The sequence below is a fragment of the Heterocephalus glaber genome, unplaced genomic scaffold (genome assembly GCF_053883595.1).
Source record: "Heterocephalus glaber isolate CG9 unplaced genomic scaffold, H.glaber_assembly_v1.0 deba00000809, whole genome shotgun sequence".
NCBI classification, from domain to species: domain Eukaryota; kingdom Metazoa; phylum Chordata; class Mammalia; order Rodentia; family Bathyergidae; genus Heterocephalus; species Heterocephalus glaber.
Window position 1 is genome coordinate 9,701,327 of NW_028258163.1, and position 144,179 is coordinate 9,845,505.

At 36.0% G+C, this 144,179-nt stretch overlaps 2 protein-coding genes and 1 pseudogene across 3 annotated transcripts; 2 read left to right on the forward strand and 1 right to left on the reverse strand.

The window, feature by feature from the left end:
- The first annotated feature begins 10,088 nt into the window (after nt 1-10,088).
- Nucleotides 10,089-19,213, forward strand: Znf770 (zinc finger protein 770). The gene is made up of 2 exons (XM_004861509.3): nt 10,089-10,184; nt 15,092-19,213. The coding sequence occupies exon 2, from the start codon at nt 15,139-15,141 to the stop codon at nt 17,224-17,226; it is 2,088 nt and encodes a 695-aa protein (XP_004861566.1). The 5' UTR covers nt 10,089-10,184; nt 15,092-15,138; the 3' UTR covers nt 17,227-19,213.
- On the forward strand, nt 10,091-115,065 carry Aqr (aquarius intron-binding spliceosomal factor). Of its 2 annotated transcripts, XM_004861508.4 has the most exons (36): nt 10,091-10,184; nt 25,424-25,899; nt 30,279-30,335; nt 33,078-33,118; nt 38,059-38,094; nt 38,843-38,963; nt 43,816-43,956; nt 45,685-45,753; nt 47,445-47,545; nt 53,422-53,498; nt 57,282-57,346; nt 58,856-58,972; nt 60,960-61,073; nt 62,845-62,948; nt 66,266-66,368; nt 68,470-68,590; nt 71,099-71,240; nt 75,863-76,041; nt 79,417-79,584; nt 80,994-81,163; nt 84,201-84,442; nt 86,318-86,464; nt 87,045-87,114; nt 88,700-88,810; nt 90,756-90,865; nt 92,094-92,229; nt 94,038-94,247; nt 95,928-96,065; nt 97,944-98,015; nt 99,082-99,269; nt 99,866-100,037; nt 103,361-103,531; nt 106,551-106,636; nt 109,406-109,580; nt 111,622-111,735; nt 114,145-115,065. In XM_004861508.4, exons 2-36 carry the CDS (start codon nt 25,825-25,827, stop codon nt 114,481-114,483), a joined length of 4,482 nt encoding a protein of 1,493 aa, XP_004861565.1. In that variant the 5' UTR covers nt 10,091-10,184; nt 25,424-25,824; the 3' UTR covers nt 114,484-115,065. The 2 variants fall into 2 exon arrangements, with proteins under 2 accessions (XP_004861565.1, XP_012933901.1); XM_013078447.3 differs by lacking the exons at nt 10,091-10,184; nt 43,816-43,956 and having other exon boundaries at nt 25,641-25,899.
- A 15,754-nt stretch (nt 115,066-130,819) lies between these two features.
- On the reverse strand, nt 130,820-131,463 carry LOC101723901 (signal peptidase complex catalytic subunit SEC11A pseudogene; annotated as a pseudogene).
- Between the last annotated feature and the right edge of the window lie 12,716 nt (nt 131,464-144,179).

The following is a 144,179-nucleotide window of genomic DNA, read 5'->3' on the forward strand; positions in this document are numbered from 1 at the left end:
TAAAGTACTAGGTTTAATATAAGTATAATATAAATAGGTTTTATAAGGAAACTTTTTTTTTGGTACCAGGGATCAAACTCGGGACCTTGCACTTGCAAGGTAGACGCTGGAACCACTGAGCTAAATCCCCAGCCCTAAATAGGTTTTATATAACCTGTGGGTCATACAGGTTTAGTATAACTGAAATAGGTTTAATATAAGTGAAATTTATTTTCTCATGTTCTAGAAGCTAAAAGTCAAAATTAGATACCAGCAGATTCTTCTGAAGGCTTTAAGGAAGAGGACTTTTTTGCCTCTAGCTTTGGTGACCCAAAAATTCCTTGTTTTGGAGCAGTCTTTGCCTCTGTCTTTACATTTCTTTTCTTACATTTCTCTGTGCCCTTTCTTGTTCTTACAAGGACACCAGTCATTGAATGACTACATATCAAACTCCTTAATTACACCTGCAAAAAAGTATTTCCAACATAAAGTCACAATTACAGCTTCCTGGAGTTAGGATTTGAACACATCATTTTGAGGTCATAATTCAACTTCTTACCAGGCTAATTAAAGATTTCTATCATGCTTTCCTTTACTGGGATAGGGTCCCTTATAGATTAGATTCAGAATTTGGGACTATATATTAGAACCACTAGTGAACTATATGTCACAAGAAATACTGCATAGATATTTTTAGATAATGCAGAAAGGAGGAGTTTTACATTCCTCTCAAATATCAGAGAGGTGGCAGTTTGGATTTGAACAATAATTAATTGTTTCCAGGATACAAAATTAGGAAGTTACTTGATCTCTAAGCTGCTAATGCATTCCTTGTTGTACCCTCAGTAGCTAAATGGGTCACAGTACTTGGAAGTAGGGCAAATTGCCTAGATTTGTAAATCAGGTTTTTGACAATGTAATAGCTAGAAGGAGAAATGACCTTTGCATTTGCATTAAATTTTAAGAGGCTTTACTAACAAACCGTTCCACAATGCTGTTGGGAAACCATTTGAAAAAATCAGGTTTGTTCGATCGATCATGTTGCTATGGGAGAAATTTAAAATAAAGTATTACAGGAGAGACTTAAAACTTTCTGTGAAAAAACTTGAGATATCCTTTCCATGCCTTGTTCCTAAAGAAGTTAATCAATGGGAGGTAAACTAATGAGAGAACTGTGCAGAGTTAAGAGGTGAAGGAACCAGTTTAGCTATGCAGAGCTGGCAATGAGATAAAGTTCGGCCACCTGACTTCAGATTTCTACCAAAGCCTGGAGAGCAAGGGATAACTAGTGAGATTTTGGATGAGAATGAACAACCAAAAAAGCTTTTCAGCCTGGAACAAAAGCCATGAGTACTAAACCATGACTACCTAACTAAGAAGCCAGGCCTTAAACAGGAGATTAGTAACATTTTATGTATTTATTCCTGACATATTTGTAAACTATATAAATACTTGGAAATTGAGCAACATACTGCTGAAAAGATGAACAGATCAAGCAAGAAATTAAGAAGGAAATTTAAAAATTTCTTGAAACTGTGAAAATGGAAACAACAAAGTGAAACTCATAGGACAGGCAAAAGCAATGCTGAGAGGAGTTTATTGCAATCAATCACACATCAAAAAAAGCAGGCTACTACCCTTCACTCTACCCTGTGGGAGAACGTGATATCCCAGGCCTCACATAAGCAGACTGTAATACACTCTGGTGTCCTAGGTCACAAGCCATTACCAACTGGGAGGAGCACCTGCTGCTTCCCAGGACCAGTCCTACTGAGGAGCAGGTGAATAGACAGAAAAGGACCCTAATGCTGCTGAAAGGAATGTGGAGCTCTGAAAGATCAAGAAGTTCATTAAGAGTTTGATAGTACATACCCACACATGCCTGCACTCTAGGAGGCTGAGGCAGGAGGATGAAAAGTTGGAGCCCAGCCTGGACAACTTAATGACTTAGGGAGAGCCTGTCTCAAAATAAAAAGCACTGGGGGACCGGGGATTTAGCTCAGTGGTTCCACTGTCTGCCTGCAAGTGCAAGGATCCAAGTTCGATCCCCGGTACAAAAAGAAAAAAGAAAAAAAAAAGGACTGGCTATGTAGCTGTATCAGTCAGTACTTACTAAAGAAACAGATTTAATGCAAGATATATAAATACATAAGGATTTACAAGACAAGACTTACAATGGCCACCCGAAGAGTCAGGAGTAGAAGAGTGCAGAGGGACTGTCTGCACACTGGAGACCAAAGGATCAAATCAAAGGTCTAAGGGCTGAAGCTCACTGTAGTTTCCCATGCGAGTTCGTATCAGGAGGCCAAAGGATCTGAGCTGGAAGGCTAAAAAGTCTGTGCTGGAGGCTGGAAGTAATCATCAGAAGGGTCGGTCCTGAAGAGGAAGGCATTTATCCTAGTGGTATGTTTGAGCTCTGTCATTGCTGCCAACATTGAGTAGAAATTGGTGCTCTCAATTACAATAGGTCAATATAAGGGGGACCTAACTGTCTTCACTATAAATGAATATGCACCGGCTGGGAGAAAGAAACCTCTGACTCTCTTTCCAAATCTCTGCTAATGTTTGAAACATGTCAAAAATCCCAATGGTCACTTGTTGCCCCTATAATTTCAGTTTGGCTTTGAATATATCTTCTTTATCTGCCAACTTGAACACAGTTGTTTTCCTTTCAAGTGACAGGATAAATTTGTTGAGCAGGTTGAATATGTCATATGACTGAGGAAGTTTTGCCATCCATTCTATGGCAATGAAATGTGTTTCCAGTTGAGGCTAGTTCTCTAAAAGAAATTTCTGGAGTGGCTCTCATAACTCCAAAACTCTAGCTAATGATCTACCTTTAGAAAGGCATCTCACTTTTGTGTATAAAAAAAGATCTGTATGCTCTGCATCCATCTCACTAAGCTGTGCAAAATAAATGTGAGTTAAGGGCATGTACTTTAATGTGGTTGATAATTTTAGTCACATACTGCAAAATATCTTAAAGTTCAGTCAACATTTTCTGGCTAGACAGAATTTCTCTAAGGATAGCACAGTGTGTGGACTTATATTCAGAAGTGACCTCTTTGACATGAGTAGTGAAACCAGAAAGCCATCCAGTTATGGCATTTGCTCCATCTGTGCATGTACCAACAAAAAATAATTTAGTTGTCATCACATATAACCAAAGATTTGAATTGTTCTGTAGCTATGGTGTTGTCAACAAAGTTGCAAACAAAATCAAAGGAGTCTGACCATCACCATCTTGACTAACACCACTCTGAACCCCGCTCCCGGCAAGCTGCACTTACTGACTCATAACATTATCAGCCATGCTACTGATATCAACTCATATCATTATTCAGTCCTGCTATTGATGACAACCACTACTGTCTGCATGTTCCCAAGCCTTACTCTTGGGCAGGCATCCTTAGCAGGTAGCCACAACCCCCTTTTACTGAACTCCCTGATACCCCTCTTGACCCTATAAAAGACCCCATAGCCTGTATGAGAGGTACCAGTGTGGCCTCTAGTGCCAGAGCAGTCCCTTTCAGGTTTGTTCTGAAATAAACCTGTCTGTTTGAGGTTGTACCTCTGTTTCTTTTCTTCCTTTTTTTCTTAAAAAGCATATCTTCATGCACATCTACCTGAAAAACATAATGTACAAAAACAAACATTGTTGCTGTTGTCAACATCAATAGATGAACCAACCTAAATTATGTATCGCAGTGACTCATTAATGCACTCTAACATTCTCTACTTTTTTAAAATTTTTATTTTTTAGGACATGCTTGCAGTACATAATACATACCTTCATTGTAGGGAACAGGTACATGTACATGACACATTTCAGTTCTTTTTTTCTGTTCCCCTCCATGTCTTTTTAAAACATTTTTTGCCAGCATCAGATTCATTTATTTGTTTTAAAAGTCCTTTGCAAGTTGACTATCATAAATTTAGATCAACAGCTATACTAACAGGACAAAAACATATAAAACACATAAGACAATTTTACTCAGTCAAGGTGCAGCACACTTTTAGGTACGTTGTCCATGCTGGATTACAATAACTTTTATTGTCTCTTTTTAAACTTTATTTATTTATTAGATTTCTCATATATGAGAAACCATACAATATTTAAGCATGTGTGTCTGATTTACTTCACTTGATATTATAGCCTCAAGGTGCAGCCATTTTCCTATGAAAGACTCATTTATCCTTCTTTATGGTAGGGTGGTATACTATTGTGTGCAAATACTACATTTTCTTTATTCATTCATTTGATGATGGATGTACAGGCTGCTTCCAAGATTTTAGCTATTATGACTTTTGCTGCTGTAAACATGGATATGCATACATCACTGTGATATGATGCCTTTAACTCTTTTAGGGAAGATATCAAGAAGGGGAATAGCTGCATCAAATGGGATTTCTAGTTTTAATGTTTTGAGGAATTTCTATACCTAATTCCCTTGTGATTGTTCCAGTTTACACTCCAATCAACATTGAAGAAGGGTTCCTTTCCCCCCCCAATCTCTCCAGCATTTGTTATTGGTTGATTTCTTGATGATAGCCATTCTTTCTGGAGTGAGATGAAATGTTGGTGTTATTTCAATTTGCATTTCTTGAATGACCAGAGATACTGAAGATTTTTCATGTATCTATGGCAGTTTGTACTTCTTCATCTGAGAAGTGCCTATTGGTTTCAGATGTTCCTTAGATTGGATCTTTAAATTTGGGTGTCTAGGCCTTTCAGTTCTTTATATATTCTAGATATTAGTCCTTTCTCTGAGGAGTAGCTGGCAAAATTTTTTTCCCATTCTGAAGGTTGTCTTTTCACTCTGTTAATGGTTTCTTTTGCTGTGCAGAAGCTTTTTAATTGGGTGCAATCCCATTTGTTGATTCTTGGCTTTATTTCTCATGCAAGCAGGGTTCTGTTCAGAATGTCTGCCTACTTCTACATCATTTAGAGTTTTATCTATGTTGTCCTCCAGGAGATTTAGTGTTTCTGTTTTAATATTTAGATTTTTGGTCCATTTTTATTTTAGTTTAGTGCATGGTAAGAGATATGGACCTAGGTTTAAACTTTGGCATGTTGATAGCCAGTTTTCCTAGCACCATTTGTTAAAGAGGCTAACTTTCCTCCAGCAAAAGTATCTGGCTTCTTTGTCAAAGCTGAGTGTGCCTGGTGTTGTTTCTGCATCCTCTATTCTGTTCCTTTGATCCACAAGTCTGCTTTTTGCTGATACCATGCTGTTCTTATCACTGTAGCTTTGTGGTATAACTTGAAATCTGGGATTGTGATGCCTCCAGCCTTGTCTTGTTGCCCAGACAAGTTTTTGCTATGCTAGGTCTCTTCTGGTTCCATATGAAATTTTGGGTTGCTCTCTCTCATTCTGCAAGGTATGTTATTGGTATTTTTGATTGGGATCATGTTAAATCTGTAGAACAGTTTTCAAAGTATGACCATTTTGATTATATTGGTTCTGCCTATTCAGGGACAGGGATTACTGTGCATCTGAGAAGAATGTGTATTTTGTTCTTGGATGGAACACTCTGTAGACGTCAATTAAGTCCATTTGTTTGAAGTTTTTGTTCAACTCTGATATTCCTTTGTTGGTTTTTTTGTCTAGTTGATGTGTCCATTTGTGACAGTGAAGTAATGAGGACCTCCATTACAATTGTATTAGTGTTTATGTGAATTTTCAAGTCTATTAGTGCTGCTTATGAAGTTTGGCCCACCAGCATTTTTTATATATGTTTATAATTATTGTGTTTTCCTGTTGAACTGTTTCCTTAACCAATATGTAGTGACCTTCTGTCTCTTCTGAACTGTCTTGGCTTGAAATCTACTTTATGTGAAATTGGGTGGGTACTTCTGCTTTTTTCTGGGTTCTTGTTGCATAAAATATTGTTTTCAATTTTTGATTTAAATCTTTGAGCTTTTAAAATCAAATTATTTCTTGTATACAGCATATTGTTGGGTTTTGTTTCTTAATCCATTATGCCAATCTGTGTCTTTTGATTGGGAAATTGAGACCATTCCCATTGAGAGTTGTTACGGAGATGTTCTGACTTATTCCTGTCATTGCATTGTTTTCCTGTTGCTGCCTTCCTCATTTTTTTTCCCCTTTTTCATATCTGCTCATTCAGGCATGTATATTCATTGTTATTGAGTTATTGGCATTGTTGGCTTCATTTTATCTTTCTAGGATATCCCTGAAAATTTTTTGTAATCCTGGTTTGGTGGTTACGAATTTCTTGAGGTGCTTGCTTGTTGTCATGGAAATATCTTATGTCTCCGTCAATTTTGATGGAAAGATTTGCAAAACACATAAGTTGGAGTTAAAAGTTGTTATCTTTTAGGGCTTGAAATCTTTGCTAAAGCCCTTCTGACCTTCAAACTTTTTGTAGAAAAGTCTGCCATGATTCAAATAGCTTTATATGTGATTCATTGCCTTTCTCTAACAGCTTTTAATATTTTGCCCCTGTAATGTACTTCTGGTACTTTGATGAACTTCTGGTACAGAGAGTTTCTTTTGTTCATGGCTATTTGAGGTTCTATATGGCTCACTAGCTGTATGTTTATTTCTTTCCCTATATTTGGAAAGTTTTTTTCCCATTATTTCTATTAACAGTTTTTATGTCATTTTTGTTGTCTTTTGATTTTCACTTATTCCAATTGTTCTTAGTCTTCTTCACATCACCTAACAGCTGTCAGATATATTTTCATGTTTTCATTGATTTTAAGGTGTATTTGAGTAGTTTGTCTCTGAAGACATCTTCGTCTTCTAGTTTTGAAATTCTGTTCTTACATGGATCACTTCTGCTACCTGTACTTTCAAAATAATCTTTAATCTCCTGGATTTCTGATTGAAACATTTTCTTAGACTCTAATTCTTTGCTGGTCACTCATATTTTCTATCATCTTGTTTAGCTTATCTAGCTTTTTTTTTTAGTGCGTTCTGAAAGCTCCTACATCATTATAATTGTTACTTCTAGTATCTGTTTAGTTATATCTTCTGTGGTCCTGCTGGGTACCTCTTTGATCTGTTTCCTAACTTCTCGCATTATCCTTTTAAATAATTTGGGTACGTGGCTTATGCTGTTCTGCTCCTCAGTGCTCCCTGGATTGGCTTTGTGAGAGTTGGGAATCAATTAACTCTTCACCATTCACAATGAGCCAATAAATGGAAATAAACTAAGTGTCCATCAGCTGAGGAATAGATACAGAAAATTTAGTAGATGTATTGTGGAACAAGGCCCCCATAAATTATGTTGAAAAATGTACAAGTTATGTAGAAAAATTTCCTGCGAATATTTTTTCTTGAGGAAGTACATGATGGAAGGAGAGGGCTTATTCACCAAAAATTCTCTAAGAAAGGGAGAGTTTTCTTTGTTGGAAAGTTTCTTCGATGACTGCTTGAGCATAGATGCTGACATCTAATAGGATCAGATTTTGGTAGACTAGCTGCAGGAGGCAAGGATATGATTTTATTTTGTTGTTTGATAGGGGGAGGTGAAAGAGTTGAAAAAGAAAAGATCAGAAAGGTAGGACAGAACTTTCCTGCCAGGCCTATTACTTGAGGTAAGAAGGAGCTTTAACAGGATTAAAATTCAATTTCAAAAATTCTGCCTTTATGATATTCCAAAATGTATATAAAAGATACTAAAATATCAAGTATAATTATCTTTCATAATAGATAGATAATTATTTCTTATGTTAAAGACAAGAGAAATAAGAAAAGTATACCATTATATATAAGGGCTTTCCCAGTTTTTGTGAACAGCCTGGTGTATAGTATTTGTCCCACTTATTGGAGTTAAAATAACTGACTTCTGCTGTTCCCTACTCTGCCAAGCAGTTCATACTTCAGCAATTCTGAATTACTCAGAGTTTCCTATTCATTGTACTGCCTTTCATTGTGTCTTCTGTCTGAAATATCCTCTGCCTATCTTCCTTTCCCCACTCTCATTTTATTGGCAATGAAAAAAATCTCTATATTCCCGTCTCCTATTGCCTCCCATTGGCAGGACTGGATCCCCTGTATCCATCGGGTTTCAAGTGGAAAGTCACAGAACTTAGGCCATCTCTGACCATCTGGAATGCCAATAATCCCTTCCCACAAATCTCTATAGTTCATTTCCATGCTTTACCTTTCCTCCTCAATTCAATAGTTAACATAGTACATATTTTACTTAATTATTGTCTGTCTCTGGCATTAGGATACAAACTCTACTAAGACAGAGATTTTTAAAATTTTGCAATTTGTCTACTACTCTATCTCCAGTGCCTAGAATAGGACTTGGCACACAAGGAAATGATGGACAGGTCAGGGGCCATCTTCACCTGAAGTCCTCAGGCAGATTTAGATGTTCCTTGTCCCATACTATCTTGTATATATTGTCTCTTCTATTGTATTTGTTTGCATGTTCTATTCTCTGAGCTGCAAACTACTTTAAAGTCAAAGGCCTTGCTGGTTCATCTTTGAATCCTTCATATTTGGTATGGTTATGATTTCATAAATTAATGATTGGGCCAGGGATTTAGCTCAGTGGCACTGCGCCTGCCTCACAAGCACAAGGTCCTGAGTTCGATCCCGATGCCAAAACAAGACAAAACAAAAATAAATTAATGATTATGTCATTTTACAGATGAGAAAACTGATGCTCAGAAAAGGCTAAATGATGTCTAAGAATACAAGTAGTAGGAAGCAGAGATAAGCTACCAATGCTAACATGTGTCATGTCTTTCCTTTTATATTTTCTTGACAAATTACCCTTTGCTCCGTGTTCTGTCCTGTCTCCACATTTTCTATGTGTCCATATTCTACCTACAAGTTCAAATCCCACCTGTTCAATGAAATCCTCCTCGATGACTCTTATTTAAATTAATTTCTTCCTTTTTTACAGGAAGCTCCCATTTGAGGTAAATGGGAAAAGTTATAATTTGAGGTGTGTGGTTGTGGAGAATAGCTTATCTAAGTCCTAACTGCATTCCACAATCTAAACTTGGGCTCTTGGCAGAAAGGTCTATTTGTTTTGCAGGTAATGAATAAAGCACTAATCACCCCCGACTGCTCTGCAACTTCAGGTAGCCTTCTCTCAGAGTCTGTTTCTCTCTTAAGGATTTATGTGGCTGGTGATGGATGTGATTGTCTGCATGATTTGACTGAGCTGAATACCTTAAGAGAAGCACAAAATGGAGCAAGTTCAGATAATGGGTTATCTGAACCAAGAACATCCTCAATTTGGGATTAGCATTCAGGAAGTTTTCCCCCTCCCTTCTTCACGTGAGTTTCAGCTGGAAAAAGCGACTTCAATCCTTCCCAACTCTGATTCCTCTGGCGTTCCTATATGAAAAGCAAAAGCTTATTTCCTATGAGCCATTTTCTCATGTTCCACATCCAAAGTAAAGACTTTACTTTCATTGGCCCTTAGTTGTGTCTACATAAAATGTTAAAATATCTGTAATTTGGGAAGCAGAAGTGAATTGAAAGTGTAGGTCTGGTATTGAGACTCCTGGGGAGCCAGGGATTTAGCTCAGTGGTTCTGCCACCTGCCTGGCAAGTGCAAGGTCCTGAGTTTAATCCCTGGTACCAAAACAAAACAGAACAACAACAACAACCTGACTCTGTGTTCAAATCCCACCTCTTTTTTTTTTTTTTTTTTTTGGTACCGGGGATCGAACTCAGGACCTTGCGCTTGAGCGGCAGGCACCAGAACCACTGAGCTACATCCCCGGCCCACCTCTAACTTTTAATCAGCTATGTGACGCTAAGTTCCTTAACATCTCTAGGCGTCACTTTACTCATCTTAAAATAGGATCCTGTCACTTCAAAACAGCAATTAATAAGAGGTAACAGCTTTTTGATTGCCTGTTATGCACTAGTGATTGTTAGCACCGTATATGCATTTGTCAGAGCAGCCTGAAGAAATTAAGAAACAGGAGCATAGGGCTTTATACAGTACCTTGTAGACATTCAAAATATATCGAATGAATGAGCCAGAGCAAGGCCTCTAGAGTGGACCCGCGAGCCTCATGGAGGCGACCAAGGCCCTCAGATGCCGGGAGCTTGTTTCTAGTCGGATCCCATTCCCGGGACTCCCGAGCGCCGCGCCTGCGCTCTCAGCCAGTCGCCGCGCCGACCCTGCGGACGTGAGCTCGGTGCCTTCGCGGCGCCATGGCCGTGAGATGTGCATCTTCCGCGCCTTGCCAGCCCCAGGTGAGTACGGAGACCTTCAGGAACCTGAGTGCGAGGTGGAGTGACCTTTAGGGAGAGTCAGGTTGGCTTCGATCTCGCGGGGGGGCGTGTGGGGGGGTGGCGGACACGACCCAGGACAAGGGTGTCAAGACCTCAGCTCCTCTTAGCTTCTTTTCCGATCCCTTGCACTTCCCATTTCTAGTTTCTAACTGGGAGCGGGGATCTCTAAGAGAAAAACACAGAAAGGAAGCTTTTCTCCCTCTGTGGGTCTTAAATAATTATGACTTTTTTCTCTTTTAACTGCTGTCAAAGGAGTTCACCTTGGCCCTTCCTTTCCTGGTGTGGGATGTTGTGGTCCCCAGACTCGGTTGCATCCCCTAAATGCTCACTGATTGTGAGCTCTTAGGCCAAGCACTAGTTGTCTGATGTCGGCGTCCTTTGTTTAGTGTTGGGGGGCCAAGAGTGGGCCACGGGGAGTGGGCAGAACAAGCTAAGAAAAGGCAAAGGCTGTGGTAAATGCATCAGAGATTATTCCCCAACTGAGAGTTGTCTATGCTTCTTTCCGATCTGTCTTTTCTTTTCTTGTTCATTTACTTTTTTGATATTCTCACATCTTTTTAATGGTGCGAGGTAAGACAAAATCAGCGTTTAGCTTTGAGGCAATATTGGATTTTATTGAGGTCAGCTTTATTTTGTTCAATTTAACATAAAAATTATCCATTTTTAGCTTGCTTTGAAAAAATACCCACCAAAAAAAAAAATCAGTGGAGAAGACAGAAAAATCATTTGAAATGGGTTTTAGAGCTTTGTGTGCACCCTTGTATATAAGTACATTGGAGATTGCACTTGGAGTGTGGAAATTCCTGACCTTTCACTTATAAATAGTAGATGAGATCACCACTTGCCACCAATGATTCTAACAGTGTAGGACTCCTAATAAATGTTTTCCCACATAATAAGGAGGCAAGTGACAATAGAATTCAGTCTTATTGCTGCTGATGGGTGATCAACCACAGACCCATTTTGGACCGAGAGCTATAGGTAGCCAACCCCTGTTATAATTAGAGATTATCTTGTGTGGTTCTAGTGTAGGTTTTTTGGGGTGGGGTGGGGTGGGGGAATTTCTCTCAAAACAGTTATTAAGTGGGAGGAGAAGCATACAAAAAGAATTGAAGCCCAGCTCCTGTCCAAAATCTTATGGCCTAGCCTTAATTACTAGGCTTTGCCTGCCTAGCCTCGTGAAGGGAAGCTCCCTACCCTACCAGACTTGATGCATGGCCAGTGCATTGCAGTTTTCTGGAGAGAGTTGCAGTCACAGACTCTCCTGACCCCTGTTGCTAGCCATGCTCACACTAACTTATTTCCTTCTCCATTTGGAGTTCCTCCCACAGGCACCTAATTTAAGCCCTTTTCTCCATTTCTTTCTTTTTTGGTACCCAGGATCGAACTTGGGACCTTGCGCTTTCGAGGCCATCGGCAGAACCACTGAGCTAAATCCCTGGCCCCGCTTTTCTCCATTTCTAACAGGTTCTTTTTGCTCCTAGCCCTTCACTTTCCGTCTTCTGTCCCTTGTGGACCCGAAGAGCATCCATAAAGGGCAGGAGCCTTTTGTTAGGAGCTCTTCTGCAAGAAGATTCTCTCCTGTACACACTACAACTCCTTAACCTCACCTAGTGTCCTGTTTAATGGACCACTGGGGAGCCAGTGCTTCTTTTTGCTTTTACTCTGTTGCATAAATGAATAAATTCTTAATTATTACTTTCAGTTTGGCTCATTGTCCTGATTGACCACCTTGACACCTAATTGTTCAATAGGAATGAAATAAATTGCCCAACAGGAATTAGATAAATTGCCGAGCTTTTAGACGCTCACTGGATTTTTTACTTAATTTTAATCCATATGGCTTTTGCTCTATGCAGCATGTTTAGGCTTTTTAGAGGCTGTTCACCTGTAATTTCTCTAGTACAGTGTAGTGAAAATGCATATTCATGGCACTAACAGGTAATTGTTACTATGGTTTGTTGATTGTTGCTGGGTTATATGATGTATTTCATAAATGAATATAGTGGCTTATGGTCATATTATTTTGCATGTATTTGTGTGGCATTTTCCATTTGACTTCTCATTAGATGATTTTTAAATACTTTGAGGTAATATGAATACTAGAAAACCGGACACTGATTCTCATAATCTTTATCTCCTAATAGATTACTTGGCCACTGTAAATAGGTAATTGATTTTATTATAGGTTCCTCTGTGTGTCAAGACACAGGAATAACTTTAACAAACTTTTTTTTTTTTACTTTTTTCTAAAAGTTTTATAAAACAGTATTTACCCTTGCTATACGGTATGTGTTCTAGCACTTTGTAGTTTATTTTATCAAACAAAATGTTGTTCATGATCCACTAAGTTAACTTTATAGTTAAATAAGGAATAATGACCTGCAGTTTGAAAAACACTAGTGTAAAGCAACTAGTAGAAAATACTTGCTCGGGCCGGGGATTTAGCTCGGTTGGTTCTGCCGCCTGCCTCGCAAGCACAAGGTCCCAAGTTCAATCCCCTGTACCAAAAACAAAACAAAATACTTGCTCCTTTTTTTTTCTGTTTATACTTCAGATGGTTGAAGAAAACCACAATCAGTGTGCAGTATTTGATTTTGTGTTTAAGATATCTTCTAGAAGAAGACAGATAGTAAACAGCGTATGTGTTGGTTATTTGCCAAATCAGCTGACGAAAGAACTTTTGAGTTTCTGGTTATTAGGTTGGTTTGTGTGTGTGTGTGTGTTTAATCTCAACTAGAAGATATGTTAGAATGAGAAAGCTGGCATAGCTATCCTTTTTTTTTTTTTAAAATGTCTGCTTTATTTAAGGGCAATTCCATAATAGAAGAACGAGGAGAAGATCAAGTACTCTTTTAAGACAGGAGAACATAGTGTGTAAGATGATTGTGAGAGTGCCTGTTAAACTTCTGGGTCGTACAGAGACATTTAGAGAAGTTATTTTTATCTTTATGTTAACTCTTAAGACCAAAATGACCTTTTTATTATGTTGTCTGAGAAGTATAACACACTCAATGTTCATTTATTCATAAATAAGTATGCAATTTGTCAACCTAATTTTTCTGTACTTGTTCTGTTGATTTTTTTCACAAGAAGTACATACACACACACACTACAACAAAGTAGAAAGGAGAAATAAAAAGAACTTTAGTCAGTAGGTTTATCTCTTAGAAATCCTAAATGTGTTATTAAATGTAGGGAACAGGGAAAGGGGACATGAGTAGGACCTCTGCAGTAAGTCCTAGTCTCCTGTGAGCCATGGTAGCACAAGGCAAATTAACTTTTTATACAGGAAAGGTAAAAAAACGAGACTTTGAGAAGAAGCTGAGCTTTCGATCTGATCAGTGCTGCTCTGGGTGGCAACTGCATCTTTTGTTCAGTACATCAGGAGAAACAGATAACAAATCACTTGCAGAGAGTTTAGTACATATGGATAAACAAGGTGTAACAAATAACTTGCCAAGAGTTCAGTACATCGGGATAAACAAGTATAACAATCCAAGAACAATGAGGAACTGAGTAGATGAAGATTTTGTTCCTCCCAGGATGTCTTCAGCTGGTGTAATCTTGTCCTGGAGCATCACAGCGTCACCGGATCATTGAAGTCTCAGTTGTGACCAGGGGCCAAACTGGAATTATGTCTCAAAATGCCAAAGCTGGCCTGTAGGCAGGAGAACTAGGCCTAATCAAATGGTTTTTCCCTAAAATTATGTAGCATTGCTCCCAACAATTAAACAGTCAGGAATAAAATTTTAGATTTGATTAGTGTTTACCTAAATAATATTTTACATTTATACATTGCTTTACAGTCTCCAAGCAATGTATAAATGTAAGGCTTTATTTAAGTGCATTATCTCTGTTGATTTGCATAGCAACTTGGAATAGGAGGCAGTCCAAATGACATTTTGCATTCTTTACAGATGAGGAATCTGTATTTCTTTTTTTCCATGACCAAGATCATATGGTGACAAATCCACGACTAAAACTCAGGTCTTTGGAATTTTCTCCTACTTGACTTTATTCACATAAGGAAGTAATTGAGAGTAAATAGTATTATTGTAGCTAAAAAAAATCTAACTTGGATAAGTAAGACATTCCATTCTCAGAACATGTCTACGATACATGCTATAATTGAATATATAATGATATATATATATAATATATATAATGATAATATAATGCATCTTATTTTTAGTATATTTCAATTCCTAACACATTTTACTCTTCTAGCCCATTTTTTTAAATGACAAAGCAACTAAGTATTGACAAATATAATGAACTAGAAAAGCTGGAGTCATAAAGCCTATTTAATTCAACTTAGTCCCCTTTTAATGTAGCTTCTCAAGTAGAAAAAAATCTTTTTTAAAAAAATTTTATTTTATTGGTGCATTTTAGGTATACAATATAAAGACATTCATCATTGGAAATTTGCACTGTTACATAGTCTCTCTGGATTCTTATTTTTCCCCCATCCCCTGTCCTCCTTCAACCCCTCCACCCCTCCCTAGTTACAAAGACTTTGTTTCCATTTTTTCATTTTCTCATATTAATTCCATTCCCTTCTTTCCTTTCCCCTACCCCTCCCACTTCCCCTTTGCCCCTTTTCTTCCAATTTCACATTATCTATTATACCTTTTAGTCCTAAAATTACATGAAGTTTAAAGTGTCTGCTATAGTCACCATATCTCTGTATGTATGAAATTAGTTTAATGGTTCTAATGAATTGATCTAAAAATGATTGTTAGTTTGCTTTTAAACACAAAGTAAGTCAAGAATCTCCTTTAACTTTAAGTATCTTCAGCCAAAGGACAATTTAATTTCTTTTCCTATGAATAATTTGTAAATTAATACTTCTTTTTAATTTTTAGACATCTATGGAATTTAAGGACAATATGGAGCTCATCAGAGTGTATCAATGAAGAATATGATGGCTGAAAACAATTTTAAAATGCTAAAGATTCAGCAGCGTGTAGTATCCAGCAAACTACCTAGAAACAGGCCATATATTTGCAATATTTGCTTCAAGCACTTTGAAACACCGTCAAAATTAGCTAGGCATTATCTCATTCATACTGGTCAAAAACCATTTGAATGTGATGTGTGTCATAAAACCTTTAGACAACTAGTTCATCTGGAGAGGCATCAACTAACTCATAATCTGCCTTTTAAATGTAGTATTTGTCAACGCCATTTTAAAAATCTGAAGACGTTTGTAAAACACCAGCAATTTCACAATGAAACCTATCAGAATGATGTTAAGCAAGTCAGAAGATTGCTGGAGGCCAAGCAAGAAAAGCCAGTGTATGGAATGTATAATACTTTTACTACAGAGGAGAGATGGGCATTACACCCATGCTCTAAGTCTGATCCCACGTACGGCACTACGAAGAGAAAGAATATTCATGCGTGTACAATCTGTGGCAAGATGTTTCCGTCACAATCCAAACTTGACAGGCATGCCCTTATTCACACTGGCCAGAGGCCTTTTAAATGTGTCCTGTGCAGTAAATCTTTCCGACAGTCAACTCATTTAAAAATTCACCAACTCACACATTCAGAAGAAAGACCTTTTCAATGTTGTTTTTGTCAAAAAGGATTTAAGATTCAAAGCAAACTTCTGAAGCATAAACAAATCCATACTAGGAATAAGACTTTTCAGACTCTTTCATTAAAGGTGAAGCGTCCAGAATCATGCCCCTTGCCTAATAAATTAAATGCAAAGCAGGATGGTTTTGAAAATGGTGATATGGGTGAACCTGAGGAGAATAATCCACTTGATGTCCACTCTATTTATATTGTCCCTTTTCAGTGTTCAGAGTGTGAAGAATGTTTTGAATCAGAGCAGATTCTCAATGGACACAAGTGTTTTCCTGCCAGAGGTGGCAAAATTCCAAGCAGACTCAAAAGAAGCTACAACTATAAAACCATTGTTAAAAAGATCTTGGCCAAACTTAAACGTGCTGGGGGCAAAAAATTAGATAACTTTCGGTCAGAGAAAAAAGCGTATAAACATAGTTTCTTGAAAAATTGTGATCTTATTTCTAGTGAGCAGAACTCTGAAGCATCTCAGAGAAGATTTATGGGTTCTCTTGGTAAACATGGAACATATAAGACAGTTGGCAATAAAAAAAAGAAAACATTGCCTTTGCCATTTTCTTGGCAAAAGCAATTCCAGAGCCAAAATATGGGGAAAAATTTGAAAAGTATCCTTACAGCAGAAAGCATATTAACTATAGATAGCTCAGTGAATAATAAAGACTTGGCAATCTATGGTTCATCCACTGAGGAATTCTTTAATAACTGTGAAATGCTTCAGTGTGGTTTTTCACTTCCAAGTGAAAACATACATACTGGGCATAAGATGTGTCCCTGTGATAAATGTGAGAAAGTATTTCCTTCTATATCCAAACTACAAAGACACTATTTAATTCATACTGGACAAAGGCCTTTTGGCTGTAATGTTTGTGGGAAATCTTTTAGACAGTCAGCTCACTTAAAAAGACATAAACTAACTCATATTGAAAAGATTCCTTATAGAAGATCTCTTTGCATTCATCCAAGTGATAATGTTAACTATAATTCTTCCCAACAGTATCAGGCTCTTGCTTTTCAAAAATACGAGTTTTCAGAGTCAGATCAAACATCAGAAATAGAAGTTAAAAAAGAAGCTGAGGATTTTATTCTTGGTACCCACTGTAGGAACCAGCAGCCCTATGTCTCTAATGCACTTTTGGAATCAGACCAGAGCCCTCATTGTTTTAGTAATTCAGGGCATCCTGAGAGAAATGATGGCCTCCTTTACCAATGCAGTGTTTGCTGTAAAAGTTTCCGATCTCCATCTAAACTGGAAAGACACTATCTAATCCATGCAGGGCAGAAACCATTTGAATGCTCAGTTTGTGGCAAAACATTCAGACAGGCTCCTCACTGGAAGAGACATCAACTCACTCACTTTAAAGAACAAACACAAGACAAAGTAGTTGTATTAGATTCAATTATGTAACTGTCAAAACCACTAACATTTGTAGTCTCTGCCGGTCTTGTATCATTTAAACATTTTTATCAAAAGGCCTGCATTAGATTGAATGATTTCATGGGCAGTTGCTTGTCCTGTGGTAAGATATAAAGAAAATTAATACAATGTTTTAGGAATAGCCAAATTAATTTTTGAAAGGAAGAACATGGCTTGATTCCATAAACATTTATTTGGCTATATTGAAAGTTATAAATTCATGATGTTGTACAAGCAGTTCAGCCACATTTTTAAAAGGAATTATTCCTTGAGATATGCCATCTCTTTTTGAATAGACATACTCAGAAGAGGTGAAAATTCCGCTTTAGCTGCGGCAAATAGCGTTTATAGTTCATATATTTTACATTAAAGGATAATTTGTCCACCTATGGCTCTAATTTTTTTGTAAAACATTTTTCTTGCAATTTAAAGTACGAGTATGAATGAAAAAATTATAGCATTTTAATCAGACTTTTCAAAGCTATTCTTAGAATTATGTGAAAATTTTTACCACCTTCAGGTGCTCAGATGATGAAGGTTTTATTTTATTTTTGGTTCAGGCGGCTATTAACTTCCCCAAAGGATTTTAAAAGAGGACAAGATGCACCTGCATACATTTATCATGTTTACTTACCAGGAATATTTTTCAGGTGCCATAATTTATCATATATGCAGTTTTGTCTTTTCAGAGGGATGAATGCAATTCATTTATTTGCTTGTTAATACAGTAGTTGAAAGCAATCATTGTAAACAAGACTCAAAAGACTGTTCCCAGAAGACTTACTTTAGTGGGACTTTGTTTTAATGCTTCTTTCAGTGGTCTTTGACTTAAGGTTGATTTACTAAGGTTGATCAAATGGGAATGACCATATCTAGTTTTAGTTTTTATTATGCTAATCCTAAAGAATTACTTTGGTCCTTATTTTAATTTTAATTGGGAAGATAACCTGTGTAATCCTAAACTATCAGGGACCAATTTCATAATCATACATTGTCCTTCGTATTTGCCATTATTTGTAAAATCTTTAGGAATGACATTTTGTAGCAATAAAAAAGTGAACCATTGTGTTTCTAAGGTGTAAAGAAAAGCAGGTGGGTATTTATCTTAGCACATTTAAATATAGTAAGAAGCCCTCTATTGAGAATGTGGATAAATAATTGTAAGTTTGCATCATATTTAAGATTTGTCATTGGGAACCGGGCGGGGGGGGGGGTGGCTTCCTTTACCACAAGTGAGTTTTAGGTACCTTGAGTTTAATTTATAGAAATGAAATATGACAATATAAGTAAAAGACTCAGTGATGTGGAAATGGCCCTATATTTTGAGACATCCAGCTGAAGCAGGAGAATTACATGCTTTAGAGGATAATTTGTTTCCTTGAACTATCTCCAGTGCAAGCAAGATGTGGTTTACAGAATTTGCTTTATCCAAAACTCTTCAAGAATACACCTATTACATAAAAGCAAGGAGTAATTAGTTAATATTTTCTTAGAATAAAAGTTAAAGAGTTCATTACCATGCCTGAAATCATGGATTTTGGTATTTCCCTAAGCTGTTGTAAAATTTTACTTGAAGGAAATATCTTACATACTCCTTTCCCAGTCCAAACAGGAAGAGTTCTGAATGTTGTGCTTGTATGACTCAGATTTTATTTGCCTTAGTGATACTACTATTTTACTTTTTTTTTTTTTTTGGCTCATGCCTTTTTAAGCTGTTTCATATTGAAAGTTGGTATATTGTAAAAAATTTTGTCAAAAATGTACTGTAGTGCTATTTGAAGTACCTGTAACAAAATACTTATTTACCTTTATTATCTTTGCAAGCTTCTTATGGAAACTTTATAGGAGTGAAAATAAAGTATGAAACCATGTTAAAAAGATTAAACAGATGTTAAAAGATGGTTTGCTGCATGCTAGACCTATTAGTATTGTTGAATCAATTACTTTGGTTTTCTGGAAAAATAAACTATAAATATCATTGAAGAGAAGTAGAGTTTTTTTGGGGGGGTGATTCCAGGCTGTAGCATGATTATTTACTGGAGGAGTTTGATTAGCTGAGTTAGAATTATAGGTTTTTGTTTTGTTCTGCAATAGGTCAGAAAATTTTAAGCTAAAACCATATGTGTTGATGGGAAGTGGATGGTGGATAAAATTCTTGAAAATCAAATTTCTCAAAACAGTACTTTGAAAAAGTTTCAAGATACACAGTTAGTACTTATTTTTTTTAAAGAAAAATCACAGTATTGGAACAAGATACTGACTGACTTTCAAAGACTTATATAGGCCCAGTCCAATAGATTTCTCATACTGAACTTCCATGGATATTTAAAAATTTACTTCCCTATTTACATTTATGTGATAGCTACTTGTCACCTACAAAAGAATATGTTAACTCCATTGCATATCACATGATCAACCTACTTATCTATAAACCCATTCTCCTTGGCCTTGCCCTTGAGATTTGTACTGAAGAAATATAGAATTTGCTTCTGAAAAAAATACTGTTCTAGGGCCAGGGATTTGGCTCAGTGGCACCCGCGCCTGCCTCGCAAGCTCAAGGTTCTAAGTTTGATCCCTGGTATCAAAAACAAAAACAAAATGCTGTTCTTTTTTTTTTTTTTGGTCTCTTGTCTATCTAGTATTAATTGAAATTAGACACAGACTCACATTCTACTCAAGGTACTTAGCTGAGTCAGTCTATTGAATTCATGAAGGAAGAAATTAACATGAAGTAATTATAAACCATCATTTATTTTGTATTTGCTGTTTATTTTTAAAAATACCTATAGGAAAGACCAATACAATATAGGCAGCACAGATTTCTAGAACAAGCCTAAAAACTTGCAAAAAAAAAAAACCCCAACCCAAGATGTCTTTACGTACTGTATATATTTATATTTGGATAGTGGCTGGGGTGCAGCTGTGAATGAAGCAAAGATGGCTGACCTGTGGAGTTCACCTCGGGAATATTCATATCTCCCCCTTTGCCATCGCAAATATTTGGGAATAGGCAACCCAGGTTTGAGCCAGACAAATTGGCTCAGGGATAAAAACTGACCTAAGTTGAGATGATGAGAGTGAAACCTGTACTTATTTCAGTGACAGTTTTAGGAAAAGTGATAAATGGAAGCTCTTTGCCCTTTGGTACCATAGGGTAGGCCAGTCTGATGAAAACACCTCCAGCAGAATAGGTGAGGAGCAATGCCTCCCTCCCCCCAAAAAAGTCAGAAATGGAGCTGGAAACTTGATCAACTGCCTGAAACCTAACTTGTCACTTGACTTTATTTATGCTTAGAGATTTTCTTTAAGACAATTTTAATTTTTTTTCCTTAAAATATGCTACATAATAATGGTCAGTAATATTGCTAGAGTTATGGTCTTTATGAAATTTTTGTCCTTTTAGATTTCTTTGGAGCCTCTTTTTTTGATTACCCAGTTCTTTTGCTTTCTTCACAAAATATAGAAAGCTTGTAAAATACACGAGAAACTATAAAATACACCTAATTTTTAAAATGTCTAATCTCATCAGTCAAAAACTTAGCTAAGAAAAACAATGAGATAAATAGATGTACACAGATAGGTGTAGATCACCATATGTATTTTAGTAATAAATCTGCTAGGTATTATAGATTAGACTCATGCACATAGACCACTAGAAAGCTACATAGGGTGTGGATTTTATTGGTTTAATACTTTTGGTCACAAGATCAAGGGAGAACATGAGTTTAATAAATAGGTAACTTGGAAAATAAACTATCACCACCTGAACCTTTGTCTTGTTTCTTTATAAAAAGAATAATCTTCTCTTCAAAATCTACTCTGCCCTCTCATCCATGTGCTTTTAGGCTTCCACCATTCCTACAAACTACTTAGCAGTTTCTCTGGCTCTCTAGGGTCTTCCACATTTATTCTTTCTTTTAATTTTTACTGCAGAACCTAAATTTAGGACTTTTAACATTGGTCTTAGATTTTCAATTGTTACCCAGCTTGTAGTCCCATGCTCATGTTACTTACTCTAACCTTTCTAAATACCATTGAAAATTCATTTTCTAAAAGTAATTTTCAACCAGTGGTTTCCTATGGTATTTTACAATAAGACAGTCTCTGTTCCCTAGCTTTCAAGACCTCAGTCCTTATTGTCTACTAACTTCCCCAGCATGATCTGCTTCCAAGGGATTATCCTACAAGTAACACAGATGAAAAATACAATCTCTGCAGTTATGTTCATGTATCAAGAGTTAACATTAAGATGCCAAGTCGGCCCGCTGCAGACAGGCAGGTCTGTCCACGCGTCCCATTTGACCCCGCTATTCCACTGCTGGGGCTCTTCCCCCCAAAATTAAAAGAATCATACCACAGTGATATATGTGCACCCATGTTCACAGCAGCACAGTTTGTAATAGCTAAAACTTGGAAACAGCCCAAATGCCCAGCAACTGGAGGCTGGATAAAGAAGATGTGGTTTTTTTTATAAAATGGAGTACTACTCAGCCATGAAAAATGAGAAATTAGAGACATTTATAGCTAAGTGGATGCACATTGAGGCAATACTCTTAAGTGAAATAAATAGGACACACGTGTAAATACCGAATAGTTTCTCTGGTGTGAGAAACTGAAAGTGTAAATAAGGACTAAATGTATAATAGGTAATGTGAAATAGGAAGAAAAGGGGCAAAGGGGAAGGAAGTGGGAGGGCTAGGGGAAAGGATAGAAGGGAATGGGATTAATATGAGAAAATGGAAAAATAGGAACAAAATCTTTGTAAATAGGGAGGACTGGAGGGGTTGAAGGGAGGGCTGGGCAAGGGTGAAAAATAAGAACCAAGAGAGACTATGTAAAGGTGCAAATTTCCAATGATGAATGTCATTATACTGTATACCTAAAACGTACCTATGATTAGAATGAATAATCGATAATGCAAAATAGGAAGAAAAGGTCCAAAGGGGTAGGGGTAGTGGGAGGGGCAGGGGAAAGGAAACAAGGGAAAGGAAAAAATGGAAATAAAGTCTTTGTAAATAGGGAAGGGTGGAGGGTGTGAAGGGAGGGCTAGGAATGGGGAAAAAATAAGAACCAAGATGCGTTATGTAAAGGTACAATTCCCAATGAGAAATGTAATTGTGTTGTATACCTACAATGTACCAATAAAAGAATTTAATACAAAAAAAAAGAAATGAAAACATAAGTCCATGCAAAAACGTATGTCAATATGCAGAAAAGCTTTATCCCTAACAGTTCCAAACTGAAAATAAATGTCAATCGAGCCATAAAGGGATAAAAAAATTGTGGCATATCCATATAATGTAATATGATTAGCAACAAACAAGAAATGAACTATTGCTGTATACCAACATGGATTAATCTCAAAAGCATTGCATTCTCTGAATAAAGTCATACACCAAAGAGAAAAAAAAAAAAGTTATCATTAAAACCATTAGAAAATCTTATTTTACTGTTTATATATAGACTCTACTTCTGGAAATAAAATGCTAGTAGTTATATATTCAAAATCTGTTATATTTAAAATTGTGATCATACAATTTTTTGATCATACAAATTTTTATCCCTAGCTGTATAAAATTAAAAAGCTTAAAAAAATTTTTTTTTGGCCTGGGATTTAGCTGAGTGGTGCTGAGCTTGCCAGGCAGGGATGGGATTGAACTCAGGACCTTGTGCTTGCCAGGCAAGCACGGTGCCACTGAGCTACATCCCCAGTCCAAACTTTAAAAAGTTTATTAGTACATGAAGTTTACGTTCATCTTTGGGAGTAGGTACATATACATAATATGGTTTTAAAAAAAATCCCCTTCCCTTTCCCATCCACTGCCTCCCTCTGCTTCTAAAATCCCCTTTCTCCATGTTCATTCTTGTTATTATTCTTAGCTCATGTTTATGTTCACTGAGGTTATTAGGTTCCTGTACATGGCATATCTTATTTCTTCTTACTTTCCCTTCCCTTCCCTTCTCCCCTCTCACTTGGTCTCCTGGACCCCTTCCAATTTGCAAGAGATCCACTCCTTTGTTTCCTTCTATCCATCCTTTATTATGATCTTTGTACTTTGCCTTACTCAAATGAGAGATACTATACAGTATTTAAGTTTGTGGGTCTTATTTATTTCATGCAATATTATATTTTCCAGGTACATCCATTTTTCTACAAATGTCTCAAGCTTATCCCCTTTATAGCCAAGTAGTATTACATAGTGTATAGATAACACATTTTCTTTATCCATTCATCTGTTGATGGCATACAGGCTGCTTCCAGGATTTAGCTATTATGAAGTGTACTACTATAAATATTGGTTTGCATTTATCACTGTAGTATGATGTCTTTAGCTTTTTGGGGAAGATACCTAGAAGGGGAATAGCTGGGTCATGTGGAATTTCTAATTTTAGTTCTTTGAGAAATCACCACGTTGATTTCTATAATGGTTGTACTAGTTTACATTCCCGCTCAACAGTGTCAACAATGCAGGAAGGTTCCTTTTTCACTGCAGTGGTGCCAGGATCTGTTATTCTTTGACTTCTTGATGATTGCCATTCTTTCTGATATAAGATAGAATCTTAGCATTGTTTTAATTTGCATTTTAGTCCCCTTAGATAGTATCTCTATACTGTATTGTATAGTATATCTCATTTTTTTGGGTTTAGTTTTGTTTTTTGGTACCAGGGATTGAACTTGGTGTCATTTTTAAAAGTTCTTTGTATATTCTAGATATTAGTCCTGAGGAATAGCTGGCAAAATTTTTTTCCCATTCTGTAGGTTGTCTCTACTGATTCCTTTGCTGTGCAGAAGCTTTTTAATTTGATGTAATCCTACTTGTTGATTCTTCCTGCTTTTTCTTGTGTAACTGGGGTTTTGTTTAGAAAATCCTTTCCTACATCTATGACTTCAAGTCATACCTATTTTATCTTTCAGTAGGTTCAGTGTTTCTGTTTTAATTTTAGTCCTTTTATTCACTTTGATTTTAGTTTAGTACATAGTGAGAGATATGGGTCAAGCTTCAGTCTTCTACAAGCAGATATCCAGTTTTCCCAGCACCATTTGTTAAATAGATTATCTTTCCACCGATGTATGCTTTTGGCCCCGTTTTCAAAGGTAAATAGCTGAATGTGGCTGAGGATGTTTCTATATCCTCTATTCTGTTCCATTGATCCACATGTCTGTTCTATAAACAAACTTTGTACAATAAAAGGTAGAAGAAAAAAGACTAGATTTATACTTGTAATCTCCAGGCCTACAGACACTTTGTTTCTTCTTTCACATTGTTTTTGATTGAGATATATATATATATATATATATATATATATATATATATATATATATATATATAAATAAGCCATCCTCATTCCTGTTTTCTCCTCTCTGTTCCTCCTTGGGGGCAATAGTGTTAAAAGTTTCCTGCTTGTGTTCTTTCAGGAAGAGTTTAATAGAGATGCTTAATCTATATATTACTTTGTGAATGGTAAGGGTGTGCGTTCAAATTCAGGAACAAGAAAACAAACAATCCAATTAAGAAACAAGTAAAAAAACCATGAACAGATACTTCTCTAAAGAGAAGTATATGAACAGCTAATAAGCACACAAAAAGATATTCAACATTTTTATTCATTAGAGAAATGTAAATTAAACCACAATGGGATTCATCACATACTATGAAAATGGATAGAATTTTATAAACTGATCATATTAATTGTTGGTGAGGATGAGAAAAAAACTGTCTTATCTGTTACTGATGTACAATTACTTTGGAAATCTGTCAAGTTCTTAAAAAGTTAAACATGCACCTATCATATCATTAGCCATTTCACTTTTAGGTATTAATGTGCCCTCATAAATACTTATACATAAATGCTCATAGGAGCCTTATTTGCAATGACCAAGAACTAGGAACAACACGAATGTCTATCAACACATTAAGCAACTGTGTATGTCTAAAAAATAGGATACTAGTAAGCCAAAAAAGAAGTGAATGAATGTTACATGCAAAATTATGGACAAATCTCAAAATTATTTTGTTGGGTGAAAGAAGAAGAAAGGTACATACTATGATATTTCATTTATATAAAGTTTCATGGATGTATTACTATGTCAAAACGTATCAATTTGTACCAACATAAAGCTGTTAAAGAGTTAAAAGAAGGCCTCGGATTCCTAGTGTATTTTTTTTTACACCTTTGTTTCCCTTAGGGTTGAAAGAAACCACAATGCCCAGTACTCCGACCCCGACCTTTAATCACAAGAAACTCTCACCCAACACCATCATCGGACGCCCTTCCGGTCATCCAGATTCTGTGCTCCGGTGTTTTCTTCTGGCTAACCGGCAGGGGGCGAGCGAGTGAGGAGGGCGAAGCCATGGGCCTTCTAGCTCACTCACAACGTCTGCACTGACTTCCGGCCCCACTCTGTTCCGTTTCCGAGGAGCGCGGGTACCGCTGTGCTGGTTTTTGGTGGGACTGTGCGTACGAGACGTTTGCGCTCGCGGATCTCGGTGGTGGCCTCGGCGTGGCAGGTGATACTTGGAAGTGCACTGGGCCCCTGCTTCCCGGCAGTGCTTTCATTTTCCACCGGAGTGGAAGGAGAGTGCAGCGATGGCGGCCCCTGCGCAGCCCAAGAAAATCGTGGCCCCTACGGTGTCCCAGATCAACGCGGAGTTCGTAACACAGGTAAGCTCGGCCAGGCGTGTGTGTATGTGTGTAGGGGCTAAGGAAGTCGAGGCCCCGAGGCCTGGAGTGGGATAGTCTCCTGAATTGGGAGCCTGCAGAATGCGTTTGTTGGCTGTTTCATTCATTGAAGTGTTTTTGCTGGATATGTCCTATGTGGTGGCCACTGCGCTAGGTGCTGGGAATAACACGATGAAAGAAATCGCCCAGCCAGGGGTTCACTGTCCAGGAAAGATATACAAAGAAAACTCCTTGTGTAGTTTTGCTATTTGAGACTTTGTCGAAGAAGGAGTGGATTCAGAGAGGACGAAACGTCACAGTCTTATCTGAGATTGGCAAGAAAGCTAGTCTTGAGGGAGGAGTAGGCATTTTCCCGGCCGTGGACTAACCTAGATTTTCAAGCAGAATGATAATCTGACAAGGTTATTTAGTAGATCCATCTATGAAGAGATGTCTTAATTGTCTTGCATTGTGAGCCATAGTTGTCTTTGACTGGAGAAACAATCTTGTAGCCTTCCGCAACATCCCTAATCCTTATTAGTTACTTAGTAATTGGGTGGGAGTATAAGTATTTCAGTCCCTCGATGGCTTCTTTTTTCTATCCTTCCTGTCTCAGATTTGCCGAGGCAGAGCCTAGGGATCATTTTGAGTCCTCCCTTTCCCTTAATGCCCACATTTCTGCATTCTAAGTATCTCTTAAATACAGAGGCTTTTTTATGCCTCTGTAACCCTGAGTCAGGTTACTGTTTTTTGCCTGGACCAACCTGTCATCTTGTCTTTCCTCTTGTTCTCCAGCCATGTTTTTTGCTGCTGTCTTGAGTTACCACAAGTGCAAACTGATCACGTCACTTGTCTTCTTAAAATCTACACAGCTCTGATGGCCCGTAGGATAATGACTGCAATACTTCAAAGCATTATGTGATCTGCTCTGTGTTTATACCTTCAGTTTCTTCTCTTTCCTCTCCCTTCCCTTAACTATAATGAGCTGCAATTATTTGAATGTGCCATGCCTTATTTCACTTCCTGAATTTTCATCGTTTCCTGTGTGGATTCCTTACTTTAACCCATCTTCTTTTATTTTATTTTCATTCTCTTACATTTTAGAGAGGCTTCTGTTTTTGTTTTTGTTTTTTGGAAGTCTCGCTGTTTAGCCCAGGTTGGCCTCAAACTCCAAACAATCCTCCTGCCTCCGCCACCCGAGTGCTGGGATTACAGGCATGTACTACCACGTCCGGCTTTTAGAGGGGCTTTTTTTTTTTTTAATGACGTCTTACACTACACCACAGCTCCCTTTCCCCATATACCTGTATTTTTGTGGTAAAACTAATTGGTTGGCTGCTCTAGTGGAGCTCACATTTTTAGAAGGAAGAGCCAGGTTATAGTTTCAGAGATTATTAATAAGTGCTCTAAGGAAAATGACACAGGATGCTGTGACAGTGGCTCAGATAGAGTGTATAAAAAGCAGTCTCTCTGTTAACATTTGAGCTAACACCTGACTGCAAAGAAGGGGCAAGTTTTGGGAAGAACAAGGAAACGGTCCAGAGCGTAGTAAGTGTGAGTGCCTCAGGATGTGACAGTGGAGAAGGCTAGTGTGGCTGGAATGTAAGAAATGAGAGGGAGACTGCGCATGGTGGTGCACACCTGTGATCCCAGCACTCCCCAGCATTCAGAATGCTGAGGCCGAAGGATCGCCACAGGTTCAAGTCCAGCCTGGGCTACCATAGTGAGCTCAAAGCACTACATAGCAAGAGCTTGTCTCAAAAAAAAAAGTGAGTGAGAAGGGTATGAGATGAGGATAGGACAATGTATAGGGACCAGATTATATGTACAGTTTGGAGGCTAAGAAGTATAATTTGGTGAGTAATATTTTTGAAAGATCCTTGTGGCTAAAGTTTGGAAATTGGACAGGCATGAGGGAGCAAAAGTAGTAATAGGGTTAGCAATAGGGTTAGTACAGGTAAGAGATGAGGGAGCCCCTACTCTTAAAGATGAAGTGCATTAGTTATATTCTGAAACTGGAGGCAGTAGTACTTGATAGTTATGTATTGTGAAGGAGCGGAGGAAAGATGAATTAAGGACAGTTGAAACAACTGGGTGAGTGGTTTAGACATTTTGTAAGATGAGGAAGACCAGGAAAGGAGAAGGTATAGTGGGAAAAATCAAGCATTTTGTTTTGGCCACATTAAGGGTGAGGTGCCTACTAGACATTTAATGGAAAGTATTGAGAAGCCAGTTGAATGTGTGAGGCTAGAGAATATTGGCAAGACCTGAGCTTGAACATAAATTTGGGAATTATTGACCCAATGTGAAGTTGTAGAACTAAATGATAAAACCTAGAGAACATGTTGTCCTGCATTAGATTGTGAGAGCTGTATCTAGGGAGCAAGTCTCTTTTATTCTCTTGTGTACTCCCAGCCCCTGGTGTTGTACTGGTTGAATGAATGGATGAGTGAATTAATGAACAGACATACTATACAGCTTAAGGTGTAGTGGAAGGAATGGAGGTTCTTGGCAGTCTTGGGCCACAGTAGCAAACATTAATACTGGATATTTGCCAGATAATGTGTGGGTGCTTCTAAGCTTCGAAGGAAGGTAGTCCTTTTCTTCTGGGAGATTTTTAAGAGATAGAAAGAACTGCCATTGTTTAATATGAGAAATGACAGAATAGAAATATGAGGGAAGTACTTTGAGAACAGAATTAGAGAAGGTGCTTTTAATTACCTATCGAACAAATGAGATTGCTAAATTAAAATTTAAAGATCAAAGGTTTGAACTTTATGACCTCACATTTTTTATGCTGTTTAGAGCATTTTTTTCTATTTTTGTTTAGAGTATTTTTTGTCTTTCAGTAGGGACTATTTTGAATAATCTGCAGTTGTAGCTGTACTAAGTGGAGAATGCAAAGCGTTTGTTTGGTTTACACGAGACTGAAGAGTTTAGAGATAGGCAGATGTCCTTGAGGGGCATGGTATCTGAGAGATGGATTAGACCCCCAGAAAAAGATGATAAATGCTTAATGAACATTGCTAGATTGTTACTCAAGATAGATTTACAGTAAGTAGTTTAAGTCAGAAGTTAGGGCTAACATTTTTATTTGTAAGTCCCTGAATTTACCGACAAATTAGACTTAGTTCTTTGGAGGTGTGATCCAAGGAGAAGATTGCTGAGTTTGTGAGGTCTTCAAGGGGCAGAACAAGGAAATGACAGTTCCACAGAATAAATAGGGGTGAGGTGAAGATATTCTATGGCAGAGTGTTTGCTGATTTGGAAAGTGTCTTGTAAGAGGGCACGTTTTTTTAGATGCTTTTCCTGAGGCCGGTGTCCTAATTGAGGGGCTTTTTTTTTTTTTTTCTTTTTGGTACCGGGGATCGAACTCTTGCACTTGCAAGACAGGCCGCGGAACCACTGAGCTAAATCCATGGCCCCGCTCTTTTAAAGATGTTGATTGTGTTAGGAGCTGAGCTACACAAGTAAAGAAGACATAGGCACCATTACTGCAGTGTTTCTTTTAGATAAGGAAAAAGATAAGTAAGCATTCAGATTTATAAATATATAAATATCTTGTGTTTGCCAGAGTTTTCTATTTTTAAAAAGATTGTAGTTTAGATTTTTTTTTTTTGGTACCAGGAATAGAACTCTGGACCTTGCACTTTCGAGGTAGGTGGCAGAACCACTGAGATAAATCCCCAGCTCTGTACTTTAGTTTTTAAAAAAAAATCAGTAAGAATATGTTTCTTGAATATTATACAATCCATGTCAATATCTGGAGAGACTATATATATAGATATATATATATATCTATATATATATCTGTGAGGGTGTGTGTGTTTAAATTTCTAAGTGAAACTGAATTTGCTGAAATATGGCAGTTCATAGACTACAAATTTTTAAAAGAGTTTGTGTATCTGGGTCTATAGTAATCATTTAAAGGTTGAAACATGTATTTTTTTACATATTCATAAAGATTTTTAATCTGGTTTTTAGTACTTGCTTAACTATTAACTAATTGTAATATTGGGCAGATCACTTAATCTTTCTAGACCTGGGTATCCTTATCACCATGCTGAAGATGTTTGATTTCATGGTTATCTACTGAGCTGTACTGTTACCCTAGAAGTTGCTGGAAAGATAGGTTTTTGTTTGTTTGTTTTGTTTTTTGAATCACAGTGGCAAGGTGCAGTGTACAGTCCCATTGGAACTTTCATAGACTGGGGCCAAGGCTCTAACCAGCCCCTGCCAGCATAGTCCGTTTAGAACCTCTCTGTCACCCTAGACTAGTAACCACTTTGCTAAGAAACAGTGCTTTGCTAAGTGATCTGAGCCTTCCAGCTCTGTGGTGGCGTGAAAATGTAACTTACTGCTCATATTGTTTACTTTTACAGTTAGCATGTAAATACTGGGCTCCTCACATCAAGAAAAAATCACCTTTTGATATAAAGGTAAGTATTTTTGGGTTACAACATACTTTTTGAATAATTATATTCTTTGTATCTCTTTTCTAAAGGTTAATTCAACAAACTTTCCATAATTTTTAAAAAAGTGTATAATATAGGTTTTGATTATCAAACTAGTTAAAGTTACAAGAAAGAATCACTACCCAGATAGAACTCGTATAATTGTTTTGTTTTTTCAAAATGTGTATATATAATTTATTTTCAGATTCCTTGATTATTTAAAATTCATTATGATTATAAATTACCCTGTAGTGAATATCTTTGTAAATACAGAAATTTTCATAGAAGTTTTTTGTCAAGTCTTTTAGGATGGAATTGGTTGCTTTCTTTTATTTTTAGTTTGATAAAGAGATATGAAAGTCTATAATAATGGTGGAAGGGTTGTCTAATATAGGCGAATATATGACTAAGGACAATAATATAAAGGAATGGACTTATGGCTTAATTGAAACAGTTTTTAATGAAAAGAAAAATTTCTAAATATATGGGGGTTTTTTTAGTTGTGGGTTTTTGTTTTTGACATAGGGTCTCACTTTGTAGTTCAGGCTGGCCTTAAATTCACTGTGTAACCCAAGGTGGCCTTGAACTCATGGTGGTCCTCCTGCCTCAGCCTCCTAAGTGCTGGGATTACAGGTGTGAGCCACCATACCTTATGTATGGTTGTTTTCATTGGAATAGCATCTCCAAGAGACATTTATATGAAATAGATATTGACGTTGCATATCATTAAATAAGAAGATTGAAACTTTAAAGTATGCCATTATAAACTGAATTTTGATGTTTTAGGCACCCTTGGTAAAACTTAACTAATTTAAAATTTCTTACACTAAGCTTAAGTATTTCATTTATAAATATATTTTTGTTTTACCTGTAATCCTATTTCATTCATGAGGTTGATATTCATAAAAATGGCATATATATATATATATATACACTGTTTATCAGCAGATTGCTATATCTTGTTACATGATGTTTGAATATGTTTTGTATTTGTATGTGTTGAGGCCAGGGGTCCTTAGAGTAACTTTTTATAAAATAACAAATATGCTGATGTTACTAGGTGGAGTTGAACCTAATTAGATTAAGAATTTTAGGGCTGGGGATTTAGCTCAGTGGTTCTGCCACCTGCCTCCCAAGCACAAGGTCCCGAATTTGATACCCGGTACCAAAAAAAAAAAAAGAATTTTAGAGACTCACCTCATCCAGATTGAATATTAGATAATCTTAGGTGAAATTATCTCTTCATATCTTCAGCAGTGTATTACAAGTTAATATTTAAAGATGATTAAAATTGTATTATTTAATTTGAGTTTTTGTAAAAAGAAAAGCAATAATAGAATTCATCCAGACTTAGATGTGCCTGCTTCATAACCTCCCTCCCTCCCCCACCCTCATATTTATTTGACAGGTACACTTAGAGCAGCATCTTAGTTACTTTTTCTCATTGCTGAGATAAAATACCCAATACTCAAAGTTAAAGGAGGAAAGGTTTATTTAGTTCACAGCTTGTAGAGGTTTCAGTCCTTAGTCTGGCTCTGAGGCAGGGTGGCATGGCAGAGGAGAAACAGTTTATGGTGGGCAGAAGACAGCTAAGCAAGCAAAGCACCCAGTGGTAACAAGCCTCTTTCTGTCCCTTATATTTTATCCAGGCCACTACCCCTCAGGGCTGGTAGCACTCACACCCTTAATCCTAGCACCTTTAATCCTAGCATTGCACCATGAATCAATCTCACATCACACACTCTAGATTCAGCCTCCTCTGAAAAGCCCCACTTATGACTGCATGAGTCTTTGGGGGTACATCTAGACAGAACTATAATAAGCAGTTAAAAGACATTATAGTTACTGTATTGTATCATGTTATCCCATGTTAAAACACTTCATCATTTTACAGATTTTTTTCCCCTCTGTTAACACTAGCATTGTTATTGCCTCTGCAGCTGGTGACTGTTACCAAAGGTTCATCATGTGCTGGGGTTTGCAGCCTTGATATGCTCTGTCTTATTTTCAGCAACCTTGTTTGGTATTTTGTATTTTTGCATCCATTTCATGGTTAAGGAAGCTGATACAAGAGAGATCAGGCACCTGCCCCAGGATCATGTCCATCACCAGGATATGATTTGCATCAGGCTTCCAACTCCAGAGTCTGTCCAGCCTAACGCAAATGAATGAATTCTCAGCTTTTTCATTTGCATTTAGGTAGTGGAACATACTGTCTTCATATCTTTAATTTACCATCTGTCTGACTTTTGAAAGCCTGTTGTTATGATTCTTAGATGGAGACTGAGAACATTTAATTTACTTTAAGTTTTTATTTTGTTTTTTGTTGTTGTTTTTCCAGTACCGGGGATTGAACTCAGGACCTTGTGCTTGCCAGGCAAGTGCGGTGCCACTGAGCTACATCCCCAGCTCTATACTTTTAAGTTTTTAAAAAGTATCATGATCTTGTGAATTTTTATTTTCCCTAGAAATATAGCACATCATTTTTATGAATATTCTAGGGCTCTGTTTTAATATAGAGATTTGATTGGCCTTTTTCTTCTAGTTTGCTTTCTGCATATATGATTATTTTAAAAAATCTATTAAGTGTTATTTCAGTAGCACTAATATTTGACATCTGTCCTAAAATACTCTATTATATATGATCTCAGTAATTGAAAACTATCAGTTTAGGTATAGAAAAAAAGTTTTTTGAGATATTAAATGCTTTTGTATTTTTGCTAACAGGTAATTGAAGATATATATGAGAAAGAAATTGTCAAATCCAGGTAGGAATGAGTTTAATTTTTATACATTGAGATTGTGGGTAGACCAAGTTGGATCTCATCCGAGCTTCTCACAGTGGTCATAACTTGAAGCCTTTTTCTCTTTTGTATTGCTCATTGAGACAGTGGTGGCTAGAAAAATGTTATATGTAGGTGCTAGAGTCATAATTTGTTTGCCCTTCTGTTGTTTGGCTCAGATTAGAGGGACTAAACCCAGGTTTATTTCTTTTTTTTATATATATATTTTTTGGTACTGGGGATTGAACTCCTGTCCTTGCGCTTGCGCAGCAGGTGGCGAAACCACTGAGCTAAATCCCTGGCCTCAAGAGTTTATTTCTTTTTTGAAAGAATGTGAGGGAAAGTAAGCACAGAAATTTTATTTCCATCTCAGTTATACTGAATTTCTGATCGTATCTTGTAATTCTAAGAAACATTATTAAAATTATAAAAGTAAAAAAAAATCAAAATAATAATATGTGCATAATATATAAAATACATAATTTTAAAAATCAAAGAAATAGTTTTTTTTGAACAATATATGGAATAAACTAGTAAATATTCTTCCCTGTCCCTTAGCCCCCAGTTTCTCTCTTTGTGTATCTTTTCTATTCATTGTCCCTCCCCACACAAAAGGATGTATACTTTGTATGCTAGTCTCTGTTTTTTAAAAAAATTAACATACCTTGAACTTTGTTCCATACATTCACACGTAGGTATATATCCTTGGTGAGTTTTTTTAATGGAGAAATATATATATATATATATATATATATATATATTTAGAAGTAACTAGCTGGGTTCATTTTAGATATTCTCAGTTTTGTTGGCATCATCCAAACAGGCTCTTCACAGCCTGTTTGATTTAGTGCTTTTTGCCTTGACATCCACAATGAACGCCAGTGTGTTGTTGTCTATTTTCTTCATGGTCGTCTCTGTGGTCAGGGTAAACTTGAGATTGGCAGGCTTGATGCTTGTTTCCCAGCAAGTATTTTAAAAAGGTGGTTGACTAAATATATGAATGTTACACATTTCATTAAATCTTGTACTTGATATTTTTCATGTGTTTGACTCTTAAAAGGTATATTTTGCTAAGTATCTTGAAGGCAAAATTAGGACAGTGTTAAAATAGGAGACTCTTTTTGTTTTAATGGTTGATTCAAGAGCTTGTAGTGATAGGCAGGATCAAGGCCTTGTTAAGAATTTTGTTCTTTATTTGAAAAGCAATGGAAAACCAGTGAAGAGCTTTTAGGACAATGCTGACATTTGACAAAGAGAATTTTAATTTGAAGGGGGCAAGAGGTAGGAGATTAGACAGGTATTGTAGGAGTCAGATCAAGATCATGATGGTTCAGACTTGTGTGCTAAGTTAGGAAGGAGATTTGCCAATTTGACAAAGGTGTAAGTAAAGGGACTGCATGGTTAGATGCAATGGGTAAAAATAGTGGAAGAATCAAGGATGACTCCAAAATGTTTTGCTTAAGTTGCTGGGTGATTAACAGTGCCATTACTGACAGTGCCTTCATTGTTTGGGATAGGCTTGGGTATAGATCATCAGTTCAGTTTTGCGTGTCTTGAATTCCAGATGCTTAAGAGCCATGCAGATGGAAGTGTAGAATAAGTAGCTGGGTATTTAGGTATACAACTCCGAAAAGAGTGGATTGAACCTACTTTGAATCCACCATCATTTCAGTGTCAAAAGTAAAACAGTAAACAGAATGGATAAAGTCCCCTCCCTCTTAGAGCTTTCATTCTAGCAGGGGAGACCCACAAAAATGTACAGCTGTGATATAATTCAGGAGACACTAAATGCTATAACTTAAAGTTAGTTGGGAGATAGTAACAGGGCTGCTACTTTAGATAGAGTGATCAGACAAACTTTCTCTAAAGATAGGAAATTTGAGCAGCTTTCTGACTTTGTCTGAGGGTGAGTGTCCATAAAATTGCCTGAGGAAATTTGACTAAAGGTAAGTAGATAGACACATTCTAGGATCCCCCAGCCCCCCGATAGAAGATAGATAGAGATATATAGATGTGATGTGGTATTTAGGGCATATCTAGGATTCTTTTTTCTTCTATATTAAGAGAATATCAATGTGACAGTTACATTGAATCTTCAGAAGAGGTTTTCACACTTCTGGATAGTAATACTGTGTTAGTTTCGGTTTAGTTATTTTTCATGTAAATTTTCTCTACTAGTATTTCTCCTCAAAGATAATTTTTTTTTTTTGGTACTGGGGATCGAACTCAGGTCCTTGCGCTTGTGCAGCAGGCGGTGAAACCGCTGAGCTAAATCCCTGGCCCCAAAGATAATTTTTGTTACAAAATAACTAACACCCACCAGAGATTTTTTAAAAGGATCCTAGACATCTCCTGTATACCACATTATATTATATCTATATATCTATCTTTTATCATGGTGAGGGGAGACTGGGCTGCATTGTTAATTTATTTGTTTATTTCTTAACTATCATTGATGGGACTAAAAAAGATTTACAATACTTACAATAGCCATTTTCTAATCTTACACGTTTTTGAATACTTAAGACCATTTCTGTAGCACATAAATTGGAGTATGCATTTAAAAACTTAAATGATGAGTGTTTTACATTAGTGCCTGAGGAAAATGTTTGTTGAGCTCTCTTATCTTCAGTATTGGAAGAATGGCTTGTAGTATTTATGAACCTGTTAGTAGGCTATGAAAATACACAATTTATAGTTTAGTACTTAGTAAGCTTGTAGTGTTATGCGTTAGAGTAAAGTACTCATTATATACATTTTTTACACATCAAGCCTATTTTCCAGAAGGGAAGTAAATTAATCAGTTCTTAATAATTTTGTAATAATTTTACTTTTAGGATCTTAAAATCAGATCAATTTTAGAAGGCATTTTTATCCAGGCAACCAGTTAATCTGTGGTATATTATAAAATTGATGCCCTTTTTGCTGTTCTTGCCATTGTCATATTCGGCAAGCTTGTCTTAATGTATTTTTATCCAACTTCGATTTTAAAACATTAAAAAATAGTAATTGTTACTTCAGTGCTTTCTGTGAGCCACCTTCTCTTAGATGTCTTACATATTGTAGCTCTTTGGTCTCCACAATAACCATAAAATCATATGACTATTGTTCACCTTGTGGACGAGGAGACTGAGGTATACAGAGGTCAAATAACTTGCTTATGATGTTTCCCCATAGTTGGAGACACAGTCAGATACTAAACCCTGGTTTCCTGACTCTTACGCAATACTCTCTTCAAAATTAGTAAGACAAAGTCCGTTCCCCCAGAAGTCTCTTAAGTTAGACACTTTGGTGTGATTATTAGCAGTATTATGAATCTATCCAAGTGGTTCTTACGCTAAAAAAAGTGACTTAAGAAGCAATTTACTTTTGCCAGTTATTTAAAATGTAAGTAGACTTTTAAACTATGAATTATAATAACAAAAATGCCATAAAACAAATACATAAACCTATAAATTCTAATGTTTAACAACCACCTGGAATAAGAGAGAAAAACCTGAACTGTTGCCAGTGTCCCAGAAGTCCCCTACTTGTTCCTTTGCGTGTATGAAAAATGAACACTAGTTTTTGCTTTATTTTGAACTTGAAGTAAATGAAAGAATATAAATATATACTCTTGTGGCTGGCTTTTGTTCACTATTATATTTACTACTTATTCATTTAACAGTTCTGAAGTAGATAGTTCAGAAGTTCAGAATGGCAGGGCCCTTGTCATTGTCTTCCTGTAGTTTTTGTCTTTTCCTATGTGGTTGCAGGGAGGCCACCTCCTGCCCCAGTGTTTTCATACAACCATGTCCCAAGACAGGAAGCAGGGTAATTACAGCAGCAATGGGAGTTCCTTTGCATGTTTCCCTTCTCTTATCTTTATTAGTCTTAATGAGGTTACTGATAGTTAATGGACCTACTTTGTTCTACATAATTATGGAACTAGGGAAGGATACAATGAAATGCATGTTAAGTTCTTTTTTTTTTTTTTTTTTTTTTTTGGTGCCAGGGATCAAACTCAGGACTTGCTCTTGTGAGGCAGGCGTGGTGCCACTGAGCTAAATTCCTGGTCCCAATGTTAAGTTTTTGACAGTGTTAGATATAGTGTATGTCCATAGAAAATATAGGTAATTTACAGAATACCTAAATCCACTTTCAAAAAATTGATATTTGTTATTATTGTTATAACTTTCATATGTACCTTCTCATGTGATGTCTCGTTGCCTAGGTGAGTAGTTATATCTTATATCTTACATGTGTACCTTTATTTGAGCTGGAGATCTGGAGTAAATCAGCAAGGGGTTATTTGTACTCTCCTGTCTTTGTGCTTTTGCATAATAAAGACCTTCATTCTTAGTAACTTGTTTAGGCAAACTAAGAGATCAGAAATTAGTGGGCTAGGATTTTGACAAGATTATGATGTCCTGGGATATACAAATTCATAATTCATATATATTTAATTTTCAAAGCTGGAAACTATTATCTGTAGCAGTGTTCTCGTCCAGCTACTTTATTTCTGATATTGCAAAGTGATGAAACTAAATTAGTGGCCATTTAAATCTGCCTTTGGAGGGGTGCCCCATGACTGTAGCATCATTTATTCATATAAAACAAGTTAATTTTATTATAGAAAGACTATGGTAAAGATAAATATCTGACGTTTCCTACAAAAAAATTCTTCAGTATTTTAGGCTTACTGTCAAGATTAAGGAAGTATGGGAAACATCTTTCACATTTGAGACATAGATGAGCCTATGAAATTAAAGCATATTGGTCATTTCTTTGGAAGGTGATACTCACTAGCTTTTGGCAGTTGTGATCTCAGATTAATTAATCTGATATGTCACTTAATTTTCAAAAGATTACAAATAAACTTGCATTAAGAACATGAAATGTTTGTATTTTCTATTTTTTAATGTTCATTATTTTCGTGTTTTTAGGTTTGCCATCAGAAAGATAATGCTGTTGGAATTTAGGTGAGTTAAAAGGCACTGCTTTGATAAAGTTAAAGGTGAAGTGTGATTTAAGTTTTGTCTGCATCTTTTTGTGTATTTCTAAAAGTAGTTAAGATAGTTTTATAGCCCAGTATAGTAATTGATGTTTATAAACCTTGAAGGACAAGAAATGATTTAAATTATTTTTTGGAAATGAGAAATACTTAAATTTGTTTGGGAATATTTCCATGCATCTTAAAATAAGAGTTTTCTCATCTGGAGAGGAAAGTTTTAATCACTTTAAGAACTGGCTTTTGTAGACTACCTTGTAAATTAAGTATTACAAAGCCTATTTTTGATTAAATCTCTCTTTAGTTTCTGGAAGTGTTTTTTTCCTGATAGGAGTTGGTGCTAATGTCTAGACACATATAGTTGTGAAAGTATCCTTCATATTGTTTTCTTTGAATGATATTCGTCAGATATTTTTGTATTTTACTTTATAAAAAGATCCTTAAATAAGGGAATGTCCAGTGGTCTGATGATGGCAATTAGGTGTGTTGATGACCTTTGTTGTCTTCTCAACTGGAAAGTATAGGACTGTCATTCTTCAGAGTTATGTTTTTTTAATACAAATTTGTGGCAGGTAGCATTGACCTAAATTACAGGTATATTTTTATGAGTATAGGTCTTCAAACTGCTTTCAGCAGGTTGTAAATAATTACGTTTTTCTAGGTGAGTGATGCAATGGTGGTAATTAATGAAATATTCTGTGCCCCTTCACTTTTTACAGCCAGTATCTTGAAAATTATCTCTGGATGAATTATTCTCCAGAGATGTCCAGCAAGGCTTATTTAATGTCCATCTGCTGTATGGTGAATGAGAAGTTCAGAGAAAATGTCCCTGCATGGGAGGTAACATTTAAGTTACTTTGTAGCTTTCATATTTAAGCCACAATGAAGTAGCAGAACTTCTTACTGATAATAAATTAGAGCAGAACATTACCCAATAGTGAACTACTAAGAAAAATAGTGGGTATTTGAAAGATAATTTTTTTTAACTCTTTCTTCCAACTAATTTACTATGAATTTTTTTGTTTTGTTTTGGTACTGGGGATCGAACTCTGGACCTTGCGCTTGTGAGGCAGGTGCTGGAACCACTGAGCTAAATCCCCGGCCCAGTTTACTATGAATTGAAAAATGATGAGTGAGGAGTTGTTTGCTTTGTGCTTGAAACAAAGAGTGACATGGATTTTGAAGACATCAGGAGCTGGCAGAATGAAAGTTATGAGTGCACATAGATAATGTCAAAAGTCAAGGCAGGTGTTTATATGGTAATCTGTTTTCTTTTTGTCCCCAGCATGAGATTTATTTTTCCTTTTTGAAATTTCTAATGAACTAACATTTTCTTTTTGTATAGATTCTACAGAGGATTGTTCAGTGTAGGTCCAAAATGTAGGTTTTCTTTGGCCACCAAAGAATGTTTGGTTCCTTCCCTTCCAGTCATACTTTTTTAAATGAACAAAAGGCATGTGTACTTCACATTTTGAGAAAGTGATCTCTAAAGTGAGAAGGTGTTTGACATAAAGTTTAAAGTCTTTAAGATAAAACCATAGACAGTTCTTTCAAATATTCATTGAGTGACTGTAATCTTAAGCCACATTGGAGCTCAGAGTACTAACTATGAGTCTTAAGTCTTCTGAGAGATCCTAGGGATTTCATGAAATTGCTTCAAGCTAGCATAGAAGGGAAGAGGGAAGTTTTTTTGAGCCAGATAACTTGAACAGTTTGCATGTTACAAAGAACATGTTAATGATTAGGGTTTGAAATAGAGAAATGACAATACAGAAGTCCTCCTTATCTACAGGGGTCCTCAGTAGGTGCCTGAAACCTAGGATAGTACTGAAGCCTGTATATATTTTTTTCCTATACATATAATAAAGTTCCATTTATAAATTAAGCACAGTAAAAGATTAACAGCAGTAGTTCTTCTATTTTAGAACAGTTATAACAATATACTAGACTAAAATTGTCACCAATTTTATCATCAGTATTCTTGTGCTTCAGGGCCATGATTAAATTCCATTAAGGGTTACCTGAATGTAAGCATTGTCATGCCACAATAGTCAGTCTGCTAATTTAGGTGATTCATGAACAGGGAATATATACAGTGTGGCTATACTAGCCATAGGGATGATTCACATACCAGGGAAGATGGAGCAAGACTTTATCACACTACTCAGAATAGTGTGTAATTTAAAACTTGGGAATTGTTTATATCTGAAATTTTCCATTTAATATTTTCAGTCTGTAACTGAGCAGAGACACCTGTAATTAGGGAAAGTGAAACTGTGGATAAAGGGGGGGTACTGTTTTACAGAGTCAGAAGATCCACAACTTTTAGCAAATAGAATTGATTAGATTTGGTAGTTAACTGAAGTAGCATTAGTAAAGGGTGTTATTTTTCAATAACCAACCAAACTTGGAGAACTCAATATAAAAAAATTAGGGTGCCATTTACCAAGATAGGAGGAGAGGATTGAGGATACCTTGGAGAGTACAAAACCATCAAATGGAGTTTAGGACATTGAGTTTAAATTACCTGTGTAATATTTTGTTGGTCAGCTTCTCTGTTGCTGAGACAAAATGCCTGACATACACAACTTGAAGGAGGAAATGGTTCATTTGGCTCATTGTTTCAGAAATTTTGGTCCATGATTTGCTGATTCCACTGTTGTGGGTTTGAAATGGGGCAGAGCACTGTGGTGGAAGGGTGAGGTGGAGCAAAGCTACTCACTTCATAGCAGCCAGAAAGCAGAGAGCAGAGGAAGAGTGATAGAGAGGGAGGGGCCATGAACCAGATATAGTCCCCAAGGTTATGCTCCCATTACCCATCTAGAAACACCCAGAAGTGTGTTTCACGAATCCTGTAGGTGTGTGTCAAGCCAATCAAGTTGACAAGATACCACGCATTCCATTCTACTCCTTGTCAGCCTCACACCAAAACATATTTTAAACCATACTTAATCTCCAAATAAAGGCAATAGTAATAATTCAGCCTAACATGATAAAACTGTTGGCAGGTAACTAAAAACACACTAATGCCTTCCCCAGAGTCTGGACAGTACCAGCATTGTTCAGAAGTTCATATCTAAAGTCTCTTCTGAGACTCAAGGCAAACTCTATCTGTGAACAGATACAATGATATAGGGCAGTGATGGTGAAACTATAACGTGTTATTTTTTTTTTTAAGACAAAATATGTTAATGTATGAATTTTTTCTAAACTAAAACCTCAGTATTTTGAATAATTAAGTGCATTTTGAGTTGCACTTTGTGCACTGGTCTCTAAAAGGTTCATCATCACTGGCATAGGACAAATATGTCCATTCTGAAAGGGAAGAATGGAGGTAGAAAAAATAGGACCAAAGCAGAACTAAAACTCAATAGGGTAGACATTGAGTCCTGTAGCTCTGTGTCCAGGATCTGTGACCTCACTGCTGTTACCTTACTGGCCGAAGCCCACACAGCCTCTCTTGGGCTGGCTTCACTTACAGCCTGCTGCTTTCCTTGGTAGACATTGTATGTTCCTGGCATCTCCACCTTACGTGGGTCTCCACTGAATCCTTGACCTTACACCCTGAGTTTACTGCTTTACCTTCTCAAGGGCTTTTGGCAGGAACTCTTGATTGTCACATACTTTTGCTTCGCCTCCTAGGCCTTAGTTTGAAATCTGAGGGAAGGCTCTAGGACTCCATAACTTTTGCATTCTGCATGCCTATACGATCAGTGGCGTGTAGATAATGCCAGGGTTTACCTCCAGCAGGAGCCAGACCCCCTTGGATCGTGGTTGCAGCAGCCTTTTGTGTGCTGGATGGCTGACCATTGGGAAATGAATCCTGAGGAACTAATTCCCTAGGTGACCCTTATCAGTCCAGGGCTCTCTTCTCAAATTGAAGGTTTACCATTTTGCACACAGTGGGTAGGTTCTTGCTGGTCCCTGAGATAACCTCAAGACATCTTCCTCTCCTCATCTAGTGTACTGGATTCCTTTCTAATGGCACTAATCTCATCAGCAACCGTACCTCCTTTGGTTCCAACTTTACATGTGGTTTCTTGCAGGCCAAATTTTTTTTCAAAATTTTCTGATTTGCTTTTTGTTGCTGATTTTCACTATAAATCTGGCCAATAGCAGCCACCAGTACTCATGCCACAACTTGAACATTGGGCTGCCTTGAATGCCATATCAATTAGTCCATTGTCCATAAAATCAGCTTTACTTAGAAGTCTTAGAGCATAGACAAAATATAGACAAATTCTTTGCTAGAATGTAACACAAATGGTTTCTAGTCCAGTTTCCTATTGCATCTTCATTCTCATCTATGAAACCTCATGGGTGTGGCCTTTATGATCCACATTTCTGTCAGCATTTTGGTCTTCTGAGTTATGACCAGAATCACTCATCAGTTTTTGCTTACAATATTCTATGGCTTCTTTACCCCACGTCTCCAATCCTTTTCAAATTCCTCCTGCAGACCAGTTCTGAAGACTTCAGAACCACACGGTCTAGTATGTGACAGGAACTTTTCTGGATATCAGATTTCTATATCAGTCAACTTTCCTGTTGCTGGGACAAAGTTTGTGACACCCACAACTTAAAGGAGGAGAAGTTTATTTTGTCTCACAGTTTCAGAGGTTCATGGTCAGCAGGACTTGAGGCAAGAGCATCTTGGTGGAAGGGCATAGTGGACCCAAGCTGCATACATCATGGAAGCCAGGAAGCAGAGTACCAGAGAAGAAGGGGCCAGGGATCAGATATAGATGTGGTTCCCGAGGTCTTATCCCCATGACATACCCAGAAATGTGCTTTATTAACGTACTAGTCATCTCAAGCTAATCAGATTGATAGTCAAGATTAACCACCACAAGTATTTAGACAATATTGCCTAATAGAGAAATCAGAAGATCTAGAGCAAAGAGGAGAAATGTGGACCAAAGAAGTATATTTGAAATAATTGGCAGTGCTAATTAAAGTAATGTGAGGTGGGAAGAAGAATGAGAATAGAACTCTAGGAGCATTGCTGTTTAAGTAACAAAGTGGAGCCTTCAGTACAATACAGTGAAAAGGACTTGAGTGTTGATAAGGATCCATCACAAAGTTGTGGGAGTGGTGTAGGTGGAGGTTTGGTCTAGAGAAGTGGATGCAAACAATGAGTATAGACCACACATTTGAAGTACTTGACAATTGGAGAAAATAGAAGGAGAAAACAGATCAAAGAGGCTTAGGTATATATTTCTATTTAGATGTTATGAGTAAAGAACTAATACAAAGCAGGAAAATCTGTCCTGAGATTAATTGTAGTGTGAAAAGTGTAATTTTTGCTAAAGATGTAGTTTCTTTTGTCAGGAATTAAAACATTTCAGATCTTTAATAAGAAAATAAAACATAAGTACAAGCATAATCTGCAGAAGAAAAACTTAATGGAATTAAAGCCATTATTTTATTAGCTAGCTAAAGATTTCTGCAAGTTTCTCATAGTCTTGTCAGGAACCTCTCTTTGATTTGCTACCTCTAAATGTCAGTAAGCATACAATAGCCCTTTTATATGTATACATGTAATCTTTTTGTATTTTTGCTAATAGATTCCTAAAACACTTACTGATACTCTTTCTAGTATATGTGCTGCCGAAGCGAGCACAACTCTTTCTAAGGAAGCAAAGTAGGTGACCAAACCACTTCAAAATGAATTTTTCTTTTTTATTTTCAGACTTTTAAGAAGAAGCCAGACCACTTCCCATTCTTTTTTAAATGTATCCTGAAAGCAGCATTAGCTGAAACTGATGGTGAATTTTCCCTCCATGAACAGACAGTCCTGCTGCTTTTTCTTGATCATTGCTTCAACAGTTTGGTAATTTCACTTCATGTTTTGGAGAAATTTTTGAGTTTTTTAATTAGTTTAGATTGAGTTTAGATTATCTTTGTGACCATCTCTTCATCCATAGTAGTGGGGAATAATGATGGATAATGTTACAAGCTTGATTTCCATCCCTTCTCAATAAAATCATTTTGTAGGATATGTTTCCTATTTTAATAGCTTTGGACTTGATCCCTCCTTTTTCCTATTTAGACTCTTAAGAAAAATGCTAAGAGTTGAGAGCACTAAGGAAAAGCACAAAAATGAAAAACAGCAGAGTCTAGTGATTATGAGTAATGAAATCTGTGCCACAGCCTGCACACTTAATTTAGCTTCCTTGATGCTTAGTCATGCTTCATACGCAGACTAGCAAGTCAGCAGGAAAGTTGTATTTTGAGTGAAAACCTTTAAGGCCAATTGTGGATGATCTTTGACGAATTCTTGGATTGTGTGTGATATGCTTTCATCCTTTGTAAGATTATCTTCTAAAAACATGAAATGTTTTCAGTAGTTAATATTTCATTTGAGTTTCCCTACTGTGGTTATCTGAAGATGTACACAGACTTTTTTAAAGATAAGTCTTTCTGAACTGATAATACACTTAGACCCATGGAAGAGATTGTGTGGCTTTCTCTCTTATCTCGAAGATTGGATGTTGATTGATGGAAGGTTTTTGCCTATTTCTATATACTGCCTCACTTAGATCTCGTAAAGGTATGAATAATATTTATACCCCAGTAGATACCAGTGTTACCTGCTTAAGAATTTATTAAACTAAACAGAACAAATAAAAATAGACATAATTTTTTAAAATCAGAAATTGAACAAAAATAAGATGTAATTAGTACAGTATTAATAGTTTGGTGGCAGATTTAATAAGTTTAAAACCTAGTTCATTGTAGAACTCTATAAAGCTTTATCTTATTCAGTATGTTGTTAGTGCTCTTTTTTTGAGGCAATTATGTTTGTTTTATAAAGTAGCTTTGAACACTAAGCCAACACTGAGCCACAGCTGCTAGGGGAAATAAAAGAGTTAAGGTCACAGCATTTTTGTCAGACTGTTAATACAGAATCTTATTTTATGTGTGTTTCTGTTTAGAGAAGTTTTACTTAATGTATATTTTTAGTATATGTGCTGCCGAAGCGAGCACAGCTTAATATGTATTTTTGATTCATTAACCTCGATCTCACTGCCAACAGTACTCCCGCTCCCGTTCCTGAATATAAATTATCAAATGCGTATTTTCTCTGCAAGGCACATCAGAGCCTCATGTCCTCGTGAACTTTAGATAACAGTAGCACTTCAGTCTTGTTCTGGGGTCCACTTTAAGCAGTGAAATTACCAACAAAAGGCACAACAATGCATAAAATGTAGTATCACTTTTTCGTATTATGACTGCTACAAGTGAAGTACAGTCAGCTTTAGCCTCAGCTGGTAATGTACACAGCAGGCAACTCAAACATTTTGGGTCTCTATGCTACCTGAGTGATTATAGACAGTTATTTTGGGCTTATAAATTATATTTTTGTGAGGAGGTATGCATGTTCACAAGTATGGAATCTGCAAATAGCTAATTTTAAGTATTTAACTTTTAAATATTACAGTATCACCAATTTGAAAGTTTTGCTGGCATATTTTCCTAATGCAGTACATTATCTATGTAAAGACTTTAGTAAAAGTGCTAGAATATTTATAAACTAGTTTTCTTAATGCTTATACAGGAAGTAGACTTGATACGGAGTCAAGTACAGCAACTTATCTCCCTCCCAATGTGGATGGGCTTACAACCTGTAAGTATCTAATTTCAAAATCTCATGTGTATATATGTAAGTGGAAGGTATGATTTTAGAGTGTGTAGCTTGAATATGGATATATAAGTGCTAAGTAAAAATCTTTCCTGCTTAGAAAAGTTAATCATAAGTGTAGTTTTCAAAGTTTTAATATTTTTATGGGCATCCTAATACCTAATTTCTGTATTTTAAGTTAAAAAAGGGTAGTTTCTGTTGCAAAAGGGAGATAATTTAGCAATGTATAGTTATTATCCTTATGTATATCTTTGGATAAGACTAAATCAAACTTGATTTTTTAATTTCCTATGATTAGAATGTATATATAGTTACTGAAAGTCTGAATCAATTTTAATATTAATGATTTGTTTTTTCAAGTCTTTCTTGGATGATATATGTGCATACCTAATTAGCATATTTTAGGAAGTAAAATTAAAACTATCTACTCCCATCAGACTGGAATGCAGAGGCAGGAGGATTACAAATTTGAGCCCAGCCTGGTCAGTTCAATGACTTAGAACATCCTGTCTCAAAATAGAAAATAAAAATAGGCTGGGACTGTAGCTCAATTGGAAGGCCCTGGGTTCAATCCCCAGTACCAATGAAGCACCACTGCGACTACTGCTACTACTACAAATAATATGTTAAAATTATCAAATTTCAGTGTAATACTTTTTTCAGAATTCTGTTTCCTACATACAAGTGTTTGCACATCCAAATATGCACTGTTTGTTGATGGAAGAAAAACACGACACATATCAAAAAAGTACTAGGTTCCATAAGAGAATATGCTGATGGAGCGGCAACATTTCCTTATTTACTTCTGATAGTTCTTTTATAATTATTGAGACATATTTTCAAACTTCAGTGATTATACTTACAAGTATTTAATGTTTATATTTTACAGACTTAAATCCTTAATTTTAGAAATAAAACTTTGAGTATTGAGCTCAAAATCTTGATTATAAAAGGCTGTTTCTTCTGACTTACTTTTTATTAATCACTTAGTTTACCCCAAGCGTCACTTGGGCAGCTCACACATTTGTTTGTGTACTGTCCTGTGCATCACTCGGGCAGGTATCATTTCAGCCAGTCAGTTCTTGTATTGAGTAAATTTGATAAAATTGTCATTTTTCTATTTCTTGTCATATTAATGAAAAAATATGCAATTTATTAATTTTTTGGGGGGGATACCGGGGATCGAACTCAGGTCCTTGTGCTTACGCAGCACGCGGCGAAATCACCAAGCTAAATCCCCAGCCAACAATTTATTTTTTTATTTTTTTATTTTTTGGTTCTGGGGATGGAACTCAGGGCCTTGCACTTGCAAGGCAGGTGCTAGAACCACTGAGCTAAAACCGCAGCCCCAAAATATGCAATTTATATCATCTTATATTTAAGTAATTGGACTGTTAAGTGGTTCTAATGTTAGAAATTTTTTTTTTACCGGGGATTGAACCCGGGACCTTGCACTTGAAAAGCAGGCGGTGGCACCACTGAGCTAAATCCCCTGCTCTAGTGTTAGAAATTTTTAAAAATGTAATTATTAATATTTTAGTGTTCAGGGCTTGTCATGTTGCTTACATTGTTTTACATTATATTTATATATTAGAAAGCCTTCTAGTAGTCAATCTAATCTTTGTCCTTGTAAATGTTGAGATTATTGGTAATTTAATATCACATCTCTTATCCAGGCACGATTGGAATTAGAATTAAAAAAGACTCCCAAGCTAAGGAAATTCTGGAACTTGATTAAAAAGAATGATGAAAAGATGGATCCAGAAACAAGAGAACAGTATGTTGGCGATGCATTATTCCTCTTTAGCTATTGTGCTGGGTTATGGGTCTTAGACAACTTTGTAATTTGTTGCTTTCTTTTATATAGTGCTTAACCCAAATAAACTATTAATAAGTGCTCTTAGACTGTTACAGGAATTTTTTTTTTAGTACCAGAGATCGAACTCGGAACCTTGCACTTACAAGGCAGGAAGTAGAACCACTGAGCTATATCCCCGGCCCTATTTTTTTTACAGAAGTCTAAAGGAGAAGCCATAACATCACCATGTTTTTCTTTTTCTTTTCTCCACACCAGTGATAAGTGCTACTATTTTCTTCTTTCCTGTTGTCTGCAATCTGTCCCTTGAGGATGATTCTCAGTTTTTCCCAGTCTTCAAGCTATTAATCCAGTATTTTTTTTACTCCTTCCCTAATGTCATTCATTCATTCAAAAAATACTGTTTGTTTGTTTATTTATTTATTTATTTGTACCGGGGATCAAACTCTGGTCTTTGTGCTTGCGCAGCAGGCAGCGAAACCTCTGAGCTAAATCCCTGCCCCAATATTGTTTATTTTGCCAGATACTTTAATTGTCATTGGGATACAGCATAAAGCAAAAGTAATTCCTGCTTTTGTGAAGCATATTCTGGTTGGGAAAGACAGCAGTAAACAGATAAATTATAGAGTATGTTAGGTGCGGATACATGTAAAGGAAGAAAATCAAGTATTGGGATTAAAGGTGCAGATCAGTGTGACTCTTACAGCTGTCAAATCATGTCCAGAATTTTAGACCTAAATTTTATACAAAAATCGATTTCTTTCATCATGGATCATATTATGTGGTTTTTAAATGTTACCAGGTTGTTTTTTTTTTTAATTGTTCAATTATTTTGACCATGTTAAAAGTTTTTATCAACACAAAATTTTGCTGTGCACAATTTCAGGCATCAGCTTTATTTTATGGTTTTTTCTAACAGTCATGTTTGCTTTTGCTTAGATTAAAGTCTGTGATAGCATTTGCTTCATGGAACAAAGAGCCATGTTGGATGCAGGGGAAGGACCTTCCTGGTTTCAGATGTTTGTTTCCCTCCATCTCTTTGAGACAAACTGAGCTGTACTTTTATTTACTCCATAGTTTTTCCATTTTCTCCATTTTCAGTCACTTTTTTCCATTAACTTCTGTTTCTCTGTTCTTTCTGCATGCGTGTGCTCACACACACACAATACACACATGCTCAGGACATGCTCACCGTGGGCCTATGATCCCTTCTTTTGGGTCTATCCTAGTTTTCTTTCACTAAGAGAATACCTTATAGTTCTCTTTGCTTGAATCTTATAACTCTCACTTGAAGTTTTGTTCCTGCTTTCCACACCTACCTGAAATTGTTCTTTTTGATCTTACCAGTCACCTATCATTTAATGCTTTGAGATTTTTGTGTGTTTGTTTTATGTCATTTCCTTTGATTTTCATATGATCCTGTTGGTTTTACTCCGTTTCTTGTATATCCCTCCCTTAACAACTTTAGTTTTTTCTCCTTTTGGATTTTTTTCTCTATCTCTTCCCTGGTTCCTAAGTTCAAGGTATTAGTGTATCGCAACAATTTATCTTCTATAGTCTTCTGGTTCTTCTCCCCAAGTCCCCAGGGGTTTGTGAGAAAACTGAGGTGGGGAAAAAAAATAATTTGCCTCAAAAGATACAATTCTGTATGGCAGAATTCTAATTTGGACCTAATTCCTCTGTCTAGAAATCCTTTTTCTTTGACTTCTTTTTTTTTAGAGTTTTGTGCATTTTATTTAACAAATTTGGGCCACAAAAACTTAAATCTCTTCCATACACTGTGTTCATGTATCTCGGCCTGAAGTAAATGCTTGCTGGGAAGCTTGTTTTCATAATTTCCTTTTTTCTGTTTTTGGTACCAGGGATCAAACTCGGGACCTTGCACTTGTGAGGCAGGCGATGGCTCATAATTTCTTTTTAAAGTTCTCAATTATCTCCTCCTTTTAACATTAGGATTATACCTAAAGAGATCATCAGTAAGAGACTCTTCTTTTGCATGTTGCTTTTTTACCTCCATTTTCTGTCTCAACCAGTCTTCTAATTCTGCATTCTTTCGAGTATGATGATCTATTAGATCTGATCCTCCACTGATGTGTGGAAGTTTACCTGCTCCAGGAAAGGTGACCTTTTTGAATTTCTTGAAATTCTTTAGTTGATGACCATGATCATTATTTATCCCACACAGATTTCTGTAAGTGGAGTTTAACTACCGTGATCTAAGTTCAGTCATTGACAACTTTTTTGGAAGCATCTCGCTGCTGTCCTGAGGTTCATCATTATTAGATATTTCTTTAGTTGACCACAGTGATTCTTTCTTGAGCTCACATTTCTTCCCAACTTCACTTTCTTGAGGTATTTTGTCACTTTCTGGTATTATTTTATCATCAAAATTGTTATTTGTTTCTGTATCTAATCTTGGCTTTTTTCTAATGTTGACATCTTCTTGTTTTTCAGCTTTCACTTGAATTTCTAACTCTCATCTTGAGTTTTTGAACAACTGCTCCAATAGTTCATCTTCTGTGGCCAAATCAATTTCTTTTCTTTTTCTTGATCTTAGACTTTTTGTAGAAACAGATTTACTGTCAGAGTTTTTCACAGTGGATTTTAAATCTTCATCATCTCTAAATAAGTTTTCTGATTTTGTGTCCATAGGTTCATTCTGAGATAGATTTTGCTCTTTGTTTTTCCATAGTGAGGTTATAGCAGGTTGTGTTTGTTCTAAAAGAGAACATTTCTATACTTGCTGATTTGGATGAAGACATTTTTTGGTTTTCTTCATCCCTTTCCCTTTTTTTGGGAGATGGCTGAAAGTAGTTTCTAGTGGTATTTGTCTCTTGCTGAGAAGCACGATCTCTTCTTTTATTTACACTTGGGAATTTAGTTGGTGAAAGCTGATAGTTTTGGATATTTGCCCTAACCAGAGTATTTGATGCCAGTTATTATTGGAGCTTGTTTTGGGGGCTTCTTTTATAATGGATATTTCTTGTGACAATGATGCACATTTTTGTTCTATTTTGGAGATTTTTATTACTTTTGGCTTTTCACTCAAATACATGTATGTGCCTGGTCCGATTCTGTGTCAGCTACATATGTTGCAGTGTTCTCAGGAGCACTTGACGTGAGTTTTTCACTGACTGACCAGTCTTGTGAAAGGCTTGGCCCTGGAGTCTTTGTCTTTAATCCTGTGCTGGCCCGGCCCTGAGGATCACAATAATTCTCTGTAGTCATGAAAATAACTGCCAATCCAATTTCTGCTTCAGGAATAGTTCTAAGACCCTGCCTTTGGAGTATATCCATAATTGAGTGAATCCATTTTTTCTGAGAGTCAGGAATTAAGATCTGTGTATTTGTTATTCCTCTGTCAACAACACAAGTTCCAGGAGCTGTCTTTGACTTCTTTGCAAGTAAGAAATTAGAATTTTGTGATAAAGTTAATTTTTTTCTTCTCTATCCCTATGTTATAGGAAGTCCTCAAAGGAGTTTATTAATAGATAGAGTGATACAATCAGGGTTAAGTTTTGGAACAGTGTCTCGAAGTTGTTTTTAGATGGGCAAGAATCGAGGCAGAAATGGAAGGTAGTTGTAATACTTGGGCAAGAGATCCTGATAATTTGAACACAATGGCATTGGAGGGAAAGGGATGGCGACAGAGAACTATTTAACAGGTGTTGGCGAACTGTTGACTGTGAGGATGGTAATTAATAGTTTTCTGACGAGGTGATGAGGTGATAGTGAGATCTTAACCAAGCTGGGCCTGGCGGTAAATTAGGTGGTTTCAGCTTTGCTGTACCAAGTGGCGCTGTGGAGCTGGAGATTGAGGTTGTGAGAAATGTAAACGCTGCATTTGTAGGTACATATGTAGTTCATAATTGAAACCAGGAATATGGGTGAGATCTCTTTAATGAGGTATGTAAACCGTGAGCAGAGGATCCAGGACCAGTGGACAAAAGGGAGGGCAGCCTGGAGTTAGGAAGGTGGTCCCCAGAGGAAGAACTGAAAACCTGCATGTTGGTGAGATGCGTTTGGGAGTAAGAGTGAGAACCGCAATGCCAGCATACTGGGGTCAGAGCAGGACTATGCCTGTCTTAATTTCTAGTTCCTTGTCGTCTCTTTATGTTTTTCCAGCTAACATCTTGTCACCTTGATTGTATAAAAAAAATGGCATCTTTGCAATATTTAAGTGGTTTTTAAAAAAATAAACCTTATTATCTCATTTAAATTACTCATGTAATTTAGTCCTAAATCTCACTGTTCCTGACATCATTTTCGACTATACAACTCCTTCCTTTGTACTTCTGCTTAGATGAATGTCATGAACTTAAATTTAGCTTAACTAAATATTGCTCATTGTTTTTTTGTGTTTTGGGGGTTATTTTGGTACCAGGGATCGAACTAGGGACCTTGCACTTCAAGGCAGGCGGCAGAACCACTGAGCTAAATCCCCATCCCTTGCTCATTGTTTTTTACTCCGAAACTCACCTTTTTGTCTGGTTTCTCTTAATTCTTCCTTTCATTTGGGATTGAAAACCCCCAGATCTCTGACTAGTTGTTTATAACCAGCAGGAAGTCATGTAGAATTCATGCTTTGTCCTTCCTCTGTTTTCTTCTGTTCACATTGTCATCATTTAGGCCCTTACAGTCTTCTTGACTGAACTGCTGTAGTAACTTCTTATTTGGTCTTTCTTCCAGCTTTTCCAGAACAATAAAGTTTAAGTAGCTTTTGTCGGGAAACTGTTTATTTTACCATATTCCTGTTCAAGAGACTTTTAGTGGTTTCTTTGTCCCCATAGATAGATTCTAAAACTCTTTACAGTGGCTTTCAAAAATCTCTAGCTATTTCTTGTGAACCTCAAATTGCTGAATTAGGTTAGTCAAGATTCCTCTCCTGAATCCTTTCCACCTCCACTCCACTTAATTTAATATTAGTCATCTAAATACTCTTCCAGACCACCTACATCGGACCACAGTTCTTTCTTCTGAACAACTAGAACGCACCACCTGTTGCTATGATTGCAGTTTGTATAGCTGTTTAGCTTTCTAGAATCAGATTTAAGTAGATTCCATACCCTCTCTTCATGTGACTTTGGGCAAGTTTACTTTCCCTCTTTGTAGGGAGCTACAGGGTGAAATCCGAGCAATAGGACCTATTTCATAGGATGTAGTTAGTAGTTAATGAAATTACTCATGAAATGCTTAAAACAGCATAGATCCTGGCAGAGCGAGTCCCCGAGTAATGTGAGGCAGTTTTATTAATTACTTGATAGCATGTGTTACTCATTATCTTTATATCATAGGACTTACCACTTCTAGTAGACTTGAATCATTCTTCTCCTTTGTATTTCCAGCAGGACTGACGTAATCACTTGCAGCATCCAATATGTGATACGTGTTTGTTGATTAATTGGTGTATCTTAAATTAGGAATGAATAGAAAATTATTTTTTAAAGTAACCTTTACTCTTTAGCCATTGTACTCTGTTGTATTTACTACTTTGACATATAAAAGTATATTTTATCTCAGCTTAACATACATTAAATGTTAGGCTTTTAGTCTGGCAGAAATAAAAGAAATTTTGAAATGTCATTTTGTAGGCCTGAGCTTGAAATTATAGGTGAAAACTACAGTAAGAAAAGGAGGCATTTGTTTAGCTGGCTTAGGCCAGTAATAAGAGTTTTCCTTTCTTCATGTAGCACTGTGTTTACAAAGCAGAATCTGTGTGTTCAAATTATGGTCCCAGTGACAGAGAGCTACATTTGATCAGTGTAAAAAAGGCTTGATCAACATATGAGATTTTTTAGTTTCTCAAAAATACTTTGGTCCATGTTCTTTGATTTTAGGGCCTATCAAGAGAGAAGATTTCTTTCACAGCTCATCCAGAAGTTTATCTCTGTGCTGAAATCAGTCCCACTTTCTGGTAACTGTCTTCTTTTACTCAACTCATTTGTGAATACATTACGTGTGTGTGTGTGTGTGTGTGTGTGTGTGTGTGTGTAGATACATATATATGTAGAAATATATGTGGGGAAATACATATATGTGGAATTTACTCATCTCTCGTCTAAAAACATTTGAGAAGGAGAATTTGGATTTGGAGAGGGCAAGAGGCAGGGAATTAAGTAGATATTGTAGTGATCAGATCAAGATAATGATGGCTCAGACTTGTAAGTTAGGAAGGAGAGGACATGCCAGTTTGAGAAAGATCAAAATGAAGACATTAATGATAGGATGTGGGGGAAGAAAATGAAAGAATCAAGAATGACCCCCAAATGTTTTGCTTAAGCTGCTAAATGATTGGAATGATTTTAAATTGTATCAACAAAGTGAGCATCCTTTCTTTTCCTAGTATTTCCAGTCAAAACATTAAGGCTCCCCTTGAAGGATTATTTTAAAAACATCAGCATGGTTATTGAAATGTTCATTTAGTTAACAAATATTTTTTGTATTTGCTTACTATATCCAGGTCTTGTACAGATGCTATGATAAACAGTAAGGACAATTAAAAACCTTATTTGCTTGCTGTTTATAATACAAGTATTGGCTGGGGATTTAGCCCAGTGGTTCCACTGCCTGCTTCGCAAGTACAAAGTCCTGAGTTTGATCCCTGGTACCAAAAAAATAATAATAATAATACAAGTATTATTAAATAGTGTTTTCTATCAAAGTATAATTTAGAGATGAAGAGAAAAATTAGTTTTGAGATATAAGCTACAAAATAAAATGGGTCAGGTCCATCATGATCTCCATTTATTGATGAAAATAATATATACTCTATAGAGAGTATATACTATATTGGAATATATCCTTAGTATTATTAAATATACATGGTGCACACCCACTGTACATGTGTGTGTATGTGTTGTACACCTGTATCCCGGGAGAGTTTAACTATATTGGGTTGTATTGATCTTTGTAAGCATTTAATGAATGTAGGTAGAATACTGTTTACTTAGGTATATATGGTACATAATATATCATTATTTAATATTTCTTGTGTGGAATATATTGTTTAATATTCTTTAAGGAGAATATAATGTTGTTTAATAATATTTCTTCAGTGAAGCTATAATAACAGCTCCACTTATATCATTTGTTATGATTTTTTTATATCAGAATATAGCTTTCTTTAAATTTAACAGAATGACCTACTAATGCTGAGCCTCCAGACTGAAAGTTGTAGCTCAGATTCAGTGACGAATAAAGATCAGTGCCATAAATCAGCTGTACTCAATTTGAAGTATAATGCTACATGCATCAGTATATTCAAAAGATTGTCATATTGCCAGGGATGTAGCTTAGCAGTGCAGCGCCTGCCTGGCAAGTGTGAGATCCTGAGTCTGATCCCTGGTACCAAATAAAAAAGATTGTCATATGCTTACGATCTAAATTGCATAATATTAATTTTTAATCTTTTTGTTAAGTGCCTTAAATCTGAAAAAAGAGATAAAAAATTGGGGGTTCTTGGCAAAATAGCAACAATAATACTTTGAACTACTAATATCTCTAATAATCAGGGGCATAAAAATTGATATCTCTTATTATAGAATATTTGTGTAGGGCCATGTAGATTTAAAAAATAAATAGCAGTGAACATATAGGGCCTACAGTAATTTTAACAAACTATGAACAACTAGCACTTGTTACTATTGTTTGTATAAGAGTACAGCATTTCTTAATCTTTTTTTTTTTTTTTCGTACCGGGGATCGAACTCAAGACATTGAGCATGTGAGGCTGGCACAGGTGCCACTGAGCCAAATCCCTGGCCCCAGTGTTTCCTAATCTTGAGCTTTAATCAAAATTTGTTATGTTGCTGGCAAAGGAGCCAAGAAGATGCCAAAAGTAATGTGTCAGTTCAAAGAGAATATGAAGATAAATGGAATAGTTAGTACGCAGAAAGCTAATTTTTTTTTTTAATTCTTTTTGTTGTATGGGGGATCGAACTTGGGACCTTGCACTTGCGAGGCTGGTGGCGGAACCACTGAGCTAAATCCCTGGCCCTCAGAAAGCTAATTTTTAAAAGGAGTATTATAGTTTGATATTTATAGGCTCATAAAAATAACATACCCTTGTCAGTTGTTATAAAAGAGATCTGTGTAGGATGGTATGAAATGTTAAGACTACTGTCAGAAGAAGGAAAAAGTCCATGCAGTATACTTAAGAGACAGATGAGAAGGTGTGGTATTTATGTCTAAAATCAGGACAGGCTTTCTGTACTGAATGCACCTGTCACTGCCACAGCACAGTTACACACCACGCTTTGTTTTCTAATTTCAGCTAAGCCATTGGCAGTATATTTTTCAATCTGTAAATAATGACACAATAGAGTTTGCTCATTTTTTTTTTTTAGTTTTGGATTAAAAATCTTTTTTTGACAGTTATAAAAATGAAAGCAACAGAGGGCTAGCTTGAATGGGTTTAATTTAAAAATTGTTCCTTTAGGTTCTTTAGTTTTAATAGCTATGTGACCTATGCTGGATCAGAAAGCGTTGGTTCTAGTTTTATGTTTTCACTAAGTCATTTTCTTTGGTCTTCAATTTCTCCTTTGGAAAATGATTGTCTAGAATAGTGTGTTTAAAGGTCTTTTTCAGGTATTACATTTTTTTGTTACGTTATTTCAGGGTCTGGATTATGGCTGTATGTTAACTAGAAAAGTTCCAGGAAAAATTCCAGATAACATTTCCATATATTAATGACAAAAATATTTACACTTCTTTATTCACATAAAGCCTTCCATTTTCTTGTACACTACAAATAAATAGAAGACATTTGTAGGCTGCCTTTTACAAGTTTGGCACTGGGTTAGTCACGGCTGAGAGTCTGGCTAAACAACAACAGGAACCTGAATGAAGATTATCTGTTTTAATTATAACAATCTTGGCAGGATGATTTTATCTGGTAAATGGAAGACCATTTCCTGGCATTAGGAAAATAAATTTAAATTTGTACTTTGAAAGTGTTTCATGTCACAGGATTGTAATTATTTAAAAACAAATGTTTTTAAAAATAGCATTATACATTATACTCATGTGTAGTATAAAGTAAGATTCTTGGCATTTCAGTATAAAGTAAAACATATACTGTGGAAAAATACTATAAATTAACCTCTAATTAGTTGGTGTGCATTTTTGCTACCTATTTTCTATGTACTTTAAAGTTAGATTCAATAGATATCAGCCTAGTAAATTGATGGTGAACCTTTTAGAGCTTTCAGTGATAACAAACAGCTGGCTGTGGCACATGTACCATAGGTCCGTAATCACTGGCCTAGTATCTGTGTGTATATGCATTTATATAAATACTTATGCATATGAAAGAACTTTTAGAAGTTAAATATGTGAGGATACGAAGGAAAGTGGAGCAAAATCTGATATAAAACCCTAACCCTAAGTTTTTCAAAATCTGTTCATTAAGTACAGATTTATAAGGTAACACTTCAAAAATACCTTTGCACGCCTGAGTTTCAAAATCCACTTCTGACCCAGACTAGATTTCTCATTTTCTCATATTTGTAGAGCTAAATATTAGGATATGGCTTGCTTTTTAAAAAATACATGCGAGATTCATACTTTAAATAATAGTCCAGTTATGATGAGTAAGAAACAAATGATTTTGTTCAAATTAGTACATAACTACCAGTTTTAAGAAATAGCACACAAAATAGCCTAACAAACTTCTAACGTGTTTCTCTCTGTTGTCTAGAACCTGTCACTATGGACAAAGTTCATTACTGTGAAAGATTCATTGAACTTATGATTGATCTAGAGGTAAGAAATACATAATAACTCGTTACATCATCATTAAGAGTAAGATTAAGCATTGAAATATTTATTACCTCAAACTGGCATTAGTTTATACCTATTTCAAGATGGCTTAAAGTGAAGAAAATCACAAGTTTATTTTCCTTTGAAATTTTGAGGTGACTGCCCCACTTGGGCTTCTTTTTATTGTCAATTTTTTAAATTAAGATTTTTCAAAGATTTCATAGTATTAGGTACAGGATTTGATTAAAAAGTTCCCCAAAGAATTAAAAGAATCATACCGCAGTGATATATGTGCACCCATGTTCATAGCAGCACAATTCGTGATAGCTAAAACTTGGTAACAGCCCAAGTGCCCATCAACTGGAGACTGGATTAAGAAAATGTGGTTTTTTTATAAAATGGAATATTACTTAGCCATAAAGAACAAGAAACTAGAGGCATTTATAGCTAAATGGATGCACATTGAGGCGATACTCTTCAGTGAAATAAATAGGACACACATGTAAATACCAAATAGTTTCTCTAGTGTGAGAAACTGAAAGTGTAAATAAGGACTAAAAGGTATAATAGATAATGTGAAGTAGGAAGTAAAGGGGCAAAGGGAATGGAGAAATGGGAGGGGTAGGGGAAAAGAAAGAAGGGAATGGAATTAATATGAGAAAATGAAAAAATGGAAACAAAGTCTTTGTTAGATAGGGAGGGATGGAGGGGTTGAAGGGAAGGCAGGGGAAGGGGGAAAAAATAAGAACCAAGATGGATGATGTAAAGGTGCAAATTTCTAATGATGAATGTCATTATATTGTATACCTTAAATATACCAACATAATTAATTAACTTCATGTATTAAATGAGTATATTTTGTCACTGTCTTCAGAGTTTCTTGTTATCTTCTGACTGTCGCAGGGGATGTGGGGAGAGGGAATGTAGATAGAAGTCTACTTACGAAGCTTTCTCCCTTTTCTTTCAAACAGCTCCACTTTTGAACCCACATACAATAAATGCTGGCATTTCCCATGGGGTTTTATTGGAAACTACTACTTGAGATAATCTGTGAGAGTCCTTCCTGGCTAGATGTTTTTTAAATTTTATCTTTAAAATTTTCTCATCATAACTGTTTTAAAAAAAGTATTGCCACTGGGCCAGGGATTTAGCTCAGTGATTCCGCCACCTGTCTCACAAGCACAATTTTCCGAGTTCGATCCCCAGAACCAAAAAAAAAGCAAAAAACTATTGCCACTGAGTTTATTTGCATCGTGGACCAAACCCCTTACTTTTCTATAGTATTTCTTTGGAGAGGCCAGAGGGCACTTTGTGATGTCACTTCTAAGTGAAATAATCAGTAAACTTCACCTCTGCCTGGAGAGAATACATGCAGAATTATTGCTCTGTTTATTGTCAGTTTTTTAAATTAAGATTTTCAAAGATTTCATAGTATTAGGTACAGGATTTGATTAAAAAGTTTAGATAGAGTTGATGTAGTTTATGTTTATTTTGATGTTTATTTTTCTCTAGGCCCTGCTCCCTACAAGACGCTGGTTTAATACCATCCTGGATGACTCCCACCTTTTGGTTCACTGTTACCTTTCCAGTCTTGTTCGTAGGGAAGAGGATGGGCATCTTTTTTCCCAGGTGAGCACTGATGGATATAAAAACACTGACCGTTATAAATTCTGAGTTGATCTTTTCTTTGCTGTGTAACTACTGAATACCAGGGCATGACACAAAGTAAATTTTTCTAAATATCAAATTGAATGATGTAAATTCCTAATTAGTCATCTTAAAATAGTCAAGTCTTACATAAAATGAATGCATTTTTGTGTGGGTGGCCTCTGCTAATTATACATTATAACCTTTTGCTATCTATATGTGTTTTTATTATTGAACTAAATTACAAGTTTGTTGATACAGTGCTCACATATTTTGATTTCTTAAAAATCTGACAGAATCATTTAAGGTGTACAACGTGGTGTCTTGAAATACAAACACACTGTGAAGTCATTACTGTAATGAAGCCAACATCTCCATCACCTCACGTGCTTATAGCCTTTCTTAATTTCCTCTACTTAGAAACATAATAACACGTCAAGAAATACTCTTAAGAGAAATACCCTTTGTATCTAACTCCTGGAGACATTAAAATACTTAAGTGATAACCATTTAAAGCAATTTTCTGATACCTCTATACATTAATGGTAAAAATAAAGTTGGCAATGTCAAATGCACTGTTTTGTAACTTGCTGGCTCGCTTAATGGAGTGTAGTGGCTAACGTTTTGCCTTTTCTGATATAATTAACTCTTCCCTGTCCTATTATCCTCACTTATACTCCCCCCACCGCCCATTTTCTTCTCATCTAATAATCATTTTCCTTCTACTTTCATGTCATCCTTTTTAGATTACACATACTAGGGAAAGTATGTCCCAAATTGGTAGGATAATTTTATCTCTTAAATGATAGACCATTTCCTGGCATTAGGAAAAAAAATAGTACATTATACTCATAAGTAGTATAAAATCAGATGAGGATTTAAAAAGTAATTTATTGAGTCTATTGCTTACTTTTGTGAGTCTGGCTTATTTTACTTAAGGTGATGATCTCTAGTTCCATCCATTTTCCTGACATACTGAAGAGCCACACTGGATTATCAGCAGTAATTTCAAATGAACTGTGCCCTGTCTTTCCGTAGCGTGATGGTGACAGGCAGCTGATAGCGTGCAAGGGTGTGTGTACCTTGCCTGCTGATGCTCTGAGTAGAAATACAGATGCACTTAAGTGTATTGCTGTCAGTAGGAGGCAAATATTATTATGTGACATTTCCTCTAATGTCATATGAAAGAAAACATCTAACAGATTTGTAGTTCTTGTCTTTCAATGAGATCCTAACTGGAGATATAATTTCTGTGAACACATATTCTTCTGTATCTATAAGCATTCCTCTTTTTCTCATGCTCTTTTTAGATTTTCATCCAGTGATTTGCTGTATATAAGCATATATTAAAATTTTAATATCTGATCTGCCATAGATTTGAACTAAAAATGATAAAGATTTGGGCTGAATGCCACTAGTAGTCTCTGTTGACACTACTACCACATAGGGAAAGCAAGGCAGGAAACAAGCTAAAGAAAGGCTTGATGACCAGGGAGACTGATGGGAGGAATGAAGCCCTTACTGATTTTCCCTGATAGCAGCCACACATAGAAAAGAGTATTTCCAGTTACGCATTTCAAAACTCTCATTCAGAAAATCTTAAGTGACGTAAAAGGCCTACGAGTTCCCTGTAGCGGTATAGTTTTAACAGTTTTGCAGTGATGTTGATAGATTTTTTACTTTTTGAAATACTAGGCTTCTTTGGCTTATCTTTTTAATGTCTCTTAAACCATTGGGATTGCTGTTAAAATTCTCTGTGGAAGTAGACTTACAGTCTTCTTAACTATATTTGTAAGAAACATACTTTATTTTCATGTAAACACGTTTAGCTGTATCTGAAATATTTGTTGTAATGTTTACACAGTTTTTCATCACCTCTGAAGAAGTATGTATCTGAACTTATTTATTATTTTTATGCTTTTTTGGTCTTATGTTTACATGGTCTGTTGATTTCAATGTCTCCTTTCAGCTTTTGGACATGCTTAAATTCTATACTGGTTTTGAAATTAATGACCAAACTGGGAATGCTCTGACAGAGAATGAGATGACCACAATTCACTATGATAGAATTACTTCTTTACAGGTAATTGAAATGCCTAATAGCCTTTTCTTATGGCCCTAAGATTGCATCATACTATAATTTAGGTTTTATATAGATGCAGAGAAGAAGAGGTATTAATAATATTTTCAGTTTTAGCTCTTTTAGCTTCAAGTTTTTTAATGTTTCTAATTCTGAATTCAGGAAAAAAGTTACTCTAAGTAGCATGAATCAGTATACTAATATTTGGGGGTTTTTTGGGGGGTTTTTTTGGTACCGGGGATCGAACTCGGGTCCTTGCGCTTACACAGCAGGCAGCGAAACCACTGAGCTAAATCCCCAGCTCCAGTATATTAATATTTGATACTCAGAAATATTAATTACCAGGCCAGTTCAGTACATTTAAATTCTGTAGGTCCTACTTTCAGGTCCATTTTATATCTACAGTTATTGAAAGGGTTTAAACATATGGCAAGAGGTATATAAGTATTTTGCACATTTTTAAGATAAACACATAATAGAAATGAAATTAACCAAATACACCTTAGATATGTTAAAATTACTTTTGTTTTCTATGACTGAATTATATCTTACTTCATTTCATCTGATGGCAGAAGGAAGCTTTTATTTGTTAATTTAAAATAGTTAAGTTTTTTTAATTGAATCTTTTTTTGTGAGTAAAGACTCAGTCAAAATTAAGTTTGAACTCTATTATAATCATTTCTGTTACCCCAGGGAGTCTCTGTCTCCCTTTTCTTTCCCCAGTGGCTTCTGGAAGTACATGGAGAACTCTAAGAGACTCTCATGTTTTGAGAAAAGACACGAGCTCAGATATCTTTTCTACTTTTCTGAGAGCATTAGTTTTTTGTCCTTTTGCCTGTGGTCATGAAGTAACCACAGCTAGTGTGACGTGTGGTGTGTTCCGCTGGCGTAGGCAGGGGATAATGGTGTTTCCACTACTGACAGAGGCTTCAGCTTTGTCTTGATATTGCTAATGCTCTCCTGTGAGTCGACTCTCACTCAGTGTCTGTTTAAGCCCCTCACCCGCAGGCTTGATTGCAGACTCATTTTTGCAGTGGTCTGCATTAACCCCATATTAAGCTCTCAAATAAGCTTGGTGACTACAGTGATGTCATACATTGAGCGCATAAAAACTTCTGGGTCTTTTCTGTGACATGAGGGTATCAAAGAAGACTGAGATGTTGCCTCACACCTTGTTACCAAATCCCCATAGTGTTGCTGTCTGTTTTCTTGCTGCTTGTTCCGTGTTGGTTGGGAGTGATACCCTGCTTGGCGTTCTCTTCCCAGAATTCCAAACAAAAGCAGGGTACAGACATTATATTTTGGCCTCTTCTTAGGTTATCTCTCCAGTGAGAATCTCCCTGGGGACTTTTAGTCTTGCTATGCCAGTTTTTTTTTTTTTATTTTGGGGATCAAACTCGGGACCTTGCACTTGTGAGGCAGATGGCGGAACCACTGACCTAAATCCCCAGCCCACTATGCCAATTTTTGATAATAAAGTTTGGGTTTTTTCTCTATTGTCAGTGAAGCTAGCATTCATTTTCATATATGTTTCAAATTGGTTTTAGAAATAAAAAATCTGGACACTGACTCTTTCCTACTAGAATAGTTTGTGTTTTTTTCCCGTTGTGTTACTTGCTTCTGGCTGAATAAGGCAGAGTTCACATAGAGACACAAAAGAGTAACACATTAATATTTTTAAAAATATCACTTCCACTCCATAGCATATAAGTTGCAGATGATTGTAATAGTAAGTAAACATTAATTATTGATAGCATCTGCTGTTTCTTTCTAGAGAGCTGCCTTTGCACATTTCCCTGAACTGTATGACTTTGCCCTCTCCAATGTTGCAGAAGTAGATACTCGAGAATCATTGGTCAAGTTTTTTGGACCTCTTAGGTAAGAAACTACATAAGAAAAAAACTGTGTTCTCTTTAGGATCTTACTCCTTGAGATTTACTTTTCTTTGTAGCTTTCATTCATTTTTGCACTAATGATTATGTAGTCTTGTTGCTTCACTGGATTGGCCTCTGCACTAGTGCTTCTCTCTAGCACTTTGGTATCTTTGAGTCACTTAGATATAATTATCCAACTTTTTTCTCTTTTAGGGAGGTAAAATTTACATTTTGCATAACTTACGTCATTTTCTTAGATCTTAAACTTTTCTTAGAGTAGAAATTGAGCAGGTCAGTCCCATCAGTCATAAGCAATATTAAACAGAAACCAATAAAGGTTCATCATGCATGATTTTAGGAGTATGACTTAGGGAAATTTTTACACAGTAAAATTTGTACAGTTAGTAGTATTCTCTGCCACTTAGTTGTCTGCTAATATACTTTTTTGAAAATAATATAGCATATGTTTATTTAAGAGGCACTCTGCTAAGTGTTTAATCCTCAAAACATTTTAGGAGTAGGTACTGTTTTATAAGAAAGGTAAGTAGGGCATAGAATAGGTAAGTAATTTGCTTAGTTACACAGCAAGTAAGGGGCAGAGATAGGATTTGAACCTAGATCTTTTACCATTATGCTCCAGTATCTCCCTGTTGTTTTTAATTCTTAGGGGAAATTGTTTATTTCATTTTCTACTTGAAGTGAAACACTTCAAGATCTAAGACTTGTAGTTGCTCATATCCTTGACAAGTGTCAAAATTGCCTGGTATTTTTTCTTCTTATAAACAATTCTAATAGGAATGCAGTAGTATGACATTATGCTTTAAATTTGCATTTCCCTAATTGACAACTAAAGACGATAACCATCTTTCTTTGGGTTAACTGATATCTATCTTCATTGGTAAAATAACTATTCAACTCTTTTGCCATTTCTTTATTAAATTTTCTTGTTCTTATTGAGTTAAAACTTCTGGATACCCTCTTGTCAGATAAGTATTAAACATCATTTCTCCCAGTTTGTGGCTTGACTTCTTTCTCCTAAGGTTTTTGAAAGAGCATTTATAAATTTTGATAAAGGCCAATTTATCATTTTTTCTGTTATGCATTGGTGTCTATAGAAATCTTGGCAGAAACTGTAGTCACCAAGATTTTCTTCTATAAATGTTAGTTTTGATTTGTCTAAGATTCATTTTGAATTAATTTATATTTATGTTGTTACTGGAGGTAAAGGTTCATACTTTCCATATGTACATCTATTTCTTGCAACACCACTGTTGAAAATGCAAGGGAAAACAATGAAGATTTTTCTGTCCTTGGATTGGCAAAACTTAAAAACTGCTTTCCTTAGTGTTGGCAAGGAGAAAAATAAACCATCACATTTTGTTGTTATAGGTGTAAATTGTTGCAGTCTTTTCTAAAGAATATGTAGAACCAAGAATCAGCTTTTCTGGCTCTAGGAATAAGTATAAGACAATTTTATATAAAGGTAAAAAAGGATGCTGCTATAGTTTAGATCTTGATTGTCTTAAAAGGCTCAGTATTGAAGGCTTGGTTCCCAGCCCTAAGCCTCCATAGCGAGGGGTGGAACCTTTAGGATGTGGGACCTAGCCCTTGAAAGGAGTGTTAGGAACCTGGCCCCTCATTCCTTCCCCTCCTATGCCTTCTTTTCCCTTCCTAGTTTCTCCTTCCCACCTTCCCCTGCTCTTCTCCCTTTCTGTATCCTCCACTCGCCTACCTTCTCTTCTTCCTGACTTCCATGAGGTGAGTGGCTTCCTCCACCATCCGTTTCTGCCATGATGATGGCATGATGCACTATTGTGCTGTGGGCCTTAAAACAACTGGGCCAACCAACCATGGACTGAAACCTCTCAGATTATTAGCCAAAAGAAATCTTTCGTCTTTTAAAGTGGATTTATCTCAGGTATTTGTTACAGAAGTAGAAAGGTGATTAACACAGATGCTCACTGCAGAACTTTCTTTTTTGTTGCTGGGAATCGAACTAAGGGCCTCACGCTTGCCAGGTGGGTGCTGTACTGCTGCGCTACATTCCCGGCTAGAATTCTTGCTAAGGGCCAAAAATTTAAATTAAAGATAAGTCAATAGGAGAGCAATTAAAAAATAGTATGAAACTGCAGTTCTTTAAAAGAGTGAAATATATCTGTAGTTATTATAAGAAATACAATTAGATTCTCATATGAAAATGCACAGCCTCCCCAGCCTTAGTTTGTTTCACTTCAAGTAGAAATGAACTAAACAATTATCCTGGTGGAATTGAAAATGAAATAGCCACTTTGGAATAATTTGACATTTTCTTTTAATCATGCACTATGTGATTATAATCTCCAGGGTATATTAAAGATATGCGTAGGATAAATGAAAATATATATTCACACAGAAATCTCCAAAAATGATTAGTTTTATTCATGATTGTCAAAAACTAAAATACATAAATTTCCTTTGACTGGTGAATAGACACTGATATATCCATAGAGGAGCGTACTACCAAGCATTACAAAGAAACAAAGTACAGTATTCACAATTTCAAATACATTATGCAGCGAGTAGCAAAAGGCTACCAAATATATGATTCATTTATGTACCTTCTGGAGAAGGCAGAATTACAGAGATTGAAAATAGATAAGCAGTTGCCTGAAGCTGGAATGGAGAAGGGGCTTTAAAGTGACTAGAGTCACTTTTTTGGGTTAAGTAGTGGAAAGCTGTCAGATTCAAAATAGTGAATGCAGGTTTTTAAAAATTCTAATTTTTCACTTGAAAGTTCAAATTTTGTCATTGGCAGTAAATACTGATGCTTGTTTTCCGTGTACTTGCAGGCTTATTTCATTCAAATTTGAAAAAAATATAGCTATTTACCCAAGACCAAATATTCATAGTTTGTCATCTATTGAAAATTGTAGACTTTTAAAAAAATGAATATTCAGAATTACAAGTTTAATAAGTTTTTAAGGCTTCATCGGAGACATTCTTAAAACTGATTGTTTTAAAATAATATATGGAATGAGGAATCCTCTGATTACTGTTAGCACAGGCTAGTGCCACTATTGCTTTCGTATCATCACAGTGTGAATATAAAGGTAGTAACAAAAACATTGAAAACATATCCTTGCAGGTTCCTTGAAAAGATTTCAGGTACCATCAGAGGTTTAGAGAAAGTATTTTGAAAACTATGCACGAAAATTTTTTCATTGCTGGTTTTTAATGTTTGCCCATTATCATAGGGAGTATATTTACTTTTTAAGTTACCTGTAAAAATACATGTTTCCGAAGTGAAGTTGTGAAACAAAATTGCTGTTCTTCATTCTGCAGTTCAAACACCCTCCACCAGGTGGCATCATACCTCTGCTTGTTGCCAACCCTTCCTAAAAATGCAGACACATCTTTTGATAAAGAATTTCTTCTAGAACTGCTGGTAAATATTAATTTTCACTGAATTTCTCAAGTGGTTTTCTTTACCTTTTTGAATCATTCATAACAATCTGGGCTGTTACAGATTTCTTCTAGAACAAAGTTTGGGTAGTTAATTATAACCTACTTATGGAATTCTATTATTTGATTTTTGTCTGGTTTGTTTCTTCAACTCTTGAATTTCTTCTGCCACATTTTTCATCTCTTAAAACAGCTTTATGGAAGGAATTTGTTATATGAGCAAGCATTTATGAGCAACTTCTATGTCAAACAAACACTGGATTCATGCATCAGGGAAACATAGGTAGTTGACACTATTCCTTTGTTTTAAAGGGTCGTAATTAAACACACATAGTACATACATGTGAATATACGTTCATATAATTTATTTTAAAAATGATCATTTAAATATAGTGCTTTGAATATTAGGTCATGCCTGTATCACTAGAAAATCTCAGGGATGTTAAAAATGTTCACTGACTGGCTTGAGAATCAGTATCTATCAAAAGGTACAGAGATTCCCACCAACGATGTACTAAAGCGTGTTTCCCCAAGCTTAAAGCCTTGGATATGATGATTCTTCCCATTTTTGCCAGTTTAATGGGTTAAAAAAAAAGTACCCTCTTTTAATCCTTGTTTCCTGACTGTTGTAAGATTGGGTAGCTTTTCGTATATGTAGGCATTTTTGTGTCTTCACAAACACATACCATGTTGATATGTGATTATATTTTTCCTACACATACAGAACCATATTATGTACCCTGCTTTGTGATTTTTTTTCTAAGCTAATAATTTTAATATAAGATGTAAAAACAACCCTTCACTGTAGGAAAGATGATATGCTAGTTTTAGAGACAGACAAGAAACTGTAGCAGATGTTTAAAAGCCTAGTGACAGGTGTTTAAGTGTCATTTGGAGAGAAATCCTTGGGCAGCGTTTTAAACTAATTCAAATATGGAAAACTATATGAAGAGTATGTCTTAGGCCACTATCTTTGCCTTTTGTAATACAAATTAGTTTTTATTGTCTTTGACTGCATGTGCTTCCTAAAAATTCCTTTTGTTATTTTCTGGCAAAATAAAATTTCTCGTAAGTTAGGTTTTGGGGATTAATAAATTGGGGATTAATAGTAAATCTTCTCTAAGACTAGGAATCTTTTTAATAGAAAATAAGTTTGAGTATAAAGTTGATCTTTTGCCTTTTAGGCTTTTGTAACTGAGATTTTATCCTTAAAATTTAAATAGTTATGCCAAAAGAAAATAATTTTAAAAGTTTACATTGATGCAATAGTAGTTTTTCTTTTCTGCCTTTCCTAAAGTTGTCCCTCAACTTTGGGTTCTCATGATACCCAAATTGTGATTAAAAAGTTGAAGAATATATGTATTGCTTAGGTATCACAGTATCTTTATTTCTAAAATAATGCTGCCTGTAAATGAACTTTTCAAATTTGTTATTACCTGAGCATTCTTAATTAGGGAACACAGTAATTTTACATGTGAGATAACTAATAAGAGTATATAGACCTTGTCAGGGAAGGAGAAATGGAAATCACCCCAGCCCCTCCACCTCTCATTTCACAAAGGAGAAGAAAGACCGAGGTTGGGGGATCAATAAATTTTCCCAGATTGTGTAGCTACTTAGTATAAGAATGAAAACTAATACGGGATTGAAGGCTTGCATTTGTTTCTCACATCGATTAGTACTAAGTGCTAAGTTTTTAAACTCAGAATGTGCCAGAACTTTGGCACTGTTTTACAGTAATCTATTTTATCTCTATGAGAACCCCAAAAGATGAGTGGTACTTCATCTGCTTCACCAACGCAGAAACTAAGGTTAGCGTGGTTGAAGTAACTTGCCCGGCTTTTACATTGCTCACAGAGAAGAGTGTAGATAAGAACTCACTTCTGTTTGATTCTGAAGCACATTACTACTAATATCACTTTTTATCTTTGATTAAATGGAGAAAGGAAAAAAAATCCAAGTGCTGCAGTAACTGAAGGGCATGAAACTTCTCGTCCCATACTTGGTGGTGAATTTCTCTATAAATTATTTTTGACTGAATAAGCATGCCTCTTTCTTTCTGCATGAATCTGTTTTTCTTTTAGGTATCTCGTCATGAACGTCGAATTTCTCAGATTGAACAGTTGAATCAGATGCCTTTGTATCCAACTGAGAAAATCATATGGGATGAAAATATTGTCCCAACTGAGTACTATTCTGGGGAAGGTATGGTAAAGAAGTACAGGATTCAGGTGTAATGCGAAACCTAATGTAGAACTCATCAGATGTAACTGGAAATATACTGAAGTCAACACTATACATCAGGGTAATTTTCTGGTACCCTGTAGTTCAATTTTAGAAGGTAGAAGAGAGTATTTTGTATACTTAGCATTAGGCCTTTTATGAAATTTAAACTATACCCTGATGTGTATATCATCTTGCATAAAAAATGACCATAAAACAGAAAGACAGGGGCCGGGGATTTAGCTCAGTGATGCCTCCGCCTTCCTTGCAAGCGCAAGGTCCTGAGTTTGATCGCCAGTACCAAAACAAACAATCAAAAAACCAGAAAGACAGTGTTTTAAGGAGATTTAATACCACAGGAAGTATAGCTTTCACTGTGTCACTGTGTGAGCTGAGTTGGACAGGGCTTTATTTTTCAAAGCCTTTTTAGAGGTTCTCAGGTTCTTTGTTGAGCCGTGTATTGACCACCAAAAGACATTATCATAGTTGATAATAAACCTTTAATTTTGATCCAAAGTGATAAAGCCTTTTTGTTCACCTTCCTCTTTCATCAGAGTTAATTCGAAGTCTTGTTTGCTCATCTTCTGAGGATGAGTATTTGCCACAACTGCACACATGCACTAGGGCATTCTGCCATAGTTTGAAGGCATGTTTCAAAAGATAGTCCAGAAAATCTTTTCAACAGTGGCGCGTCATTGTTAGAAGAAATGTGACTGTTTTAATGTCACCACAACTTCAAGCACTGGTGCTTTTATTTAAAAGAAAAATTACTTTGGAGTCAGATCCTTGAAACCCAACTCCAATAAAACCAGTGTACTTATTTTGCTAGGTTTCAGAATAGGCAGTCTTCATATCTTTTTATATTCTTCCAGTGGTGAATGTAATTTTTGTCTTCTAGGGATACACGCTTAGGTAATAAAACTATAGAAATTGGAGCTAGTGATCACTATAAAAGTCAGGAAATAGTTACTTTTAGGCGGAGGAAGGAGCTATAACTGGGAAAGGGCACAAGGGAGAGTCCTAGATAGCTGCAAAGTGGTTACAAGGTTTTCCTTTAAAAATATCTTTTCCTGGTGTATATCCCTATACCCTTTCCCTTTCCTTCTGTTGGAGAATGTGGGTTGTTCAAGCTGCAGTTTCCCACAGCAAGGTGTAGATTTTTCAGATTGACTACTCTTGATGCAGTGAAGCATACTGTTCTGCACATCGTTTTTCTTAGAAACTGGCACCTGGGTCTGGACGCTTCAGCAGACCAAGGTCCACTCCTGGGCAAGACTCTTGGCAGTTGTGTATTTCTTCAAGAGCTCACACTCTTTGCCACTCCCTCTCTTTTTTTTGATACTGGGGATCGAACTCGGGTCCTTGTGCTTGCGCAGCAGGCTGTGAAACCACGGAGCTAAATCCCTGGCCCTGCTGCTCTCTTTTGTGATGCGAGTAGTCACTGATATATTGATACAGCTAGATTTTATTAATTCAATGAAGGTTGCAAAGCAGTAACACTTTGATTCAGCCTTTTTAAAAAAAAATATACTTATCAAAAGAGATGCTTTTTCTCAGCCTCTGGTCTTAAAGAAATTGCATTAAATTACAAGTCAGAGTTTGCTAATATAAATGATGTAAAATTTTTGTCCAGTGTTTTTTTACCTTTTAAGTTCTTTCATTATTGCTTTGATAGTGTGGATAAGGATCATGGAAATATAATTTGCCAGTAAAATTACATGGGGGTTCTTTTTTCCCCCCCTGGTTGATAGTGATATGATCAATTGCTTAATTATCCAAGAAAAATAGTGTTCAGGGAGGAAAATGGGAAGAATATTGTTCATTAACATAGTCAGAAAAGAGGAAGTTTCAATAACATGTGAACAATGCTTGGTCCTTAAAAATCTAGCCAGAGATAAATTCAGCACAACAGTGGTCACTGGAAATCTGTTTATACAGTGTAATGTGCTACTTTTGTTTGCATGGTAAATTTTGTCAGGAGCTAAGTTTATGGTATTATTACTTTAAGGCTTGGCAGATAAAAATTGGGTTTTGATAAAAGAAGAAAATGTTTTGTTCTTGTTTTTGTTTTTGAGACAGGGTCTTGCTATGTAGTTCAGGCTGGCTTTGAACTTAGTATGTAGCCCAGGCTGGCCTTGAACTACCTTATCTTCCCAACCACTCCTAGCTATAAGACTTCCAAGCTACTTGATACTATGCTAATGTTAAGTATCTTTGAATGCTTTTAAGAAGCATTGTTTACATATGAACCATGATATGCTGATTATACATAAAAGTAAATTCATCCTTCACCCACAGTTCTTAGCAGGTAGAATTTGTTAATCTGGTTTGAAATTCTGTGTGAAAATAAAGACAAGACTTTATCTAATATATTGCATTTCAGACATCGTTAGGTTCTAACCACATTTGTGGTACTATTTTTTTTTAATGCATCAATTACATGATAGATTAAAAGAATAATTCAAATGTGGACATCATTTTCCTTTTCAGGTTGCCTTGCTCTTCCCAAGTTAAATTTGCAGTTTTTGACTCTTCATGACTACCTCCTAAGGAATTTTAATCTCTTCCGCTTAGAATCAACTTATGAAATTAGGCAAGACATCGAGGACAGCGTCAGCAGAATGAAACCATGGTTAGTAGACTGGCTCACTTTAAGGAAGAGATGTGTACAGTGACTGATATTCTTCTGTCAGAAAATTCATAATGTATTGAAAAATAACCCACTTGGCATGAAAATGCCTTCCAGGAGAGATATTTCCTCTTTGAGAATTTCTTTAATGTGAATTAAAATATATCAGTGTGCTAAAATATAAAATATGTTTCTGAGTACTCGTTGGCAGGGCTGGTACCTGAGGAAGAGGGAGGAGAGGAGAGGAAGACATTCAGAGGGAACTAGGCTGGACCTTAGTAGGAAGGTAAAGAGGGAGGGGTATGCAGTCCTCTACTAGGGCAAGATGGGTCGTTTTAAGTCCTGGATGAAACTTCCAATAGAAGGGTCTTCCTCTACCCCAGCTGCACTCAGGACCATTGTTAGTAGCTTCCTCATTGTCTCTGTGGGAACTGGCTGGGTGAGGAGTGTTGCTGAACTGCACAGGGCTGGGCACACTGGAGAGTCTTCTCTGGCTTACCAAGCATGGAGAGTACCTTGAAGAGACCGAGTCAGCCGAGTAGATCTAGTTATTTGAGGAACACTTCCGGTTAAACTTGACTCTATGCCACCTGTTATTTCTCGTCTGGAATTTGTTTAGCTAGGAAAATTCTTATTCTGGTTTTAGTAGACAGCTCTGGATTATGAGTTGCTTTAAGACAGGGTCTCGATATGTAGCCCAGGCTGGCCTTCAACTCCTGGTGACCCTCTTCCTGCCTCAGCCCTCCAGGTGCTGAGATTATAGGACTGCGCTGCCACATCTGGCTGCATTATGAATTTGTGAAGATTAATTTTTGTCTTTTAGACATGAGTGACTTGGATAAATGCTCTTTATTCATTATCTCATTGAAATAGGTGGACATAAGTTATATAGCTCACAAGTATGAGTAAAATTTTGTGAAATGAATTTTCTTTACCATATATTCATACCATGTACAGGTGTATAGTTATTCTACATTTTATATGAAACATTGTTTTCAGTGTGAACTGATTCAGGTATCTTCCAGACTCCTCTCTCTACAAATTACAGAGAGCTACCATGGACACTGTGATTATGATCTCTTATTTTCACTTCCATATTTTATTTTATACACAGTTCTATTTTTTAATTTATTATGTGAAAAGTTATTCTAGGTCAGACTATAAAACACAGCACAAAGTATTTTTGGCTTAATAATCAGTTGAGTCAGTAAGCCGGGTAGAACTGTGAAATTTGCATACCCACTGGCTGATCGTCCCTGCCCACAGCTCCGCTGAAATCACTGCCCATTGTTCAGACCCCGCGGGAGTGCTTGCTTCGAAAACTTCCTTGAAATTTATGATTACCTTGAGTTTGTATGTTTAGGTTTAGTGCCTAATTTTGGCCATTTTGTAAAATACAGATTTAGTAACTATAGCAGTTCAACAAATAGAATTCACTTGTATTTTATATAAATGCTAAATAGAACAAAAATACTTAGAGTTCCTATGGTCTATTAATAGAGATAAATTTTTTAATTAAATTTTTGGTAAGAAAGAATATGCCACTTTTTGGAGTTAATTCATTTACATTTGTAATAATAAATTTTTCTAAATTTACCTTCTTCATGCCCATATTTGAAAACTTAAAAAATGATGAGATTAAAAAAAGGGGCCAGTCTTCTTTCTGTACCATGTACCCTAAAGGTGGAAAAGTAGCTGAGGCATTTTTACTCATTACATGTTTCTAATGATCATGTTCTCAGGATACTGAAGTCATGAGCAGCAGTAAGCATGTTAAAATGCTTTGTGTTTTAAGTAGATTTTATAAGGAAAAGGGATAAGGGAAGTAGATTTGTGGTTCCCTGGTTATGGGAGCAGGAATTGCCTACAGTTGAACAAGAAAGATCTTTTAAAAGAACAATAGAAATGTTCTAAAAATTAGATTATATATATAATGTGACTGTACATTTGTGAATTTACTGAAAAATTTTTCAGTTGAATCTTTGTACATTTATAATGAGTAAATTTTAGTGCAGTGAAACTATAAAAAAAAAAATGTAAGAAGTGCTAGAAAGTCATTTAATAAGAGCTTACACAAGCCTTCCCTTCCACACAACCCATGCCAGTATTAAGTCGCTAGATTCAGAACTTTTTTTTCCTCTTTCAAGTTTTTTGTTGAGAAACAAAGCCTTTATGTTGGATGTACTTTATTTTTGTTAGTATATTACCTCTGGCAATTTTTGAAGGCCACCGGGTTTTTATGTTACAGATTTCCCAAATAGGCTCTGTAAAAACTAAAGCAGGAGTTAGACTAACATAAGAAAGAATGGGTATTTGGATGTTAGTGGTTCTAGTTTTTACAATCAGCTTTTTTTCTCCAGTCCATGATTACAATTTGTTCAAAAAATGTATTTAAAGCAGCTTATAGAAATACAGTACAGAAGCCTATTTGATGAAGAGAGGAAGGATAAGAAAATAAAGTAAAACTAAGTAAAGCTGTCCATCAGAAAGGAAGGAGAGATAAACCAAAGCTGAAAGTGTTCACCACCAGTAGGTTTGCCTTCCAAGAAATGCTAAGGAAAATTCTTTAAGCTGAAATGAGAGGATCCTGAATAGTAACATGGAGAAACCCTGACTCGCTAAACTAGTCATGATCAAGTAGAACAAAGCTGGAGGCATCACACTTCCTGATTTGAAATTATATTACAAAGCTTCTGTAATCAAAACAGTAAGCTACAGGTATAAAAACCAGACACAAAAGCCAATAAAAAAAGAAAAGAAAACCTAGGAATAAACCTAGACATATGCAGTCTACTAATCCTTGAGACGTGCTAAGAATACACAAAGATAGTTTTTTTCAATAAATGGTATTGGGGGAAAAAGGATGTCTGTATGCAAAAAAATGAAATTGGATCTCTGACTTATGCCATACTCAGAAGTGAACTCAAAATAGACTAAAAGCTTAAACATAAGACCTGAAACTATAAAACTCCTAGATGAAAATGTAGGAAAAAAGTTTAAGGACTCGTCTTAGCAGTGATTTTTGGATTTTTGGATAAAACACTAAAGCACAGGGAACAAAAGCAAAAATAAATTGGGACTACATCAAACTACAAAATTTCTGCACAGCACAGGAAACAACAAAATAAAAAGCTGTATGGAATGGGAGAAAATATTTGCAAGCCCTTTAGTCAATAAGGGTTAATACCCATATATAGGGAACTCTTACAACTCAATAAGAAAAAAACCCAAAATTAAAAAAATGACAGAGGATCTGAAGAGACGTTTTTCCAAAGAAGTTAAACAAATGGCTAACAAGTATAAAAAAATAAGTTCAAATAAGCAATACTCAGGGGATTGGAAATCAGAGATGACCACCTCTTACCTGTTAGGATGGCTATTAGCAAAAAGTCAGAATGTAGGGCCAGGGATTTAGCTCAGTGGTTCTGCCTCCTGCCTCGAAAGCGCAAGGTCCTAAATTGGATCCCCGGTACCAAAAAAAGAGAGTGTAAATATTGGCAGGAATGAGGAAAAAGGGACCCTTATGCACTGTTGTTTGCAATGTAAATTAGTACAGCCGTTGTTGAAAGCCATATAAATTCCTGAAAAATTAAAAATTGAACCATATGACCCAGCAGTTCGACTTCTGTGTATATATATATTTAAAAGAAATAAAAATACTGTCCCAAAGAGATTTTAGTATTCATTGAAGCATTATTCACAATAGCCGGAGTATGGAAATAACCCGTTTCCATCAAAAGCTGAGTAATAAAGACAGTGTGAAAGTGTGATGTAAATGTATGCACACAGTGTAGAACATTAAAAGCCTTTAAAAGGGGGGAAATCCTACCATTTTTTGGTAGCATGGGTGAACCTGGAATACATTATGCTGAATGAAGTAAGCAGATACCGAAAGACAAATGCTGATGGTTTTATGAACCTACGGAATCTGAAAAGGTTGAGCTTGGAAGCAAAGTAGAGGGATGGCTGTGTGGGCTGAGGCTGGAAGACGGGGAGATGGCGGTCACGGTGCGCAGACTTTCAGTGACATGACGCACACGTCTGAGACCTGGTGTCCACAGTAGTTACTATAGTTAGCATACGCTTGGGATTTACTGGAAGAGCAGGCCTATGAGAAGAGTATTCTCGTGGTCCCCAAAATAGTAGCTGTGTGGTGATGGGTATATTAACCACCTTGATTTTGGTAATGATTTTGCAATGTGCATGTATATCAAAACACCACATATTCCTTAAATATGTATAATTATTTTCTGTCAGTTATACCTTAATAAAGCAGAAATGAAGTTGTGTTCGATTATTTTTCTCTTTGATAAATTGACAGACCTGCAGAGTGCTTTTATATAAAAAGTATTATATTTTTATTGTCAGAGCTGAAGGGATATACCTCTGGTTCCCTTTCATTTCTGAACTGTGTTTGTTTATTTCATACTATCATATATGTTCCTTCTATATTGACTTAAATTTTTTATTTTTTTATTTATCTTTTTCTTTTTTAGTTTATAAATAAGGGTTACTAATTTTAGGACTGAAAGTACTAGCTGAACATGTATTCTTACCAGTTTTACCTGTATAAAAATTGAAGTTATCTTCTTGTTTGAGTAATCATCTGCTTCTTTGCTCTCCAGGCAGTCCGAGTATGGTGGTGTAGTGTTTGGTGGCTGGGCACGGATGGCTCAGCCCATTGTGGCTTTCACTGTAGTTGAGGTTGCCAAACCCAACATAGGTGAAAACTGGCCAACCCGAGTTCGTGCGGATGTCACCATCAATCTGAATGTCAGAGATCACATCAAAGATGAATGGGAAGGTAATTTTGTATTTCAAAATGTGAAGTTACTGTTGGCCTCTTTAGTATATAGGTTTTTCACTGAGCATTACCAAAGTACTTTATTAAATATTATTCTCTTAAACTTTTATTAAATTTTATCCTTAAAATTTGATTTAAAGAATAGCAATTGTCTTTCTAATTATTAGTATTAAAAATACAAAGAATCATTTAAATGTTTTTGTCTTAGTACTTTATTGAAAAGCATAAAATCACATATAAAGTATTTTGAAATTGCAGTTTGCATAGCTGAGCAGAAACCATTTTAAGTAATATATTTAGTAAGAAAATTTTTATGGATTTGTAAGATCAATATAAAAGGAATAACAGCAATGTTCACTAAAGAAAAAGAGTGTAAGGATGTATATACTTCGAGGAGGATAAAGACCATAAAAGGAATTTGGGAAGAGGGGCCAAGATACAACAACTCAGAAGGAAATAACTTATTTTTATCAAAGGAAATCAAAGGATCAGTGAAATCAGTTTTATTCAAGGATACATAACAATTGTAGAGAAATTAAACTGGCTACTTTCTGTATTTTTTCTAGGAGAATTCTGTGTCAGTTTTTTTCAGAAGCAAGTATGTTAAAGTTAAGTCAAAGAGAGTTAAGCCATTGCCAACACCTGTGCCAGAAATGGCACATAAGCTCATTTGCAATTGTCACTTTTATATTTTTACTGCAGCTGTCAGTGAGACCCCTTGCTTGCTGCCCTGTTAGTGAGAAAGAGCTGGTGTGTTTAATCTCCTGCTACCTTCTTTGCATGCCGGAAGGAAAGCGATAGTCCCTAATGGACTCGTTTTCAGAAATTATTGCTCCCAATATAGCTACAACTATGGAGAGTATATATATTCATCAAAGAATTCTGAAGGAATCTAGCAACGAAGCTGGCCAAATGTTTAACACATGGCTACTCTAGTGGGTATGGCTTGTGACAGATTGTTTTTGTAACTCCTGTATCCTTCAAAAGAGTTCCAGTCTATTGCATTACACATCTAGAATAATGTGCATCATTATTGCTGAACCTTGAGAAGGACATTAAGTTGGTGGAGACGGTCATGTTCTTACTACCGTTGGTTGAAATTTAAGGGTGTATTAAACACTGTTTTACACACTGAGTAATCAACTGAGATAACTTATTGGGTACTCCCCAAAATAGAAGTGATTGGAAATTGTGAAAGACCTTTTGTAGGAGTTTATAGATGACAGGTGACAGGTCTGCTTTATAGTGTTAAGGAGGAAAAGGGGGTTTTACCTGAAACTCCCATTGTTTTGGAGACTGCTATCAGAGATAGATATTTTGTTTTGTTTTCAGAGAACAGGGTTGTACATGTAGCTCAGACTAGGCTTGACTATGTAGCCTAGGGCTGGCTTTGAACTTGTCCCAGCCTCCTGAGTCTCCTGAGTGCTGGACAGTGTGCACCACCACATCCAGCTTGCTTCTTTCCCTTTTTTTTCTTTTTCCTTTTCCTTTTCCTTTCCCTTCTCCTTCCTTCCTTCATCTCCCCTCTTCTAGGCTCCCTCCCTCTCCCTTGTCCTCTCCTCCCCCTCCCCTTCCTACTCCTTTCTCTTCTCTTCTCTCTCGCTCTCTGTCTCTCTGTCTCTCTGTCTCTCTCTGTCTCTCTGTCTTTCTTCGATGGACAAGATAGGGAGCAATAGAGTATCTTAGGGTAAGTGATTCATGTTATGGGATATGGCAGGGAGAGAAGTGGTTCTTTATAGGCCAGGGCCCAAATTCAGCCCCTGTGATGATTGCAGATGGTTAACCCAATAGAAAATGGGAACAAACATGAGAAAGGTTCTGTAAACAGTGATTCATATTGCATTATAAAAATGGAAAATATTTTTGAAAAATATAAACTAAAAATTATAAAAATGTTCCTCTTGTCCCTTCAAGAAGATTCAAGCTCGGGTCCTAATTTTCTCCATCAACCCCATTTAATATTAAAGAAACAAGAGTTGGGCATGGTGCTGCACACCTGTAGCCCTAGCTACTGGGGAGGCTGAAGTGGGACGTCACCTAAGCTCAGAAGTTTGAAACAAGTCTGGATAACATAGCAAGACTCCATCGGGAAAAAGAAGAAAAAACTAAAAAAGAATGAAAGGGAATGCTGAATGCTGGGTTCTGCTCCTGAAAGCACAGCTAGGAAGGAGTAGGTACCTGATTGGACAGTGAGAGAGAGAGTTGCGTTCATTGTAATAAAGGTTTACAAAAATGTAAACCTAAGATATCTCATTATGAAATGGCCTGCTTTAGAAGAGAGCAGATGATTGTCCCTCACAAATGCCAAAAAGTGACATTAGGAAGGTCTCAGGGCCACTTCTTTGGCTCTAAGCCCATTTTTCTCCACGGCTTAGAAGTTTTGATGAGTTACGCAGATTAGAAGTTGTATAAAAGTATAATTCAGGCAGTAGAACAGTTCTCTTTAGTTCTTGTTGTCTTCCAGTTTCTTTGCATAGAATTTTATTATTATGAATCAGATATTTCAGCTTTACCCACCCGAACACAACTACAAATAAAAACAAACCATAATGGCTCAAATGCTATTAGCCACACATTCACATAACTGATTTAACTTAGTTGTTTATCTTGTTACTAAGATTATAAGCAAGCAGACTATTTAAATTTTAACTGTAGAGTGACAAACAAAAATGGGTCAGAAAAGAATTGAAGATTAAGTCTGTGACATTATATGCTGTGAAGGTTAGTTTTAATTTCCCTTGTCTTCCAGAATCTGTACTTTTAATAGAACTAGGAAGCGAGTTGACTCCATTATTTAATTTGATGATGGAAAAGCTTTGGACTTTGTGACATTCACTTATAAAAATGTTCACTACTTGCCAGTGTATCTATTCAAAGATAATATATGTGCTAGCACTGTTGTGCCTCAGTGGATTATTCATATGTTGACCTGTTTTAGTGGAAATACAGTTAGGCTGCATTTGGAATGGCAATAATAGATTGCTTAAACTGGTGTTAGAAACCTGTTAAATATGATATAGATGAATTATATGCCAGCCATATTTTTGGTTACTTATTAAGAATGTTAAAAATAAGAATGATGATAAGCACCCAATTTTGGAGCTGTAGCTCAACTTGGAAGGCTTACTCAGGAATGAGTTCATGATATTAAAACTTTATAAGGTATAAAAAAGGTTTTTATTTTAATTACTGCTGTGAAGTATTGAGTATTAAAAATGATAGGAAAACCCATAATTATATAATGCAAATATAATCATTGGTCACCCTGGTATTTAAATTTTTTATATCTCTGATATAAGAGATTGAGAATCTGCCAACAAAGCACTGAAAATGATGAAATTCTAATAAATGAAATACATCTTTATTTTTTGCTAGGTCTTCGTAAACATGATGTGTGCTTTTTGATTACTGTACGTCCCACAAAACCTTACGGTACTAAATTTGACCGCAGGAGACCTTTTATTGAGCAGGTCGGCCTCGTTTATGTCAGAGGCTGTGAAATCCAGGGCATGCTGGATGATAAAGGGCGTGTCATCGAAGATGGTATGATCATCTCTATATTTGAGAATGTATGCATAAAGAATGATTAATTTCTTTGCCTCTTTTCCTTTGCTTCTTAGGTCAAATTTTTAGTTGTTTTGCATACTAAATCAACACAAAAAATAACGCACAAAATATGTGTAAGCTACCTACTTCATATAGGTAAAAGCACAAAAGTTCTATGTTAGATGTATTGTACCTCATAAATGTGTGCAATTGTCATGTTGCAATTAAATATTTTCTTAAAAAGCTTCTGTGATACGTATTGGAAAGGACAAGCTACGGAAATTACCTTTCTTCTCATCTTCCTTTCTATAACTGTTTTAAAAACCTCAATTTTTTCTGGTTGTTTAAGCTACTTTTGTGTTTAGTGATATATTTGCCTAGTATTTTCTTCAAAAGTTTTATTGTATCGTTTTGTTATAAGTGTAGTTCTCAACTGGGGATAGTCCTGCTGTGCATCTGGGAATATATAGTGATATTTAGATTGTCAGATAACGAGGGAGGGTGATTAATGCCAAGCTATTGGCATGGCATTTGGTGGACTGGGTCCTTGCATGCCAAACCTCCAATTAGAACTGTCTCATAGAAGGAACTGCCCTGCCTGAAATCCCAGTTACCCCCATTTAAAAACTGCTTTACGGCAGTAGGCTGCTTTTGAATTTTTATGCCTATGACTAATTATGTCTTTGAAATTCTTTATTCTGTTGAAGTGATTCCTTTCCTAAAAATGCTTGTAAAATTAAAGCTGCATTTATGGCTAGTGCTTATTTTACAGTTTGTTTGCTAAACGCTCCTCAAAACTTGAGTCAGTTTCTAGCACCTGTGATTTTGAGACCACATCATTGCTGAACAACTGATGGTTAGACTATTCATCTCTAGAATAAAAGGAGGTAGGAGAAGGGAATGGTGGTAGGGTGGAATAATCATCAGGCTGCAGAAGGGACAAAAAAAGCCTCTGGGGATTCAGCCTTCAGGATCCCATATTTCTGTGCACCTTTCATGCTGGTGACACTAAGTGGTATGTGAGAGGTTAGGAAGAACCTATGTCAAAGTAAGTCAAATAGACTTAATCAGCAAATATGTATTACATATTTACTATATGTAAGGCATTAGTAAGAACTATGAGTGACTGACAAAAGATAAATTCTTTGACCTTTAAGAGCTCTTATTTTAGTTGAGGCCATATATGAATATTGCAGTTCATGGAACTGCATCATAAACATTACATGACTTGGAAGAAATAGTAAGGATTTAGAGAAAGGAGAAAATACTTTCTGCTTCTTGGAATTTGAAGTGTATGAAAAGAGGGCATTCTATTCAGGAGGAATGATTAGAGTTACTAGAAAAGAATTCCTGTTACTTTAATATTTGAAACATTTATATTTCTTTTAACGAACCAAAATGTCCAGGACCTGAGCCGAGACCCAATCTTAGAGGAGAATCAAGGACATTTCGAGTGTTTTTGGATCCAAACCAGTATCAGCAGGATATGACCAATACTATACAAAATGGAGCAGAAGATGTGTATGACACTTTCAATATAATAATGAGGAGAAAACCAAAAGAAAATAACTTTAAGGTAATTTTCAGGCCACATAACTAAAAGTATGTGTGTCATAATTTAATTAATCTTAAGCCATAAATGCATAGCTATTGGATAGTAGATTTGTTAAGAAAATAATCAGTGCCTTAATTGTTATTCTAATCCTCTTCAATTCTTAGCATATTGATTATAATTTAAGGAAATTTATATACAAAATCTCTGTTGCCTTGAGGTGTTAAAAAACTGAAATATACAGGAATCCAGGTCAAGGTCACCCTCCTTCCTTGCTTTTTTTGTACAGTATTAGGTCCTCAGTTCATGCCTTCTTATGAGGTAAAGGAAAACGGTTTACTGATTTACTGGGGCTTCTTTTTAAGTTTAAAAGTACTTCCAAATATCTTTCAGAATACACATATAGAACCCAATGGCTCTGAATTATTCTATAATATATACTTTATTAGCAGGAAGAGGCGCTTTGGGGGACTTACAGTTTTATTTTTAGAGTTTTCGAAGAAGAGTTTTAGATAAGGAAGATTTGCACTGAGGACTTCCATCATTTGATAGCATCTAGCTTTTGTACAGTATGCCTTTCTTTCCTCTCTGCCCCAAGTGCAGTACTTCTTTTGTATTCCTGTCACTTTATTACCTTTTCTTATTCATTGCTGTGGAAAAAACAAAAAAATAAAACTTTCCAAGTTGCCCTCCTTCTCACTCTGTTGAAGACAAAAACGGTGGAGATACCCGAATTCCCTCTGTCTCATACTCCACATCCAACCATTAATAATATGACGAGCAGACCACCTCTTCTGATGCTGAATCCGGACACCTTCCTCCCTCCCTGCTTCCACTCTGTCTTCTCCTCCCCTTAAACTGTTCTTCACATAGCAGCTCCGTGACCCTTCCTAAATGTAAATTACACTCTGCTGTACCTGTCGTCAATCTTTAATGGTTTCCCATCACATCAGAAACTTCTCACCATAATCCAGAGGACCTGTCATGTCCCCTCCATTCCTCTCTCATTTTCTCATTTATCTTTTTCAACTCATAGCAGCCATACTGACTTTTTTCTGTTCTTTAATAATCCAAGACTTTTTACCTGGTATTCTCTCTACCTATACAGTTTTCCTCAGGTATATATATATATATATATATGTATGTGTGTGTGTGTGTATGTATATATATATATATATATATATATATATATATATATATATATATATATATATGGGGTTTTTTTCTCTTCATTTTCCAGTAATTCATTTTAACACTCAAGAGAAGCTTTCCCTGGCAAACTTAGGCAATTACATACTTACCCTTCTCATCATTCTCCATCCTGTTAGCTCTATTTTTCCTCCAAATCCTTGTCACACCTGCTAATTTTATATTTATTTATTGTACTACCCACTAGATAGCAAATCTGTCAGCATATTCCTAGCACCTAAAACTATGCCTGGTATATAGCATGTTCTTAACATTCATTGAGTGAATGAATGGAGAAGGATATTTCCAGGTTTTACAATGCTTAGGATGGTCTCACATTTCTTCAGTTTTCTGTAAGTGCATTTAGTCACTTCACTGAAAACTACCACAAATACCTAGACTAATTTACTTGACCATTTTATTTAGTGCCTGTGTGTGTCTGATATTGTGCTAAGTTATATGGGTTTTGTTTTATTTTATTTTTATATTATTTTTTATTATTCCTCGTAGCAATCTTCCTGCCTTAGACTCTGAGTGCTGGGATTACATGTGTGCACCTCCACGCTGTCCTGTGAGGTTTATAAAGATAAATAAGACACAGCTTATACCTTTAGGGAGCTTAGCTTACTAATAAGGGACATTAAAAATATAAAGAAATAACCACCATGAAAGGTTAGAAGGTGCCAAAAGCTGAGAGAGAGGTGTGGATCAAAGTGTCACGAGAAGCTTTCGAGGCTCAAAGGAGGCATTCAGGTTCTGATCCAAGAAAGGAGAGTGATCGACTTACCTATGTTTGGAAAACTAAGAATACTCTTGGTATTTTTGGTATTTCCTTGTGTCCCTTCCTTCTCTCCTCCAGTTCATGTAACATTTTCTGATCTGGATACTTCTCCTTCTCACCTGAGCAGTCGGAATAGGCTCCTCTTTCTGTTCCCTGTTCTTCTACTCAGTTCCCTGTTTTTCATACCTTTCTTCCCCCTGTATACCACTGATCATTGCACTCTGCTTCTCAGAACATTTCTGTGGCTTTCCATTGATGATGAAATCACAGCTCTCCAGAAATTATTTAGCTAAATCAAAGTACCACTTTCGCTCGTGAAAACTTGCCTAATGTTAAAAGCTCCCCAGTAGTGCATGTGATTAACATATACTGTCCTATGCTTTTTCAAAATTGGATTGTATAGCATTTATGATTTTTTAAAAACTGGTTATTTTATTCTTTGAAGTTAATATCCTTGCCTCCTAATTTTCGTATCTTGGATTGAAATGATTTTTGACAGTCTTAAGAATTTGTCTCAGCTTTTGATAATTCTTTTTCACAGTATATATATTAAGTACTTTAAGTAACTTTTATTATAGTCTTGAGTAATTTTTTCATTCTGAAAGTTTGACTTTTTATCCCTTTCATTTTATTTATTCATTTATTTTTTACTTAAGCTGATTTTAGTATTTCTAAATTTTGAAAGTTTCACAATTGAGAAACATTAATGTGCTTCAGTAGTAGTTCCTAAGACCATTTTTCTTTAAGGACTTGTTCTATAATGTTTCCTTGTTGTTGGGTTGACATGAGTCTGATTTTCATCCTACTCAGATGCAGTCAAGTGGTAACCTCATTTATGTCATTCTCTCCAAATGAACTCTTAATGGATAAACTGTTCTTGCTAAGTTTGGTCTTTTGTTTAACTCAGTGTATGGTATCAGCTGAAAATATAGCTGTTGAATCAGTCTAGCCAAGCACCTGTCAGCAGAAAATAGCTTCTTGCCCTGAAACACTTGGGAATTCTGGATTAGTCCAGCCAACTCTGCATTCCAATAAAGTGCAAATGTTTGAGATGTCTTCTGACACAATACTTTTCTGTCTTTTTACTGCCAGGCTGTGCTGGAGACTATTCGGAACCTGATGAATACTGATTGTGTGGTACCTGACTGGCTGCATGATATCATTTTAGGTTATGGAGACCCAAGCAGTGCCCATTATTCAAAAATGCCCAATCAGATCACCACCCTTGATTTCAATGATACATTTCTCTCCATTGAGCATTTAAAGGCCAGCTTTCCTGGCCATAATGTTAAAGTAACTGTGGATGACCCAGCTCTGCAGATACCTCCTTTCAGGTAAAGTCGGACCTGGATGTGCTCTTTTCGGGCTTTCTATAGTCTGTCTGTGGTAGGCCGCCAGCATGGCTGATTAAAGTGCCTTGAGTATTATGTCTGGATTTTGTTTTGGCAGTCCTTGTCTTCACCATATAATCACTGGGATAAGTTTGTTATATTTGAATCTATTTCTAACTCATAGTGCAGAAGGTATTTTAAGGCCATACGAAAAGTAACTTAATGTCTTACAAGGAACCAGTAAATGAGTGTTGTCTGAAGAGAGCTGTATAAATATAGTATTTGACTGAAGGAATATTTCTTTGCATTTATCTCATACATAGTCTGATATATTTCCTAATTAATACACACAACCATGTGTTGTTGAACTTTATTATGATGTTGAGAAAAAATTCTTTTTTTTCTTTTAACCTTGTGTGTGTTTCAAGATTTTAAATGCAGGTTGAGTAATCCTTATTTAAAATGCTTGGGACTAGAAATATTTTAGATGTTTGAGTTTTTCAGGTTTTAAAATTATTTGCTTAGACTTTGAGCATTCAGAGTTGAGCCTTCCTTATCCTAAAGTCCAAAATACTCCAAAACCCAAAACTTTTTAAGTGTCACCTCAGTGTTCAAAATTATTTCAGATATGGAGGCATTTGGATTTTCAGATTAGGAATACTTAACCTCTGTTTAAAATGTGGGTATTCTAATGTTGGATGAGCTTTGGTTTGAAAAATTGAGTACAAGTAGAATGAAGTACCTGAAGTAATTAGTTGCTGTTCCCTGAATTCCTTCATAATGATTGGAGTTAAAGCACTCTGCTACCTATGGGTGGTAGCCTTAATGCTTGCATTCTTACTGGAAATTAGAACACAAATCTTCCACTGATAGTTAAATATAAATATAATAATATATCAAAAAATGTATCCTTTATAACATGCAAACCTAGTGTCTTTCATATTTTTCTAATTCTGTTGCTGGTAAAATCATTTTTCTTGTGCCTTATTTTGAAACACCAACATAATTTTTGGATATGCTTACTCGCATAACTTCTGGCATTTAGTGTAGAATTTGCCTAAAGTATAGATTTCTCCTATGTCATTCCTGACTACTGTGTCTATGGGCACCCATGTCTGTATGATAGCAGTATCTTTCCTGCCTCTCTCCCTTCACTTGAACTGGTATGTATGCTACTGCTACAGCCATTCACTCCCTAGCTAAAGAAAGCTGATTGTTCTTAATGCTTACCAAGGAAGACTGACCTCTTAACCTCTTTAGTTCTTAGCAGTTTTGGGTACTCTCTATGGTTTAAGAGTGCGTAGGAAAACAATTAAAAGTATACTTAGAGGATTAATGTTTTTAGTTAAGTTTTAGGAAATTCATTAATTCTCCTCAGGTGTCTATAGAGAGTTGCCTTCAAACTCCAGGCGGGAAACCTCTGTGGTAAAAGCTTGATGTTCCAGAGGTGCTGTGACAAGCCCTGCCTGCCTAGAGTGTGTGTACCAGGCCTCTTCTGTCACTCTTTTCCAGGGATGTTGTCCTTTCCCACCCTTGAATATCTCAGTTCTCTGAGACTCTTCTTACCTGCCACAAAGCTGTGAAGTCTTTTATGATGAAAGAAAGTCAGGAATAAAGTACTTTTCCGTGCATATGATGCAGATATTTTACTTTGATGCTCCCATTAATTGGATGATTTTTTTTCCTAATCCGAAGATTTTTAAAAAGCCATTTTAGCACTTATAAATCTGTTTTTTTTTTTCTCCAGAGTTCATATATTGTGAACTGCCTTCAGTCAAAATGTTTTTCATCTGATCATTTCCCATACAGTGTCATGTACCAGAGACTCAACTTAGTAAATCCTTCCTAATTGTTAAAAGAAAAATTTTGGTCTTGTAGGATTACTTTTCCTATAAGAAGTGGAAAGGGAAAGAAAAGAAAAGATGCAGATGGGGAAGATGACGACACTGAAGAGGCAAGAACTTTAATTGTTGAACCTCATGTTATTCCTAATAGGGGTCCTTACCCTTACAACCAACCCAAACGGTAATTGACTACTTCTTCTAGTTATAAATTTACTATTTCAAACAGGTTAGTGAGGTTTTTTAATTTTCTAATCATTTTAGAACCGAAGGATACTTTTTATTTCTGAACCCTGTGTCTGTCCTTTTGATTCTTTCAACTGAATAACTCAGACATGTTAGACCATTCTGTACTTGTGATATTTCAGAAAGAAAAATTGTTAGGTACTAAGAGAGAATTTTTACAGGGCTACCTTACTCTGAGCAGAGTTCTTACTTCATGACCCTGTGTTTTATATAGCAGTCATCCTCATGCACGTGTGCCACAACTAACGATGTGGCATTGTGTATGGGAGCTAGAACTTTGGAAAGACAAATGAGGTCTAGAATGGGCGAGCTATATTAAATAAGTGGTACTTAAGTGAGATTTATTCTGTTCAGTTGCCTGTATGGGGAAATGCAGAATAAAGATAGATACATCCACAAGAGAGAGAAAAAGGGCAAGTGCAAAAGAGATGTTTAGACCTCTGGTCATCGTTGTCCAAATTTGTATTAAATGTGATTTATCTGTATTTCTAACCAACTTTTTATTCTTTTATTTCCAGTAATACAATTCAGTTCACTCACACACAAATAGAAGCCATCCGTGCTGGGATGCAGCCAGGGCTCACTATGGTAAGACAGTCACTGTTACAGTTGTTGTTACATGGGTGAAAAGTAGAAGTAGGCACAAGATTTTTAGCGTATTTGAAGCACAAAAACTCTACTGAATTTAGGTATTTATAAGTACGGTATTTTTTTTTTTTGGTACCAGGGATTGAACTCAGGACCTTGCGCTTGCGAGGCAGGTGGCAGCACCACTGAGCTAAATCCCCGGCCCTAAAAGTACAGTATTTATAGGATCTTATACATATGGAAGTCATGCTGCTCCTTTTAGTGTTCCTACATAAAGTTTTATTAGAGTCTTTTTTTATATTGTCTGTGGTCACTTTTGACAACTGCAGAGATAAGTAGCCTGCAAATCTCAGTGTTTATTCTCTTGCCCTTTACAGAAAAAAAAAAATCTACTGACAGTGATTTAGAAGTATGTTTAATTTCCAAATATTAGAGATTTTCTTATTATCTTCCATTTGTTTATTTCTGGTTTAAGTCTGTTATTTTCAGAGAACATACTTTGTATGATGTCAGTCTTTTATTTTCTGCTTTTTTAAGATTTGTCTAATGGGCCAGGATATGATCTTTTTTGATGTCTATTCCATATTCATTTACAAAACTTTTTCATTTGGAGGATGGACTGAACAATAACTGTCAATTAGATTCATTTAGTTGATGGTGTTGTTCAGTTCTTTTCTATCCTTGCTGATGTTTCATCTACTGAAACAGTAATTTCTGTTGATTATTGAGAGGAGAGTATTGATATTATCTGTTCCACCTTTCATTTCTGTTAACCTTTGCTTCATATATTTTAAAGCTTTTGTTGATGGGTGTGTGTACCTTTAGTGTTGTGTCCTCTTGATGAATGGTCTCTTATTATTATATAACGTCTCCATCACTGGCAACTTTCTTTACTCTGCAGTTTGCTTTGTTATTAATATGGCACTGTACCTTTCTTTTGATTAGTGTTTGCATGATTTCTTTTTCATTGTTTTACTTCCACCTATTATTTTATTTGAAGTGATTTTCATGTAAACAGCATATTCTTGGGCCTATTATTGCAGCCATTATTTCTCCAAATATTTTTTTCTATAATCTACACATTTTTCTTTTAGGAATTAGGTGTCATGAATGTTAGACTTTTTGGTATTGTCTCAGATTGAGGAGTCTTAAGTTTTCCAATCTTTTTTTTTTTCTTTTTTACATTAGATAATTTATGTTGATCTATCTTTAAGCTTATTGACTCTTTCTATGTCCTATCTACTATGTTGTTGAGCCCATCCAGTGAATTTTTTTGCTACTTTGTCTTTCAGTTCTAGAATTTCCATTTTCTAGTAATGTGATAACTTAGTGTTGGATATGTGTTCATAATTTTTTTTAATATCTCAGACTGGCTTTATTTATTTTTGCTTAAATTCTTTTATTGGTACATTTTAGGTATACAATACGTTTACATTTATCATTGGCTGCTTGTACCTGTATATGATGTATCTTGGTTCTTATTTTTTCCCCATTACCTGTGTGCCCTTTCCTATTTACATAGATTAAGGAAAGAAGGGAAAGGAAAAATTAAGAGAAAAGAAAAAAATGTTCATAATTTTTTTAGGTTGTGGGCCCACCTGGTACAGGAAAAACAGATGTGGCAGTCCAAATCATTTCCAACATCTACCACAATTTCCCAGAACAGAGGACTCTTATTGTTACTCATTCCAATCAGGTAAATGACAGTGTGTGGGTGTATGTATACATGCCAGAGCTTTTGCTTTGGGACTGAGAGAATTAACCAGTGCTTACCAGTAGTATTTTTCTTCATTTAGTGGAATGAATATTCCTAAAAGACTAAGGTCTATTGATACTAGATTGAATTTAAAATCCTTGTGAGGTGTGTATATGAATACACTCTGTTACATTGAAAGACAATGTGTGCTATGTTAGTCCCTCCAAAGCTGTCAGAAATGAACAAAAATGTAATATTTATTAGCTCTGTAGTAAAATATTTTGTAAAATACTTTGACAGGCAGCTCTTAGCAGACTATAAAGCACTGAAACTTGTGTGGCATTTCAAACCTCCCACTGTGTTTATTTTCTCAGATCTGTGTTAATGGTGACTTTAGTTGACCTGTCTTTAGTTGGTTTGGTCTACAAAGAAATACAGAGTTTTGGGAATGTCAGTTAGTCTGTTGTTCATCTAATTTACAATATTTATCTTATTTATTTAACTGATGTTATCCAGTATCATTCAGCTATAATGTTTTTATAATATTTTTGGAAGTTGTAAGTAAATTGGTTTGGACTTCATCTTGATAGAAGAAATAAAATATTATGAAAGTGAATTTTTTCTTCTATTGAAAGAATTCATTCTGTAGTAACCATATGTATATGTAAATTTAGAGTGAATAAAGAATATGTGATATGTTGTTTTAACATAGTATTTTTTTTACAAAGTTTTGTCATGCTTTGATATGAGTTGCTATGGTATCCTCTACTTATGGCTGACTTGATCCTTTGAAATTCAAATCACCCTTGAGGTCCATCAAATTACTGATTTTTTTTTTTCTTGAGTTGTTACTTATTTTGTTTGCCAGATCTTCATTTACCCGTATAATTCAAGTACTCCTCCAATATTATTCTAATTCACAATGAAATCTTGTAGTTTTCCCATAATTGTAACTTGTGAGTGTTTTGCTTTCTAAATCAGTGTGGTTCTTGAGTTGGCATAACCAGTAATTCTACATTGTCTCATCTGCTGGGTCTTGAGTTTTGCATAAAGAGTATCAGAAATTAGGATAGTGGGAAATTTTTCTGAAAATGTATGTTAATCTCTTCAGTTTCTGAACCACGCTAGAATTTTAATAGCAGAAGATGTCTGTGTTTACACTATAGAGTTTATAAAAATGGATAAAAATAAAAATGGGCAGTTAGATTAGTGATAAATGAAAAGAGATTTTTGAAGGGGGCTAGTTTTTTGTTTTTTGTTTTTGGTACCAGGAATCGAACTCAGGTCCTTGTACTTGCGCAGCAGGTAGCGAAACCACTGAACTAAATCCCAAGCCCAAGGGGGCTAGTTTTTTAAATGACATTTTTATTTATGCACCATTCCATCCTATGAAACTGCCTTTCTGCAGGTGAATGAATACTAGGATTTGAAGAAATCTAACTATGGGCATTTGTAGGTAGAAAGAAGTGACTTCTGCATAAATGAGTGGCTTGCTCATTATTAGACTTGAAACCTAAGGTTTAAATAATGCACATCACCTTTCTCTGGTCCACTTGGTGCATTTTACCAATTTTCCTCAGCTCCAAAAACTTTTTCAGTTGTCTGCAATTCCTGGAAATGCTGTTGAGTGAAATGAAACTCAATTTATTAATCATTTTAGGAAATGTTACAACTTGGAGATCACACCTGAGCCAGTGCCTTAGAGTCAGAGGTTTAATGAATACATGGTTTTTACAGTTTCTAATTATTCATTTGGCCAAGTGTAAATACATGGCAAATCAAAAGTACTATTTTGTTTAAATTATAAGGGATTTAATGTAGGACCTGTTTCCTTCTTGTCCAGTTGGTCAGTACTCTGTCCTTTTGAGTATTAGTTTTTGTTATTTTTAGAGGGACACACTGAGTCTTTGAAACTCACCATCCACCTTTTTACTTTATTCTCCAGGCCCTGAACCAGTTGTTTGAGAAAATCATGGCTTTAGACATTGACGAGCGTCACTTGCTACGACTTGGTCATGGAGAAGAAGAACTAGAGACAGAGAAAGATTTCAGCAGGTGAGCAAAAGGAAGTGTTTTAAAATAATGCAAAAAAATTTTTGTCTTCCTTTACTGAAGAAATACCAAGCAAAGAGAGCTATGAATAACCAAACTTTATTCTAAAATGCTCTTGTGTAACTTACTTAGACCATAGGTTGACTTAAAAGTCTGGTCATGATCTCTCTCAGCTTTCGTTTTCTGTGTTCATGCAGTGTTTCCCTCAAGCGTGCAGTTACTTCTGTGAAGAAAATTATCCTGTTTTATCATAAGAATTTTGGCATTTTATTACATACTCTGTCAGCATTCCCAATTCATTATCAAAGTGTTCATTGTAGAAAATAATTTATAGATAAGCAAACAAAAAAGTAACCTGTTTACTTGTATATCCTGCTATAGGGTGAAAAATTCTTCAAAGTGTAGGCCATATCTTGTATGTTCTTTTACTCTCAATTATACCTTGCTGCCTCTGAACTATGTGGTCGCTCAGAATATGACTTATTCCTTTATTTTATATTTAAAATGTGAATAGCAGTGGTTAGACTGTTTAATCTTGTTTCAACCAATGAAGAGTTATAGGAGCCACTTAGTTGTTGTGGAAAAATCTGTACTTTGGGATCTAATTCTGGCTCCAATTTGGGATCAATTTTCTCTCCTAATTATGTATCTTTGGACAAGATAGTCCCCAGACTTCTGCTTCTGTTTTCAGTCTTATTTAGCAAATATATAGGAACCTGCTTGGTTTGGGTCCAAGCTACATGCTAGGATATGTAGACGACAGAGAATGATCAAATACATTTTCAAGTAATTTTCAAAGCCTTAAGAAATAATGTAATCTAGTTTTATGATAGTGCAAACCATGCTGTTCAAAAGCAGCCAATCTGTGAACTATATACTCTTAGTCTCTTCCTGATCTACCACCAGAATGTGCTATCCTCCTTCCTTCTTTGTGCAGGTTTTGTTATAAGGGAAACAAAAGATAGCTGAAATAATTGATTTTTCCCCCACACAGATGAGTAACACATTTGCAGATATGCCCTGGACCTTAGAGTACACTTTAAGTAACTTTGGCTTAAAGTAACCCAAGAGCACCCAACTATAATTGAGTGCAAATTATTTCTGCTGTTCTCCACCTCTTCGGCTACTTATAGTATCTATTACAAGTTGTTTGTTTTAAATTTAACTGACAGTTTCCTTCAAAGTCTCTTCATTGCACAGTTTTTCCTTTTTACCTAACTGAAATTTCTAGGTATGGAAGAGTTAATTATGTCTTGGCTCGAAGAATAGAACTTCTAGAAGAAGTCAAACGATTGCAGAAGAGCCTAGGTGTTCCAGGAGATGCCTCATACACCTGTGAAACTGCAGGCTATTTCTTCTTATATCAGGTAAGACATCAAGGATTTTTAAATCCTACTGCATTATAATATGGTCCCCAGTTAGAAACTGGGATGTGTTCTTGAGATTCTTCTTGAAAGCTTATATTTTTTTTAGTAAATTAAAATATATGGCATTACCAAAGCTATATTTATGAATGTTAAGTGTATTTTTTATAATATTCAATTTTCTTTTCTAAATTTGGTTGATGACTCATTCAGAGAAAGGCCAATGTTGCTACATTTTAAATGATTTTTTAATTTCAGTCTCTCTCTTTCCCGCCCTCCCTCTCTTTCTCTCTCTCTCCCCATTACTGGAGAAATATAACTAAATTTTCTAGCTACTGAGGGGTAACAGAGTGGAAGTCTATAATTTTATTATATCATTAATCAGCTAATGAAGAAAAGCATACTCTTTTTAAGGCTCCAAAAATAAATTAAGTCTTAGAAATAATTGTGCAGAAACTTAAAAATTTCTGTTGAATTAAAAGTTTGCTTTTGTTAAAGTTAATTTCTGAGGTATAAAAACCAATGAGAAATAAAAAGTTCAGTAAAATGGTAAACTTTAATAGTTGGATGACTAATAATTTTAATGGATTAGATGTAATCAAATAATGAAGATTTTATAAACTATTTTCATACTGCTATTTGTGCATTTTAGATATAAACTATAACATTAAAATTTTAAACCTATATGAAAGAATGGGCTTATGCTCTTTACAAGTAGATACATAAACCAGTTGAGTGTATTCAAAATGAGCAGATTTCATGGTTTCCTGAGAAGCAAGCAAGACATATATTGTCTTGTAAAGTTGTCTAATTAGTCTCAGACTGTTCAGAACTTTGGATAATGTTGTTGAGATTTTGCTTATATACCTGTTTGACAGAAAAAAATTACCCATCTCTCTGTAAAAATTACTTTTAAAAGTAGGAGACATGATCTATAAATTGTGGAGGTTCATGTAATAAATTTGGAAAACGAGAACTTGAAGCTTCACCGCAATTTTCAACATACAAGAATCATCACTAGGAAAGTTTTTCACAAGTTCAAATTCCCAAGCCCTGTCCTAAAAGTCTCATTCAAGAGGAGTGTGATCTAAGATTTACACATTTTTATTTAACTCCTCACATATTCTGCCTACCTAAGGACTACACTTTGGAAAACACTGAAATTATAACAGAAAAAACCTGGGAGAATTTTAAAAATTGAAGTTTAGCAAGAACTGGCCAGTGGAGGTATAGCTAGCATTATCAAACTCGTAATTGAACTGTATTGCTGAAGCCATAAGGTGAGCTCTCAAATAGATACATACTCAGCCAGAACTTTGTTATAAATGTTCTAAAGAGATTTGAAAAAAATATATACAAAAGTTTAGGAGAAGAGTTGACAAATGCCAGATTGATTAAAATGCTGTTAAAGCTGAGCTTGTCGTATGTGGAGAGGCCAATGATGCAAAAAATGAGAATTTTCTTTGTCCAGAGTTTTCTATTGTCTTCTGTTCTCTACATTTATAAACTGTCTTGAATATACACAGAGAATCTAAAATATCTGAGGTAGAGTTCCATGAGATGATCTTGAGGTTCTTACCAGTTTCTACTTTTCTTAAAGAGCTCCCTTCCCCCCATCAGGTGCTAAGATTAATTTTTTACAAGAAGTATAATCTGTCATAACTTGGGATGAGAAACGGTTATAGTGGGTCAAATATTGGCTTTCCTCTTCATTTACCCAGCAGATCTTATTTTCCCTAGATTTATTTTTAATTTTATTATTTAAAACATAATTAGATGACAAAGTAAACCTCAAATTCTTTTTTCTACAGGTGATGTCTCGTTGGGAAGAATATATCAGCAAAGTGAAAAATAAAGGAAGTACGTCGCTAGATGTTACAGAAATCTCCACTTTCTTCCCTTTCCATGAATATTTTGCAAATGCTCCTCAGCCCATTTTTAAAGGCAGATCATATGAAGAAGACATGGAAATTGCTGAAGGATGTTTTAGGCATATTAAGAAAATCTTTACTCAGCTTGAGGTAACCTCTAGTTCTTTTAATTTTCCTTTAAAGATTGTTAGGTTAGGATCCTCTTTTTAAAATGAAATAAATGTAGAATATTCATGTTATAAATCAGATTGTTACTTTTAAATGAAATTTTTGAAAACATTTACAGCTTTGGTTCAAGAGATAAGCGAAACTTAAGATGAATTGTATCCCCAGTGTTCTGATTTTTCTGTTGTACAGGTCTTAGTGTTTAAGAAAGCAGTGCTTCTATCATGAAATGTAACAATACTGTAGTTCTTTGAATAGAAATTTGAGAATGCCACACAGGCATTCTTAGGTTTCTGTGTTAGCCAGGAGGAAAGATCCCAAGGAATTACCCACTACACAGACAAGACAGAGAACCCAACAACCCCTTCGGTGTCTCCTAGTTTTGTGTGCCTTGCAGCAGACACTAGAAGACTGCAGCAGTCCTATAAAGGAGTCACATTCAGTAAGAAGGTTTAGTATCATTCCAGGTTAAAAAAAAAGGCACAGACTTAGGTTTTGTCTTTATATCTTTTAGATACAATTCTTCCCTCACTTCCTAGAACACATAATAGATGTTCAATAAGTAGTAATGCATATTATGGGTAGATGGATGGATGAGTAGAATAATAACGACAAAGTATGATAACGTAATTAAGCCTGAGAAACAATATTTTACTATGTTTATGATTACATCAACACAAAGGAAAAAAATAAAACATACTCACTACATGATAATAGCAGCCTTGTGAGTGAGGGAAAGGATATAGGATACCTTGCCTGCATCAGTAATGTTTAAATTATTTTAAGAAACAAAACATAAATGTTAAGGTGTGAGATAAGTACGGATAATGTTCAGATTTGATAAAATTGACTATCGTGTACTCTGCCTGGGCCTGTTTGCCCCTACTCACATCTGTTTTCCATCTTCTGGTCTGTTCTTTAGGGGAAGTTCTGCCATGGTTAGGTTCAGGCTGACCCTTGCAGGTTTAATGGCTTGACTTTCCATTTTCGCTGTCTCCTGGCTGGATTTAGCCACATCCTGAGAGATGTTGGGCTGAGAGAAGAGAGAGGCTGGAGTTTTTTCCTTCAGTTTGCTCTGCCTTGAGTTTCATTTCTTCCACTACTCCAGCTTTGGCCGGCCTGCGCTGCTGTGGCTCCAGCTGGTCTTACAACCCTCATCCCTTGGCTCTAATAACACCTTTCAGCCCCTCATTCTTCATAGTCCAGGGGGTGCTGTCTTCTGCTGCTGACCGCGTCTGGGTTACTGCATTCCCTGGCTGGCTTCTCAGCTCAGCCGTCACCTGTTTTACCAGTCCCTTGCTCCCTTCAATATGAATATTTGAAGTGGATTTTATTTTCCAGGAAGAACTTTTAGTAATGCAGGTACAATGGTCATTGATATTTTACGCACTATTCTTGTTTATATCATAAATCTCTTAAACAGAACTAAAAACTATTAAAAAACCCATAAATACTTAACCTTCACAAAAATGACTCCAAATTGTGGCTTGACTATCAGCTGTTATTTTGAAGTCAACTGGTATCTGAATTATAATAAAATTGTGGTTAATTAGGCTTAGTTTGGGTATATTAATTTCTGAGGAATTAAGTCTGATTGGTTATACGCATAAACTATGTGTATTATCCTGAGGTGGTCTTTCACTGACATCCTCCCCACTCTTAAAGGAATTCAGAGCCTCTGAACTACTTCGAAGTGGACTGGACCGATCTAAATATCTTCTGGTGAAAGAAGCTAAGATCATTGCTATGACCTGTACTCATGCTGCCTTAAAACGACATGACTTGGTCAAGTTAGGTTTCAAGGTATAGACTTACATATTTTAGTTCTTTAATTCATTATTCAGTTATAAATTTTGTTTCTTTCCTTTTTTTCTTTGATCACTGACTCACTTTCCCTTGGAGGTTGGCTCACTCTTTATAAAAGTCCTCGTTTCTAATTACTTTAAAATGTTTCTCTTAAAAATGAATAATAATATCACGTTTGTATGAACAGTGAACTTAAATCTAATTATTCTAAGTCTGTAGAAATAAGTCATTAAATCATGATTGTTTAACCAGTTTCTCATATTTGTAAAGGTTTTATTTTTACCAAGCGTCACTTGTTAAAAATCTCTAAACAGAACTAAAAGCTGCAAACACAATATTTCACAATAGTTTTGGTCTGAGATATCTATATGTGTGTACTGTTCCCATATTTAATCTGTAAAATGAATATTAAAATAATTTTGTCATGCAATAAAGACAGAAGGAGGGCATGACAGCTGTTAGCCTGTGACTCAGTTGAAATAGAATGTAATGATTGAGGAGTAACTTTAATTTGTAGATTCACTGTAACTTTGTTAGTGATACTGACCTAAGTTCTGGTTTTAATACAAGTCACTTTTCTGCAACTATTTGTTGTTTAAAATAGGTTTTGTGTACTGGTCTGAATTTTAAAGTTAGTAGCTCGTTTGCTGATAAAAGTGATAATTTTAAGATGTATGAGCTCATGGAAAGATAGCGCTAAATAAATTCAAGGTGTTAGAATTGTTGTTACCTTGGATAAAAGGTTCCTTAGCTGCAAGGTAGGACAAATAGGATGACTTATTAAAAGGTAGTGTGAATTTATCCCAATGGTGTGAACTTACCCTTTTGCAGGTTATTAGTGAGAATTTTTCACCTAAATATTTTGTTCTTGGGATTCACATATAAAATATACTTTAAATTCAATATTAAATCATATCTGTTTGCTAGCAAGGGGAAATACTACAATCATAAGTAGCGTTTTATACTTTCATGCAACTTTTCATATGAATTCTAGAAAGTACTGCTTGTTGCATACATCTCACATTTCCATTAATCATTTTCTGTACTTAATATCATGTTATACTCTCTTAAGAGAATAATATGAATGATGGTAGGATTTTTTATATTTTTAAGGTTTAACTTTTTCAAATTTAGGAATTAGAAACCTTGTAGATCTACTTAACATAAAATAGGTAATCCCCCACTCCCTTGAGCAGGCTATGTTAAAGGATTTTTTTTTTCCTGATTCCACTATTATGAGTGACCCTGTGACTGTTGCCAGGGGCTTAAGAGAAGCAAGACAGGAAGGGAAGAGACTGAGAGGGAGGTTACTGGCAGCAGTCATCGTGGTGGCTTGGTCCACCAGAGTGCTAGAGCTGACAGAAGGAGAGAAAAGTGAATAGATTCCAAAGGGAGTTTTGATGGTAAAATTCACATACTTTGATAAAGGATGAGATGCCCAGGGGTAAAACAAAAATGGGTTGCTGTGATGGGTAAATTTCCTCAGGGGAAGCAGCTAACCCAAAATACTACCTAGGGCAAGAATAACAGTGGGAATGGTCTTGTACATATTATAAATTGATTCTTGCTTATGTAGAATCTAAAAAACTAAATTGAAAAGAAACAGATACTTTATTCCAAGAAAATTATTTGCATGATGTCTGCAATGGGATATAGATAGATAGATAGATAGATAGATAGATAGATAGATAGATAGATATTTGAGGAGCTTTCTTGAGGTTAGAAATGTGAATTGGAGATACAAGGACATAATGATAAATAAGACCGTAAACCGTCTGAATAATTTGTATGTTGTTATTTTTATCTGAAATTAATAGGGTTTTTTTTTTAATGATGATGGTGCGGGTTTTTTGGACAAGTTTTCCTCTTTTTCAGTATGACAACATTTTAATGGAAGAGGCTGCTCAAATTCTGGAGATAGAAACTTTTATTCCTCTCCTTCTACAGGTAAGAAATTTTATCTGAGACAAAAAGTTTTTAAGAATTTTGGGGGACACTGGAAAGCCACGCAGTCTAGGGGTGCTACTTGTCACAGTTATACATCCTCCTTAGCTTCATTTTCTCAGGCATTTTCTTTGAAGCCTGTACACTAACCCTAATGGAATCGGGGAGAATGGAGTAGTTTGTATTGCTTTGAAGATTAGTATTTTAAAAATTTGTGTTTATATCTACAAAGTAGTTTTGAAAAGACAGTAATTTTAATCGAGAAAATTATATTTTTATTCAGTTAGGAAGGAAAATCAGTTATTTTTTCATTTCTTTTGTTAGACTTGTTTCTAGAATTATTTCTGATATTGTCTGAATGCATCGCTTTATTTCTAAGTTGTTGACCCATGCAGTGATATTTTAAGAGTATTTTTTACTGTGCAATATTTGTCACTATGGAAGCTATTAAAAATAAAATGTAGAATTCCCAGTGTAAGATTAGAGACTGCTTCAAATTACAGCTACGTTGAATTAACCAAAGTTGTTTTTATATGCCAAGCTATTTGAAACTTGTAATACAGTTTATGTATTTCAAGGGACAGAGAGACATGGAAAGTAGAAAACTGAAGTAGTACTGGAGGAAATTGAAGAAGGTAGTTTTTACTGTCATAGGTTCAGAACTGGTTCTTGGCATAATTGTGGAGCAAGGTGTTCACTTTGACATTTTTTCCATTTCTCTTCCTGGGGAACTGTTTCTGTCTATGCTCTCTTGGGGTAATGTAATGTCCTGAACCTTCAGGACCTCCTTAGATTCCTCTGGCTGTTAAAGCAGGGTAATTGCATGCTTGCCTTCTCCATCCTTCCACCCTTCCCTGTCCCTGTCAGCTCAGAGCGTTGATACCCATACTTGATTTACTAGTTGTCCTGTAAAATTTGCCAGTCTTCTGTGTGGAGCTGGTAAAGGTTGAGAATTTGTAAGCACCTGAAGCTGTTTAATGAAGAACAAGCCTTTTGTATAGTAAATTGGATAACTAACAGGATAATTTAACTGTCATTTTTTGCCATTTTTTTCACTTTCCATTTCTAGAATCCTCAAGATGGATTTAGCCGGCTGAAGCGATGGATAATGATTGGTGATCATCACCAGTTACCACCAGTCATTAAGAACATGGCCTTTCAGAAGTATTCGAACATGGAGCAGTCTCTCTTCACTCGCTTTGTCCGTGTTGGCGTTCCTACTGTGGATCTCGATGCTCAGGGTAGAGCCAGAGCAAGGTAAAAGAGACAGGAGAAAAAATATCTCCTCTGTTAAGGACATCAGTTCCATGATCCAAATATTTGTAATCATCTTTTATGTAAAGTTGTAATATTCTTGTTATCCAGGAACATGGTAGTTATTTTTTTTCATTTTATTAATTGAAACTAAGTGATATATAGCCTATGTAGGCTTCACTGTACTTTCCCCTTTCTTCATATCTCCAAAAGATAGTATAATTTTGAAATCTAAAGTAAAAGTGAACAAGAGAAAGTAAACCATTTCTTACTTCATAAAGAGTACCAATGACATTTCATAGTTATTCCCAGTGTTCTCAGTTTAAGAGGTCTTTCGTCATTTTGTAATTTGTAGTGTAACAGTAGCGTTTGCCTCAGTCCAATGGAGGTCTCATTTTTGTGATGTCTTTAGTCACCTGACTCTTGTTTGCTTAAAGTAAAAAGGCTACATTTGAAAAGACATCATTGCTAAAAGGGTGAACAAAAATGGTGTCATGAAAATTAAAGTAAGCACAATTCCTTAGAAACCTCCTTAGATATTTTAAAAGGGATTTCATGTTACTAATCTCCCCTGTCTGGGGGAATTTGTCTTTGGGAAGCTTGTGTAACCTCTACAACTGGCGGTATAAGAACCTTGGAAACTTACCCCACGTGCAGCTCTTGCCAGAGTTCAGTACAGCAAATGCTGGCTTGCTGTATGACTTCCAGCTCATTAATGTTGAAGATTTTCAGGGAGTGGGAGAATCTGAACCTAATCCTTACTTTTATCAGGTAAGAGAAAACATGAAGCTTTTATGTTTTTTTGTGTGTGTTTGCCTGGCTGAAATACTACCTAATTTAGCAATAGTGAATCATTAGCTAACCATTGAAAAAAAGAGAGTTTAGAGCCCCACCATACACACAACACATATACAAAAAATTCCATTTCAGATACCTTAAGGACACACTAAAGAAAAAAAATTAAACATACTAGAAAGTACTAGAAGTACTGATGATCATGTGTTTTGAGGAAAGTTTTTCTAAGGATGTTTCCAAAGCACAAATTATGAAGAAAAATACTGACTTGAGAAAAAATTTATTTTTAACATTTAATAAATAGTGGGTTGAATTCTGAATATGCTGTATATGTATATATGGATTATGTATGTGTATATGTTTAATTTTTTAAATGCAATAAACAGTATACACTTCACAAAAAAGAGATTTATAGTAATAAGGTATTGGATCAGACAATATTCAGTGTTGTAGCAGTCTTGGGGAAAAGTTAATACTCATACAGTGCTGGTAGGAAAATAATGTGTAATGTAGTATATATTAAAAGCAGTATCCTCACTTCTAGGAATTTATTCTAAGCAAATAATTGAGTTTGCAAAAACTGATACGCTAAAACAGTCATTACTGCAAATTATTTTGGAAGTCAGAAACAGTCTAACTATCAATAGATTAAGTAAATTATTACCTATTTTATATAAAAGAAATATGGAGTACCCACTAAGAATAATAAAAGTATAACTTTGTTTCTTGACAGGAAAACTGTGTGTGCTATATTAAATGAGAAAAAAAGCAAATTGGAAAGTATATCTATGATATCTCATTTTATTTAAAAAATTAAAACATACATAAAGAAATATATACAGATAATCTGTACAAAAAGATCTCAAGCATATATACCAAAACAGAACACTACTTAGAATGGTAGCATTTGGAGTTATTTTTTTTTTCTTATTTTCTTATCCTTATAGGAAAATATTCAGTATATATTGTTGTATAAATTAAAAGTCTTGAGTCGGGGCCAGGGATTTAGCTCAGTGGTTCCACTGCCTGCCTCGCAAGCGCAAGGTCCTGAGTTCAATCCTCGGTACCAAAAGAAAAAAAAGTCTTGAGTCATACATGAAAAAGCATCATGTATCACTGACTTAAATGTGTATGTGTAGATATAGCTCATATTTTTCTCTCCAGATATTGAATTATATTAAATCACTGCATAATTACAGTCTGGAAACATATGTGACTTTCAAGTGATAACTTTTAAAAGCATTAAAACCTAATTCAAGTTAGTTATATGATTCCTAATGGCCACATTGAAAGTGATTAAGGATTCTTTCAGAATCCTACTGTGTTTCCTTACAAACTAGTTTCTGGAATTTCCCTTTTGAACAGTTTCATTACCTGAGCCGTACTATAGTATAGATCTGATACTTTGCTTGATCTTAGCCAAAAGCTGAGAAGCGATATAATAGTATTAATACAAAACATTGTTACTCAGGTTGACTATCTGCTTTTATTCACTAATCCTAACTCTAGTTGAGTTAGAATTATAAGAAGTAAACATATTTTTTAATGATAATTGCTACTATTAAATATATTTCCAAAGAGTATTTTTATGCCCCAAAGTAAGAACACTCCATTTAAGCGCTATCTCTGAAGAATTGTTTCAGACGGAGAAGATAAATGAATGAAAGTCTTAATTTGAACAGGTCTTGATTTATTTGGCCTAAGTTTAAAATATTTGTTAAAGTATAATTTATCAGCCATGCGTGGTGGTACTAACTCATAACCCAGCACTCTTGAGTGGCTGAGGCAGGAGGATCACAAGTTTGAGCCCAGCCTGGGTAACTTAGTGAGTCTCTGTCTCAAAGTAAAAAGGGCTGGGGATGCAGCTTAGTGTGTAGGTCTCGGGTTCAGCCCCCAGTACCACAGGCATGGGATGGAGTGGAGGAGAGTGAGCGTGTGTGTGTATAAAGTGCATGTTTTATTATTAGTGTGAATACTTGGACAGAGCACCAGATTGAGCAGTGTTCATTTGTTTATTGAGAACTCATTGAATTCATCTGGCCAAAAATACCTAAGTCTTGAAAACTCAATTGCATCCCTACCTTTTATTATGGTCATTTCTGTGATTTTCAGTTTGTTCTTTCATATGTGTTAGAGCCAATACTTAGATAAATGTATTTTGCCTTCAATATAGAAAATGGAAAGATCTAGTCACATGGCTTCCTTTCTCTCTCATCTTCTAAAGAATTAGAAACTTTAGATAAAAAGAACTTTAAATGAAAATATGTGTCACCAAGAACCAGAATATAAATATTTCTGAAGATTTCCAGTAATTTTTCTATTGCCTTTGCCTGAAATCCAGCTTTTTATCTTAATTTTTTCTTTTCCAGTTTTGTATAGCAGCTGTGTTCTCACTTTACTAACCTCTGTCGTCTAGTACTTTGAATTTAGTCTCTACTGAATTGAAGAGCTTTATGTCTCATCCCTTACTCTGAAGTTCAGTTAAGCCCTGGTTTTAAGCTCCTTCCCACTCACTTTAACAAAGAGCCTCTGAACAGTAACTGGACTGAGCAATCTGAGGCCACAGTCTCTTCTCTGCTTTAGTAGAAGTGGCAACCATCAGTAAGAGAACAAAACCAAAACACAGAAAACATTCAAAATCATAAGGAAGATAGAAAAGCAGTGCAGATATTGAAGATCAAAGCCTGGGACAATGGCACACACCTGTAATTCTAGCTACTCTGGAGGCTGAGGCAGGTGGATTGAAAGTTTAAGGCCAATCTGGGCAATTTACAAGACCCTGTCTCAAAAAATAAAAAAGGCTGGTGATATAGTTCTGTAGTAGAGCACCCCTGGGTTTGATCCCTAGTACAGCCAAAAAATAAATTAAATAAAATAAAAATTTTAAAAATTGAGAATCAGTTACAATTCTGCTGGATATATAATGCTGTCAGATGGATTCTACACTGGTTCCTTAGATAAGTCACTTCATTCCTTTATGTTAAAATTTCTTTTTATAACTACAGTTGCAGTGCACTGTACAGAGTCATATTGATTTGTGTAATATTTGTTCTTCTGTCAGGAATATTAGCCCTTTAAGTTGTTAACTTTTATGTTATGACTCTTCTATGTATTGCAAACGTTAAAGTTTTTATTTATTGATATTAACCTAGGATGAGATTATCTCTCAGTTTTATCAAAAGCATGCAGTTTTCTAGGTTAACTGTTTGTGGTGTGCAAAGTGACCAAATTGTATTGGATAAGCCGTTTTCCCTATCAAGTTGAAACAAAAGGAAAAAGTGATTATATTTGCATTACAGAATCTTGGAGAGGCAGAGTATGTAGTAGCACTTTTTATGTACATGTGCTTACTTGGTTACCCTGCGGACAAGATTAGTATTCTAACAACATACAATGGGCAAAAGCATCTTATCCGTGACATCATCAATAGACGATGCGGGAATAATCCACTGATTGGAAGGCCAAGTAAGGTAATTATATTGCTCCACTTTGTTTCATTGCTGTCTCCTTACAATATGTGATAGAGAGTAATAATACTATAAATAAATGTGGACAATCATATCTGCCATTTCCCTGGTTCGCAGTGAACTTCTATCTCAACTACCACATTGAAGATTTTTGTTGATAATATTCAGAAATAAATGTTTCTAAAACATTTTATTGACAAATGATGTATAGCAAGTTATAATATATGTGCTGTTACAGAAATAATGAACTGTAGGTTTTGTTTTGCAAAGGTTTCGTTTGGACTACTTTTTATTGTGTGTGTGGAGGAAGTTATATTCAGGGATATTGAAGATTGTAAAGTTATATTGAGGGAAATGTTAATTATAAAATTAGAACTCTGATTTTCAACATGGCTGTGTGAAAGATGTTTACCTTTTCTTGACAATAATCTGAAAGTAATGGATAAATAGGAGAGGAAGGTACAGACTTCACTTTTAGGGAGATACTGAAATCAGAAAGAAACATTTTAGTGGAGCAGTACTAAAGAAGCAGCAAAATTACTTTCTGAAGATGAGAGACGAGATGAGAAATATGAGTTACATCCTCGTTTTTCAACAATGGAATGGGGTGAGAGTGGGAATTCGGGTGAGAGTAGAAGCCACTCCAGATCTGTTCAAATAAGCATACAGGTAAGCTATATTTTCAAAGTGTAGACTGTACAGATGCAGAGAATCTTTTATTGTAGAAACCATCAGTATTTAGAAAATGGCCCTATTCATCCCAGCTTAACCTCTTGGACATAGCTAATCTAAGAATTCTGCTTATTCAGTAGTGGATAGGAAAAGCAACTAGCACAAACCCATTGTATATATAGGGAAACATGAGGAAAAGAATATCAGTTCATGGTCAAGGTAGGCTGTGTGTATAACTGTAGTCCCAGCTTCTCAGGAGGTTGAAGCGGAGGATCACTTGCATGCAAGAGTAGGAGGTCAATGTGAGCAACATGTAGAGACCCCAACTCAAAAAAGCAAAGAAAAGAAAAATTTTAAAAAGCCATCGAGAAAAAAAAGATACCCTCTAGAAAGCAGGTTGACTTGGAACAGATAAAAATTTGAATACATATTTTGCTATTAATTTAAAAATACTCAATAAGGTGATCAATTAGTTGTAAACACCACTCCATGGACCAGCCAGAAATACTCAATGAAGTAACCATTTCATAGGAAAAGCTATAAAGCAGAGGTTTGCAAAAATTCTGAGGGAGATGAAATGTGAACTGGGAAGAAATAAAACCATGGGAATGAAAGGAGAATGCAGAAGAATACAAAGAGGAATAAACACCATATTGTTCTCCATAAGGAATATAGAGTGAAAATGAGAAACTAGTAACTGAAACAGAAGGTTTAGGAAGACCTCAAGTTGCTGTCTTAGAACTAGAAGATCTAAGTAGGATGGTTCCAAGGTTGAGTTGTAGGGTGGCTTAATGACGTTTTCAAGCATCAAGATTCTGTTCTGCCATTCTCAGTGTATGAGCCCAGCTTATAGACAAGCTCTCTGTGTGTTCAGGATGGCAACAGCATTTCCAAGTATAGCATCCACATGTAACAATACTGGACTCACCTTCAGAGTATATGAATTTCAGAATATATGAACTCCTGTGAAATAAGACAGCTCAGTACTAAGTGAGCAAGTGAATTGAACAGACACTTCATTCAAAAAGACTTACAAAGAGCCAGTAAGACTCACCAAAAACTTTTATCATGACAAGATATTACTACACATCCAATAGAATGAGTTAAGTGATTAAGATTGAGAGTATACCAAGTGTCAGCAAGGATGTGGAGCAACTGGAACTCAGGGACTGGAACAGCACTCGTGGGTATGTGATGTGTTACTGCAACTTTGGAAAACATTTTGACAGTTTCTTGCCAAGTTAGGCATGCAGTTACCATTCAGCCCAGTAATGTCACTCCTACGTATATCCACAAGCAATGAAAACATATGCCTACAAAAATATTTGTCCTTGAATATTCAATGCATTTTTATTCAGAATAGCCCCAAACTAGAAACAACACACATGTCCATGAGCCAGTGATTGGATAAACAAATTGTGGTCTATTCATTGAGTAGAAAATCTAGTGTGCACAACTTACAGACAACTCTCTGCAACGTTATAGTGAGTGACAGAAACCAGACATAAGAGTCTCTACTTCAGGATTTTGCTTTTATGGTATTCTAGACCTGTATAATCTATAGTGAAAGTAGATTAGTGGTGGCCTGAAGCTGGGAGAATTCAGTGTTGACCACAAAAGAGCCTGAGGTAATGGAAATTTTTATTGTAGTGGTGTTTACACGGAAGTATACATTGTCAAAATTCATCAGACTGCACATTTAAAAATCACATTTGATTGTAAATAAATAACACCTCTGTGAAATTGACTTAAAATGAAGTGTTATAAACTTCTTAAAAGTAGAAGAAACATAAATTATCATTTGTATGGGATAAATAATTTTATGGTTAATTAGGGTTAAATGCTTCACTGCCAATATTAGTGACTAAAACCTTCCTGTATGTACATAAATTTTCAAACATAATAAAAAGTACTTTGAAGACTATTGTTATTCTTTGGCAAAGGAAAACCATGTACAAATGCCAGGGATATATGTTAAATAATAAATGAGCATGGTAAGTTATGTTTCTGAGCATTAAACTGGGATACCATTTAATGAGCTAGACATAGTCCCTGCTTTCATAAAGCTTGTCTATTGGGAGAAACTGTGAACTCCAAATACAGTTATTTTTAGCAATTAGCAAAGGCAAAGACAAGTGTTATAAATGTGAATAGCATAAGGGCACAGCCCTAATTTGGTTGCAGTGGTGTATTTAATGATGTTGATTAACTTGTTCTTGCAGTTCTGAACATATGTTTCTTTTGAGCTTGATTATTTTAAGGGTAAGATGCTTATTTCTAGTATATTATTATCTAGAGTCTTTTATTATGCTTTTGAAAATATACCATATTCCCCATTTTTTCTTCCTAGGTGACAACTGTTGATAGATTTCAAGGTCAGCAGAATGATTATATTCTTCTTTCACTAGTACGAACAAGGGCAGTGGGCCATTTGAGGTATGTAGGAAGAAACTTTCATAGTATTATTGAACTTTATTATCTGTTTTAATTTTGAACTTTAGTGGCAAAGTAGCTCTATAATTTTGAAATTTAATATTTATAATTGTTAAATGTTACAGCAACTTGTAACACTGTGTTAGAGTGTATCATGAGATTTTTTGGGTCATTCACCAATACTGTCACTACTGAATTTTTTACTCTTGCAATTTTAACTCTTTTTACTCTTTAGTTACATTCAGAGATAACATTTTACCATAAAATTGTAACAAATCTATCCTATATCTGTTAGAAACTAAGAAATTAGAAGAGGTAAAGTGGTAAAAAGTCTCTTCAAAGTAAATTTTTCATTGCATAGGGTTTCTGATTTTTCTCTGCGTACAATCTTTCAGCTTCAGCGTTAGGGGATAACGGACCCATTTGTTCTCTCAGGATTAAGAATTGTCAAAACAAACAATAATCTATTTTTATCATTTATTATGGTGTTAGAGATTTACAGGAATAATATCTTCCTATTACAAAGCAGTGATTTATTTTTATATAAACCTTCATCTCATAAGACTTACTAGCTATATGGAGAGTTCACTGTATTGTTTTATTTGGTGGCTATAAGAAGAAAATTCTCCAAGCTTCCAGTGTTGTCATTAAGTCAAGATCTATTTGAAGCTTAACTCACTGATCAAATTCCATTAGACTGGTAACTTTATGCAAGAGTAAGCAGAAGTATAATAATTTTTTAGATTGTCTCAAGGTGATAGCATTATAAAATAGTTTATTTCTGCCTCATTTATTGAAATGTCAAGCTTGTATTTAAAGTCTTTTCTAAAAAACAGTTTCTTTTCCTTGGTGACATAACTCCTACCTGAATAGACCATCATTATGGCTTACTGATATAATTAAAATCTCTGAAAAGCTTACATCATACATATATGAATACTATTTCCTCTTTTTTCTTATTCTACACTACTCTGCCTTTTTCACTGATTTTAATTCTATGCTATTCTTCATTTTTCTGAAAACTTTCTAAGAAAAAGAAACAGATGACACAATGCATATATACGAAGGATTAAAAAGGACACTGGTTTCATTGTTGTTTTGCATGCCAAAATTTTCTAAGCAAAACCACTTTATCTAAATTAATCTTTATCCTTGCCAAAATTTCCTTTTCAAAGTCTGTCTTTTTCATCAGGGGGTCATAGTGGTGATGATGTTAGAACACAAAGGGGATATGTTGATTTGCCTATGAGTTATGATTCTTACCAGTTACCAGTAGCTTCGTCTTAAGTATCTTAGGTAGAATCTTATCAGACTTTTTATAGGATGTGTTAGTTTATAGACCTAATCTTTCATGTCCTCCTTTTTATAAGTAGGACGATATTTGTGTTTTAGGGGACCAAGGAAACCTACTTCCTGCCATATTTTATTTTTTAAGAACAGCTTTAATAAGATATAATTTATGTATTATACAGTTTGCCTATTTTAAGTGTACAATTCAGTGGTTTTTGTATATTCACAGAATTATCCAACTATTTCCAAAATCAATTTTAGAACATTTTCATTGCCCCAGCAAGAAGCCCAATAACTAGTAGTAAATGGGCCCTGGTCCTTGGCATCTACTACTATAATTTCTGTCTCTAGGTTTGCCTGTTCTGGATGCTTAATATAAACAGGGTCATATAATATGTGGTTTTCTTTTTTTTATATACTGACTTCTTTCACTAACTCAGTGTGTTCACAGTTCATTGATATTGTTGGACGTGTCAGTACTTCGTTTTTATTGTTGAATAATATTCAGTCACATATATATCACATTTTATTTACTCATTCATCAGTTGATTCATATTGGTTTTTTCCCACTTTGTGATTATTAATAATGGTTGGGGCAGGGATTTAGCTCAGTGGTGGCGCTGCCTGCCTCAAAAGCACAAGGTCCCGAGTTCTATCCCCGATACCAAAAAAATAAAATTTATGGTGCTGTGAATGTTCATTACAAGCTTTTATGTGAACATTTGTTTGCTTTTTCTCTTGGGTGTGGATGTGAAATTGTTGGCCCATATGGTAACCCTTTATTTAACTTTTTTAAGGAATTGGCCATGTCTTAACCAAACTTAGACTTTATGTCCTCACCAGTATCCCTCTTCTAAAACTGTTTGGAAGTATAGTGCCTGCCATGTTTCTTTTACCCACACCTCTTTCATCCAGGGTGGACTAATTGAGTGAGTGAGTTAGGGACCAGGCTATCAGCTTTAGTTCCAGGGACCTGTTTTAGGACAATGTGGAGCTGTTTAGAAGCCCAAGTAATGAGATGTTTCTGGTCCCTTTTCCAGCATTCATTATTCTTGTCTTTGGCTGATTTGGACAGTGCGGGCATCAGTAGAAATGACTTATACAAATGAAATAATGAGGCTGTAACTTTCCTGTTATTTTCTTGTTGGGGTTTTGACCGTGCTGGTTGTGTTGTTTAAATGCTCTTCTTGTGCAGCCCTCTTTTGGGGACTAAGAGAGAAGGTGATAGTCCTCATGGCCTTGTGTTCAAGACAGAGTTCCAAGGAGCCCGCCCATTCCTGCTACCACCCTGTGCTTTTTTCATGGTAGTTTGTTATATTCATAGTTGTGGGATCATTAACATATAAGTTCATACCCATTTGTAATTTGGTAGCGTCCTACCTTACTGATATATAGTAATAACCCTAATATACACAAAAAAATAAGCAGCATACATGCTGTGACTCTTGAAGTGTGTTATTTTTTGTTCTTTTTTTCCCACAGGGATGTTCGTCGCTTAGTGGTGGCCATGTCTAGAGCTAGACTTGGACTCTACATCTTCGCCAGAGTGTCCCTCTTCCAGAACTGTTTTGAACTGACTCCAGCTTTCAGCCAGCTCACAGCCCGACCACTGCATTTGCATATAATCCCAGCAGAACCTTTCCCAACCACTAGAAAGGTAGGACAGAATTGTTTCTTCTTGGTATGGAGCAGCATCCTCAGAGGGGGACATTTGGGTTTTCTTATAGGCGAACACTTTACCTGGTAACACTCAGTTACTGATTTAGAATGCCCCTTACACAAGGAACTGAATTAGATTTTTCTATATAAGAAGTAATATCAGCTAACAATTACTAAGCACTTACCATGTATTGGGCAACTGGATCTTTACATACATTATCTCATTTCATCTCAGCAAAAACTGTGTTTGGTAAGTTTTCTAATTAACCCTATTGTACACCAGTAAACTGAAGAGGAATTAAGTAGGTTCTGCCTGTGCGTCAGTAGGTAGTGGGGGATCCAAGATTTGAAAACTCAGGCAGTCTTAACTATAAGGTCCATGTTACTACTCACTGTGTCATTCTCCTCTTTATTTATTTAGTGATTTATTTTGTTGTAGTTTTCTTTTATGAAGGTTAGCGTGGTAATAGACTTTCAGGTTTGGCTTTTAAAGAAATATCTGAAAGGTCCATTACATTTTAAATTAAATTTTTAAATTTTTAACTAAAAATGTTAAGTGAATGTGTAAAATTTCATAGCATATTTCTTATACTCCTTAAAACATAAGAAAAATTCTGTGTGTTTTAGCATAATGATAAATATTTTTCTTTAACTGCATTTTTGTTTTTGTTTTTAAAAGTCCTGTTCTGACAAATAGGAAAATAGAAGGAAAGAGGTGGACAGATTGGAGGGTGGTGCCAGGCTCTGCAGTTTGGACACCGTCCTATAACTCTGCACTTCTCAATCTTCTGTAAACTGGTTATTAAATAATTGAACACTTGTAAAAAAATTTTTTCTTAACCTTTATAGTTTTTGGAATTGGTCTCTGCAGTAAGAAAATACTTTATTCATGACTGTAAGTAGGAAAGTTGTTAATGTTTATTCTAAGCTGGTTTAAGAAGTAAGACACATTTTATGTTTCCTTCATTTGCTTTGCCATTTCACACTGCTAGAGCAAGGTTTTTCATGTTAATAGAAACTACCCTGTAAGATCTTAATCACCTCTTTCTGTCCCAGACCTACTGAATTAAAGTCTGGGGAGGCCAGAACCCAAGCATCTGCTGTTAAGTTTTTCCCAGACAATTCTGATAGACATGAAAAAGTTTTAAAAAGAACATCTGAGCTGGGCGTGGCGGGACACATCTGGACCCCAGCACACAGGCTGGGGCAGGAAGATCGCCCACTCCAGGCCAGCCTAGACTGCATAGAGAGACCCTGTCTGCAAAAAAATATTATTTTGAAATAGGACACACATGTGTAAATACCAAATAGTTTCTCTAGTGTGAAAAACTAAAAGTGTAAATAAGGACTAAAAGGTATAATAGATAATGTGAAATAGGAAGAAAAGGGGCAAAGGGATAGAGTAAGAGGGAGGGGTAGGGGAAAGGAAAGAAGGGAATGGAATGAATATGAGAAAATGGAAAAATGGAAACAAAGTCTTTGTAAATAGGGAGGGATGGAGGGGTTGAAGGGAGGGCAGGGGAAGGGGGAAAAATATTTTAAATGTTTACCTTCATGACTAATAGTCTACATGTTAAATAATACTACAGGTTAATGTCTTCTATTTTAGAAAAACAAGTAGGAAGAATTTTTTCCTTAATTATCTTGTGTGCTGTCTTTGGAGTATACGCAATATTAGAAACTGCTATTTTAGGCCTTTTTTTTTTTTTTTTTTTCCTTTCGCTAGTCAAATGATTTTCTCTTGTTTAGTTCTTCTATATTAGGTAATTGACCAAATCCCACATTTCACTTACCAACCCAAAATTGTTTGAAAAGTTAGTGACTCATCACTAGTCAGTAAGTTTTCTTCATTTAAATGGAGTCTCTACTCTTCATGAAATATGTTCTGGGTTCTCACACTTGCATCTTATGTACATCCTCCTACTATTCTTACATCCTTAAAACCCTAACATTGCTTATTTATAAGAAAGAGAAACACTTCCATGTTGTTTTCTTGAGTTTTTCAGTAGATATTTAACTGTATTTTTGCCTTCTTCTAGAATGGGGAAAGACCACCTCATGAAGTACAGATAGTGAAGAATATGCCCCAGATGGCAAACTATGTGTACAACATGTACTTGCATTTCATACGGACCACACATCATTATCATCAGGTGAGCTTCTCCACAATGGACTCTTCATTTTTCTTGTAGAAATAATCTTCTCTTTTCCGGAATGGATATTTAAAATGAGGAACCAACTAAAGTAGCTCATTGTTATTCATGTAGCATTCATGTTTTCAGAACATCTTTATATAAATATAGTTTGGCTCGTAATAAAGTACCCATATTTAAAATTTATAATTTGATGTGTTCTGATATATGTACTTACCTGTAGGGCCATCATAATCAAGAAATGAACAGATACATTATCTCAAAAAGTCCCCTTGTGCTACTTTATCATCTCTCCTGGTCCTTCATCAGTCTCTTTTACACATTTTCCAGGCCACTGAGAATCTATTCTGGCACTGTACATTAGTCTCCATTCTAGACATATATATATATAAATGAAATCATACAGATATTATTTTCTAGTTATTACTACTCATTATTATTATTTCACAGTTAACTCATGTTGTGTGTACCAATAGTCCGTTGTGTTTTTTTCTGAGTAGTACTGTGGTTTACCTACTCACTTATTGGTAGATACTTGAGTTGTTTCCATTTGGGGCTATTAGAAATAAAGTAGCTATGAGCATTTTCTACAAGTCATTGCACTTTCTCTTAGGTAAATTCTTAGGAATAGAATAATTAGACAATATCTTAAATCTATTTATAACTATTTAAGAAACTACCAGCCTGTTTTTTTAAGTGGCTCTACCACATCACACTCCTTCCAGCACTATGAGACTTAGTTGCTGCATATCCTCCACACACTTGATGTGGTGTTTCTTTTGTATTTTAGCAATTCTGATAGCTGTGTGACAATATAGTATGTTCTCTAATTTATAATTGCTTCATTTGAGCATCTTTTCATGTGTTATTTGCCATCTGTATATCTTCTTTGAAGTTGTATCTGCTCAGATATCTTGTTCATTTTTTTATTGGGTTGTATGTTTTATTGTCATTGACTTGAGAGATTTTCATGTATTCTAGTTAGTCTTTTATCAGATAAATGTTTTACAGGTATTTCCTCCTAGTCTATGACTTGCTTTTTCTCTTTCAAATATCTTTCAAAGAGCAGTTTCAAATTTTGATGTTAGTGTTTGGAATAGTTTTTCTAGAATTCATGCTTTATACATCCTAAAAATATGTAGTTTAACCCCAAGCCACAAAAGTTTTCTTCTAGCAGTTGCATATTTTTTAGGTTTCATATTTACAGGTGCAATAAGTTTTAAGTACTTTTTTGGGTATTGTTCCAGTATGGCTGGGTGTTATTCATTTGCATGTGTATATCCAATTATTTCAGCACCACATCCCAAATAGTGTTTCTCTGTTGAATTTCTTGTCATCTTAGTAAAAAACAACAATTGACCATATTCATGAGGGTCTATTTTTGGACCCTCCATTCTATTCTATATGTTTGTCTGCCTTTTCACCATTACCACACCACCTTGCATACCATAGTTTTATAGTACATCTTAAAATTAGCATGAGTGCTTTTTAGCTTTGCTCTTTTTCAAACATTTTTACTATTTTAGTTTTTCTATTTTAAAATGAGCTGACCAATTTCTGCCCTTAAAATCATGCTGCAGTTTGAAGTAGGATGTTTTGTGGAGAATTGTTTGGGATCAGTTTGGGGAAATTAACAGTATTTATTGAGTCTTACTTTCTATACATATGATACATCTCTTCGTTTACTTAGAGCTTGAAGTCCCATCACCAGGGTTTTGGTTTCTTTCATACAGACCTTGCATACATTTTGCTAGCTTTTTTGCTCTCATTTTTTTGCTGCCATTGCAATCCTTTAAAAAGTATTGTTTAATTTCCAACAAAGTAAAGATACCCCAAGGAGAAAAGTTGTGCTTTAGCTCCAGACTGCCCTGTTGTACAAAGGAAGCTGAGCATAGAGCAAGCTCTTCCGGTTTTTTAGTTCACTGAGTTACCCGCCTGTGCCCTGTTCCTCCTTCCCCGTGGTATCCTTGAGACTTGGCTTCTGTCTACCCCTAATAGGGCTCCTTCATTGGAATGAGGCCTTTCTTGAGTTAGTGTGGCAGTCAGTCCTCATCAGCCACTGTTTCTTTTTTATCACATTACAGCATATTCTTTTGCTTAAGACTCTTAATAGTGTGTTGTGTTTTCCTCTCTGAAAATTTAGTATGTACTATGATCGTTAATATGTACTATGTACATTATGTGTACACAGTATGTGACATATATGTAGCTGAATCCCCTGATTTTAGCAGAATCTAGATCCTTGTTGTCAGAGGTGTTAAATCTGTATGTAAAATGCCAGCCTGTTTTGGAGAACCCTAGGATAAGCGTTTTCTGTTGAGAGGATGTTGTTAAGGTGTGAGCTTAGCTTAGAAACCAGTATTTTTTTTTCATTTGGGCTCATATTGATGCTGTCCTTCTTTTAATTAGACTTTCTTACAACTACCACCTGCTATGGTAGAAGAAGGAGAAGAAATTCCAAGTCAAGAAACAGAACTAGAAATAGAAGAAGAGGCCATGGCTGCTCCAGTTGACAGCCTAAGCAGTCCAGCAGATGCCAGCTGCAGTCAGGAGAGCCCAGCCTCTCAGCCTGACGCGAGCTCTAGTCAGGCTGAGAGCACCCCCGATCAGACTGCGATGACCCCCAGTCCAACAGAAGCCATCCCTGCTGTGTGTGAGGAGACTGTGGCTTCAGCAGGACCTGCTGCTGCTCTGGCAGAGGCTACCTCCCCTCAAGATGCCACACCGGCCCTAGAAGAGACCAAGTAGCCCAACTGTAGCCTTTCCTAGGAAGGACATTTCATTCACAAAGTTACTTTTTTATATTTTACATTTGCTCCTGCTATTTAAAAGGCACTAACTGATATTCATTTGTTACTTTTGTTAGCTGGTTTTCTTGTTATATATATATATTTCTTGTACATATTTTTAAAAAATTGTAAATGGACAACTCTTGTTTCATTTGTTCAATCAGAAAGTCAAATAACCATCCCTTTGATATTTTGATCACTGAATATATCTATAATCATATGTACATTAAATTTTTCTGTAGAACACATAAGACATACTTCATGTTTTTAGTGAAAACTTCTCTAGAGGAAAAAGACAGAACACATTGGGCCGGGGATTTAGCTCAGTGGTTCCGTCGCTAGCCTTGCAAGCGCAAGGACCGGAGTTCAATCCCTGGTACCAAAAAAAAAAGAGAGAACACACTCTTTAAGCATGAATGTCCTTGAGTAAGGGTCCAAATTAGGAGGAAATTGTTTCTCACATCATGCTCAAGTTCTGTTGCCTTTTTTCCCACTTTTCTTTCTTTCTTTCAATAAAGGCAGTAACAGCCATAAGATAGTTTTCTCTGTCGTATCAAAGAGTTCACTTGTACTTTCCCCAGAATCTGAGCATGTGTTCGAATCACCTAGAGCAGTGAAACTGTAGCACACGTGCCGCAGCAGGCGTGCAGAGTCCTCTCCGTCGGCACATGAGCCAAGTCACCCCAGCAGCCGAGCATTGGGTAACAGTTGTTTTTTCTAAACTAACTCAGTTTTCGGGTCTAATAGCAGTGTTGGTGCTTTGTGATAAATAAGTAGGTTTTGGGTTGCAGTTATGGCCCTCAGTCCCTAAAAGGTTCAGCATCATTAACCTAGAGTATGTTTTTCCTTAGGGCCTACCTCAGACCTAGTGAATCAGATATCGTGGGGTGAGGACAGGTTCCTTAACACCTGTAGTGTTTATGTTGCTGGTAGAGCAGTGTCAGATAAAGCTCGTGAGGCTGAAGTAGGATTTGTCAGTCAGCTAAATGGGAAGACTATAAAGTCATTCTGGACATGAAGCAGGACTCAGTCTGGGAAGTAGAGTCAGCAAACTTAACTCCTGTGTGCAGGTTAGAAGTCTCCCTACTCAGAGCTTCTGAACTTTGTTTAGTCGTCATGGTAAATAACCAGTCGCAAGGAGACTTGCAGGTCAAGTGTGATCCAAATATGGGAGGGCAAGCTAAGAAGACCTTGCCACACAAATGCGGTTAGCAAACCAGCAGCATTGGTATCAGGTTGAAGTTTCTTAGAAATGCAGAAGTGTGGGCTCTACTCCAGACCTATTAAATCGAAGTTTGTATTTCAACAAAATCCTCCAGTGATTCATAGGTACTTTGTGGTCTGAGAAACACTGATCTGGGATTACTGTGCTGTCGTCACATCAGTGAGGCTACAGTGGCAGAGTCAGCAGTGAATGTGACATATTTTCCAACAAGTGACCTCTGCCTATGAAGAACCTGGACATGGTCACAGGAAAAAAAATGATGGAGAGGGAGAAATTACTCACTTTTCCCCATTTGGGGGGACGAGTTACCTGCTAGAGTAGCTAAGGAAAGGACTGCAATGCATCTACCTAAAGTTTTGACCATGTCCAAGGGATCTTTGCAGAAATAAGCAGGAACTGTGTGCTACTGTTGAAATCCTGGTCTTCACAGCTTGAAGGAATGACGTTTAATAAGGAAATTGAACATAGTCAAGTCAGTTAGTTTTGAGTGACTGATGTTTGACCAACTCTTCCAGACAGTGGTAGATGTGATTCCAACTCAACTGTCGGTTCTGCTGCATGAGAGCACTGATTGAGATCATGTGGGGCGATGGGATGAAGTGAGATGATGAAGAGGGTGAAAGGCCAAGGAAACCACACTGGGAAACCTCCGTCTGTTTTCAAAGTAAGGAACAAGCCAGATAGTCTGTTACATAATTTCTCTGCTAGGAACATTTGAAAGAAGGTGTTGTGGGCATTTGTATGAGGAATAGCACTTATGGAATTATCTTCATTTGTGAATATATGGTATCAGGCTAAGCAAGAGGGAAAGAAGCTTTGCTGTATTACCGTCTTTCCTGAAAAAGATCGATTTTTCTCTCTGCCCTTTAGGGGATGTGAATGATGATAACAGTAAGCAAAATAAACAAACTGTTAAGCAGATTTCTCAAACTATTTTTCAAACTGCACATTACATTTTTTTTTTCCTTTGCTGCTTGGTTTTTTACCACACAAAGCAAACGTAGGTGTCAAAGAAATTAAAAAGTTGATGATGGGAGTGGGATTTCAACTCTAAATTGTTCATTCATTTGGAAAGCTGGTGAATTGCAGTTGACTAAAGAATAATGGATATTTTTTTCCCCAGTACTGGAAATTGAATCCCAAGAGCCTTTGCCACATCCTTACCCCCTATAAATGTTTTTTTAAATTTTGGGACAGAATCAGAATTTTGAAAGGAATTTAAGAAATTTTACTTTCTTAAAGAATGAGGAAACAGAATAGACTCAACCTGAATGGCAACTAGGACAGACACATAGAATCCAAATCTACAGTTGCAAGGTAGTGTTTATTTTAAATCAAGAATACAGGAGAGAAGCTTCACAAATCGGAATTTCATGTTTGATGAGAATGACTACAGACAGGTACTGTAGCCATGTGGCTTTCAGATCTGCCCTCCCAGTGCTCTCCAGCCTGTCTCTTGTATTTGAATATGTCATGATTGTGGAATCTATTTTTAAAAGGAGACCGGGAAGATGTACACTGAGAAATGAGCATGAAATGAAGCAATTCAAAGTACTGAGACATTTTCCCCCCACAAAATGCTGAGCTAAGAAAGTTCATTACCCGCAGCTGAGAATAAATAACTCCATTGATTTGGGCAAATGAATGAGAAGATCTAAACATCAGGACTCTTGAAGTTGGTGTGATAATTAAAGTTGAGATATTTTGCTAAATACTGGGAGAAAATGCAAAAATGGGTCATTTGTGCTTGTATTAAAAATGGAGTTGTTTTGTGTTTTAATGATGAGACAGCTTGATTTTGTAAATCAAACTTCGGACTCAGCTAGACCTAACTTAAATTTTGCCTAATTTGTTTATCAGCCTTTGGCTTTACCTTAGGTGAATATAACCTCCCTCAGCCTCAGTTTTTTAAATCTATAAAATAGGGAAAAAATCTGTTTGAGCTTTTACCAGGGTGCTCAGTAAATGCCCCTCTCATTTTTTTCCCTAAAGCCTTGTGACAATGTGGGATATTGACAACTGATTCCTCTGACTTGAGTACTTAGCTGTGGTGCTGTCTGGGAGCAGGGAAGATGATGAAGCAGTCCTGTGGGTGACCTTTGAGGACCTGTTGAAGATGAAGTCCACTAATTGAGACCTTGGAATCTGAGGGTGGTCTCTGCAGAAGTCAAAATTCTAGGGCTGGGGATTTAGCTCAGTGGTTTCGCCACCTGCTGCGCAGGCGCAAGGACCCGAGTTCAATCCCCGGTACCAAAAAAAAAAAAAAAAAAAAAAAAAGTCAAAATTCTAGTGTGATCTGAAGGAAGTCATTAGATCCCATCATATTTCTGATAATGAGCTAGTAACTTCTGTCAATTCTGAATCCTGTACTGCACCACCCTTAAACCTATATTGTTACATTTGCTTAGCTTTATGTCTTGAACATTCAGTTTTCTTGCAATCATTCAAAAAGTACTTTTAGAAATGTTTCTTCATTTTCAAGAAGATAAAAATGTTAAAAAAAAAAAAAAGACATATTGACCCTTTTGCACAAACTAGAAGGGCAGCTAAACAGTGCCTCTTGCTTCCTGTGAAGCAAGCATTCTTGGCAGTTAGCCTTCATGATTATGAAGCAGTCGTGTTAATGGGTCTGTAAGAGTAATGGAACTGGAGCTGTACTGAGCCAAGGGTAGAAATGAAGATATGTAAGAGTACTTCGTGCCCGGACACTCGTTAGTGCCGGAATGGGGTGGGAGATGTTGTTGTTGTTGTTGTTGCTGTTTAATTTTTGTTTTTATGAGTGCCTATGTGCAGTACACAGTGATCACATTCAGGTGCATGTGCACGTACATAACACATTTCAGTTCCTTTCACATCCCTGTCTCCCCTCCTTCAGCCTCTTGGTCCCCTTCTGACTTGCAAAAGCTCTCTCTCCCTGCTTTCCTGTTATCTGTCTTTCATGTTGCTCTTTATTTCTTTGTACTTTGGGTCTCTCATATAAGAGAAACCATGGGATATTGTGTGTCTTATTTATTTCACTTACAATTATGGTCTCAAAGTGCATCTGTTTTCCTACAAATAACTCAAATTTATCTTTTAGGGTAGAGTGATACATTCCATTGTATACAAATATCACATTTTCTTTATCCAGTCAGCTGTTGATGGACATACAGACTTTGCTATTATGAGTTGTGCTGCTGTAAACATAGGTATGCATTATCACTGTAATTTGATGTCTTTAGCTCTTTCAGGAAGATACCTAGAAGGAGCCAAATGAATTTTAATTAAGTGGAATATGAAAGCTTTCTTAGGAACAAACTCTAGTCCCTGGAGCATGGCTCAGAATGTAGCATGGTTATGGCTGAAGGTGTGCCAGCTTTCTTCCCTTAACTCTACCTTTTGGGTTATACTTATTTCAGTGACTAGTTAAATTTTGCAGGATTTTTACCTTTTTAAACATACAAAGATGTTTGATCCTATTATTTCTCAACATACATCATAGAAAACACTAGTCATGAGAAAAATCTCTGAAAAGCATATTCTGTGTTCAAAGAAACTTGGGCAAAAAATGAATTATTCTCCTTTTGTGAAATCATAATGCATAGTTAGTGAATTAAACATTTTCAGAAGTACTGCTAGAAATAATCATTTTTAACTTCGTTTACCCTAGCAAATCTCAAACTTTGGATTAGACCATAGGAACTGTCTCCTCACCTCCACTCCTTTTAAAATAAGGCATCTTATGGAGCTATTTCCTCAGAACATAGCTTGGGAACCAATGTCATTGCTCAGCAAGAACTTCTACCCTCTTTAGAGAATAAAGGCCCAGCACATTTTTTTTCCTATTAAGTGAACAGAAGAAACAGCTTGATAAGGCAACTAGAAATGAAGTAATTTGTACAGAATGTCATAGTGTAATTTGTGAAGTGTCATGTGTCATTAATAGCAATATTCTGAAAATGCAAATTAGTAAAAGTTAAGTCAGTGTACCATGACATTCCCTCACGTGTGCATCCTAAGGAAAGGTCACTGAACATTCTGTTACATTCTCATTTGAGGCTCCAGAATTTCACACCAGTTTGTCATCTTCTTTCCTACTATACTGTAAGAGTTTGTATTTCCAGTGCATCTTTTCTTCATCCTTTCTTTATTTCTTAAGTTTAGATTCCAAAAAGAGAAAAGAAGGATTTAACATGGCTAGTAGGAGTGGCTCAGAAATAGTAGAATGAAATTAAGGCAAATATAAAAAGAGTACAATTTCCTTACAAAATGTTTTAACTCAGGGAACCCCCAAAGTTATTTTACAACCAGACATGTTGAATTCTTTTTTGGTTGACCCAAAACCTCTTTCCTCTATCTTTGACTTACTCTATATTTAACTTTTGTCTTGCAATCTAAGTTCAGGAACCTCAAAGGTAGCTTCTTTTCTAGGGGAATTGTGTGGATTAATACAAAAAGCTCTTTTGAGAAGCTGAGTATATGAAAATTTTTCAAAAAGTCTGTGGTTCTAGACACAAATTAGTCATGTAAAATACCATTTAAAGCCAGGAATGATAGCTAAAGTAGAAAACAAAACACTTAAGCTTTCCACATAAGTAATCACAGCACTATGGGAGGTTAAGGTAGGGGGATTGCAAGTTCAAGCCAACTTATTGACTAACTTAGTGACTTAGCAAGACCTTGTCTCAAAATAAAACATAAAGGGATGGGGATGTAGTCCAGTGGGAGAGCACTTGCATGTGTGAGACCCTGTTCAATTCTCTGTACTAAAAACAAAACAAAGAAGAAGCTTTGATTCATTGGTTTATTTTGGCCATTTTTGTTTGTTTTTCCTTTTTTAGTTCAATTGTTCACAAACTGAACTAACTTATTTACTTTGTCACTGTATTCTCATTACCCCTTTGCTTCTAGGGTCAACTTCCAGTGCTGGCTGATGTCTTCTAGTCTCTGACTACTTCAAGAATAGCAGTACAAGAGGAATACATCTATTTCATTTCCATTTCATTTTGCTGTTTGACTACTTTCACAAAAGTGAAACAGTATAACAAAAAGTTGGAAGATGTCTCTACTTCTTGTGTATTCATAGATTATTGAATCTCCACTGTATACCAAGCAACAATGCCAGAAGCAATGTCTTTGGTTTGTAAATGAGGGCGTCTAGGCATTTGGTGATTTACCTAGAACAGACACGAGTTAGTTGAACTGGGACTAGAACCACCATGTCACTTCTTAATTTTTTTTCTTTCAATTTTCATTTTAGTACATGTTTGCAGTACATAATGATTACATTCATTTTCAAGACAGGCGCCAGAACCATTGAGCTAAATCCCCGGGCTATGATTACATTCATTTTGGGAAGTTGATACATGTACATAACACATCTAAATTCTTTTTAAATTCCTTTCTTCTCCTCCCCCTCTCCACCCATCCCTTCGTTCCCTTCCTATTTGCAATGTTCTTTAAACTTATTTGCTTGAGACAGATTAAGGTGGAAGAAACACTTCAGTTTTCTACACGAGACAAGCCTACTAAAGAATTCTACCTACCTGGGTTTGCATACCAGAGAAGACACTTAGTTGCCAAAATCAACATAGAAACTGTTATGGTTTATATACAAAATGTCCCCCCAAAGTCACATGTGTTTGGAAGGTGATCTGATCATGGGGGCACTGTACACATCAGTAAATCCATCCATTGATGAGTCCTGTAGCTAAATGTGCTATTATGAGGTGGGGCTTGGTTGGAGGTGCATCACTGAGTGTGTGACATGGAGAGGTGTATTTTTGACCCTATCTTTTCTTTTTGCTTCTTGACTGCCATGCCATTTCTCCCATGCCATTTCTGCCTTGGAGCCTACCAACCATGAACTGAATCCTCTGAAAACCATAAGCCAAAATAAACTTTTCCTTCTGTAAGTTGTATAAGGTATTTTGTTCCAGTGATGAAAACGTGACTACTACAGATTTCAGTAGCAAAAGTGGGGTCATTGTTGTGACTATACCTTGACCATGTAATTTGAGAAAGCCTTTGGAACTTGTTTGTGAGAGGAATTTGGAAAGGTTTGGAGGTCCTAGCTATAAAAGCCTTAACATGCTGTATGCAGAGATTGATGAGAGATTCTGGTCAGTGCTAGGATGACCAGAATACTGGTAGGAATGTGGACAGTAAAGGCCAGGCTTATGAGGTTCCAGTTGGTAATGAGAACTCTATTGGAGATTGGACTAAAAGCCATATTATTTTGCAGTATGGTAAAAAATACTGTCTGTTTTGCCCGTGTCCTAAGACTCTAAGGTGAGTGGGTACTGCTGACTACTTTTAGCCAGACTTACAGTGAAAATCAGGAACAAAAAGCAGATGTGAAAAGTTTACAGTTGCATCTTCAAAGTTGGAACCTTGGAGTGTGTGGTTGCTGAAAAGATTAGCATTAAGAAGCCAAGTACTTTCCATCAGGACAATAGAAAAGACGGCTTTAAGACATCTCAGGAATGCATACTCAAAGGGTGTAAAAGGATAAACAACTTTGAAAAACTGCTTTGAGAAGAGAGCCCAGATATCCCAGCTCCTTCAAGGCAGCCTAAGGAGGTACATTTCAGAGTTCAGCCATGCAGGCACTCAGAGCCCACTGCAATCATGGTCCAATGGTCCCTACTGCTCCCACTGGGAGCACGCCTTGGCATCATCCATGTGACACTGGCTTTTTAGGCATACATACTGCAAATTACAGGCACATGGAGGTTTCGGTGTACCCTTGAGAGGGCAGTATGTGAACCTGTGAAAATGAAGCCAAGTGGACTGTGGAGGTCCCAAGAAATTGTAGATACCGAGAATATGGAACATCTGCCAAGGAAAGCTGAAGGCAGTGAGCAGAGCCAGCCTAAGAGAGAGGCCATGTGAGCTGCAAGTGGCAAGGACATGTGAGTAGGAGTGCCCAAGCTATTTAGAACTCACATCTCACCAAAACTTGACTATGAGTGCTGCACATGGAGCTAGAAGATTTAATTTTTTTGCCTGAGCTTTAGTCATGCTTTGGTTTGATTTCTCTTTGTTCCCATATTTCTCCCTATTGGAGTGGGAATGTTCACTTTGTGCCATTGTATGTTGGAAATATTTAACTTTCTTTTTTATTTTTACAAGTGTTTACAACTAAGAATTTGCCTTGAGTCTCAGAGAAGACTTTGGACTCAGACTTTTCAGCAGTGCTGGTACTGTTAAAATGTTGGCAACTCTTAAGAGATGAACTAAATGCATTTTTCGTAATGAGATAAACATGCACCTTTAGGGCCAGGGGTAGGATGTTGCAATTTAGATCATTTTAGATCTAAAGTTGCCAAACAGTCTCATGTGTTTGGAAGGTGATTGGATCATGTGGGTACTACACTCATTAGTGGATTCATCTCTTGATGAGTTTAATAGCTAAATACCCCACTAGTCCTCTCTGGCTGCCATGGGGAGAGGAGCATTCCTCCACCATGCCCTTTTTCCTCCAAGTAAGTTGGACTGAAATTCTTAAAAATGTGAGCCAACACAAGTCTTTCCTTCTTCAAGTTGCTAGTGTTGGGTATTTTGTCCCAGCAACAGGGAAGTCACTAATACAGGAAGAAGTCTACAGAAAGAATACTCCAGTATTTATAGTGTTTATACTTATAAAGTGAAATTAGTACATGTTTTGGTTTGAAAAAGATGTGAGAAACACAAAATGGGAAGGGATTAATGTAGAAACTCTGTATCTCCAAAATGGTGTTTAATTATTCTAAAGCCATTATATATTTAAGCAATGGCAAAACAGGTTATAAACAATACTCTTAAGAGAATGTGAAATAGGCCAGACATGATACTACTAGCCTGTAATCCTAGAACTCTGGAAGGCTGAGGAAGAAGGATCGAAAGTTGGAGCACCAGGTCTAGTAATAGAGCAGATAGGATTTACGAAGATCTGGGCTTTAAATTACCATTACACATCAACTGGTTTAGTCTTTCAATTAACTATTCATGTCACAAACCCAGGAGTGCATTTGCAAGTTGAAAAGAATATTCGTGTGTGTCGAGGTTCCCAGAAGTATAAGTTTCTTTTTAAAACAGTGGAAAGCTAGATGCTCTTGCACAATTACAGCAGTAAGGGTTTTTTAAAATTTGGCTCTTATTTTTCCCCCTTCCTCTGCCCTCCACATACCCACTCCATCCCTCCCTATTTACAAAGAATTTGTTTCCATTTTTTAATATTAATTCCATTCCGTTCTTTCCTTTCTCCTACCCCTCCCACTTCTCCTTTGCCCCTTTTCTTCCTATTTCACATTATCTATTGTACCTTTTAGTCCTTATTTACACTTTCAGTTTCTCACACTAGAGAAACTATTCATTACATATACATGTGTTTCCTATTTACTTCACTTACGAGTTATCAGCTCAATGTGCATCCACTTAGCTATAAATGTCTCTAATTTCTCATTTTCTATGGCTGAGTAGTACTCCATTTTATAAAACAACCACATTTTCTTTATCCAGTCTCCAGTTGATGGGCATTTGGGCTGTTTCCAAGTTTTAGCTATCAGAAACTGTGCTGCTATGAACATGGGTGCACATATATGGTATGATTCTTTTAATTCTTTGGGGAAGATACCCAGCAGGAGAATAGCTGGGTCAAATGGGACTTCCAGTCCTAGTTCTTTGAGGTATCTCCATATTGATTTCCACAGTGGTTGCACCAGTCTACACTCCCACCAGCAGTGGAGCAGTGTTCCTCTTTCTCCACAGCCCCACCAGCATTTGTTGTTGGTTGATTTCATGATAGCGGCCATTCTTCCTGGAGTGAGGTGGAATCTCAGCATTGTTTTCATTTGCATCTCTTGACTGACCAATGATGTTGAACATTTTTTCATATGTTTATTTGCTATTTCTACTTCTTTGCCTGAGCAATGTCTGTTCATTTCAGATGCCCGTTTTTGGATAGGGTCTTTAAATTTGGGAGGTCAGATTTTTTAAAGTTCTTTATAGATTCTAGATAGTAGACCTTTGTCTGAGGAATATCAGGTAAAAATGTTTACATTGTGGGTTGTCTCTTCATACTGTTGGTGGTTTCTCTTGCTGTGCAGAAGCTTTTCAGTAAAAAGAGATCCCACTTGTTGATTGTTTGTGCTAGTTCATGGGCAACTGAGGTTTTGTTCATAAAATCTTTTCCTACACCAATGTCTTCAAGTGTTCTACCTAACCTCTATTCCATCTGGTTCAACATTTATGTTTCAATATTTAGATCTTTAAGCCATTTTGATTTTAGTTTAATACATGGTGAGAAATAAAGGTCTAGTTTGAATCTTTGGCAAGTTGAAGCCCAATTTTTCTAGCATCATTTATTAAAGAGGCTATCTTTCTGCCAGTGAGGGTGTTTGACCCTTTGTCAAAGATGAGGTGGCTGAGTGTGTCTGGAGTAGTTTCTGCATCTTCTAATCTGTTTCACTGGTCCTCAGGTCTGTTTCTTTGCCAGTACCATGATGTTTTTATAACTGTAGCTTTGTTGTATAGTTTCAAGTTGGGGGTTGTAAGACCCCCTGCCCTGTCTCTGTTACCTAGAATTGCTTTTGCTATTCTGGGTCTCTTCTTGTTCCAAATTAATTTTTGGATTGTTTTCTCAAGGTCCATGAAGTATGGGGCTGAGATTTCAATTGGCATTGCATTGAATCTATATAGCAGTTTTGCAAGTGTGGCCATTTTCACCAAGTTGATCCTTCCTACCCAGGAGCAAGGGATGCCTTTCCATTTTCTTACTGTTTTTTTTTTGTATATCCTTTTATTGGTACATTTTAGGTGTACAACATAATGATATTCATCATTGGAGATATGCACCTTTACATACTCTCTTGCTTCTTATTTCTCCCCCTTCCCCTACCCTCCCTTCAACCCCTCCATCCCTCCCTATTTACAAAGACTTTGTTTCCATTTTTTCATTTTCTCATATTAATTACATTCCCCTCTTTCATTTCCCCTACCCCTCCCACTTCCCCCTCCCCTTTGCCCCTTTTCTTCCTATTTCACATTATCTATTATACCTTTTAGTCCTTATTTACACTTTCAGTTTCTTACACTAGTTAAACTATTTGGTATTTACACATGTGTGTCCTGTTTATTTTGCTTAAGAGCATCACCTCAATATGCATCCATTTAGCTATAAATGTCTCTAGTTTCTTGTTTTTCATGGCTGAGTAGTACTCCATGTTAGTTAAAAAAACACATTTTCTTGATTGAGTCTCCAGTTGATGGGTATTTGGGCTGTTTCCAAGTTTTAGCTATTACAAACTGTGCTGCCATGAACATGGGTGCACATATATCACTGTGGTATGATTCTTTTAATTCTTTGGGGAAGATACCCAGCAGAGGAATAGCTGGGTCAAATGGGACTTCCAGTCCTAGTTCTTTGAGGTATCTCCATACTGATTTCCACAGTGGTTGCATCAATCTACACTTCCACCAGCAGTGGAGCAGTGTTCCTCTTTCTCCACAGCCCCACCAGCATTTGTTGTTGGTTGATTTCATGATAGCAGCCATTCTTTCTGGAGTGAGGTGAAATCTCAGTGTTGTTTTCATTTGTACCTCTCGAATGACTAGTGATGTTGAACATTTTTTCATATGTTTATTTGCCATTTCTACTTCTTTGTCTGAGAAATGTCTGTTCATTTCAGATGCCCATTTTTGGATAGGGTCTTTAAATTTGGGAGGTCTGATTTTTTTTAAGTTCTTTATAGATTCGAGATAGTAGACCTTTGGATGAGGGACTACTGGTGAATGTTATTTTCCACTTTGTGGGTTGTCTCTTCACACTATTGGTGGTTTCTCTTGCCATGCAGAAGCTTTTCAGTAAAAAGAGATCCCACTTGTTGATTGTTTGTGCTAGTTCACAGGCAACTGAGGTTTTGTTCATAAAATCTTTTCTTACACCAATGTCTTCAAGAGTTCTACCTAACCTCTGCTCCAGCCGGTTCAGTGTTTCTGTTTTTATATTTAGGTCTTTAATCCATTTGGATTTTAGATTAGTGCATGGTGAGAGATATAGGTCTAGTTTTAGTCTTTGGCAAGTTGAAACCCAATTTCTCCAGCACAATTTATTAAAGAGACTATCTTTCCTCCAGTGAGGGTGTTTGGCTCCTTTGTCAAAAATGAGGTGGCTGAATGTGTCTGGAGTTGTTTCTGCATCTTCTAATCTGTTCCACTGGTCCTCAGGTCTGTTTCTTTGCCAATACCATGCTGTTTTTAGCACAGTACCTTTGTAATATAGTTTCAAGTTGAGGGTTGTAATACCCCATGCCATGTATCTGTTACCTAGAATTGCTTTTGCTATTCTGGGTCTCTTCTTGTTCCAAATGAATTTTTGATTGTTTTCTCAAAGTCTATGAAGCATGCTGCTGGGATTTCAGTTGGGATTGCATTGAATCTATATAAAATTTTGGAAGTATAGCCATTTTCACTATGTTGATCCTTCCTACCCAGGAGCAGGGGATGTCTTTCCATTTTCAGATATCGTCTTCAATTGCTCTTTTCAGAGTGCCATAGTTTTCAGAGAAGAGGTCTGATTTCTTTTGTTAGGTTGATTCCTAGGTATTTCAGTTTTTTGGATGCTATTGTGAAAGGAATTGTTTGCTTATATCTCTCACAATGAGTCTGTTGTTCGTGTAGAGGAAAGCTATTGATTTCTGTGTGTTGACCTTGTATCCAGCTACTTTACTGAATTTGGTTATTAAGTCTAGAAGACTTTTGGTGGAGTTCTTGGGGTCTTCTATATAGAGTATCATGTCATCTGCAAATAATGACAATTTGACTTCTTCATTACCTATCTTTATTCCTTTTATTTCTTTCTCTTGTCTAATTGCCATGGCTAATGTTTCCAGAACTATATTGAACAAGAGTGGTGATAGTGGACATCCTTCTCTTGTTCCTGATTTTAGTGTGAAGGATTTCAGTTTTTGACCATTTTAGTATGATATTGGCTGTTGGTTTTTCATAGATGGCTTTTATCAGTTTGAGGTAGAGACCACCTATTCCAATTTTTTTGTAGGGTTTTTATCATAAATCCATGTTGGATTTTGTCAAATGCTTTTTCTGCATCTATTGAGATGATCGTTTGGTTTTTGTTTTTGGCTCTATTGATACAGTGTATTACATTTATAGATTTGTGTATGTTGAACCATCCCTGCATCCCTGGGATGAATTCGACTTGGTCAGGGTGTATGATCTTCTTGATGATCTTCTGTATTCTATTTTCCAGTATCTTATTAAGGATTTTTGCATCTATGTTCATTAATGAGATGGGCCTGCATTTCTCTTTTTTGGTTGGGTCTTTCTCTGCTTTGGGGATCAAGTTGATGCTTGCTTCCAGGAATGAATATAAAAGTATTGCTTCCCTTTCAATTTCATTGGAGAGTTTAAACACTAATGGCAGTAGTTCCTTTCTAAATGTCTTGTAGAATTTGGCAGTGAAGCCATCAGGAGCCAGGCTTTTCTTAGTAGGTAAGTTTTTAATTACTTTTTCAATTTCATTGATTGATATTGGGTTGTTTAGAAGTTTTAGGTCTTCTTCTTTCTACTTTAATAATTCATACTTATCTAGGAATCTGTCCATTTCATCTATGTTTGCCATCTTATTGGCATATATGTTCTTGAAGTAGGTATTGATGATCCTCCGGATTTCTGCTGGGTCTGTTGTAATTTCACCCTTTTCATTCCTAATTGCATGGATTTGGGCCTTACCTTTATTTTTTCTAATGTTTGGCTAAGGGTTTGTCAATTTTCTTTATTCTTTCCAAGAACCAACTCTTGGCTTCATTAATTTTTTGTATTGTTCTCTTAGTCTCCTCTGTCTGTAGCAGTAAGGTTTTAGGGGCTGCCCTTGCAATTCTTGATCCATTTGAATTTGTTAAAAGAAGGAGCTCAACTTAGTTGTGGAGAATGTGTGTCCTCTGCAGAAATCCAGTTCTAGCTTATGGGGAAAGAGTCATGAATGTCAACTATCATTGATATTTCAGGAATCAAATTGGCTGGGTGACTCTTTTATCTTGCCATAATTCTATTAGTAATGGGCATGAGAAGTGAAATTACTGAGCTTTCTCTGGAAGTAACAATTACAAGGATCACTTTCATTTTGAAAAGTTTGAATACAGGTCAAATGAATACAAAGATGCCTCCTTCAAACTTGGCACTCTCAGAAGAGTCTGAAGCTGTCATCTCTGAGGTGTCCATAATTAGGGCAAACTGGCATAAAGCTGGATGTGTGCTGCATATCAGTAGGCATTTTGGAATCCTAAAGGATACATTTGACATTATATTGTGTAAAAAAAGGACATTTTTTAGTGCCTTTGCTTAATATAACTTGAAGAAATTTCCATAACAATACACAGAATGCTTTTTCATTTTTAGTAAGACAGAGAATTCCAAATGAATGAAGGAATTTTATTTCATTTGTGCATCATATTTTATTTTACAGTGTCCCAGTAGTAGACATTTAAATTATTTCTGATATTTTTATATTAGCCAACTATCACAAAGAATAACTTTGTATTAGAATCATTTTATGCTGGTCTGAGGATATTTCAAAGATAAAATCCCTACAAGTAGAATTATTAGGTCAAAGTTATATATATTTGTAATTTTGGTAGATATTGTCTTATTCTCCTTCACAAAAGTGTTATCAGCCAATACTCCCCCTAAGCATTTGCCCAGAATAGACTTCCTAGCACTATGTCTCATAAAACTTTAGGATGTTTGTTATATAAGTAAAAAATGGTATTTTAATGTCATTTTAACTTGTTCAGAGGGGGTGTGGATGTAGCTCAGCAGTGCTGTGTTTGCCTGGCAAAAGCAAGGTCATGAGTTTGATTTCCAGTACTAGGAAAAAAGAATTTTACAGTAGTTCCCTTTGTAGAGTAAGATTTATGTGTTTAAGATGATTTATATTTATCTTTGCTTCCCTTTATTTTTAACTTTTATAATAATCATTTTTATTTAGATACATTTTTTGTGTACAACATAAAATTGGCTTTACTTTGTATTCAGTCTTTTAAAAAATATTTACATTTAGTTTCTTTATATTTATTTATTTTTGGTACTGGGGATTGAACTCAGGACCTTGTGCTTGCGAGGCAGGTGGCGATAACACTGAACATAATCCCCAGCTCCCTTTAGACTTATTGATAAGTGCACTTATTCATCATAGTTTATTTTGTTTTCTCTTTTTTTTGTACTGGGGATCGAACTCGGGACCTTGCACGTGTGAAGCAGACAGCGGAACCACTGAGCTAAATCCCCAGCCCTTAGTTTTCTTTCTTTTTAAATGGCTTTTTTTTTTTGGTATGGGGTGGGGGGTTGGAAATGGAACTCAGGATGTCCTGCTTGACAGGCAGGCACTGTGCCACTGAGCTAAATGCCCAGCTCTTATTAATATGAGAAAATGGAAAAATAGGAACAAAATCTTTGTAAATAGGGAGGACTGGAGGGGTTGAAGGGAGGGCTGGGCAAGGGTGAAAAATAAGAACCAAGAGAGACTATGTAAAGGTGCAAATTTCCAATGATGAATGTCATTATATTGTATACCTAAAATGTACCAATGATTAGAATGAATAATTGATAACGCAAAACAGGAAGAAAAGGTCCAAAGGGGTAGGGGTAGTGGGAGGGGCAGGAGAAAGGAAAGAAGGGAAAGGAAAAATGCTGAGAAATGGAAAAAATGGAATTAAAGTCTTTGTAAATAGGGAAGGGTGGAGGGGGTGAAGGGAGGGCTAGGAATGGGGAAAAAATAAGAACCGAGATGCATCATGTAAAGGTACAATTCCCAGTGCGAAATGTAATTGTGTTGTATACCTACAATGTACCAATAAAAGAATTTAATAAAAAAAAAGTCTTTATATTTTATTTTTTTTTTTTGGCTCAACTTTTTAATATAAAAAATTCACTGATGTACAAAAATGTGAAAGTGTTGACAATGACAACATATGAAATCATGTGACTGAAAGTACCCTCAAGTGCACTCCATGATGCACATGCATCCGCCCGCACATATTCTGGTGTGGAAACAAAACTAATGCAAGCCAGTGGTATGAAGAAGTGCCGATATATGTGCTCTCCACTCCACCAATCACAGACCAGTATCTACACTGAACAGTCAGTAACAAAAAGTACAGCATCTTCCCAGAACAGCAAGGCATTCTTCTTACTCACGATGGACCAGTACGAACATACCCAACAAAAAAAGTACGGCATACTTAAATTTAGGGTAGTCATTCATGAGGATTGTCACAATTCCAATATAAGGAACAAATCCCCGGGCTCTCCCCAAGACATCTTTTTTCTCTAGCCAATGTTGTTCTTGTCTATAGAGGCCTGGATCATCAACAGCGTTATTATCTCCTTTGGTCAAAAACTTGATATGCCCGTTTTGCTTTTCATGAATCTTCAAGACTCAGTGAACCATAGGAATCTCTCTTCCTTCTATCCTAAAAACAACAATTTCCCCCACTCGTATGGGATCTTTAACTGGATTTGTTAGGAAGAGAAGGTCTCCTCTGTGAAACGCAGGTTCCATGCTGTTGCTGAGCACCACTACAATTGGACTTTCACTTCCAGTTATTACTATTAACCCCTTCCAGATCATTAGTGCCGAGGAGACAATCATTCCAAAATTTAGGACTTGATAATACAGCTGCCTCTTGTTCATCCGCTCCACATCGTCCAAAAAGTCTAGAAAGAGCGTGGCGAGGCCAGCGAGAGAGACGCACGCAGGAGAAAGGGTACAACACACCTTCAAGCGGAAGGGGAGGCGGACGGGACCGGCTCTCTGCGGACGAGACCGGCTCTCTGCGGACGAGACCCCACGGCCGCACTTCCGCTTCCTTTATACTTTATTATATATGTTTGTATTGATATTGATATTTAGGAAGATTTATATTTTTTTCTAGTAGCTATCTTTATAGCTGTAACTTTGTAGAATACTCTTAATGTTCTACTTAGTATCCTAGTATAAGAAATGATTCAGTTAGCACATTCCCTCTTTTTCCCCCCTCTTCTTTTCCAATTTTCAATTTTAGTCAATTGTATTATGATTTTTTGGTGATTATCTTTGTATCAATAAATATGATTGTAATTATGTAACATGAATTAACAGTTTTAAATGATACTGTTTAGCCCTGAGTTACTATAAATGAAGAAATAGATATCCTCAATCTTTTTCCACTTGTTTTTTCCCTCATCCTTTATCTTTTTGAAATATGTTTTTCTAAGTTAATAAGTTGCCCAGGTTTGGCTTGAATTTGCGATCCTACTTCCTCAGCCTCCCAGAGTGCTGAGATTATAGGCATGCACCACCAAGACTTTTTGGTTCTAGAACTACTTTACTTTTATTTGTAATGGATTTTCTTTTTACATGACAGCATTGAAGGAGATTGGATTTTCCTGGATAGTCCTGGAGGATAATTGATAAAAGTTCTCTTTGGGCTAGGCACCAGATAAATACTTTTTCTGTTGGCCACAACTGCGATGACTTATTTTTGTGTGTCTCCGTTTAGTTTTTCCCCATCCTCTGCTGCTTAGAATCAAACTGAGCCTAGGGAACTTCTTTGCTCCAACTAACAAAAGATACAGCTTTGTATCTGCTTGGTCCAAGATGTTAAGGGAGTGTTTAATGCTGACTCTTTCTGATAGCTGATATTATGAATTTTCCTCTTGTGCGTTTGTCTACATAATGTTTCTCCTGCCACCCTGGGTTGCCATCGTCCTCAGCGGTCCATGTGCTCACTTGTGCCAGATCCTGTCAACTTTTGGCAGCTATTTTCACTCATTTTGGAATATACAGATGCTAGCTGAATTCTGGTTTTGCTGAAAATGCTGTTTATATTTTTATTTCCTGCTTTCCTTGTAGCTTTTTCGGCAATTTCCAGGAGCTGGATAAAATGTTGGCTTTAAGATGATCAAATCTGATGGCCAAAATCAACTTCTTTAAAAGTAAATTTTAGGCACTTCCTTCTTTTTTTTTATTAAAGTGGCTTTTAGAGGTCAGTATGCATACTGGAAAGATAAACAAAATGAATCAGGCATTGAGGCACATGCCTATAATTCCAGCTTTCTGGGATGCTGAGGCAGGAGTATTGCAAGTTTTAGCCCACCTGGGCAACTTAGTGACTCTGCAAGATCCTGTATTAAAATTTTAAAAATAAATTAAAAGGGCTGAGGATATGACTCAGTGCAAAGGCCCTGGGTTCAGCCCCTAACACCACACACACACGCACACACACACACACACACACACACAGAGAAATACAAAATATAGACTCAATATATCATTCTCAAGAGTTGATGTGAAGGATTTATGCGTGGGCCCAAAAGATCTGCATTTTCAATAGGACAACTCCCTTTGGTTCTGATGCCAGTCATATGCAGACCAATTTTCTATTGAAGAAAACTTTGTATTGAAGTATACTGTACATTCAGAAAAATACAATCATAGGTGAACAACTCACTTTTTTAAATTAAGAGAATACAATTGTGTAATCATCACCCAAATCAAGAAATAAAACATTGCAAGCTGCCTATAATTTCCCTGTTGGTCCCCGCACTTTTGTTATTCCCTCAAAAAGAAAAACAATCATCACGTCTCTGTCACTAGTTTTGCCTGGTTTTTTTTTTTTATATAACTGGAATCAGATAGAAAGTGCTCTTTATGTCTACCTAATAAAATGCACTGTTTGATACCAAGTGGGCTCAGTAGATTAATTGAGCACTTTTTTCAAAAGGCATCTTGTTCTTCACTGTTCTGTTGTGTCATCTTTGTCATAAATGCATGGGTCTGTTTGTGTAATCTCTTTGTTTCATTGGTGTATTCTCCTTGACCCTGGAAAGGTCAATACTCACTGCTTTAATTATTGTACCTTTAGAGTAAATCTTGATGCCTGGTTGTGTGGATCTTCTGGCTATTTCTTCAAGATTATAGGCCATTTTTAGTCCTTGTAGAAATTTTAGAATCAGGGCTGACTAGGGTATAGCAACAAGAGATTACATTCTGAACCATGGGGCAGGGAAAACAGGTGCCCTGAAGTGGGTCAACAGAGAAAGCCAAACACAAAAGAGTCAAAGGAAAGAGAAACTAAGTGAACCAAAACCCATTGTCAGGGGAATCCGGGAGGGAAAGCGGGACCACTATGGGTGGCAGCATCCTTTACACCCCTGGCCTGGCATACACGCCGGCCTGGGAGAGGATTTGGACTGAGCCAGGGCTTCAGTGGCAGCCTGGCTGATGGAATAGGTGTAGGATCACTCTCACCTCCCTTCTGGGCAGAGGGTCATGTGAGGGAGACACTAGCAAGCCAGGGCTTCGGAGAACCTGAAAGCTGAAAGGTGGCATCTGAGGCAACACTGGCAGTGGGCATCAGGAATTTGAAAACAACGATGCCACTCTGATTAGGAATCTAAATCAGAGTGCTGATAGCTCTGTGGCCCAGGAACTATGCGAGGGCGAGTGAGAAGTTTCCAGGAGTGGTTAGACCCTGAAGAAAGGAGAGGCTAAACTGATCCAGAAATAGTTGCCCACTCCTTCCTCATACACTGGGAACACTGTGCTTGCAGGACAAACTGTGTGCTGCCCATACCCACACACAGGTGCCCACAGGGGAGACCCTCACACACTTGCTGGGAACGGCTGAAGCCAAGGAGCCCTGGGACAGTACCAAGTTGACTTAGACAGCAACACTCTTGGGAGAGCAACCAAAAAAGAGAGCCGACAGAGAAACAGAGTGGCACCCTGGTCAGAGGGAGTATGCAGATGCACTCGCTGAAAAGCTTGTGGAAAAAAACCCCACAGAGGTGACCACAGGATTTGGCCTGCCGTGAAAGGAGCTGGAGTGAGAAGTACCTGCTGGAAATCAACAGAGAACTTGGAGCTGGGTCAGTATCACCATATTCTCCCTGCCCAGATCAACTAAGGTGGTTGAATCTGGGGACAAAAAGGCCTGCAGTTAGCCATGCTCACAGCACTGACTGCATCCAGAAGCCTGCTTCAGACAGGCACCTGGTTTGCAGGCTGCCTCACTTGCTCTTTGGCAGTCAATTAAACAAACCATAGTGGGAGTGGGAACTTGCTCAGAGACCTACAATCGAACTCAGACTGCTGAGTAAAGGAGGGTGGGAGGAAAACAGTTTTGTACTCTTGCAACCATGAGAAGGGTTTAATTTTTATTTATTTATTTTTTCATTGTTTCTTCTGTTTTTATTATATATATATATTAAATTTATCATTTCTTTTTTCCTTTTCTCTTTTCGCTTTTATTCCCCCTCACTTTTATCCTCTCTTTCTCTTTTTCTTATCCCCTTATCTTCTTATCTTTCTTCTCCTTTACACATTTAGCCTGGCATATATATATATATATATATATATATATATATAATACTTGTAGTTACATATTAAAAAGAGAATAAGAAGTAGCCAGTGCTTTAACTTAAATTGTTCCTTTCAAGGGAATGTCAGGGTAATTCTTACCAAAACTGTGAATAGATGATCAAAAAATAAACTACCAACATATTGACAGGGTCTGACAATCTTAGTTTCCCTTAAACTCTACCTACACTTTCCTTCCTCTCATTCCTCCTCCCATACCTGCAAGTTTCCTGTCAAACTCCCTTAACACTAGCCCTTCACTCCAGCTATAAAAATAATTCCAACAGAGTCTGACTTTTATTTTTCACCTATTGACAATTCTCTTCTCTCTTTCTTCTTACTTACTTATCCCCTTCTTCCCCCCCCCCCACATGGCAATCTAACCCTTGATAGCAATATAGTTTAGTTCATAAAGGGCAATGATAAAAGGGTGAAATTGTTAAAACAAGTTTTAATTTATATGGTCAATATATAGTTGGATCTGTTGACATTGTTAGAACCTGAAGGAATTCTTCCCTTGCAACTAGGTGACTGGGTCAAATCTTGTCTTAGTTGTCTTCTCCTTTCTGAGACAAAATATCCAACACCTCAAATTAAAGAAGGAAAGGTTTATTTTGGCTCACAGTTTGTTGAGGGTTCAGTCCATAGCTGGTTGGCTCCAAGGCAGAGTGGCATGGGAGAGGAGCATTGCAGAGGAGAAAGAGTTCATGGCAAGGCAGGCAGGAGGCAGCAAGCAGCAGCTTCTTTCTGTGCCTTTATATTTCATCTAGGCCACCCACCTTTTGGGAGGTGCCACCCACACCCAGGGCGGGGCACCTTTAATCCCAGCATCATGCCTGCCTTGAAAGCACAAGGTCCTGAGTTCAATCCCCGGTACCAAAAAAAAAAAAAAAGAACCTCAGCCCTTTAATTCCAGTATCACACATCCTAGATCCAGCTCCCTCCAAAAAGCCCTACCTATGACTGCTTGAGGCTTTGGGGAAACATCTGGATACAAGCCATAACAAGTCCTATTAAACTTAGTAGGTGGAGGAAGTAGCTAATATCAACAAGCAAGAAAAAAAAAGCCAATATCACATCACTGAAAAACAGACACTAGTTAAAGGGATGCCCATCCTAGCCACGGTCTTTCTATTCTAGTTGATCCTCAACACACACACACACACACACACACACACACACACACACACACGAGAAAACAAGGCAACAAAATGCCTCAAAAAACTCCCAATTCCCCCAAAGCAGACTCAAGGCTGATTGATGTAGAAGAAGCATTGCCATATGGCTGAATTGTACCAAATGATCAAATAAGAAACAAAAAGAAATTTGGTGAGATCAAAGATGATATAACTAAACAGATACTGGGCTTAATAAACAAGTTGATCAGTAAGCTTAACAAAAATTCAAATAAAATATTAGAAGAGCTAACCAAAATAATTTAACACACGAAAGACAAATTTAGCAACAAATTGGAGCCCATGAAAATATGCCACACTGAAGTCCAGAAGATAAAGAATTTTGTTAAAATTATGGGCAGCAGAAAGGGTCAGTGTGAGAAGAAAGTATCAGAACTATAAAATAGGTTCGATGCACATGACCATGTACTTAGAGATAGCTTAAAAACAGGAGATCAAGGGAAACAGATTGAACAGCTTCTAGATGATACAAAGGCTAACCCAAAACTAATTGGGGCTGAAGAAAATGAGGAGACAGCATGCATAGAATAAAACATTTTTACTTAAATCATAGAAAATTATGGAGAAAGAATTGAACTTATAGATAAATGAGGCATTTAGGACCCCAGGAAACTAGAACTAGAGAAGATCTTTTCCACAACACATCATAGTCAAAATTTCAGAAGTCTAACACAAAGACAAGATCTTAAAAGCTATTAGATAAATGCAACAAATTACTTATAAAGGTGAACCCATTAGGATTACAATAGACTTGCTAATGCAAATCTTAAAGGCCAGGAAACCTAAGGATACCAGACTAATACATCCTGCAAAATTATCTTACATAAGAACACCTTAATATATTTATGCTGAAGATGGAAACTTTTTGAATTTTTGCATGAAATTCATGTATGTTACTTGAGAAAATTCTAGGAACAAGAATTTGAAGAGAAAACATTTTATTGTCTTCTATTGTTATGGGCATTCCAAAAATGGATCATTAGGCATTGAAATGTTAAGAAATTATCACCATCAAAGAAGCATTCCAAAAAATACTCATGGACATTCCAGACAGAAAAAATGAAGCCCAAAATGCCAAAAAGCCTAATGGAATGAACACATCAAGAAGGTGAGCTATTAAACAAAAAGGAAAAATAAAGGAATCAACAACAGAAAACTAATGCAATGGCAGAAATAAGTCAATACATTTCAATAATAATTCTGAATATAAATGGCCTCAATTCCTCAGTCAAAAGACCCAGATTGGCAGACTGGATCATAAAAACAAAATTAAATTTTATGCTGCATACAAGAGACATATTTAATAAAAAATTCATTGATTAAAAATCAAAGGATGGAAAATAATATTGCTTGCAATGGGAGACTAAAACCAAGAGAGTATTCTATTTTCAGAGGAAGTGGAATAAAGCCAAACCGATCAGAAGAGACAAAGAAGGTCATAACATGTTAGTGAAGGAAACAATTTAGCAGAAAGAAATAACAATTGTAAATATATGCACACTGAACACTAGGATATCCTATTTCATAAAACAAAAACTATTGGACATAAAAGATCAAATAAACATCAACACAATAATAGTGGAGGACATCAATGCCTCACTCTTACAAAAAGACCAACTAGACAAAAAATTCAAAAAAAATATGAGTTGAACCACACTTTCAGAGACATGGATTTAGTAGATATTTACAGAGTATTCTACCCTACTACAAGAGAATATACATTCTTCCCAGCAGCATGCAGAACTTTCTCCAAAATAGACTACATACTAGCCCTTACAGCTTGTTTAGATAAATGGAAGTGAAACAAAATTATCTCATGCACATTATCAGACCATAGCATATTGAAACTAGCAATCAATGACAAGAGCAACCACAAAAAGTTTGCAAACACCTGGAGATTTAAAAACAAATTCTTGAATAACCAATGGATTACAGAAGAAATTAAATAGTTCCTAGAATCAAACAATAAGGCTACTACAGCATACCGGAAACTACGGAACATAATGAAAATGTTGCTAAGAGGGAAGTTTATTGGTGTGAATGCCCACATTAGAAAAACGAAGCAAGGCCAAATAAATAACCTAATGATGTACCTCAAGGTCCTAGAAACACAAGAATAGTCCAAATTTAAAGATAGTAAAAGAAAAGAAATTATGAGGATCAGAGAAGAAATTAATGAAATAGAGACTTGAATATGAAGAATCAGTGAACTGAAGAGCTGGCTCTTCAAAAGAATAAACAAAATAGATGAACCTTTAGCTAAACTTACCAAAAGAACGAAAGAAAAGACCCATATATAATGCAATTAGAAATTTAAAAGGTAAAATCACAACAGACCCAGGCAAAATCCAGAAGATGAGTACTTTAAAAACCTGTACTCTAATAAATTGGAGAATCTGGAAGACATGGATAGATCCCTAGACACAAATGAATTACCAAAACTAAACTGAGAAGATAAAAAAACCACTTACAAAGTCCAAAAACCAGCAATAAAATTGAGGAAGAAAAAAATTTACCCAACTAAGTAAAGTCCAATGGATTCAGCACCAAATTCTACAAGACATTCAGGGAAGAGCTAATGCTAAAACCTCTCAAACTTTTTTTTTTTGGTACCAGGGATCGAACTCAGGTCCTTGCGCTTGCGCAGCAGGTGACGAAACCACAGAGCTAAATCCCTGGCTCCCTCTCAAATTCTTTAATCAACTTAGAAGGAATGCATCCAAACTCATTCCTGGAAGCTGCATTATTTATTATGCTTCCAAAACAAGACAAGGACCCAACTAATAAAGAAAACTATAGTTCAATCACTTTAAAGAACATAGACACAAAAATCCTCAACAACATCTCCTTTGGAGAGAAGGGGGATGGAGGGGTGGGAAAGGGAATGAAAAAAGATGTAAGATGTGTTATGTACACATACTAACTCCATACAAGCCACGTAAACACTATGTACTGCAAACGTAGCAATAAAAAAAAATCCTCAACAAAATACTGGTAAACAGAATGCAACAAATAATACATCATGACCAAAGAGGCATCATTCTAGGGATCCAAAGATAGTTCGACATATACAAATCAATAAATTTAATATATCATAAAAACAGAAGCAAAAGCAAAAATCACAGAATCACTTCAACAGACACAGAAAAGGCCTTTGACAAAATCCATATCCCTTCATAACAAAAGCTCTGAAGAATATATATGGGCTTTATCTCAATCTGATAAAAGCCATTTATGACAAAACTACTGGCAACATCATATTAAGTGGGGGAAAAGCTGAAAGCTTTTCTAAGTACAGGAACAAGACAAACATGTCCATTCCTGTTAAATATAGCACTTGAAACATTAGGCAGAGCAATCAGGGAAGGGAAAGAAAAGGGCTATGTATAGGAAAAGAAGAAGTGCTACTATCCTTATTTTCAGACGACACGAGCCATTATATGGAACTCAAAAAATCCACAGAAGGACTCCTAGAATTAATAACAAAATTCAGGAATGCAATAGGATACAAAATCAATATAGACAGTCCTCCAAAAACTAAAAAATAAAAGTTCCATTCATCCTATCTATTTCCCTTCTAGATATCTTCTCAAATGAGCTAAAGACATCATCACAGTGATACCCCTGTTTGTAGCATCACAACTTATAATAGCTAAATCTTGGAAGAGACTGCTATGTTCTTCTACAGATCAAAAGGATAAAGAAAATGTGGCATTCTGTGGAAATCAGTATGGAGATACCTCAAAGAACTAGGACTAGAGGTCCAATTTGACCCAGCTATTCCTCTGCCGGGTATCTTCCCCAAAGAATTAAAAGAATCATACCACAGAGATATATGTGCACCTGTTTATAGCAGCACAGTTTGTAATAGCTAAAGCTTGGAAACAGCCTAAATGCCCATCAATTGGAAACTGGATAAAGAAGATGTTGGTTTTTTTTAATAAAATGGAGTACTAAGCCATAAAGAACAAGAAACTAGAGACATTTATAGCTAAATGGATGCATATTGAGGCCATACTCTTAAGTGAAATAAATAGGACACACGTGTAAATACCGAATAGTTTCTCTAGTGTGAGAAACTGAAAGTGTAAGCAAGGATTAAAATGATTAAAATGAATAATTGATCATTTGAAATAGGAAAAGGTCCAAAGGTGTAGGGGTGGTGGGAGGGGAAGGGGAAAGGAAAGAAGGGAAAGGAAAAATTATGAGAAAAGAAAAAAATACGGAAACAAAATCTATGTAAATAGGGAAGGGTGGAGGGGGTGAAGGGTGCACAGGTAATGGGGAAAAAAATAAGAACCAAGATACATCATGTACAGGTACAAGCACCCAATGATAAATGTAAACGTACTGTTTACCTAAAATGTACCAATAAAAGAGTTAAAAAGAAAAAAAAAAGAAAATGTGGCATTTATATCCAATAGAGTACTACTCTGCCATAAACAGTGATAAACTTGAAGCATTTGTTAGAAAACAGGTGCTGAGAATATAATATTAAGTGAAATAAATCAGACACACAAGCTTAAATATAGCATGGTTTCCCTTAAATGAGGAACCCAATGGATAAATACTTCAAAAAGCAAAATAAAAGATGGATAATAGGAAACAAGGAGATAGAACTTTTGCAAATGGGAAGAAGGGAATGCAAAGTAAAAAGAATTAAGATGAACTATATACCTGTGCCAAATCCCTATGATAAGTGTAATTACTATTTATTGTAAATATGTACTAATAAAACTTTTTAAAAAATTAATTTCATAATCATTTTGTCAGTTACAGAGAGAGAGAGAGAAAGAGAGAGAGAGAGATTGCATTGAATCTATACATCAACTGGTACCTTTGCTATCTATGAATATAATATCTATTTGCATTTACTTAGGCCTTCCATAATCTCACTATTTATAGTTTTCTATATAAAGGTCTTGATCACCTTTTATTAAATTTATTCTTGTTTCTTTCTTTTTGCCATCTATAGTTGTTAATTTTATTACATTTGTAATTGATTATTATTAGCATATAGCAATGCAGCGTGCATTTTTATGTTGACTTGATATGTAGCCATTTTCTTGAATTCCCATATTTTTTACACCTTGTAGATTCTTTAGGAATCTCTACATACATAGTTATATTATCTCAAAATAATAAAGTTTTTATTTTTATTCAATATTTATTTTTGTATTCTTTATTTCCTTTTTCCATTTTGCTGATCTGCTTGAAGGAGTTCAATTCATTGTTGAATAGAGGTGGTCAGAGCAACTATATTTCTTGCCAATCTTAGAGGCAAAACTTTTAATATTTTATCACTCACTATAATGTTTGTTACAGATTTTTGTGAGTGTTCTTTAACAGATTTTAAGAGTTTCTATTCCTAATTTGATAAGTGCTGTTTCAATCATAATGTTCAATTCTGACAAATGAAAGATATTTCAATATGTATCATGATAATCGTATACTCCTACCCTTTATGTTATTAATATAGTAAGTAACATGAATCTATTTTTCCATTGATGGTTTTTTCTTTTATTTAGAGTTATAAGTTGCTGGGCCAGGGATTTAGCTCAGTGGTTTCGGCCCCTGCCTCGCAAGCGGAAGGATCTGAGTTCGATCCCTGGTACCAAAACAAAAAAAAAAACCCACAAAAAAGTAGTTAGAGTTATAAATTGCCACTCTTCACATGCATAGAAAGTTTTATTTGATCCTGGAGATTACAAACGCTATGTTGTTAAATGTTTAGATTTTGTTTTCTTCCTGTGACGAGTGTTGAAGTTTGTCTTGGCAGGCAGTCTTTTGCGGGCTGCATGTATTTTTAATAGTAGTTTCAAGCTTTACTACGTAGCTATAGAGTGCCTTTACTGTGGGGCTACCGTAACTCTATCACTAGGTTGTGACCTTTCTGCGATTCTTACTGGATGCCCCATTTTTTCAACAAAGTATCTCTACTAGGGCTAATAGGCAAACATTTCCTTTTTTTGTGTGAGCTCTGAGAGCTGTGTAGCTTTTAGCTCTCGGTTCCTTGCTTGATCTCATGGGGTTTCAGCCCATGGACATCCAAATCCTGGTCAGCCAACACTTGAGAGGACCCCATTTCACATTCCCAGAGCACTTCCTATGTATAATACTTCCTTTTAGTTATTCTGCTACACAAATTCTACCCAGCTCAGCCTCTAAACTTCTGCCTCTAAATTTGAGAGCTTCCACTTGGGTTCTCCTTCACCATCCTGCTACTTGGAAGTTGCCTACTGGCAAAAAGCCAGGGGAATCCAGTGGTTCATCTTGCTTATTTATTTCTTTCCAGGGTCACAGACCTCTGTTTCCTGTTGTTCAATGCTGAAAATAGGTGCTTCATATAAGCTCTGTATTTTTGTCTAGCTGTGTAGTTGATTTTGGTGGGATGATAGACTACTAACTGCTTCAGGAACAGCAGAAGTTTCACGTTTGTTTTTCAAATATTAAAAAGACTTTACATTCTTATGCTTTAACAATTTCAATTTTGCTAATATTTTGTTTAGTATTTTTGAATCTATATTTATGCTTACAATTATTAATTATAAATTGATTCTTTAATAATATACTGTTATTAATTAATTGATAACAAATCATTATTAAGTAATTAACTATTACTCTTTGTTCTTGTCAGAATGAGTATCAAAATTACTCTGACCTAAATTGAATCCCAATGCATTCTCTCCTTCTCTAATCATTGGAAACAGTTTTATAAATTTGTAATTACTTTCATTAAGCCCTTGTAACAATTCACCGATAAAGACTGGAGATTTCTTTGTGGGAAGATTTTAAATTTCAGATTGAATTTATTTAGTAGTTTAGAACTATTCTATTTTATATTGTGGTTTTAGTAAGTGTTTTTTAGTAATTTCTGCTTTTTAGCTGAATTTTCAGTTTATTTTGGCCAAAACAATATGTAATATTTTCATAGCACAACTATGTATCACCCCATATCATACTTTTCTCAACATCCAGTTTAAAGTGTTTCCTAATTTCCACTGTGATTTCTTTTTTCTCATTTTCATTGAATAGGTTTGCAACTTTACAAAGGCGATGATTCCACAACACTGAGAATGCAATACTGCCCCAGAATTAGTCACTTTTAAATGGTTCATTTTATGTTATTGCTTACTTTTAAGGGGATGATTTTAGGTTATGTGAATTTTACTTCAAAGACTTCATTTTTTAAGGAGTGAATTACTCAATTTCTTAGCATGTAGTCTCTTTGTTATTAATTTCTAGCTTCATTACAACTATAGTTGAGAACATATTCTGCATTATGGTAGAACTTTGAATTTATTATGACCTTTATTATACATGTTCTATATGCATTTGAAATGATTGTGCTGGTCTTTGTCCTAGAGGGAGCCACTACCTCATCCCTTGGTTTCTTGCAGCAATCTCAGTCCTCTTGAAAACCACCCAGAGTAAGGGCTGCCCCATGGGAACCCATGAGAGATTAGAGGGGTACTCAATGGCTACGAGCTTCCTATTTCTCTGTAATTTTGCCCTTTTTTTTTTGCTTGCTGTATTTTGAGAGCATGTTATTACATTTAGAAGATGAACTTTTTATCATTAGGAAATGTCCACTGTAGCAATGCTTCTTGCCTCAAAGTCTACCTTGTCATGTATTCCTGTAACTACCCCGTTTTCTTTTGGTTAGATTTTTTTATGGCATAGCTTTTCTTGTCCTATTGCTTGGTCATTCTGTGTTCTTACATTTAAGATTTTTCTTTTGTAAGCAACTTATATAATTAGACATTGTTTGTCTTTTAATTAGAGTAGATCATTTTAATTGTATATAATTTAAACATTTCATCTTTGTCTTTGATATTTATCCGTGTAGATATGCC

What these genes read in the sequence shown, in the direction of transcription:
- Znf770 (XM_004861509.3), top strand. Translation starts at nt 15,139, where the DNA reads ATGAAGAATATGATGGCTGAAAACAATTTTAAAATGCTAAAGATTCAG.
- Aqr (XM_004861508.4), top strand. Translation starts at nt 25,825, where the DNA reads ATGGCGGCCCCTGCGCAGCCCAAGAAAATCGTGGCCCCTACGGTGTCC. An exon ending in AAGTTTTTTGGACCTCTTAG is followed by an intron (nt 62,949 to 66,265) that starts GTAAGAAACTAC and finishes TTCATTCTGCAG; the next exon opens with TTCAAACACCCTCCACCAGG. An exon ending in AATTTCTTCTAGAACTGCTG is followed by an intron (nt 66,369 to 68,469) that starts GTAAATATTAAT and finishes TTTTTCTTTTAG; the next exon opens with GTATCTCGTCATGAACGTCG.